Source organism: Diceros bicornis, chromosome 20, assembly GCF_020826845.1.
Source record: "Diceros bicornis minor isolate mBicDic1 chromosome 20, mDicBic1.mat.cur, whole genome shotgun sequence".
Lineage (NCBI taxonomy): Eukaryota > Metazoa > Chordata > Mammalia > Perissodactyla > Rhinocerotidae > Diceros > Diceros bicornis.
The window spans coordinates 19,230,201-19,374,379 of record NC_080759.1 but is presented as its reverse complement, the minus strand read 5'-3'; the positions used below and the strand labels follow the sequence as shown (position 1 = coordinate 19,374,379).

General features: G+C 42.1%; 1 long non-coding RNA gene across 1 annotated transcript; it reads right to left on the bottom strand.

Moving 5' to 3' along the window:
* Positions 1-62,712: 62,712 nt before the first annotated feature.
* Positions 62,713-107,290, bottom strand: LOC131418897 (uncharacterized). The gene is made up of 4 exons (XR_009223068.1): positions 107,230-107,290; positions 102,282-102,499; positions 80,506-80,609; positions 62,713-63,088 (listed from the first exon to the last, which is right to left on the bottom strand). It is a non-coding gene; the product is annotated as an uncharacterized LOC131418897 (long non-coding RNA).
* Between the last annotated feature and the right edge of the window lie 36,889 nt (positions 107,291-144,179).

The following is a 144,179-nucleotide window of genomic DNA, read 5'->3' as shown; positions in this document are numbered from 1 at the left end:
TTCAGAGAGTGGGGCCAGCCTGGTGGCATAGCGGTTCAGTTCTCATGCTCTGCCCCAGCAGCCCGGGGTTCTCGGGTTTGGATCCCAGGCATGGACCAATGCACCGCTTTCTCAAGTGTGCTATGGCGGCGTCCCATATGCAGTAGAGGAAGATGGGCATGGATGTTAGCGCAGGGCCAATCTTCCTCAGCAAAAAGAGGAGGATTGGCAACAGATGTTAGCTCAGGGCTAATCTTCCTCAAAAAAAAAAAAGAAAAAAGTTCAGAGAAAAAGATGATAAATATGGAGGAAAGTGAGAAAATATGAGCAAAATTGACATCCCTGAAGAAGAAAACCCAAATAATGGAACAGTAACATACTTCAAAATACAATTCAAAGTGACTTCTGCTTGTATCTCAGGTAGCAGCCCCGCCGGGACAAGGCAGTCCATGCAGCAGGCTCTGCCTTCTCTAAAGAGTTAGATCAAATCAAGCTCTTCTTCAGGGCCCGCCCCGTGGCTTAGCGGTTAAGTGCGCGCGCTCCGATGCTGGAGGCCAGGGTTCGGATCCCGGGCGCGCACTGACACACCACTTCTCCAGCCATGCTGAGGCCGCGTCCCACATACAGCAACTAGAAGGATGTGCAACTATGACATACAACTATCTACTGGGGCTTTGGGGGAAATAAATAAATAAAATTAAAATAAGTCTCATTAAAAAAAAAAAAAAAGCTCTTCTTCAAATCCAAGTCCATCAGCCAATCCCAGGAGTGCAACACTTCGAATAATAAAATTGATCTTTCTGGTATAAAAGCTATATAGTTTTTCCAATTAAAAAAAGGAAAGATTTAAATCTACAAATTGAAAGATACGTCTTGTCCCCAGGAAAAAACATCACAGAACAGTTGTTTGACTTTAAAGATAAAAAAGAATCTTTTAATCCTGAAAAAAATATCGAGTCACTTATAGAAGGTGAAAAAATCAGTACTAGAAAACAGTAAAGCTATGCCAACAAAGTCGTCAAGGAAAGAAAGTGTGACCCAAGAATTTTATTATCCACCAGTAGAAGTGTAAAGACAATAGGTAAACATTTCTGAAAAATGCAAGAGCTCAGTCACTATAGTTTTTCATTTGAGGAAGCTGCTAGAAACAAATATTACCCAATGAAAAGAACAGAAAGGCCTCATTAAAGGAACTGCTGGTTATTTTGTGTATTTCATCCAATCAACTGAGGGAGAACAATTAGAACACATGTGGGTATTTTACTGACACAACAGAAGGTACATATTATAAATCCTGAGCACGTATGTACAATATAATTAATAACATTTTTAGGTGAAGGAGAAGGGAAGACATGCGATGACTTAAGTACACTGAGTTGTGCTCTTGTACAGCCAGTTAAAGACTCCAACCAAGAGTCCAAGGGGTGGACTCTGGAAGCCAGGACATAAGGGGAGAGTTGTAAGTGGCCCTCTCCTGGCAGGCCTTGGCCAGGACAAGAGAACAGTGGTTGAAGGCATTAGTGAGAGAACTCCAGGGCCTTTCAACAGCGTCCCATGAGACAGTCAGACATCTGCTACCTAAGGTTTCGTGCCTGAGAAGCAGACGCTGAAACGACGCTTCATGTGCAAGTAGGTGACTTATTAAGAAAGTGCACTAGAGAATCTGGTAAGAGGGTGGAGAAACAGGACAGGGAAGAAGGAGAAGCCAAGGGAAGATGAGATTTCCGGCACAGTCCTAGCCTTAGGCTGATCCCGCAGGGAGCTCTGGAGCATAAATTACATCTCAGAGTTGGTCCCATTTTGCAGCAAGGGAGCTAGGCTTGCTTTCTCCTGTTCCAGTCAGTCACTGGCTGTGAGGGAAATGAAGAGACAAACTCCCAGACTCCCAGGCACACCTAGACCTCTGCACCTATAGGTGAAGAGGCTGCAGTAGCCCAACGGTATTTCCCTAAAGAAAGTTGCAGGTGCAAGCCACCCGCCACCAACCCCGCGAGAGCCAGAGATAACACGGTGAGTGTGGAGGAGCCGCAGAAGAAGAAGGCTGAAGACGGTGGGGAGGCAGCCTGGACCCCCATGCTCATCTGAGCCGAGCCAGGCCCCAGCGTGAGAAGGGGAGATGTGTTCACCGGGAAGAGAGATGGATGTTTTGATTCTATATTAGTCCAGACTTTTTAAATGAAGGTGAGGCTATCTGTTAATAGTTGAAAGGAATCTACCAGAGAATTCCTCTGCGGGCAAGCAAGGAAAGAACAGAGTGAATTTCAAGAGTCTGCAATGAGCAGAAATAAAGTTACTCGCTGTTTGTACCCTACCAACTCCAACTCGTTCAACAAACTGCTGACAGACATGTGCTGCACACCCCACAGAGATGCTGATATTCACACGGATTATCTCTGCAAGGACAGGCAACAAACCGCTGCAAGCAGTTGCCGCTGGGGAAGGGAACCAGGTGGTTTTGGGGCAGGAGTGAGAGAAGACAATGTATGCCTTTTGAATTCTGATTATAAACATATATATTTTAAAAATACAATCTTTTAAATTTAAAATCTCTTAACTAGTAAGGAAAGTAAAGCAAATAGAAAATCAATAGGAAAATAAGCTGGAGCCAGGCATGGATTCGTTTGCAAAATGTACAGCATAGAGTCTCATCCCCTTGCTATGAAGCAGAAAGTAGATGTGTCTCTGAGTTCTTGGCTACCAGTATAAAGAAAGGAACACTACAATTCCCAGCATCCATCAGGTGAAAACAAACCACTTGTTCAGAAAAAACAAAGCTATTCCTAGAACTAAGATTAGAATTAAATTTCTCCTGTGGGTCCTCTCTTTTGGATCCTAAAAAGGAGTGAACATTCTCACTAGCCTCATTATTGTAAACACAGGGGCAAACTTCATAGAGCTACCAATCTTGTGGTATTTGTTAGTATTAGTAATAAGAGCTAAAGGTGATATGGATCAGGGATCATTATTGGCTTCATAAGTGAAGAACTGAAATCATGGCAATTATTTGGCTTTATTAGGAAAGATGGGAAGAAAATTAAGGGGTCTACAGCGCTGAATCATTAGGGGGCTGCTGCTTGAAATTCACTTAATCTTCTAAGTCAGATGCAATCAACTGTGCACCAAGGATTAAATTTCATGACGGTTTGTCTTCAGAAAATATTTAAGCTCTGAGGCCTGTGCACAATCAATGAATGAATGATATAGCTGCCCAGAATGTTCACCTAAATATCTTCACTACAACCCAAAGCAAACGTGAATCACCTACCACTACACACCTATTAGAATGGATAAAATTAGAAAGACTGACCACACCAAGTGTTGGCAAAAAGGTGGAGCAACTGGAACTCTCATACACTTCTGCTGGGAATATAAAATGGTGCAATCACTTCGGAAAATAGTGTGACAGGTTCTTAAAAAGTTATACATACACGTACCATACGATCTAGCCATTCTACTCCTAAGTATTTACCCAAGAGAAAAGGGAAACTATGTCCATACAGTACACAAATAGTAGCAGATTTATTTGTAATAGCCAAAAACTGGGAGCAATCCAAAGGTCAAATCAAAAGCTGAATAGGTAAACAAATTGTGGTAAAGCCATACAATGGAGTACTACTCAACAATAAAAAGAAATGAATTGATACATGCAACATCAATGGTTGGTTGGTTCTTACTGGCCAGGCACTTCACATTGTTTCATTTTAGCCTCATGGGCACCCTATAAGGTAAGTACTATTCTAAAAGAGTTGAGGAAACTGAACCTTAGAGAAGGTGAGCAACTTGTCTGGGGTCACTCAGCTGGTGAGCGGCAGAAGCAGGACACAGACCACCCAGGCTGATGGAGAGTCCTCACACACACCTTGTTCAGCAGGGAGTGCTTTGGGTTCCTTGGACCCACCAGCCTCTTCAAGGTGAGGCAGTACTATCCAGGAGATGACCTACAAAAATGAGAAAGGGTTCAGAGCTGGTGGGGAGAGGGAGACTTTAAAGGTGGAAGAAACTTTTTCTTTTTTCAAATAATGCCCCAGATGACTCATCCTGTCTTGTCACTCAGCTCCAAATCCTCCAGTCTTAATCTTGATGTGTCAGATCTGGGGACCTGTTGGAGAGCTCCCCAGAGAGGCTGCCCTTCTGTCTCAAGGCACAGGTCTGCACAAGCAGCAGCTCCACCTGGGCACCTATTACCGAAGCAAGCTGCAATTTGATATTCTCTTACTGTTTACTTCTGCCTTAATTACAGGGTGGGGGAAAGAGCACCTAAGGTTTGCCAGAAATGGGTGATTTTTTTAAACAGTTCCTTCCTTTCTTTCCAGTTGTTCAGTTCTATTGGGAAAGGCAAGAGGAATGCTTCTGGAACTGAGCTCGCTGCAGAGTTGCCAGGGTTTAGAGATCTCTGCAAAGGTCACTGTTTTCTGTAGAGGTCATTGTCTTTTCATGAAAATCCCAGTAAAGCATGCCAACGCAGGAAAGCCACCGGCTTGCCAAATGTCCAGTGTCCCAGTCACCTGCTCTTCTTGCCCTAGGAAGGATGTGGATGGTCTCTGGAGTAAAGACATCAGATCGGTTTTGTTCCTTTCTTGCTCTTAAATCAGCTGCAAAATGCACGAACAAAGCACACACAGGACGATTCTCTGAGCCCTGTGCCGCCTCCTCGTTAAGCGCCAGCAGCTGCTGGGTGTTGCATAGAGCAAGATAAGCAATATGACATTCGTGGCCATTCACATCCTGAGTGTAGATTATTGTGCTCTCAACGGAATTTCTGAGGTTTCCAGCCCTGAAGAATACCCCACCAGGGAAAATACGCAGAGAGGGTGAGCTCTGGCCTGGGGGTCCCGGGCGGGGTGGGGGTGTACAGCAGGAGTGGCAGGCAGAATCAAGCAACCAAATCACGAGTTACTCATTCTTCGGAAAAGTGGCTCTGCTGACAAGAGAATTAGGGCAGGATGATTTTGGCAAGCCCCATGTTGTGTTAGCTGCACAAACTTTTCCTTTCCTCTTATGCAGCCGCTTAATAATTGGGTGGGAGCTTCTTTGCACATTTCATGGAGAAACGATTCCTGTCAGATGTTTTTCAGAGGGGTTCCACCTTAGGTGTACCAAGCACACACAATTCCAGATGCAACTCGGAGTCTATTTTGTTTGAGAAGATTAAAGTTTAAAGCTTTCTTGCCATTGGCAGGATTTTCATTTTGCTCCTTTCCTCACAGTGTTCTCACGGTTAAGTGATTCTTAGCCTTATCTCTACCCTGAGTTCTAATGAAAAATATGAGGGAGTGGAAGAAGAACCCAGAGGGTGGCCAGGGGCCCTTGGCATCTAGCTGGAAGCTGCCAAACTATGTGAGTGTATCCTAATTGGAGACATTTCCCTTCCCCCAGTGGGTACCTCTAATTTCTCTCTCGACGGGCAGATACTAATTTTCATACCCATGGGGGGCTTGCTGGAGGAAATTATTTCAATTACTTCCTTTCCATCTTCCTGCCTGTTCCAATAGCCTCTATGTCCCCATCTCTTCCTCCCGCCTCAGTCATCAAATCCAAATCCAAATTCATTGTCAACAAATGCAAATACAGCTCTCAGCAGGGCTCCTGCATCTAAAATACAGGTGCCCCAGAAACAGTCTGCACAGACCCCATACCAACCCGGCACCCAGGCCACTGCCCCGAGAGTGTTCTCATCATCATCTGAGGTATGGCTACGATGGGTACCTCAAAGATAGCAGGGCTGTACTGGCAGATACTCTCACATTAGTCATAGCGGAAAAAAAAAAAATACTATCCAAAGAAAATATCCCTGGAGAGTTTTTTTTAAAAAGATGACTAAATATATGAAAAATTCCACTTAATGCATATTATTTAAATATATGTGTATATATATATATATCTTTTTTTTTAATTTTTTTATTTTTTGGTGAGGAAGATTCATCCTGAGCTAATATCTGTTGCCAATCTTCCTCTTCTTTTTTTTGCTTGAGGAAGATTCGTCCTGAGCTAACATCTGTGCCAATCTTCCTCCATTTTGTATGTGTGTCACCAGCACAGCATGGCCGCTGATGAGCGGTGTAGATCCGCTCCCAGGAACTGAACCCAGGCCGCCGAAGCATAGCACGCTGAACTCAACCATTAGGCCACAGGGCCAGCCCTGTGTATATATGTCTTTTCCTCCATCCCATTCATTCATTAATTTAATTTATATCCATTTAGAGCATACTATACGCCAAGCACTGTTCTAGGCACTGGAGATTCAGCAAGGAAGAAACCAAATTAATTCCCTGCCCTGTGAGCTGACATTCTGGTAGGATGAGGCAAAAAATAAACACATAAATGTATATTTCAGGTTATGATAAGAGATATAAAGAAAAGGTAAGCAGGGAGATAGAAAGTGATGGAGATTGGGAATGATATTTTAGACAAGTGGTCATGGAGGCCCTCACTGAGGAGGTGACAGGTGAGCAGAGGGCTGAAGGAAGTAAGGTATGAGCCATAAAGATATCTGAGGGAAGAATGTAGTACACGGAGGGGAAAGCAAGTGCAAATGTCCTGGGGTGGGAGCATGCTTGGTACATTCAGGGAGCAAAAAGAAGGCTAACGTGGCAGGAGTAGAAGGAACAAGGAGGGAGGAGCAGGAAGCAAGGTCCTAGAGGAGGGGGCCCTGATGGGGTAGGCTCAGAATGAGATTGTCAGACTGTGGCAAGTTCTGAACAAAGGAGAGGTGCCATCTGACTCACGGTGTAGAAAGATTGCTTTGGCTGCTGAGTGGGAAGAGATTGAGCAGTCAGGGACAGAAGAAGGGAGCCCAGTTCAGACACAACTGCAAGAATTCAGGCAGGAGGTGATGGTGCTGGGACAAGGTGGCAACAGCGGAGGTGGCAGGAGAGAACTTTTCTACATATATTGAGAAGAGAGAGCTGCAGGATTTGCTGATGGATTGGGTTGGCTGGATGCCCTGGGTCCTGAAACTTCTGGTAAAGGAGTGGACCTAGCAGTGAGTTCAGAGAGGTATAAATGCATCAGAAATGGAGGCTTTTGAATTCTGTCCCTTAGACAAGGGGCAAAGTCCCCATTTATTGAGCACCGACTACGTGCCAGGCATGGCCTTGGGTACTCTCACAGAAACTTCCTCCTCACAAGTCTTTATGGGGGGTTTGATTATTTCCACTTCATGGAAAAGGAAAGGGATAGAGATCTGAACCTGTGTCTGCCAGATCCCAGAGCCTGTCACCCTGAGCCCCTTATGGAGGGACAGCCCCTGGGGGTGTGCATAGCAGAGTGGCTCCGGGAGGCTCCACGAGCTCAGCAAGAGTGGGCACCAGAGTGAGGGAGCCCCGACACCCTCCGTGGTGGCTGCAGCTTCTCATCAGAGCTGCAGAGTGGAACTGCAGGTCCTGGGTCTGATCCGGCACCAAGCTTCCTCCACAGGATCCAGGATGCAACTGCTGGGACCAGAGGCAGGAAAGCTGAGCAGGGACAGGCAGGAGATCCTGGCGACCCTTCCAAGCCCCAGGCCCAGCTTTCCAACAGGAAGGGCACCACTGGGCACTGCCCAGAGCCCCTGTAGTCAACGCCCTCTGAATTCAGAGTTCCCACATTTTGGTCTCCATACCCCAAAACTTTCAGCTAGCCGTCCTGGCAGGAGCCCCGAGGTCGCCGTCTCTAGGCTGTCCAGGGCTGTTGGGAGGAAACGGGCCCACTCAACCCGAGTGCACCTGCACTGGGCGTAGTGTATTTCTCCTCTGGTTGCCAGAGCAACAGAAACAACAGTGACTGTGAAACCCCCTTAACACCACAGCCCAGGCTGATCCTGACCAATAGAAGACAGATTCTGCATCTTCGTCGCTTTGCTTGTCTCTCACCCACCTAGAAGTATCTGCTCTGAAACGAAGAACTTACCCAATCCTCATACTGAGCTGAAACTGTTCTCAAAGCTGGATCACTGAGCTCTTCCTGGCACGCCTGGGCTTCTCTGATCCCCAGCACCCCAGGGAGAGGGTGGGAAGCCTGGATCCACGCATGGAGCAGAATGTCCATCTGGGGGACAACATCTCAGAGGCTCCTCCTTGGAACTGCTGCACAAGCTACTTTACTGCAAATCCAAGTAAAGTGGGCCATTTCCCAAGATGTGGCCATGGCTGCTGACCCCAGAGTTTGTCCCACAACACATGTGGGTCTGGCTATTGCCCTTATTAACAAATCCCATCTCCTGGGAGGCGCTGGGGCTCTGGGTCCAAAAGGGGTCCCCCCCCCTTTTGAGGGGGATTAGTGTCCTCATCACACGTGAGGAAGGTCCCACTTTGAGAGCACAAGTGATTTACAGTAATTTATGACACCAACTGATTGCTGTGAAAGTGACTGGAAAACAGACAAGGTGTGCTGCCCGTTAAGTCACAAACGCACATCACGAGCCAGAGACACACGTGCTCTGAAGCAAAGTATACAGCCCCAGACTCGAAACCGTAGTGTACAAGGCACTTGGCTGGCTCCTGTTTCCTCTCCCTGGCCGCAACAAGAGGAGACAGGATGCCAGGGTCCTTCCCTCCATTCTGTTAGGATCCACCACCGGAATTATCCTCGAGGGAGGAGGGCACCTTTATGCTATTTCTTTAGTTCTTTAGCATTTCCCACACATTACAAATGAGAAAATTAAAGTTCAGAGAGGTTAAGTGACTTGCCTGAGATCACACAGCAAGCAAGTAGCAGGACCAGAACTTGAATCCAGATTTCCTATTCCACATTATACTCCAGTGGCTTATTGAAAGGCTTAAATAAGGGGCTCTGTTCCTCGATTACTCTATACTGAAAACTAAGGCATATATACCAAGCCCTATCTTTTCAATTCTTTTTTTTTAGCTCTCTCTATAATGTGTTCTGTACTTTAATAGACACTCAGATGGACAAAATAAAAGAGAACTCTCACTGAAAATTGACTTTCAGTTTCCATTCTGCTTGCAAATTTTTTCACATAGCATCTCCTATGCACAAAACACTTTGGTCATTACAGTGCTATAAGATACATAGCTCCTCTACTCATCAAACTGGCAACAGGCTGGGAAGATAAGACATGGATCCAAATAATTACCATACAAAGCAGATATGGTCTGTGCCCTGAGAATGGTGCCCTGCAGGGGACTGGGAGGTCCAAGGGGTGAGATATCACTTCTGTTTGGCAGAATCAAGGAAATCTTCCTGGAGGGGTGACTTTGAAGCTGGGCCTTAACCATCACATAGGATTGTAATAGACAGAGACTGAGAAGTTTGGCTTTTAAAAACATCCATTTGGAACTTATATTTAGAATTTTACCCCCAAAAATTTTGATATAAATAAAAATATGAATAATATTTCCAACATCACTCTGCTCCATGTCCCTTGACAAGCAGTATCTTGAAGGAAACCAGGAGAGAAAAAGGACAGCGTCCAAAGAAATAGAACCGCGCAGCCCGGTTCGTCTGACTCTATCTGTCCTAAGCCCATGAGGAAATGGGTGACAGGCTCCCCTGTACCACACGCCACCCTCTCTTCCCTCACTGTCCAGTGCCTGCCTGCCTGCAGCAGCCAACAAAAAGCTTGGCACTCTTCTGGGGGTGCTGTGTTCAGCCCTGTTTCGTATTCTCCATTTGGAAATCAGGTGGGTGCTCATTCCCAAGCTAGAACAAGACAGGCCTTGTACAGAAAGGTGGTTCCAGGACCATTTACCCCAAGAACAAGGTTGTTCTTCCATCCTCTACTATGACTTTGAAACTCTGACCCCTTTTCTTTTGTTGCTCTCTTGTATCTGTTTTTAATAGATGAGATGACGATTTAATCCATAAAACGAGTTTGCTACACTGGGGGAAATCTCAGGGTACTAACCAAGCATGGGATGTGTCTGGTTTGTACTTACTTCCCCCCACCAGGAAAGCCCTTCTCCCTTTCTCCATTCAACCCAGTTCCCTCCTACTCAGCCCTCGAACCCCAGCTCAAAGGGAATCCTTCAGGGAGTCATTTCCCTCCACACATCGACACCTAGGTCAGGTTTCCCTGTTAGATATTCTCATGTTAGCTCACCTTCCTGGTTTGTAGGTATATGTCAGCGTGTATCTCCGCCACCACATCTTAATCTCCACGAAGGCAGGATCACCCGGGAGAATCCTCATATCTGATGCATGGCAGGTGCTCTGCAAATAACTGTGGACCAGACTGCTGAGAGGCAGCCTGATGTCGCAATACTTGGACTCAGACAGACCTTGCCTGGAATGCTACCTCCAACACTTACTATTTGGACATTAATTATGCTTCCTATGTCTCAGCTTCCCTTTCTGCAAAATGAGGATAACAATATCTATTTCATAAGATTATTAGGAGAAAAATATAGATAAGAGCTCCTAGCTGACACTTTGTGAGTGCTCACTCAGTAATATTAATTTTTTCACTTCCCTTGTCGCCTGAATTGGCTCACCATGGCTCCCAGGGTGCCTTTGACCTTGACCTTCAGGCCACACAGACCTTCCTTCTAAACCCCAAAGTCCACTCTAGAATTCAAGATTGAAAACGCTCTCTGGGGCTATCTGAAGCTGAGTAAAGAGGTTCCATTCATCCTCTGTGTCTGTCAGAATTCTAAGCTGCAAGCAACAGAAACCAACTCTTGTTCATTTAAGCAGAAAAGGAAGTTAAGAAAAGCAAACAGGAACCAGGCTGACAGGCTTTCTGCCAAGAACAATGCCCCAAATAAGGCCACAGGGCTGGTTCACTGAGGCGTTGCTGCCATCACGACTGGGCACAGACCCTGTGACTGGTACTATGTGCACAGCTGGCACAGGACACTGGATGCTGGCTATGGAACCACAGTCCATGCTGCCTCTAGAAACTAAACGTAGTGTCACTGCTGTCCCACCTTCACCAGAGTGGGGTCCACCAAGTGCCTGTTTTTGCTCTGAGTCCAAGTCTAGGAAAGCACTTCTGATTGATGGAGCCCAGGCCAACATGCCCGAGACTTAGCTGCAAAGTAGGCTGAGAAAACATGGGTCTTCCATGTTTGGCTTCTCTGTGAGAGAAGGCTCTGCCTCATCAGGTTGGGAATTCCCCCCAAAAAAGAAAGGGGTTCAGTCACAGGGCATCCAAATGAATGACAAGTGCCTGAACTTGCCCAGCTCCTTCTCCATGGGTTTCTCCACACCCCACACTTGCTAGCCTCAAGACTGAGCCCCCTAACTAACTGCTCCCCACACACAAGCATTTTCTAGGTGACTCCTTCCTGCCCCATATCCCTGTTAATCTCCAATATTTCCATTTTCTTAATACCTTTCTCACCCATTTATATCAGTTCTCTTCCTCCAAAGTCATTTGGCCAGCATTCTACATGCATGGAACTCAGTCCATCCATCCCACAGCTTAACTCATTTTTATTTCTAACGTTCAATTTATTTTAGAGTTACTCTTATGCTATGGAGAATGAGAGTAAATTCACATTTACATAGTATTTTAGGGAAGAGTTCCTTCTCTCATGTGGCCACCTGTGTCAGTGTCTGAAACAGTCAGTCTCAGTGAATATTATGCTCTTAAGACAGTCCTCAAAAAAGTATTCTTTGGTCAAATGAATTTGAGAAAAGTTCCCCTATGAGAATCACAATACACATTAGTCAATTAAAGGCTCTGAGAAATCATGTAGTAAAGAAACCTGTTCAACTTTTCAACCCAACACTTCTGAGGCTTATTTGACTACAAACCACTGCCACATTTTTATTGTTGTCCTGACACCTTTCACAACTAAAATATGCTGCAATAGAGATTCTTCAAGATCTACTCAGAAGATTCCTCATGCTCCCTTCTTCTTGTCTGTCCTGCCTCCCTAAATAAAATTATCCCCAAGTAAGTGAATCTTGACTGGGCTTAGAGAAGGGGAACAAGGACGATGAGCGGAGGCAGAACACTAGATCCTTGCCACTCAAAGTGTGGTCCACGGACCAGCAGTATCAGCATCACCTGGGAGCTTGGGAAATGGAGGCTCTCAGGCCCCACCCCAGACCCCAGAAACCAGCAGCTGCATTTTAACAAGATTCCGAGGTGATTCCTAAGCACAGTGAAGTGTGACCCACACTGGCACAGATAACTTCCACACCTACAAACTCCAATTCCACATAATGAACATTTAAGGAATTCAACTCACATCCAAATTTCCTTAAGTAGATAAATGTGTCTATACCCCCAAGGGATTTGGTTCCTCCCTTTAGGATTTTACAGAGCTCAGCATTCTTTCACAGGGAGGGCCCACACCCTTTGGGATTCCAGGACTTTAAGGAAACCTTAGCAATTTGTGGTTTGGCCACAGAGGAGCTGAGCTGATTTCTACGATCTTCTTTAAAACATCCTGTGGGAGCCCCTGGCTCCCAACACCGAGGGATGTGCCATTCACACCACTGTCTCCTTGCACACCCACGAGGTACAACTGAAACTAGCTGCAGACAAGGCAGCATTTAGAAATCCAATTCTGCAGAGTAGAAAAGGAATTCTAAAAAGGCACTTAGTTTTCTACAAAAACTAGAGTCTCTCAATGACCAAGATGTGTGTTAAGACATGGTGGATTTTGAAAAAATGCAACTGTTGTGGGAGATCAAGATTTGGCCACCCTGAAATATATCTCTTTACCTTGATTGTTTTCTCTGACGGACATTTGACCTCCCCCACTACCCGCCTAAAGAATTTGACATAGTAACTCCTTCCTGGAACAGATCTTCTATCTGATGGCTGTAATATAATGTAAAATAGATGTTACAATAGAAAAGGCACCAACAGGCCCATCTTGTCGGAAGTTCTGTCTCTCTGGCCACATTCTCTGGATGGCCCTGCTCTCTGGATGGCCCTGCGAGGAGCTGCCAGACAAACATTTACATTTATCAGGGAAATCTCCATTTTTACATTTATAAGGGAAATCTCCATTTGTAAGGGTATCTCCCTCTCTGTATTAGGAAGAGGGGGGATGACCTCATTTCTAGAAACTTATCAATGTGGAAAGTGAGGCCTTAAATCTGCATAATAGCCTTACTCTTGTTTACTGTGCTTTAGTGGTAATCTCCTGTAACAGACACCCCCCCCAACATCCTCCTTTGTCTTTAGTTGAACATGGTATTTAAGACAAGAATTTCTGCTATTGTGTTGAGAAATGCAGTGTCCCTGGTTTCTCCCATGTATACATGTTATTAAACTTGGTATTATTTTCTCCTGCTAACCTGTCTTCTTAATTATTTGGCCAGCCATAAGAACCTTAAGGGAAAGGGCAGAGGGGGATTCTCCCCTCTTCCCCCACACTGTAAACAAAACCAATTTTGGCATCTGGACGTCAGCCTGCCTGCCATCCCATTCATCTGCCTTGGTTTACAGAAGGTCTTACAAGTTCCCATAATGCCCTGCTTTGCATTTCCCCATTTCAAGGGATTTGCAGTGAGATTCAAATACCGGCTCTGCTACTTACCAGTTCAGTGGCACCAACCATCCCCTTAGCTGTGGATTCCTCTCTGGAAAATGGAGCTATGAGGACTCCATCGGGCAATTGTGAGGGACACCAGCAGTGGCTTGCTTGTGTCAAGAGCTCCAACCACATTAGACCCTTACACACCCTCTTTTCAAGCCCACTCATGGAGTGTCAGCTCAGGATCTCCCTGCTGGCAGGCCTCCAGCCTAAGGAGACCACCCTCCTAGCAAGCTGTGGAAATGACAGCCTGGATCCTCCCTCACTCCCCAACCACCTCGCCTCTACCCTCCCACTCACCACAGACCACAAGCTCCAGAGGCTGCCTGGAGATTTAGCAATGTCTTTCTCCAACTCCCCAGCAGCCCAGCAGGGCCTCTCCTGACCTGCTAAAGGCTTGGGGAACGAGGCAATGGAAGGGACCTTGGGAGGAAATGGGAGAGGAAGGGTTGGGGAAGTCCTTCCCCTAGAGACCCACCCTCTTGGGTCTAGCCCTTTTGCTTCTGAGAAAGAAGGAAGGAAAAGGAAAATTCACCATGTTTTCCTCTTAAACCATGGTGTTAACGGCACAAAATAAGGTAAATAACGAACCTGCTTTCTTCTATTTAAACTTGAAGCTGGCAGAAGTTGTTTCTCTCACACATGGATACAGATTCAATCTGTGAGGCGTGTGATATTGTGAAGAAATATATATTTGGTCTTCTTCCATTGTTCCTGGCACAAAGCTCCTAAAACCCTTGGAATTTCCTAAGTGTTGAGAGCTATAAAGATGTCTTTTGTTACGTTAATTAGGTGACTTTTACACCTCACCTAAGGATGGGGCTGATTGCTAGGAAAATGAACCTTGTGATTAGAGGCTTGGAACTTTGTCTCACCCCCCTGACCTCCAGAGAGGGGAGAGGGGCTGGAGATTGAGTTCCATCATCAGTGGCCAATGATTTAATCAATCGTGCCTATGTAATGAACCCTCCATAAAACCCAAAAGGATGTTGTTCAGAGAGCTTCCTGGTGGGTGAACAGGTGAAGATCTGGAGAGAGTAGAGTGCTCAGAGTACATGGAAGCTCCGTGCCCTTCCCCATACCTTGCCCCATGCATCTCTTCCACCTGCTTGTTTCTCTGAGTTTTCTGAGCTGCTCTAGCAAATTAACCAAACCCAAGCAGGGTCACTGGAACCTCCAATCTATAACAGGTCAAAGCTTGTAACTGGTGTCTGAAGGGATGGCGGGGTGGGGGGCGCAATCTTGTGGGACTGAGCCCTTAACCTCTGGGACTGATGCTATCTCCAAGTAAATAGTGTTAGAATTGAATTGAATTGTAGGACACCTGCTGGTGTCCAAGAATTGCTTGGTGGTGTGGGAACCCCACCCCCAACATACATATACACACACACATTGGAAATTGGAATCATTTTGGGGTGGAGAAGGAAAATTATTTGTAAGTCACCCATCCCTTAGAGGGAAGAGACAGAGATATGACCACTGGATACCAGACTCCAAGTGACATGTGGATTGAAGCCAAAAAAGACCACAGGCCACCGACTGATGCTTGCTCCAGATCCACTTGTGGGCTCATTGTCAGTACCAAAGGAATATAATTGTTAATCATCCCAGATATGTTTCTCAGATAAGATAACTTGTTCTGTGGACTGAGAGCACGCACATTAGCAATACTAACAAGGTGAAGATGAGTGGTGTTATTAACAGCAAGTCATATGCTTAAATGCATTAACTAGCAAAAATATACAAGACCTTTTTCTGAAATATGCTCTATAAATAACTGTATTTAAAACAGTCACCAAAATGATTCTCAAAATTCATCAACAATTCTCAGTTTCCTAAAGTACTTGAAGAAGGCCCAATTTTCTACACCCAGGGCAGAGGATGGGCCACCAAAGGATTTAATGTAGGTCCCAGACAGAGGACCCACCCATAGCTGCATCTCATAGAGCTACTCAAAGTGTAGCCCATGGACCAGAAAGACTGTCATCACTGAGAGCTTGTTGGAAATGCAGAGTCTCAGGCCCCACCCACCCCAGAGCTAGAGAATCAGAATCTGCATTTTACCAATCTGCAGGGGATCCAGGCACTCATTACACTCTGAGAAGGCTATTTTAGAACACCAGAAACTTAAGGGGTTATTGCACAGGTTCCCTCTGGGGGTAATGAGGCGGAGGCAGACTCATTCTGTCACAACCATGAAACAATTATAAAGGGATAGTGCTTTTTTGTGGCATTACTCGCCAGGGCAGGGGAATGGCAGCTTTGTTCAGAGACCCCCCCCTTGACAATACTCCTACTCAGAAAAATTAATGCTTCCAACTCAGTAGTGGACTCTTGAGGCAGGAACAATCAATTGACATGCCAGTGTACCCATGGATCCACATGGCCTCTACAAGAAGCCTATAATTGTGTTCTAGAGCTCCCAAGGCCTGGGAAGTAAGCTTGTCTTGTTCTTGTCCTTGTTCTTTATGGCCACACTCATTAACCTTCAACCAGGAGCCATATCATAACACGGATGTGCTGGAAAGTGCAATGATAACAGATTGTACAACATCAGTGAAATGGAAGCATGAGATGAAGGAAGAGGAGGGAAGGGGGAGGGGTATTTTACAACTTCTATAGGAAGTGTGACTAGTATGATGTGTGGAGGTTCAGGCTTGAGGTAGCAATGGGGAAAAGTAGAGAGGGGTTAACAACAAAAGCCAGTCTCTGGCTTTTATTGAATAAATTCAAATGTGTTCTTAAGGCCCTTTGATTTTCTTAAAATTTATCAGATTTTTTTTTTTTTTTTTTGGTGAGGAAGATCAGCCCTGAGCTAACATCCGTGCTAATCCTCCTCTTTTTGCTGAGGAAGACCGGCTCTGAGCTAACATCTATTGCCCATCCTCCTCCTTTTTTTCCCCACAGCCCCAGTAGATAGTTGTACGTCATAGTTGCACATCCTTCTAGTTGCTGTATGTGGGACGCGGCCTCAGCATGGCCGAAGAACCGGTGCGTCAGTGCGTGCCTGGGATCCGAACCCAGGCTGCCAGTAGCGGAGCGCTGGCACACTTAACCGCTAAGCCACGGGGCCGGCCCCTATCAGATTTTTTAAATGCACCCAAAGTGTATGTGCAACATATTAAAATAGGCATATTTATTTATAATGTGAAAGCAGACCAGCTCAATCTGTCACCAACAGCTGCCTCCAACTGTGCTTCTTTGCCCCATTTTGCCCTGCCTCTCTGAGAACAGTAAGAAAAATTACAATAGAATTAGCATCTTTCTGCTTCCAAATCCTACAGTAAGAAAGATAGCTCAGCTTCACAAAACACTGGAAAAAGACTAAAAATTCCCTTTTAGAAAGGGCAAAGGCAGTTTCTAACTTTTTGAGGAGTTCATTTACATGGGGAAAAGGACTTTAAGGCATAAGATTGCCAGTCATGGTACCTATCCAAATTTTATCTTCCATGTGTACTCACCTATCTTTCATTTCAAAATCCTCTCCCAAAATTTCCCAATGAAAATTCAGTTCTTCTCCAATTCCTCCCTATACCCATAGGAAGAAAAAGCAGGCTCCTATGGCAGCAGCCCTGAAAGGCTCCGGACTTAGATAAGAGGAACTGAACAACATATAGTAACATCCACAATTTGTATGCCCTTCCCCTTGATACAGCTCTTTAACATGCATCATTTCAAGCTTCTGAAGAGTTATGAATTGTGTTTAATTAAAGCCTGGGTGCCAGAAGTGGATAGAAAGTTATTTCGAGGTGGTTCACACATCTTCAGCCCCTCTTATCAAACTTTCAGAGCTCTATTCTGAAAGGTTAGGGGGTGGTAGGAGGCAATTACGTCTCTTCCCTAGCAGCTGCCAGAGATTACTGCCGTCAGAGTAATTATCACCAAATAATTGTCCCCTTTCTTCCCTGCTGACGGGGCAGAATGGGAACAGAGACGCATCTGAAATAGATTTCATACTTGCTGAATACAGGTTGGATAGCTCAGGTCAGTGAGCACCCACTAAAGGACTTCACATCTTGCCTGTTGACCTTAGAGAAAAATTAAAATTCATCTTATACAAAAGGGAAAATCATTAAATGTCACCTGCTTGAGGTTATCCAGATTTCTTGAAGTTGAGCAACTGAGGTTTCAGACTGAAATAAGTGCTTATTTTAGCCTAAAATAAATTCTCCTTTGCTGAGGATGATAATTCCAGAAGAAGGGAACAAGAGGAGCATTTTCTGGAGCCCTGAACTTCACCTTTGTAGTGGTAGTTGTGAAAAGACAGTCCTAACCACCCCTACCCCACTCCCTGCCTTTATGACATTCACAGGGAGGTTGTTAAAATTGTCTACTTGGCTGGTCTCCGGAATAATCACAAAGTCCAAATTCTCTAAGGGACTCCTCAAAGTTGTCATAGGACTGAAGATAAGCTAAGCTATAATGTGAATGAAGAGTTCTGCAAATTCATTAGTGTCGTCTTTCAGGCTACTATCTACCCAGGAACGTGCTAGACTGCTGGGAAATGAAGTGTTCCACAAAAATAAATATTTATGGGCAATTCAGTGCAGGGCGGTGGGCAATAAAGTAGAACGAGTTATCAGAATCTTTAAAGTCTGGTAATGTGAAGGTGAGAAGGTATGAAGGTGGTCATCTCTTTCTTCTCTCTCATTGAAAGGCTTTAATTTCAATCAATAAACCTGCATTATTGCCTGATGTGTACCAGACATTGTGCTAGGGGCTGGGGAGCCCCTGGGGGCAAGGAGGAACCTGAGGTAACCAAGACAGCCTCTCAGTGCCTCAGTTTCTTCCTCCATAAATTGAGGATAAGGATATCCTTGGAAAGCTACCTCACAGGATTGTTGTGAAGACCAAATGCAATTAAACATGCAAAATCTCTTTATAAGTGTCTAAGCATTATGCAAATGTGAGCTTTATTATAATTATGGGTCACAGTGAAAGAGCTATTAGATTCCTAAAAACAATGCCGCCTGCTACATAAACAATAGCCCTTCCCAGCAACTCCCATTTTTTTAGGGCCTAGAATCCCCCAAAAATCAGCAGATGAGAAAAGCAAGTCTGCCTTTTTTCAAAGGCAGGGGTGTATTATAAATATTTGTGTGGCCCTAGTGCCAAGAGCACAGTAGGTGCTCAAAAAATGTTGAAAAAATGGAATTGTTATTTGGCTCCACAGTCAGATTAGAGAAAAGGGCACCAAAGGGGCTATGCTCTCTGCTGCTGGTGGGAAAACTGGGCTCAGAACCATACATCTTAATGGTCACAATTAACCAACTTGTCTTCTTATGTAACCATGCAAATATGTCAGTGGTGATAGTAGATTTGAAATTATTTACCATAGACCAACCATAAGCGGTTCCTCCCCTTCCTCCCTCACCACCACAAGACTTCTTGCCAGGAGCTTTGATCATTGCTTAAGTTTCACCTAGACCATAAAATCATGTTAGGTAGCCTGTAGAAAGCGTTTGAGGAAATTATGGACCCATGAATTCTTGGAAAATTGGAAGCCAACTTCAAAGGTATAAAGTTTGAGTAGAAAAAGGATTCAGTGTCAGGGTCCAGATTGTGTAGGACTTGGCATAAAGGCCTGAAAAGCACATCAGCCTGTGGGGCATTGATTTTTGAAGAAGATGACCAGTGGAGCTGTAGTTAACATGGTTCCACTTCTGACATTTGGATAAATAGCTTAAATTCTTTCACCTACATTTTCCGAATCTGTAAAATGAATGTACCGTCCTTCTCAATACACCACAAACACAACAACAACAAACATCCTTAGAGGCCATAAAAGGGAGGAGGGCGGCTTAAAAAAAGATCATATTTGTTAATTTAGGCCAATACTGATATTAACCAGCAGGAAGGTTGGGGAGCTGACTTGCAGAAATGGTACAAGAACCTGGTTGGGAGCTGTAGGCAGCTGGCCTAGAATGAAATTCCCTGCATGTAACTGTGAAACATATACCTCTACTTAGGGGACTGAGCTCAGAATAATAGACCGAGCATTCCGTATCATACATCTGCCCACCCTCCTATGGCCAACGGAGAAGCCCAGTTACAGATGTCAGAGGATCAACCGTGAACCCCTTGCTCTCTGCCCCGCCATCTTAGCACTAAAATTTATGACAGCATCTGAGCAGAACTCCCAAAGCGCAGAAAGCTGCGGCACGGGAGTGGGTCAGGCAAAACACCCGGCCCACACAGGCCCCTCACTCTCTTCCTCAGGACAACTTTTACTTTTCTCCTCCACCACCTCCACAGGACAGGGTGTTGGTAAATCACTTTAAAAAGTTAAAATTGTCTTGAAACCAAAGAAATTCGTTTAGACTTGAACAAAGGTGGTTGTTTCAGGGATACAAGAAAAGAAACTGCTTAGAAGAAGGGAAAGGAAGAATATAAATGGAACTTAAGTCAGACTCCAAATAGTTTCAGTTAAAAGGATTTTCAGAAAAGTTCTCACATCCTCATCTCCATGGATGCCAAGTCAACCAAATGTGCTGAATCAAAGCTCTGCCTTGTAGAACATAACCACATAAGCAGGCCCCCCTCCTGGCCAGCCCCTGAATCCAGCCTCTCCAGACTCAACCATCTCACCTTGGATCACAGAATTCCAGGAGCAATTCAAGATGGCTTGGCACCCTCCTTGTTTTATGGTGAGGAAACAGGCAGAAGGTGAAGCAATTTGCCCAAGGTCCCAGAGCTGGTGAGTTAGAGCTGAGATTTTCCAATACCTTCCACCTACTCCTGCAGGCAAAAATCAGTGGATAATGTTTTGTTTTCTTTTACTTTTGTCTTGTGAGGGACCTGGCTTCATTTTCAAAAGAAATCTCTTCACCAGTTACCAAGTTGGCAAACCCAGGGAAGGATTTGCCATTATTTTTCAAATCTGTGTTTTTAAAACAGTGCTTCTGTTACAGCGCCTAACACAGAATACCTTAAAATTGATCCCAGAAAGAGATCTCATAACCAAACAAAACCCATTCAGAAAGGGACATATATGCACACAGTAGACCCTTCCATCTGCCTGCTGGCCTTCTCCCCTGTCTGTATCACAGGACCCCGGGGCTCTGGGAGACTGCCACACCCAATCACTAAGACTAAGGAGGTGCTAAGACTTTCTTTGTGTTGACAGACATGTAGAAGAAGACTAGTTTCACCTAGTGTTTTGCACTGTGTTTCAGTTGAGCCAAGTAACACACACACACATACACTTTTATTAAGAAATGAATATAAAGCAGCTAAGACCAGACAAGTTCTAGATCACTGGGGCTTGACACCCAAGCCTAAGACTATGTTCCTAACTGGCTGTGTTGGCAGTGGTGCCCCAGCTCCTCTCTAAGCCTCTGCCCCCCACTCTTGGATCCTGCCCAAGATATGGCCCAATCACCCCCCAAGAACCCAGGCTTTAGATGTACCTGTGCCAGGGCTCAATAACTCTTCCTTATCTCTCTCCTGAAGATTTCTGTGGCTGTGGGTCTGGAAAACCTTTCTTCCATGACATCTGGTCTTTGGGTCTGTCTGAAACATAGGCTGGTTCTGGTCCTCAGTGAGTTCTTTCATCAACTGATCTAAGCTTGCACTTTTACTTCTCTACTTTGAGCCTCTCTACAAGGCATCAGCTCCATTTCCTGGCCATAAGCAAAATTCCACTCTCCCCCGTTCAAAAGCCCAGCAGAGCCTCAGGCTCATGCACAGAATCCTGTTTGTTTCTTACACGCCTCTCCAGCTCCTTTATTTGAAGAGCAGAGATGACAGATAGGCTCTATTTATTGATCCTCCTCACCGTCGGCCTAGTCATCATCTCTAACACTTTTTAATTTTTGAGGGTCTTTGTTTGGGTTCCCCTGTGGCACTTCTCTAAGACAAGGATTTGGGTGAAGTAGTTTATTCGGCTGTTGATCCCAGGAACGCACAGTAAAGGAATGTGAATCAGGGAAGGGAGGAAAGCCAGTAAAGAGTGTGTTAAGAAGCTGTGGGCGACTAGGGTTCCTACTGTAGGAACCCTCTAAGAGACCGTGTAGAACATTCCTCAGAATGAGGGCAAGGAAGCTGGGTTATTTACACAGCCAGGCCTGGCCCTCCTTGGCCAAGGGCTACTCCTCCAGCAATAACTCCCTGGCACTTGCAGACTAACCTCTTGTGCTCCTGAGCTCACATCCATGGCCAGAGAATGCCCTTAGGGAGAGAGAGGCAGGAGGTTGTCCGTTTTGTACAGCAACTGTCTACAGTTGAACCCTGGGGCATCTGCTATCACTCAGAGTCCTCCCTTTCCCGGTGATCTTTCAAAATTCAATTCACTGTAACATGTATTGAATCCCTATCATATGTCACGTACTAGACTAGACTAAGGCAAATACAAAGATGCAGAAGACATAGTTCTTCCCCACACAGACCTTTAGATCTGATGTAGGAAACAAACAGAAATAAAAGTCACTACAGAATAAAGAAGACTATGAGAAGTGCTCCATTAGAGCCACATGCTATAAGAACTAGAGGAAGATGAGATTCAGTTTTGCCTAGAGGGAAAAGGCTATCAGTGTAGTTTTCCAAAGCCAAAATATTTTAAACATATGCTATGTCGACAAACATCCAATTCCCACCAAAAGCAAGAGAAGAAACATTCTTTCACAGGGCTCTAATGCCAGAAAACAGCAAGAAAATTAGAACCATTTTATCTCAACTCATAGAAGGAAATAAGTCACATATTTCAATATCACCCAGTCATCTAATACAATGTTTAAAATCAAATCACTAGAGTAAGATATTCTTTCTGCTTCATATTTAATTGTGCATTTTTAGTCTGTTCTCATTAGCAGAAATGAGTTATTAACAGTCATTGTGAGGCTCCCAAACTCAACGGGTGTGCCCTTCTCCTGTTTTCCCTGCAACAGGCAGTTATTTTCCATGTCCTTGCTTTTGATGGACAACTTTGGAATGAGGCCGAACCAGACCTCAGCAGTTTTCCAAATCCAGGTGAAGAAAGTGGATGACTTCAGCATGAAAGACAAGGGCTGGGGAGAAGGGGAGTGGGGGAAGTGGAAGACAGATGGATGAGTCAGCCCACATTCATGGAAAGCTGAGGTTTTGCTGTGAGAATCTCAAGCTTTCATTTTGTGGTGTTTGGGAGCTTAATTCCCAGCTTCTAATTAAATGTATAAACTGTAATCACAAAGGTATTTCACAATTAGTTCCTTAGATCTAGAAGAGGTTCTATGAACCACTTTTAAATGGGGGAGGAAGAGGAGAGGTGGAGAAGGAGCAGGAGGAGAGGTGAGAACTTTGGGTTTCAGGAAGCTGCCAGCTGACTAGGTGCCTGGGATTCCACACCCCAATTCTAATACTGAAGGACTGTAGATGGAGAAGAGTGGAAATGGAGGTGTGCAGTGGGGCCTTCTTGTTCTTTTCACCCAGGTCCTGCTTTCCTGACTCTTCTGGCCTCCCTGCTCCAAACAAGAAACTTGGATATGCATCTGGAAGTTTGCGGACACAGGTAGAAGCAGCAACTGCACCTCCAAGTCACAACTCAGGTTGTATGTGTCCATGGCCCTGCCACCATCTCAGAAAGGAGATGCAAATGGACAACAACAGGGAAGAGAGGGTTGTGCGGGTCTATGGAAAAATGGTGGGCTTAAACTGCCCACTCTTGCTATTACTCCTTCAGCTGTCAGCTGAGAACATGATGGAGGATACTTCTTGGGCTTCTCTCCTTTGATCCCTTGCAGAGTGACTCAACAGCATCATCATGCCCAAAACAGCCAGAACCCAAACACTCTACTGCCAAAAGTGACATTTTGCCAAATACCATTATATATTGTCCAGGGGTGCTGAGGTCCTGGGAAGGATTGTATGTTTTCTGAAGGGTAGAAGAATGGTGTATTTGGAAGTCCAAGTCACAGAGAAGTTTGAGGTCTTAAGCATTTCTCTGAGGTTTACCTGTGACTCAGCTGCACAGGGTTGCTCAACAACGACAGCAGAATAATCCCTAGTAGAGACAAGTTGTAGATCATTGGAGCTTGATCCTCAAAACAGAAAAGTTCTAGATTACTGGAATTTGAGATCCAAGCCTGGCCTGTCTCCTTTTCTGTGCTCTCAAAACATTTTGTGGTGAATAGCAATTAAAACAATAATATGTACGATTTTTGAGGACCTCTAATGTGCCAGCAGCTTCAAAGTCATTACCTCGTACCACAATAGCCCTGAAAGCTAAGTATTATTGTCCTGCATTTTATAGATGGGCTCAAGAAGTTAAGATTAAGGAAGTCGCCCCAAATCATACAGCTAATAAATGGTAGAGCCAACTCTGAAGCAAGCTCTGACTGACTGCAAAGCCTGTGCTCTTTCTACTCCAACATACTGTCTCTTCCCTGGTTTGGAGCACACCCTACTAAATATGCAGACATTTATGTCTGGGAAGTGGTGGCATGGTTGGTTGTCAGGCAGACCTGAATCTAGCTCCACAGTCTGCCATGGGACTTTGGGCAAGTTACTTAGCCCCTCTGGGACCCAGTTTCCTCAACTGCACAATGGGAAAGAAAATATTACTACTTACCTCATAAGGTTGTTAAAAGAACTAAATGAAACATGGTTTGTAAAACACTTAGCATAGTGCCTGGCATGTAGTCATACTTGATAAAGGTTGGTGATTATTGTTTTTAGTGTCTGGACTCAGAGGTCCCCAAAAGGACTTCATTTTTTTAACTCAGGCACACACAATTGGATTAATTATAATCTTTGGTTCATGACACATTCTCATCATTAATCCATGCATGGTCCTCTCTATTAATTAATTAATGTATTTATTTTATACTAAATACCCACAGCACTACCACATGTTCAACATGAGAACTATACCACTGACAATAACTTATACCTTTTATGTATACAAAGGATTTCATAGTTATATAATATGTGTACTTCTATATACCCGTACCTATATTCTAAATGTATCAGCATATTGCAAGCACTCACTTTGCTGAATAAATGAAAGAATCAATACCTGTAATATTTCTTCACTGATCTCTTGTTCAATGTAACAGAGTGTTAAGACAGTAATCTTTTAGTCTTATTTGAGCTGAGGGATCAGACAATAGACATCACAGTCCAAAAGAGAGGTGAGACTACAAAACAGGGTTTGCAAAGGCAGTATCTACAAACCAGTTTATAAAAATTATTAGCCCCTCATAACACCAAGAGCACATCCTACTAAATTAAAAGATGAATGGGCATTTAAGAAAGGAGGATTTGGGGAGAGAACTATGGGTGTGCTGTGAGTCCCACTCTGGCCCCATGGGGGAAGGGTCATGAGTGCTTTTCCCTTACCTGAAGTCAAGGGAATTGGGCATTAATGACCCACTCTGAGAGACTAATACGTGTGGCCTGAACATGGGGGTCACAGTGACTGGCGTCTGTCTCATGGCAGAGACACATAAAGGGTGAGTAGTAAGGACTGGCAGGTTACCATCATAGTGGAATAAAAAGGGATGGCAGCATCGTGATGGGACCTTGCTCCTAGATAGAGTAGAAGAGGCTTGAGTGTTTCCCGTGGATCAGATATTTACCACGCAGTACAGAGAGCTAGCCTGAGATCATCTAGATCCTAAACAAGAGGATCGTCTGGAGGGGCAAAGTAATGCCACAGGAAGGTGCACCAGCAGAGTCCCAAGGTGAGAAACTGTAAGCCACCAGCTAAGCTATCCCCAGCATGGGCAGACTATCCCTGCAGAACTCACCAAGTTCCCCCAAAAGAGCAGGCTTCAACCACCTGTAAGGCTCTGATACACTGTTTCGCAGTGTTAGTTAAGTAAGAACTTTCCTGCTCCCTTCCCACTTCTCCTTCCCCTTCCTCCAATCCAGAAGGAACCAGAGGCAGCCTAGAGAGTGGATGAGAAAGGGTGAGACACACAAGGCAGCAAAATGGAGAAGCAATTGTCCTCCTTGTCCACTGCAGGTCTGAGTTTGAGGTGGGGTAGCAATGATAGGGAGAAGCTTTAACTTTGAAAGAAGTGTACACTTTTCATTATTACATTGGACTGGGCATAATAATTGCTAAACTGAGACTGCTTCTCTAGAAACTGAGACTAAGAGTGACCAGAGTACTTATTTGAGAGGATCCAGCCTCCGGGACATGCTTGAAGAGGCAGTGTCGGGGGAATGAAATTAGCTGTGTTCTTTGTAAACTCTGTGAGTTCCACTCACTAAGAGTAGTAGCTATAGCTGTAGGGGCTCCACTGAGATTCTCTAGGAATCAATGCACAGTGCTATGTACCCTGGGATCACCAAAATTGCTCAGACCCAAAGTGGGACCAGGAGCCCCACTCTGGATCTCTCTCTCTCCATCCATGGTCTCCATCCAGGGCAATCAGGGACTTGATTTGTGCCCAGAAAATGTTGGATGAGCCTCCAGATTTTCTCCACTGTGGTCAGCCCCGAGATGCTCATTAACCAGTGAAAACAAGTAGCTCTTCTGCTTCCATGCCAAGGCTAAGAGCCTTGATGAAAACTGGCAGCCATTTCCCTTAGCGGTCCTACTACCTCTCTGAGCTGATGGGAACTAGTAGAGCACTGGTCCTCCTACTTTGAGGATGCACTCCAAACTCTTTTGCCTTCCTGGAGATCCCTGAGGGGATCTCCACCTATTTTCATGCTTCCAAGCACAGCTGCCCATTCCTCCCCTTCCAGAACTCCCCCACTAGACCTCCCCTCTATGAGCCCTGAGGCACACACCTGGTGTCTTCCTCCAGGGCAGGCTCTTGGAGGCATAAGGTGTGTAGCAAATTCTGCTGTGCTCCACCCAGATCTATGTGCTCATCCCTCAGTGCTGCCTGCTTCACTCCTAACTGCTTTCACTTGCAGTCTTCTTCAGAGCCCTACCTTGGGCTGTCAGTGTCACTTGGCCTGGAAGTGCCCAGAGCTGGAAGTGCCTGGGAGTTTAGGTTCCTGCCACCCAGGCGCTCATGGCTAATGACTGTCCGGTGCAGGAGGGCCTCTCTTGCCTCGAGCTAGGACAAACAGCAGTATAATGTAGACTTCAGTGCTCCTCTTGGGATCAGGCTAAGGATGGGACCTCACCTGAAGTTACTTGCTTAGGTTTTCCCTCTTACCTGTCCTGCTTCCTCCACTCCCCTCCTGGTTTCTCCTTAGAGCACTTAATTAGTAAACCACTGGCACATGAATCGTCTTCTCAGGGTCTGCTTCCAGAACAGACCTAAGACAAGGGGTTAGACCTACTTAGTTTTATCAAACTGACCCACCCACTAGTTTTATGCTGTAAAATGAACTGATCTCTAAGCAACACTGGAAAAGAACAAGAATGCAGATCCCAGGCAGGAGTAGCTTGATGAACTGGAGCACAATCTCACCCTAAAGCACTGCCAACAGCAAACCTCTTAAGAAGTCAGAGTGACTCCTTAAGTGCTCTTTACAGTGCCTAAACTCAAAGACATGAGTCACAAACAAACATTCATTCAAATTTGTTTTGACTCACCCTCTTTGTTTTTAAATCTATTTTGACTGCCAATCTTTCCTTTACTACCTGAGGAGATTGAATAAACATTCCACTTAAAAGCATGCATTTTAAATGCTGAACACCTATTGAAAGTTAAGAGACCATACAGATAAAGGTCAAGATAAGCCTAAAATGGAACTCTTGGTGAAATTCAATACCCGTTTCTTTATAAGGAATGGTGCAAAGCTAAAGTGATTGAACTGGATGATAGAGCAATAGTCAACAAAAAAATCAATAGAGGCGCATTGTGCACCCATTTAAAGGACATTAGCTCATAAAAAGACCTATGCCACAGAGCTCATAGTCCTAAAACAGACAGAGAAAGGGCAGCTCCTTAGAAATCTAGAAGTGGAGGGCTCTGACTTCTGGATGGGCCACACCAATCTGAATACACCTGCTACTTCCTTATGCCCCACTTGGAGAACGCTGATCAAAGACACAAAGAACCCAACAGGCCCCTCCTTGACCCTCTGGGACAAGTTAACCATGACTGTCTTCTGACTGTGCACAAGGGCAGTGTGACTCCCACTACCCCAGGCAACTTTATAGGGAAATGAGAGGCAACGAGAAAAATGGTGACAGCACCTCACAGTTCCCCATTTAGTCCTGGTCCTCTTCTCCCAAGCTGCTCAGTACGACTAGAGTCCACATCAGCAAGTACCCACATTTACTTTTTTTCACCTTTTCCCTGCATCATCTGAGTAAAAAGCAGTAGTGGGGCAAGTGTTGAAGATTGTAGGTCTAAGAGTTGAAACCACAGGAAAACTTGTTTTTACATACATTTTCATGTATTGGGAGAAACATTAACTGAAGAAAATTGGGAGGCAAAACAGTTAAGATATTGTGCCAGAGCCAGAGTGCCAGTTGAAATCCAACACGAACGCATGTCAGCTGTGCATCCTTGAGCAAAGTTCTTTGGCTCTATGTGCCTCTGTTCCTTCATTTGTCAAATTAGGATGATAATACTAGTACCTACCTCATACGGTTGTTGTGAGCACTAAACCAGTTAATACTTGAAAAGTGCTTAGAGAAGTAAGTAAACACTCACCAAATATAACCTATGACTACTGTTACAATTGCTGTTGTTATTTACATCATCATTATCTTCATCATCATCATCATTGTCATCAGCCCATCTTTTCCTGACTAAGAAAATTTACAAACTTGAAGCAATGTCCACTTAATTCAAGATAAAGAAACAACATCTGCTTTACCCCAATATCTGAATAAATCCCTCAGATTTTCTCTACATGTATCTTGATCTAAAAGTCTATTCTGTAGAACTCTGAAGCCAAATATCTCTTATATTCATTCTATGCAACTCCTCTGATGTCTAAGAAACTCAAGGGATTCAGGAAAAGAAGACTCTATAATGGATATTGAACACACAATAAGAAAAGCATAGGTCAAATAAACCAATTCAGTGCCTTTCTCCTCTCTGATACAGAGACTCACTGCTACAGCTTTTTAACTTTAGACCAAGCCAAGAATTGAGTACTTGTACTATACTTTCCCTCCTGTTGTTCCACCAAACTAAGGTTACTTTACATCTATTGACATATATAAAAATGGGCCCCTCTTCTCCCTTTCATCCCTTGCCTTCTCCAGTTGATCCAACATGTAGTCTCAAGTGTATCAGTGGTCTAATTCTTAGTAATTTTCAATACTAGTCTAATGCTCAAACTGGTTTAATACTCAATAATACTAATACTGGAATGATACTCAAACACCAAAGCAGCATAAACAACAAAGTAAACACCTGGTCAGGACCAGCTACATAATTTGCAGGGCTCAGTGCAAAATGAAAATGTGGGGCTCCTTGTTCAAAAAAGGGGAGAAAAAAAGGGCAAAAGGGAGGAAGATTGGCATGAGATGTTAGCTCAGGCCCAATCTTCCTCAAAAAAAAAAAATTATTAAGAATTTCAAGATGGTGACAGCAGAGCATTAAACCAAGTGCTGGGCTCTGGTAAGTGCAAGATTCTGCGTGACTGCATAGGTCGTATGCCCATGAAGCCAAGCCTGCTCCTGGTCACAGTGCTCCTGGTCACAGAGCTGTCACCACCACCACTACCACTCTGGCCCAGCACTCCTAAAGGTGGCCCGTCTCTTGCTTCAATTCAGCTCTCTGCTCAAGCCAAGAAAATCATTTTGTCATGATCCCACACTAATGCCTCACATGCCATTCACTTCATCTGCAGTGCCCTGGTCATCCAAACCCCAATCTATTCAAAGCTCTGCTCAACACAGTTTAGAAGGAGCATGGCAAGGGCAGAATGGGCTACTCCCCCTGCTGATGTCAGGATACTAGATGTGTGAGGTGCGATAGGGACATAGCGGAGGCATGGAATATGCTCCTGAGTGAAGCCTACAGGTCCTGTCTCCAGGGACTCCCATCACCCCAGTGTTCTTCCTATTTATTTGCATTTCTCACTGCCCATAAGATCTAGCTCTGGTGTATATAGTTCTGAACAGGTCGGTGAAGTGTGACTGTAGCTGCCATTTTTGTTTTTACAAACCTATTCACGTTTGCCTCATTTCCCCACCATTGAGACCTCAAGATGTAAGGAAGAAAGACTGAGCTTGGAGTCAGAGCCTTGCATCCTAATCCTGGCTCTCACTAGCTGTGTGACCCAGAGCAAGTCATTTAACCTCACCAAGCTTCAATTTCCCCACCTGTAAAATGGGATAATGAACACCAGACCTGCATACCTCACTAGGATTATGATAAATCTCAAAGAAGATCCGGTATGTGAGAGTGAACCCTTGAAGCAGGATCTGTGACCCATTCACTCTCCTTCATTCTCATCTCTCTAAACACAGCACAGTGAAAGGATTCAATAAATGTTGGCTGAAAGGATAAAAATCAAAAACTATTACAACATCAGTCAACCTTGTGAGGGCAAAGACCATTTACTTCCATTTTTAATTCCAATATCAAAAGGTTACAAAGTACCTTCCAAGGAGCATAAGAGTATTATTATTAATACAAATAATGGTTCCTCTTTACTTCCCTTGGGTTTCATAACTTAATATGAGTACACGGCCACTTTAAAATTCTTTCCCGTTTTCCACGCTCTCTAATTACATGGTATCATGAGCCAAAAGATAGACCATGAGAGCCTCATGTTGCTACAACTTGCAAGTGACACAAATTATCATTAGCAAACTGCATCTGAAACTGAGTTAGAATACTTCACCCAAAATGATCCCAGGAGAAACAGTCCACTCTAATGACAGCAAAGGCTGCGTTCACAGCTTAAGGAACACATCGTGACCAACCTGTAGATGCTTTAAAAGCACTCATTATTGCTACAGCAGATAGTAGGGAGACTAAACCAACTGCATGTTATCTGTAATGATTTTAAAAAACTGCTACCAACGCATTTCACACGTGCTGAACACTCCAGGCTAAACTGGTTGCAGACATAAGGCCATCAGCGCATTCAAAGAAATAGTCTCTGCAATTATCACTAATTAACCAGCCCTAACTGTCGGGAGCCAGTTGGAGAGGTTTACCCTTGAATGTAAATGAGGGAGGAGAGACCTGCTGGAATGAGATGATGTGGCGTATTTGTTTTGTTTTGACTTCTTTCCAGACATATTTCAGTTTACATAAATATTTGAAGTTTGGATCAGACAGGATTTACAGCACAATGGTATTAGGAATGTCTTTATAAAAACTTTGATATAGTCTAAATTAGGTTTCAAGAAGGAGGGGCAGCAGCGGGAGCAGGAGTCTTTTTCAATATTTAACTTAATGCCTTGACCAGCACCTCATACCACTTAATAAATCACAGGTACCTCTGACCTAGAACGAGCAAGCTGTGTTTCCACGGCTTCAAGTTTAGCTATAGACTTCAGAAGGAAGACACTGCCTGGAGAGAGAGCTTGCCAACCTTCTGGTTTAAGCACTGCATGTGTGACCTTTGGTTGACCTTACATTCTGGATTTGAGGGTTAAAGTTGTCTTTTGGCATTTGAGCCTGAGTTTTTTTTTTCCAGAAGTGTTTAGAGAAATAAGAGAGGGCCCCACCCTCTGCAACGGGGCAAGCTGTTCCCTGTAGAAGCAAGAGTGGGTGACTATCTCAGTCATTACCTTGTGAAAAACACTTCTTCAGGAGCTGTTTCTCAAGGGGTCTGTTTCTGCTTCTCTTTCAGCATCTAATTTTGCAAAGAGCTCATTTAGAATTAGCACGTTCTTCTGCATAAAGGCAGATAAACCAAAGGCAATGAATGAAATGCCAAAGTCTATATGTTTTCAAGGTGATAGTAAGACCAAAACAGGAACCTAACAGGTTGAATGAAACAAAACGCCCTCATCTCCCTGAACGCGATTTTCTTAGCACAAGTTCTTTCCTCCTGAAGGCAGATGGTTGGGGGACAGGTGAATTATGGGAACCTTAAGCTACATAATCATCTCTTTAATAAACACACGTTTTTATTGAGCCTGCTGTTTGATCAGGATGAAATGTATTAGCCTATTTCTGAGTGAAGCAGGAAAGGTTTTATTGTTTACATTCAATGAAAGGAACAGTCTGACTTGAAGTACTCAGATTTAATCTCTCTCTGAGATAAAATGGTTCTATTGTACTATAACTGCTGGTGCTGTTAGGAAAGGTGAATCTAGGATTTTTGCCCAGCCATAGAATCCCTTTATACAAGGGAACTATACATGTGGCCACAAACAGACAAACATGCCTGGTTTATTGGCAGCTGTCCTCAGTGCAAGAAGAAGAGTTTATTTTCCTTTAGGAACCCACAGTTGAATAATGTTCTGGTGCCCTGGCTGTTTCATAACTCTCCATGTAATTAAGCCGTTGGCATGACCTTCCATAGTAAGATAATAATAGGAGTTAAGCAAAGGCAGGGCTTGCACACAAGCACACTTTGGACTGCTCAAGCTCACAAATAAAAGCTTCCAAATAAATGTGAAACTGTCTTTCAAATCCTACGAGTTTTCCCAGTGCAGTGACATGACCCCCCCAAACATACACCACCCTGCAACTGAACGTGGTGAAATTTCCTGTAACTCTAGAACCACAAGGTACAATTCAAAAGGGATGGGAGGGTGGGGAGCAGGTGCTAGTTATCATTTCTCGAACGCCACCTCCACTGTCCAGATGAGTTTAAGGATGAATATCGAAACCAGTCATTTGCAAAAGGGAAATCACTATAGATTGCCAGGAGTAAGCTGGTTTTGAAAAATTAATTATGATTTTAAAAAAATCAGAAGCACAGATTACATGGCCACTAAATACCAAGTGGTTTAAAACCAACATCCAGTAGAACAGATGTGCACCTTTCCTGGGGACAGGAAATCTGAGCCCTGCTTTCCCCCGAGAAGCTCAATAAGCAGGCAATAGACAGGTACTCTCCGAAGATGGCTGCCATCAATGCTTTCCCTTCCTAAACACGCATGCTGCTTCCCCCATCAAGATGTACAATTTAATTCCCTCCTAGAATCTGAGCTGGCCTTAGTGGCTAGCTGGACAATAAATATGGCAGAAATGAAGCTGCATGACTTTTGAGGCTAGTTCATTAGAGACTTGCAGCATCCTCTGGGTTTTTGGAACACTCACTGGTGGGATGCTTTCTCTCGAACATGAGCAGCCACACGTGGGCACTCTGGTGGACAGCTCCAGCTGGACTCCAACCAATAGCCAGTAGCAGCTGCTGGCCATCCGAGTGAACCATCTTAGATGTGCAGCCCCAGCCGACATCTGCCTGCAAATGCATGCAAGACCCCCAAGCAAGTATTGTCCAGCTGAGCCCAGTTAACCCACAGAACCGTGAGAGATAATGACAGTGTGTGTGTATGTGAATTAAGTGTGAAATTTCTATGTTCATCTTTTGCTTATCAATTTATGAGTTTTTTGGAAATTAAGGATTAACTCTGCCTGACATTTCAATACCATACATTTTCCCCCCATTTTGCCATTTGCCTTTCATTTGCTACCCAGAGGTTTAATTTTTTATTTTGATGTCATCAAATATTTCAATTATTTGCTCTTCTGACTTCTTTTCCTATATGCTATTTCATAGGCCTGTCCCACACCAAAATATTCATTCATTTAGCCATTTATGTATTAATTTAACAAGTCTTCATTGAGCTTCTACCCTGTGCCAGGCACCCTCTGCGTTGCTAGGTATACAGTGTGAAGAAGATAGAAGAGGACCATGCCTTCACTAAGCTCACAGTCTTCGGCGGGGTGGGGGGAGGGCGGTAAAAAGAATTTGAACACAGAACTGCTATAAAGAGTGTTATCTCTAGTGATGGGGAAAGTATAGGTTGCTATGGAAGCCTATAGCAGGGACACTTGTAGGCTTCCAGGGAGCTCAAGGGAAGCTTCCTGCAAGAAGTAAGACTTAAGCTAACACCTGAATTATGAGTTATATATTTATGACTTCGTTTTACATTTAAATCTTTGATCCATCAGGAATTAATCCAAGTTCAAGTAGTAATGTACATAGTAAATATGATGTAAATGTGAGCTATTATTGTTTTTACATACTGGACTGTGTACTTGAGTCTGTTTCTGGACTTTGTATCCTGTTTTAACAATCTGCCTCTTTTCGTTTCATAGGTCTTCTCCTTATAATTGCTATTTTGTTTTGTATTTGGGCCAAGATGTAAGATCATTCATTTTTTTTCCTATTGATTTTTACTCTAAATTATTTTTCTTGATATGCACTTATATTTTTGTCGATCATTATAATAAAATCACTTTCTAACCATATTATAGTTTTTAGTTTTTTATGTTTATTTAAACTAAAAGTATATATATATATATATGTACACATATATATATATATATACACACCAGCTAATGAAGAATAATAAAACGATACCCATGCACCCTCCCCATGATCTGACCTTTGAAGCCCAAGTGTGCCCCTTCCTGGTCCATCCTCCTCCTCGCCCTTGAGGTAGTCCTCTACTGAATTAGCATTAAGCATTCCCTTGCTTTTCTTTATAGTTTTACTACATGTATATTTTCCTAAACAATATATTTTTTAGTTTTGCCTGGTTTCTAACTTTTTCTAGATGGAATTATTCTATATGTATTTTTCTGTAACTTCCTTTTGTGGTTCCATATCGTTTGTGTGTGTGTATACATATACTGATGTGCACACTGTGTTCACATATTTTTTACTGCTATGTGGTATTCTATTATATGTATATTCCCAATTTTTTTTATCCATTCCATTGTAGATGGATATTTGGATTACTTTCAGACATCTGCTAATAGGAATAATGCTTCCCTGAATGTATCCTGGCTTGTATGTAGGTTTCTAAGAAACATGCATAGGAGGCAAATTGCTAGATCATAGCATAAGCACATATTAATTTCTGATACTCCATACCCTTGCCAACACTTGGTATTAACTAACTTTTTAATTTTTTTTTGTGTGTGTGTGTGAGGAAGATCAGCCCTGAGCTAACATCCATGCCAATCCTCCTCTTTTTGCCGAGGAAGACTGGCCCTGGGCTAACATCCATGCCCATCTTCCTCTACTTTATATGGGACGCCGCCACAGCATGGCCTGACAAGCGGTGCTTCAGCGTGCGCCCAGGATCCAAACCCGGGCCGCCAGCAGCAGAGTGCACGCACTTAACCGCTACGCCACAGGGCCGGCCCCTAACTTTTTAATTTTTTTTAATGTGGTAGCTAATAAAAAGACGCCATTGTGGTTTTCATTTACATTGTCTTGACACAAAATGAAGTTAATATTTTCATGTTTATTGGCCATTTGTGTTTCCTCTTCTGATAAATGACTGTTCATGACAACTGCCCATTTTTCTATTGGCTTATTCATCTTTTTCTTAATGATTCAAAGGAGTTCTTTTTATATTCTAGATACTAACCTTTTGGTTAGTGTCAAATGGTTATATGTGGCAAATATATTTTCCCTCTTTAAGAATTTTATTTTCTCTCTTTATGATGTCTTCTAATGAGCTGAAATTCTTGATTTTAATGTAATCAAATACATTAATCTTTTCCCTTATCATTAGTTTCTTTTGGTGTCTCATATAGGAAATCTTTTCCTACCCTGAAATCCCAGAGATATTCTCTATTTTTTCTAAAAAGGGTTAAATTTTGCCTTTTGATTTTTAAGTCATGAATCCATCTGTAATTGATTTTTATGTAAGGTGTGAAAAGAAAAGCATTTTCCAATTTTTTCCTTCACAAGGATAATCAATTGTCCCCTCACTTTTAAAGGAATAGTCCTTCCTTGCCTCATTGATCTTATACCCATTGAAGGTGACATCTTTTTAGGAGTCCCAAATTTATGCAGCACTCTTCAAGACACACTCCCCCTGGATTAGGCTCCAGTTTTTGCTCCTATCCCTTGAGAATACTCGGTCCATTAAAATCCAGGCAAAATCCACCAAGGATCAGCACAAGATGGTGCACAAAGCAGACACCACTCCAAGGTCACATCCCCCTATGAAATCACTCTTCTGTTTCTGGTCTCTTTTTTCCATACTTCACCACGAACTCAGTCACACCTTTATAAATATTTACTTCAGTCAAGTATCAGAATAAAAGGTTTCTCTACACTGTCAATTTAAAATATTGCCCTTAATTTAAAATCTAAACCAACTTGATGCTTTTCTCCAGTTCTGATTTCACTTTTAAATTGGGTTTCTTTCTTTTTACATTATTGTTATTATTTTTATTCTGATCAGCTGAGTTATATTTTCAAGAAATTTTCCAGGAAAGTTTCCTGGAAACTCCTCCTTGGGAATATCTTAGTATCGGCCTCATACGCGAAAGACAACTTGGCTGAGTGGCACTCTTTCCCCTCAGCGTTCTATAACTGTTATTCCATTGTCTTTCATCTGAAAATGCTCCTGAAGAGCCTGAGATCAGTCTCAATTGTTTGCCTGTTTTCGTTGTTGGGGGTAGAGATTTATGGAGATGGGGGGAGAAATGAAATGATAGCGACCTGTTTCCATTTCTATTTGTGGATGATGTAGAATCTCTTTTCCTTTTCTTTTTTGATGTTTCTTAACTTCACCAGGATGTATCTTGATATGAGGTCTTGTTTATTAAATTTTCCTGGGCCACCATAAGCCCTTTCAATCTGAAGATTCAGATCTTTCATTTTAGGAAAATTCTATGATACCTTTGAATGTTTTATTTTTTCTCTTTTCTTGTCAATGAATTATTATTTTCTGTGTCTTGGATCTCTGTTGATTATTCTTCATATCTATAATTTCATTTCTAATCTCTTATAATTCAGTTCTTTTCCTTAGCCACTTTTGTGATTTTTCTCAATCCTAACCTTCATCTCACTGATTTTGGTGCTTCACAGCATAAATATTGTTCCTTTACTGCTTCTAATGTAATTTAAATTTCTGTAACAAAATGGCACTACTAGTCAGGCTGCAGTCATGAATACTCTACAGTATTTCAGATTTAAGATGGCCATAATCTCACAATTTCTGAAAACTTCTATGAAGAGTGAAAAGAAAAAGCATAATTGGCTTTATTGTGAAGGGGGAAAAAGTGTAAACATAAAGGGATAAATTGGCATTTATAATGTCTTTAGATACTTTTATTTTGTCTCTTTTCTCCAAATGTACGTTCCATTTTGAGGAAGAATTTAGGAAAACAGCTAAACGTCAGTAAGTTTGGCCACACCCAGAGTGAGCTGACAAATTTCCTTCCCATTCTACACTTCTATAATATATACTGTTCAGATTGTTAAAAAGTCCCATCAACTCCTCTGACATACTAAGGATATTTGCACATCATTTTGTCTTTTTTAATGAAATCATCACTGTTTTCTATCAAAGTCAAGGGCCCCCAGATGGAATCCTGCCCAACATATCAAAAGAAAGATATGGCAATCACAGTGTTTTCCATCTTTAGGGTCTAAATGAAATACCAAGAAACTCCACAAAATAAGTACTTTCTGCATATGCTGAAAGACCTAGACCAGATCACTTCTCCCATCCTTTGGAATATAATAGTACTTAATTTGGATATGAAACAATTTCACAGATTCCAATTTCAATTATTATGTCCTTTTTATGAATGGGGAAGCTAAGGTACAGTGGAGGGAGCTCGTTAAAAATAGCTAGTGAACTGAGAGTTGAATCAAGACCAGACCCTTTATCTGTCAATGTATTTTTAAAAGTGCCTATGAGACTGTCTGCACAAGGATACTCCTTAAGGATACTGCCCTTTAAGACTAGGTGGAACTGCTATTGCAAAGTTGTCATTTTCAAGGGAAAATTGCGTGGGCAGCTTCCCTTATGTCTGGACAAATTAGAGCTGTGCAGGAATTTGCTAATTAGTATGTGGTGATGGCTCCGTTCAGCAGCCCTGGCACAGGGCTCCGATGGGAATAACACAGGAATTTTTTTAAAGTCACTTCTCCAAGTATAAGAAAAAATGAACAGAATTAGAATTATTTAACTTAATAAGAAAGAATTATTTAACTTAAGAAGAAAGAATGCCAAGGGCTAAACTTGCTATTTTCAAATATCCCAGAAGAGGTACAACTCTCTGGGGCCCACAAAGAGGAAAATTAGATAACTGTGGGAGAAAGAGTTAGATTGCATCAAAAAAAGCACTTTCCTGGGGCCGGCCCAGTGGCGCAAGCGGTTAAGTGCATGCGCTCCACTGTGGCGGCCCGGGGTTCACCGGCTCCGATCCCGGGCGCACACCAACGCGCCACTTGTCAAGCCATGCTGTGGCAGCGTCCCATATAAAGTAGAGGAAGATGGGCACAGATGTTAGCTCAGGGCCAGTCTTCCTCACAAAAAGAAAAAAACAAAACTTCCCAGTTATAAAGATTGGAGGAAAAAATCACCAAAGGAATTATAAAATAATAATGACAACAACAATAGTTACATTTATTGAGTATATGTCAGTTTCTATTTTAAGACTTTATAGACATTACCTTATTTAATCCTCATAATAATGATCTATGATCAGTATTGTTACCTCCATTGAACATTTATTTATCTAACAATTATTTTTAGAGGGCCTACTATGTGCCAGGCACTGTTCTAGGCAGTAGGATTAGAGATTCCTAAGACTAGACAAAGTCCCTGTGATCACGAAGCTTTATTCTGGGGTGGGGGGTGGGGGGGAAGGGACTGACAATAAACAAATAAACAAGAAGAGTAACTCAGAGTGAAAAGTATCAGCAGAGAATTAAAAATAGAGGAATAACATCGTCATCAGGTATACTAGGCAATCAGAAGTTCTCTCTGAGGAGGTGAAATCTGATTGACAAGGACCAGCTAGGAAAAGCCAAGTGGGAAGAACACTGCTGACAGAGAGAGCAGGCAGAGGCAAGGACTAAGGCAGGAACAAACTTAACCACTTCTGGAGGCCAAAAGAAGGCCACTGTGACTAGAGCACAACAAATAAGGGGAAATGGCCCAAGAAGACGACCAAGAGGAGGTCAGAAAACAGGTCATGGGGCTTTCTGAGGGTTACAGTAAAGACTTTTTTTCTAAGTATCATAGAAAGTCCTGGGAGAGTTTTAAACAGGTGAGTGAAATAATCAGATTTATCTTTCTTAAACATCACTCTGGCTTCTGTGTAGGAAGTCAAGAACAGAGGCAGGGAGATATCTGCAAGGAGATCATCAAGCCTTTCCTTGGAAGCAGGGAGAAGCTTCCCCCGGGAAAAGAGATGCAGGAGGGCACCTGGCCATTTACCTGCTCCGTAATTCAGTCACAGCTAGAGCATATTAAATTCTCCCACTCCAGAGTGGTTAGACCGTCTCAGAGCACCAATCTGCTATCAACTTCCCAGGTGATAAATACTGTCTTCCTTTCTTTAAAAAAACGTTTAAGTCTTGGCAGCAGTTAACTTACCTGCCAACATACACCGATTCCTAGCCCCCCCCCCCCCAAAAAGAGCAAATAAAGTGAAAAAATTGCATTTTTGCACTGTGTTTAGTCATGTAGAAATGGCTTCCAATGGAATATGTCTGACTTAGGCCAACTGTTATGTGTAACGTAAGGCTGACTCTATAGCCAGAAGATTTTTTCCTTGACTTTCCAATAGTGCGCCCCAGAATAACTGATGTACAGGAATTCTTAAGGGACTCCTCATGACAGTGGGGAAACTCAGCCTGCCAAAGTTATTTTTTCAAAAAAAAAGGTTTTGGGCCGGCCTGGTGGCTTAGCGGTTAAGTGCGCGCGCTCCGCTACTGGCGGCCCGGGTTCGGATCCCTGGCGCGCACCAACGCACCGCTTCTCCGGCCATGTTGAGGCCACGTCCCACATACAGCAACTAGAAGGATGTGCAACTATCACGTACAACTATCTACTGGGGCTTTGGGGTGGGGGGGAGAGGAGGAGGATTGGCAATAAACGTTAGCTCAGAACCGGTCTTCCTCAGCAAAAAGAGCAGGATTAGCACGGATGTTAGCTCAGGGCTGATCTTCCTCACAAAAAAAAAAAAAGGTTTTGAGGAAGTTCTTCCTCAAATTTCATTGTATAAGGGGAAATTAATAATGTGACATACAAGAGTCAGAGCCTTGATGAAGAGAAAAAGATCAAAGGACTCATAAACATTGATGTGTCCATCATGGAATCATCTATACGTATCTCATCCTCATTCTACAATATTCTCAAGTCAAATGAATTACGTCTCAAGTCTCTGTCCAATATATGAAACAGATATTGGAAAAACAGGTTCCTGTTCAAAATGGTGACTTAGGAAGATCCTGGGCTCACCTCTTCCCACAGACACACCAAACCTGCAGCTAAATATGGAATAACTTCCTCTGAAAAAACCTAAAAACTGTGAGTGACTCTACACACTGGGCAAACAAGAGAAGGTCCACATCTTTCTCTCTGACTTATTTCATTTAGCATAATACCCTGAAGGTCCATCCATGTTGTCACAAATGGCACAACTTTGTCTTTTTTATGGCTGTGTAGTATTCCATTGTATATATATACACAACAAATACCATATGATTTCACCCATATGTGGAAGATAAACACATAGATAAGGAGGACAGATTAGTGGTTACCAGAGGGGAAGGGGTGGGAGGAGGGTGAAAGGAGTAAAGGGGCACATATGTATGGCAAAGGACAAAAACAAGACTAGTGGTGAACACGATGCACTCTATACAGAAACTGAAATATAATACTGTACACCTGAAATTTACACAATGTTATAAGCCAACATGACCTCAATAAATAAAATAATTTTAAAAAAGAAAAAAAAGAGAGAGAAGGCCCACATCAAAGCAGGTAGGGGATGCTGGGACACAAGCTCCCTGTAAACCCCATCCTCAGCACAGCACCCACAGTCAGAACAGAACTCAAAACCCCAGAGCTTCCCCCTGAGGAGGGAAAGGTTGAACCCCACACCGGCGCCCCAACTTATAAAACAAGCACCTGAGAGACAGCCCCCAAATCCTCTAGCTTTGAAAACCACCGGGGCTCGCATCCAGGAGACCCACTGTAACAATCTGAGAAACGCCTCTTTAAAGAGCGCCCCACTTTGACTCACCTGCCGCAGGGCTCAGCGCAGGGGCAGCTGATGGAGAGGGGCCCAAATTTTCGTGAATGAGGTTCACTTGCTAGTCTTCAAGTGTTGGCTTGAGGGGCAGGCATCTAATTTAGCACACGTCTGGGGGCCTGCTGGCTGGCGGTCACCATCAAGCTCTCCCTCTGCCTCCCTGTAGCCAGCGGGCGCCATCTTTTTCGTTTTTCTTTTTTTTTACTTAACTTAAAGCTTTTTTTCTTTTTTCTCTTTCGTTTTTTCCTCTTTTTTCCTGAAGGTGGCATCTATACACTCCCCTCTGTCTCACTCCAGGCGGCGGGCGCCGTCTTGGCGCTCTCGCTCTGCCCTCCCGAGCGCCAGGATCTCCCGGAAGGGAGGCTGACGCTCGCTGGTGCCCGGATTCTGGGCGGCCGCCCAGGAGATCCCCTGACTGCCCGGCTCTGGGGGCCCGGCTTGGTGTTCTCGGGTCCCCCAGGACTGTAATAATCAGAGACGGTCCTTGGCGGGCTACCACCCCCAGGGCACTGCACCGACAGCAGAAGGAAACACATCCCAGTCTTGCTGTGAAAGAAGCCCATTTGCTCCTCCGGGAGCTTCCGCCTGAGGGGCAGGCTTCCGGTTGGTCACACAGCTGGAGACCACCGAGCTGCCCTCGGGAAACAGAGGCTGCTGGACGCCATCTTGGCGCTCTCCCTCGGCCTCGCTGCAGCTCAGGGTATCTCCCGGAAAGGAACTTATACACTCTTTGGGAGTCCTCATTTTTGCGATTGCCGCCCAGGAGACACCTGCAGATCGCCTGGCTCTGGTGGCCAGAGCGGCTTACGCTTGTGGTCCCAAAGTATATTTGCATACTTTAAAAGCTGCTGCCTGAGGGTCTGGCTTCCAATCAGCCTGAATCTAGGTGCTGACAGAGATCCTCTCTTTGGGACACTGATATGTCTTGGCTCACTCTTAACTACTGGGAAGCATTAAAAATAAAATAGGCTGGGGGCCAGCCTGGTTGCATAGTGGTTAAGGTTGTGTGCTCTGCTTCAGTGGCCTGGGGTTCACTGGTTCAGATCTGGGCTCAGACCTACACACCGCTCATCAAGCCGTGCTGTAGCTGTGTCCCACATACAAAGTAGAGGAAGATTGGCACAGATGTTATTGGCACAGATGTTAGCTGAGCGACCAACTTCCTCAGGCAAAAAGAGGAAAATTGGCAATGGGTGTTAGCTCAGGGCCAATCTTCCTCACCAAAATAAATAAAATAAAATAAAATAGGCTGCTTGGGTAATCACAAAGGTTTGAGAGACAACCAAGAGCTAGGACAGGGTGAATGATAAGGTTCATCTCCCACACAAGGCCACTCCTTCGAGACTGGGAGAGGTGGCTGTTGTATCTAATTCATAGAAACCAACACAGAGAGTCAAGCAAAATGAAGAAACAAAGGACTATGTTCCAAACAAATGAACAAGGTAAAACCTCAGAAAAAAACCTTAGTGAAACGGTGATAAGTAATTTACCAGATATTGGAAAAATGAAAGTAAAAACCTTGAACTTCAATGATTAAAAAAAAGTAAGGTAGACACCCTTGATCTGTTTCTTGCAACAGACGGGCTGCCCAAATCATATCTACTACAGGACATGGTTATGGTCTATAGACACAATGATTTAGTAGTAATAAAAAAATAACAATATCAACAATAGTAACAATATTTGTTGAGGAGCTCCTGCAGGTCAGACTGTGTCAATTGCTTTCAGATGTTTTCCTAAGGATAAAAGATGCTTCCACATCTACTGGTGATAATGTGTCTCCAAAATTAAAAGAAATCTCTTTTAATTTTGTTTGAGACTCACTGAAACATTTTCCCATTTGGGAAACTTGTTAAACAAAAATGGTGCTTAGCTCTTCTGCTTTTCCACCCAATAAAGAATTGAAGGGATTTAGTTTGGATGGAAAGAAGAGCTTCCTAATGCTGAAAACATTAAAAACAAAAACATAATATCATTTAAATCACACAGATTTGGCCTCTAACTAAAAAAGAGAGGGGAAAATATATATTAACATAGAAAGCATTTATTTCCTTCTGTGCATATGTAAATGGTAGAAATAGTGTACTTTGAATATAACAACAGGATCCAGAATTGAAGAATCATGTGGCTAATATCATTACGTTAAGTAGCTATGAAAACATTTGAAACAAAAGTAGTATGCTTTTTCTCAATACTTGTACAAAAATTAAGAGCTTTCACATGAAGATAATCACTAAATAAGAAATAATGCCACTTCTTCTAGTCCTTAGTAACTGTTACGGAAACAACGTGTTGGAGAGGATATGGAGAGAAGGGAACTCTCATACACTGCTGGTGGGAGTGCAAACTGGTGCAGCCACTATGGAAAACAGTATGGAGATTCCTCAAAAAATCAAGGATACAACTACCATATGATCCAGCTATTCCACTGCTGGGTATTTATCCAAAGAACTTGAAAACACCAATGCGTAAAGATACATGCACCCCTGTGTTCATTGCAGCGTTATTCACAATAGCCAAGACTTGGAAGCAACCTAAGTGCCCATCAAGGGACGAATGGATAAAGAAGATGTGGTATATATACACAAAGGAATACTACTCACCCATAAGAAACGATGAAATCCAGCCATTTGTGACAACATGGATGGACATTGAGGGTATTATGCAAAGTGAAATAAGTCAGAGGGAGAAGGTCAAATACCGTATGATTTCCTTCATTAAGTAGTAGATAATAACAACAATAAACAAACACATAGAGACAGAGATTGGATTGGTGGTTACCAGAGGGGAAGGGGGGAGGGAGGAGGGCGAAAGGGATAATTCGGCACATGTGTGTAGTGATGGGTTGTAATTAGTATTTTGGTGGTGAACATGATGTAATCTATGCAGAAATAGAAGTATAATGATGTACACCTGAAATTTATACCATGTTATAAACAAATGTTACTGCAATAAACAAAAAATTTTTTTTAAAAAGTCACATTTACATTATTATATTTTCTCTTTTTCTGATATTAAAAGTAGTATTTGCTCATTAAAGAAAATCTGGGAAATTAAGAAAATAAATATGGGAATCACTCATAATCTCACTACCTAGAATTAATGACTTTAATTTTTTGGGTAGATTCCATTCCAGCCTTTTTCTTACATAAACTTTATATTTTTACATAGTTAAGAAACAACTCTATGTACACTTTTTTAAACTTGCTTTTTTCACTTAGACTTAAACTAGCAGTACTTTCCCATATTATTAAAAATTCTTCATAAATATTAATAGGTACAAAACATTACATTTCTAACTAACCCTCTATTGTTGAACATTTAGGCTGCTTCCAGTGTTTTCCTATTATAAAAAAGCACTAAAAAATGTAATATTAATCACATCACAACACAGCTCTGAAAAAAGTAAAATAGCTCCTATTACATAAATAGGCAAGCAGAGGTAGTATTTTTCCCCTACGCTTTCCTCTCTCATTCTGGGTCATAAAGCAATTGAAAGAAAGACGAAAGAGCTCTCCCTGGGTACAGCATATTGATTCACAGGGTAGAAGACCTCAGCAACAACGTGAAAGTTGTCCAGTACTTCTTTTTGCCCATCTCACTATCAACTACCATTTCCTACCTCTCCAAGAAAATGGGAAGTCTATTGGCCAGGGTCTATTGAATATCCAGAAATGTCCCTGTGCACTACAACCACCAAGCAACTTCCCAAAAGTCCCAACATTGGTCTAGGATATGCTTTCACCCAGGACCCCTGGGTGCACAACCCCAGAAGTACCGTTTGTATTATTTTCTGTGTGAAAGTCTCCCCTGGAGTTGTGCAGTGTTGCCCCAGACTGTTTCTTCACATTTATACGAGAGCAGAATGAACAACTGAAGGACAGAAGCACTCTTTGGCTATTTAAGAAATTCTTTTGTTGATCTCACCCCAATGCTAATGCTTGAGTCTTCTGTGGCTTTAGTGCCCAAGGCTTCACTTGTTGAATCAGTTTGGACATATTTTCCACCCAGAAAGCCTTTTTAAATGACTTCTCAAGATACAAGGACACAGGGTCCCTAAGATAAAAATTGAACCAGGACAACAGAGAAACCCTGGGCCAGCAAGTACCAAGTAACAAGAAACAGTAGTCTACTGCTGGATAAGGGTCAGGACCACAGAGAAAAACCTCTGAGGCACAGGAGCACAGGAAAGGCTCAAAGCTGAAGATGACACAAGAACACTGAAAAAACCTCCATCCTATTAGAGGAATCTGAAGCCAGTGATATACTGAAGGTAACTATAGAAACAATAAAAAACAAACAGTTTGACTCCTAATTAAGACTGACTCAACACTTCCACCCTCTTCTCCCACTAATGGCCTAGTAGAAGAAGAGACATGTCCATTTCTAGGCATAAAAATCATTTACCTTAGTCTCTACTGTTCTACACATTAGACCAGGCAATCAATCAAAAATTAGAAGATATACAAAAAGTCAAGGAAAAACAGCTCATTTTCAAAAGACAAAGCAGCCAACAGAAAAGACTCAGAGATGAACCAGATGTTAGAACTATGAGAGAGGGAATTTAAAACAACTGAGCACTATCTTAAAGGCTTTAGTAGAAAAGGTGAACAGCATGCAAAACCAGATGGAAAATTTTAGCAGAGTGATGAATACTATAAAGAAAAAAATGAAAATGCTAAAAAAAAAAAAGAAATAAAGAATGACTTCAACTGGTTGATCAATAGACTCAACAAGACAAGGGGAAAAAATAAGTTAAAAAAAAATCAGTGAACTTGAAAATAGGTCAATAGAAATTAACCAAACTTATACAATGGAATATTATTCAGCCATAAAAAAGAACGAAATCTTGCCATTTGTAACAACATGGATGGAACTTGAGGGTATTACACTAAGTGAAATAAGTCACACAGAGAAAGACAAATACTGTATGATCTTACTTACATGTGAAATTTAAAAAAAACAAACAAACAAGCCCATAGATACAGTGAACAGATTGGTGGCTCCCAGAAGCAGGGGATATGAGGAGTAGGCAAAATGAGTTGAAGGGGGTCAAAAGGCACAAACTTTAAGTTATAAAATAAATAAGTCATGAGGATGTAATGTGTAGTATCATGACTATAGTTAGTAATACTGTATTTTATATTTGCAAGTTGCTAAGAGAGTAGATCTTAAAAGTTCTCATCACCAGAAAAAAAATTCTGTAACTATGTATGATGAAGAATGTTAGCTGGACTTATTGTGGTGATCATTTCACAATATATACAAAGATCAAATCATTATGTTGTACACCTGAAACTAATATAATGTTGTATGTCAATTATATTTCAATAATAAAAAAAGAAATTACCCAACTGAAAGACAAAAAGGGAAAGAGTGAAGAAAAACGAAAACTAAACAGAGCCATCAGAACTGTGGGTCTCACATGTGTAGGGGAGAAGAGATATTTGAAAAGACAAAGGCTGAGAATTTCCCCCCAAATAATGAAATATATTAAGCTGCAGGTCCAAGAAGCTCAGAGGAGCCCCCCCCACACACACACAGATTAAATAACAAAGTAAAGAAGGAGAAAGAAGAGGAGGGATAAAAATGAAATGCACACCACCCACACACATCTAGACCCATCAGAGTCAAGTGGCTTAAAACTAAAGATAAAGAGAAAATCTTGAAGACAGTCAAAGAAAAAGGAAATATTACATACATAGGAACAAGCTAAGGACAACAGTAGGCTTCTCATCTGAAACTATACAAGCCAGAAGACAGTAGAATGATACCTTTAAAATGCTGAAGGAAAAAAAAAACTATTAACCCAGAATTTATGCCCAGAGAAAACATATTTCAAAAACGAAAGAGAAATAAAGGCTTTTTCCAACAAGTAAAAACTGAGAGAATTTGTTACTAGCAGACCTACGCTACAAAAATTGTTAAAGGAAGTTCTTCAGGCAGAAGAAAGATGATACTAGATAAAAATTTGGAATATGAAGCCAGACAGATCCCCGGAAATGGCTAAAATGATGGTTTTCCTAGCTTTGGGTGAAGGAATATTTTTAATATAAAAAACTCAATCTAGCAGACTCTGTTGGTGCCTCACCCAGACCCCCATTACTGGGCTGATGCACTTTCTCCCACTGGCTTGAGGAGGCAAGGGCTGCGATCAGCTCACAGCTATACTCTACTGCCAGTGGCAGCCACTTGGACACAGAATATGTGGGAGGTTATGGCTTGCCCCTGAGCAGGGCCTGCAGCCAACGACTAACAGATATGGGATATCAAAAAGACCTGCCCCCCTTACCTCAACATGGGATAACTCTGTGGTACTACTCACGTTTCCGAGTTCCCTGTGGGATCAGCTAAGGCTAGCTTCAGCTGAATCCACATCTTTGCCTAACCTTTCCCCTGCCCTATCCTCCTTCCTTCCCGTTCTTACAGGCTTCACCTGAGAGCTCTCCCTCAAGATTCCCTTTCTCAATCTCTGCTTCTGAGGACCCTGACCAAGACACTTAATGGTTCCCCACAAAGCATGATGTTTGCCATAGGTTTTTGTACATACTGTTTATCAAATTAAGGACTTCCCTTCTATTCCTAGTTTCCTAGGAAGAAAAGAATGGATGCTATTTTTTATAAAATTTTCCCCCACATTTATTCATATGATCATATAATTTTTCTTCTTTATTTGGTTAATGTGGTAATTTATGTAAATTGACTTAGAATTCTTGGAATAAGTGCAACTTGGTCAAAATTTTTTTAAAGAACTTGCTAAGTATTAACTTAATATTTTTCAAACTGACTGTGAAAAGAAAGGTTTTCTTTTTCTTTGTTTACTTTTTCTTTTTTTTTTTTTTTACAAGGGTTCTTCTATAAAGATTAAAGGGAAGAAAACTCATTGAGACTAAGCAGGGAGCAGCAGGAGAAATCCCAAATACAGTTAAACCTTCCAGAACTGCTAACCACAAGAACAACACTGGCACATTTCATATTCGATGAGTTTACACCGTGCCAGGTCTGCAAAAGGAACAGACCTGCCTGCACGCAAGGGTGGAATGAGAGGGTCTGCAAGTTCCCATCAATCATCCAGCTTCTAAAACCAGCTTTTGCTTGAAGAGCCAATAAAACTCTATGCTTCAGCCCCTGGGCAGAGCCTGTCTGAGGATCAAAACACATGGCTCATCAATCCCATAGGATTATGAGTAGGGAGTGTAAAAGCAATTCACAAACTGGCATAGGGCCATCCACAGAATAGATTTTCAATAAATATTGGCAGATTAACAGATTTCTATCACCTACATATCATAGAATACATTTCTCATCTTTACTTTGCTCATTTTAGAAGTTGGAGGAAATTGAATCCAGTTGCTAGAATCATTTCATCACGAAATCCTTATATTTATGAATGAGAAAAGAAATAGCCATCAACATTCCAGCTAGAAAATACATGCGTCTTCATGTATGGAATGATGCCACCAAACCCTTCCAAGTACACGAGCTCTGGAGTGATGATGAATTTACCCTGGTCCGACTAACTCATTCAGTCTCTCTCGTGATTCCCATTCCTGAGACAGCATGTCAGTGCTGGTGACACAGTCTTTAGCTGCAAGGTTAAAAGACATCCAAGTTTGTTATCCACTCTAAGTGTGTTTTTGTATTCTCTGCTAAATTCTACATTCCTCCAGGGCTCTGAGTGTGTCTTCTCTTTTGTTCTGTCTTTCCTGGCCAAGTACTAAGGACACAAGAGATATGGTCAATTACTACTGAACTAGAGATGACTGGCCCATGGGGCTCACCCTGGACTTTGGCTTCATTAACATCATTCTTCAACCAGATGAGCTTCTGACGAAAGTGCCCACAATGGCATTGAAGACAGAAACACTCTGTCAAAATAGAAATCCTTAAAAACTCTGAAATCATCAGCTTTCTCTAAATTTCTCTCTATTGTCCTTCCATTTATTTACTGGATACCTTTAACCTGAAGATCTGGGCTGCTAAGAGTACTCTTGATCTTGAAACAGTCAGTCAGTTGTGAGATAAACACTCCTTGATTGTCCTATAGTTGCCGACTTGTGACTTGGTTTTCAATGAAGGAAACTCTCCCGTGGCTCAATTTAATCATTTCACCAAAGAAGAGGTTGTGCTGTTTATCAGCTCAAACCACTGTCATTAGGAGAATCTGGCCTCTCCCTTAACTCTCCCAGACTCAGTCTGTTCCTTCCCACCCTTTGTAGGCATATTTCCCTGAACAATCTTATTGAGACGCAGAGAGCATTGATTTGCCACCAGCAGCTTCTGTTTCTTCCCATGGCCCTAGAATCACTCCAGTTTGGGAGGCAACAATCCGTGGAAAATGACCACTGTCCCCTGCACTCTTGGCTTTTAACCTTTTACCAGCACTCTGACCCTAAGCATTTTGGCTATAACAGCATTATATCGAGTTGCACCAATTAATTTTACTTCATGGATCTCACAGATCTCAGCTTTTTGGAGCTAGGAGGAACCTCAATGATTGACTGGTCAACTCCATTTTACCAAAATTGAGCTCCAGAATAAACGCCTCAGCCTATATCTAGAGACAGAACCAAGATGAAATATCAAGTCTGGACCTTTTCTAGTGAATACATTATATTACCCTGTACGCATGAACCAATCCGAGAAAAGGAGCTTACAGGTTCATCAGCAACATGAAAATGTCCCCAACTCCCTGGAAATAATGGGCTAACTTAATTTAAGCAAGCAAGACCTCACTCCAGGTTCCTCCCTCCCAAAATGAGGTAGCAGGGCTCCCTGAACATTGAAGCCTCCTGGGGAATTTCCTGCTATATCCCAAGGAAGAAGAGGGTCAATGCCCTGTTTTGACAGATCTCTTTCACATTCCTGTTCCAGGTATCCTCTTATTCCTGACACTTATTAGGGTTCGCTGGAATAAGTCTCAAACAGCTTATCAAGCAATGTTTTAGAAATCTCTCTGTGCTGTTTGTCCTGCCCACACCAGCCTCCATACCCTCTCCTCTGAGCATGGCTCCACAAAGAAGGAGAGCAGAGATCAGTCACCTCTAGAGTCTGGGAAGGGAGCCTGCTAAAAACTGCCCTCCTTCCAGTAAGAAATGGATTTTTCCTCACCTCTGTGTGAATAGAACTTGAAAACTTGAACTTTGAGTTGTGATTTGATACCTGAAATTCCTTTCATTCCATAATTAAAGATAAGGTTTTCAGAGTAAACACAGCAGGGCTGAGCATTCTCTGGACTCACTAATGCACATAAAGGGATAAATGACTGACATGGGTCATTTCCTAGAGCTGGTTTTGGCAAAAGAGGAGGGAAAGGAGAGGTCAAGGGCACTGAACGGTGCGTGAACAAAGGAAAAAGAAAGGCTGGAGGCGCTGAAGAGAAAGTCTGCCCACTTTACCATCTGCTATGTATAATTGCTTCCGGAACTGTTCCTCACTTCTTTTTTAATCAACTTTGACCACAAAGACAACTGCTATTGGTTTTCAAATGGCCAAAGATATGCTTGGGTGTCTTTGGGAAATAGTTACTTATAAACATGCATACTAGAAAGAGATTTCAAAATATATAATACACTTGTGTTATTGATCATTGTATTACCTAATCAGGATGATATTTTATATTAATATGATCCTTTGACTGGGGAGGTCAAGTGGAAAAGGAACCATAGATTTATAGAAAGCAGAAAAATCAGCTTCCTGTGCACCCACTAGAGTGTCATCTGTATTAGAAACCACAAAAAAATGAAAGATAAAATCAATACTCATGTTAAAGGAATTCTCATATTGGTATGATTGGTGTCCATAAATGGAAAAGTAGAAGCAGTGATGATGTTGAGAACATGGTAGAATGCAGTCCCTTTTTATTTTCTGGGGGAAAAGGCCAAGAAGGAGAAGGGAAAAAATGGAAGTGGATAGTGCTTCTGTTTACACACAGCCTGGGTTAATATATAATTGACAAGATTAATGGCTGCATAATAATTGCCTCTATTGTTTACTGTCTGGACGGTGGCCAGTCCTCTTACCGTTCTGCCCACCAGTGTGTTTGGGTTTGTAAAGAATGCAGTGAGTAGCAGGCAGGGTCTGTGTGCCAGGTGTAACGTTGCTAAAGAAGATGTTCAGGAGGAACCATACAGGGAGACTTGGTGATGTTTCCTCTGGTGGGACATGCCCCTCTGCACTTGGTAAATAGCCTCACTTTGAAACTGCTGCATGAGTTGTGGCAGAACAGAGCCAGGGTGGGCCCAGCTAAACCGCTCTACCTGAGGAGGACAAAGAAAGGAAAACTCTCAGGATCCAGAGAAAGGTCTTATTTTTGCCCTGTCCAAGCTGCACAAGAAAAAACAGTGTTCCTCTTGGCTGTTTTCTTGCACTTTCTTGGGATGTGCTAGGAAGCACTGACCTTTCATCTGCAATTTCATAGGGATATGAAAATATTTTCCTCCCCACTCTTTCCTGACCCACTTTCTAAGCTCCTGCCTCTTGCCTGTCACACTGTGAGATGAGCAAACAGACCAAGACTTTCAGTCTTGAACGGCAGAAAGGATTTCCATGGAAAGGTACCATGAGTCCATCTGCTCTACTGCTGATCTTGTCTTGTCTTGCCTCTCACATGTACCCAGGTGGTTTGAGGTACAAAAACAAGGTCTATGTAGTTCACTCTCATGTGGCCTCGTTCTGGTCTGGGTCACAAGTGCTCCCCTTGATCACCTCAACTTTTGTGGGCTTCCTCATTTTCTAACAAATGAAGTTCAGATCTGTGACATCTGAGGAGGCCCTTAGGGGGCTGGTCCTAATACTGTTCCTACCTTCCCTTTCACCCCACCTTACACTGTTTTATTATGTAGTTCCATGATTTCTTCCTTCCACCTACGTATCTCCTTCTAGCCACTCTCAGTATATTCAAATCCTGTCCTTCTGGTACAAACCCTCTCATATCTCCCTGTTGTATACTCTCATACATTTTGTACTTTTCCTTCATAACACTTATCCCTACTGCCCTTAAATACTTATATGTGTAGCCATCAGTGGAGTGGCTTTCTTCCTTACTGGACAATGAGTTCCCTGTAGACAGGGACTGCATGTATCATGTTCTTTGACACATATCAAGCAGCGGGCCAGTAGTCGGGGCTTAGATTGTCAAGTTAATAGGTATATTAATTAATGTAAAGACCAGTTCTAATTTTCACTTCCTTCATTAGCTCAACCTTCAGCCTCTCCAACTGAGTATATTCTTGTTAGCCATCATCTAAAGTAACAGGTGAACTTTGTGCTTCCTGTCGGTACTCTCATTTCCCATGTTTTGTCATCATTATCTGGATCTTAGTCTTATCTCTCCTGCTACCATAAGGTTCCTTGAGAGCAGGGATTCTCGTTCATTCTTTACATCATTCACAACTCCAAACAAAATTTTACCTAGCTAGGACTGAAAAACTATTGGCTCAGTAGTGGATTAATCTCTTTTATTTATTTGTTTGATGTCTATAGTCCCACATTCTGCACATACATTACTTTTCCTACATTAGAATAAACTAACTAAATAAATAAATAACCAGTCGACAAACGTTTTTCACCATTTCAGAGTTTCAGCTATGCAGCATATGCTCCTTCCAGGGGCATTCCATTCCATTCTGCGATGTCTTGAGTCGAAAGATATGAAGGCAGGGCATGAAGGAGTTCTAAGTTTTTGGCCAGAGACAATAGAGGAGGTAAGAGACTGGAGCAGTGGGAAAATGGAGACAGCAGGAATAAGTACTTGCAGCAGACAGTTTACGTGAAAAAAAAATGAGAGCTACAAGAAACTCAAAGGAGTGATGAGCTTTGAGCTTAAGCTTTTATTTTGTATAAACTTGAGCTAAAGTCTTCATCCTGTATATTCTGTGTGACCTTGGGAAAATCACTTTTCACCCGGGTTTGTTTCCACACAGATGAAACAGCATTAACGATGCTTATCTTTCAGATTGTTTATGGGATTCATATGATAGTGTCTAAGAAATTGCTCTGTCAGCTCGAAAGGATATGCAAGTGCAAGTGGTATTACCTAAATGGTGGTTGAGGACCGAGAACTAGAGCAAGACGGCCCACAGAGAGTTTGGGAGACCACAGACAGAGGCTTATGTTTCATCTAGAGTAAGGAGAGCATCAGCCTAAAGCCCATTTAGAGTAATTGGAGATTGACAAGTTAAATGGGAGGAGGTACCCCGAGTTTGAGGAAGGGATTTGGGGGGATGGGGCAGAAGGATCAACTAAATTGGGTATGAATGTGGCAAAAAGTACACAGAGCATTGGAGGTCAGACCAGAAGGGTCTTAGGAGAAGGTAAGTGGGGGATACCCAGGGAAAGAGGAGAGCTGAGCACTGAGGAGGCTCAGGTGAGAGGACAGGGAGCTTATTTGTTCTCCTGTGAAGTGTAAGGTACATACAATGAGAGAAGCTTGAAAAGGGGGAATCCAGGTCCCCGTAGCTGCAGCACTCCAGGGAGGAGGGAATGATGGGTGCCAAGGGGCTCCCACAGAAAGTGGGCCTGTACATCTTAAACTTCCACAATATATGTCAATTATAGCTCAATAAAGGTGGAGAAAAATAAAATACTTTCTGCCTCCTATTTATCAGATTCAGTCAACATAATGTCATCAATGTGGTGGACCAATGTGATGTTTTGTGGAATGTTAAGACAAAAAAGATCAATTCATAGAGATGGAAAGGAGAACAGTGGTTGCCAGGGACTGGGAGGAGGGGGGAATGGGCAGTTATTGTTTAATGAGTACAGAGTTTTGGTTTTTCCAAATGAAAAATGTTCTGGAAATGGATGGTGGTGATGGTTGTACAACAATGTGAATGTGCCTAGTGCTGCTGAACTGTATACTTAAAAACGATTAAGGTGGGAACTTTTATGTTAAGTATGTTTTACCACAATTTTTTAAATTAATTAATTAAAAGGAAAAGTAAATTAAGGAAAGTTGATTGTACTCTCTACAGAGAAGACATAAGCAGAGAAGCAGGAAAGGTGTCCCTGAAGAACTGATGAAAGGAAAAGGAACCACAGAAACCAAAGCTGGAGAAAGTGCCCAAACCAGGCCATCTGCTCAGATAACAATCCCATTTCTTCTCCCTGGACATGCAACCCCTACATTTTCCCTTGCAGTTAATTGTGGCCATGGGACCGAGTTCTAGCCAAACTAACATGAACAAAATGATGTGGGCCACCCCCAGATCAGGTGCATAAAAACCTTCTACCTGTGTTCCTCCATGCTATTTTCCCATCTGGAGGCTGGGTGCTCAAGTCCAGGTTGACTTTGGAAGCCACCTGTTGAAGATGGTGAAGCCACAACATGAAGGAGCTCAGGTTCCTGCAACACTGTTTGGAGGATGGAACTCTACCAATCATCTATTTTAGACTTTCCATCAGCAAGAAAACACAAGTCTATTGTGTTCAAGCCAATACTATACAAGTAGGGGTAAGTTTATTACAGCAGCCATCCTTACCTTACTTAACACAGCATGGATGAGGCTGGGGAGGTGACTGCGGAGCCCACTGGCTACATTTTTGAATAAGGAAAGTGAGAATTATAAGGAGAGGAAGTGGAAACAGCTGGGAGAAAGAGGATGACAGTTAGTATCGGTGGATACTCTTTGAAGCCAAGGTCCCAGAATAAAGAGTTTCAAAATGTGGTTTTAACAAATCAGGTCCTCTTGCATATCATGACTTAGTCAGTCTATATCCGTCCCTATTTAGCAGCTCTCATCTACTTGATAACCTTGGCCATAGCACTTAACCTGTCCTTGGCTTTCTATTTAAAGCCACAAAAGAAAAATACCAACAAAATTTCTGTAAAAGTTTTTCCAAGACTCTAAGTTCCTTCTCTTGCTTTCTCTCTCTCTTTTTCCCCCAAATAATTTTTAATTGTTTAATGTGGGAAAAAGTTTTATGGGAATTGCATTCCTTTCTGAGCCACTGCCTGGGTCATTTAAAAATAAACAATAGACAAAGGGAAATATTAACTTGGGGGGACTTTATAATAATAACCTCCAGGGCTGGTCCAGGATTGGCTAAGAAGATAAAAGGAGTTAGAAGATTTGTGGCCATCCAGGCTACATAAAAAAAATATTCCGCTTTTTCCTCTCCTCCTCCCCAACAGGTAGGCTCCAAATGGAGATGATGCCTAACTAATTCTGCGGTCCTGCCAGTTTTTACTATTGCTAACATGTCCTCAGATGCTCAGATAAGTCAGAGGCCAATGAACAAACACAGCTCTAAAGGCTAAAAGTTTGCAGAGACTCTGAAGACATTCAAGCAAAGAGAATGTGTAAACAAGATTTATTATAATTAGTATTATTATTTTTATAAGCAGATAGATCTATCCAGGACATGTAAACTTAGTTTTTGAGACTTGGTCATAAAACGTTGGGTGCTTTTCTAGCCCTTGTAATAGCACCAATGAGAGATTAAACTAGAAAACATCTGCAAATGAGTAGCTATCTTATAATTAGTAAGCACTCTCCTTCATATAAAATTCCATGCCAGTCTCTAATAGCTACACTGTATACTCACCTACAGCTTTTCATCTGAAGAGCTCAAAGCATTTCTTGCTATGCCAGTGCCAATTCTCTCAAAATTCCTGTAAGTCAGGGCACTAGAATTCCCATCCAACAGGCATTTTAGCCTTGGCTGATGTCTGAGACCTTCTGTCTCCATCCCATGTACTTGTGGGTGACACTCCTTTCCCAGATCACAGCCCCACCCCCAGCCCAACAAAAGGGAGAGGGATCCTATCAGGGCAGGAAATACTGGTTTGAGCCACATGGGAGGCATTGGGAGGGAAAGGAAAGCTCAGCCTTTGGAGTTAGACCTGTCTACAAACCACAGCTTTAAATAAATTATCTTAACCTCTCTGAGCTTAAATTTGCCCATCCATAATCAAGAAGGTAAGATAACACCACAGTTCTTGACACAGAGCAGACATTCAATAAGTACTTGCTTGGGAGTATAAGGCCATTTTATCCTTTATGTCTCTATTTTGATTGGATCTTTGAAACTAAGCAGTGATTTATCTGGTTAATACTGGTTGAGAGTCTGTGTGGGAATACCGCCCATGGTAGGCACTCAATAAATGCTAGTGGAGTGGTCTTGCTATGGAAGAAGTCTATATCCAGTGCCCACACTACCCAAGCCAACTTGGGTTTTCCATAAGAACCAGTCTAATATTAACTCACATAAATGCTAATCTCTGGGTGTGAAAGATTTATTTAAGTGAAATTATAACCCTCCCTCTTCAGTACACTTAGGTTGATTTTCCAAATCCCATCATAGCCTATATCTATAAACAAAGGAAAATACTATTATGGGTTTTATCACTTTGTTAAAGACCAAATACTAAGTTATTAGTTATAGAGTTTTGTTGAAAAAAATTCTTATATAAAATTGTCTTGTAAAAATTTGAGTGTATTACCATGCTTTATAGATTTGTTTGGATTATTTTTAGAAGGCAAACACTTTAGTCCTTTCACTGTTTGAAGACAAAATATTATACCTTCAATTATAAATATCACATTTTCATTAGATTTTTCATAACTTTATCAAAAATCCAGCCGAATCATTTATCCATCAAAAGCTAAAAGTCAAAAGGAGTCCCTGTTCCCTAGGTTTAAAATTTTTTTTTGAAACACAATTTATAAATTTGCTTGAAAGGCCATAATAGTAACATTGCTTACTGAGACCCTCAACCAACTCAAAACATGGTAATGATCAAACAATAAGGACAGAGGTGGAGCCGGGGGGGGGGTATTTCTGAGTAGAAAAAATAGATATTTAAAATATTTATGTCTAATAGTCATAAATTTCATTCATAGGAGATCTTTCAGACTCTTACGCAGAGCTAAGTTACCGTACTTTGTCCTCAATTCTAACAAGTTTTTTCATTGTCAGTAGATGAAAAGCAGCAAATCAGAAGTGTTTAGACATTAGAAAGAAGAATTCTTATAGCTGTCAGCTAACAAACAAACAAGTTCATTTTGAATGTTAATTATTTTTCTAGCACTTTAGCAGATGTTAAGGGACAGAGAAGTAAAAGTTATTATCTTTGCCCTCCATTAAAGAGCTCCACATGGGAAACAAATAGAAACAAATAAATTACATAGCACTGACCATAAGCTTTAAAAGAATTCAGAGAAGGGAGAAGTGATTCCGAGAGATAGCACAAAAGATTTCATTGAGGCCAAATCTTTTTTAAAATATTAGAAAAATTAGAGCAAGCCCTGTGTCTTAAAGACAAAAAACCAACGTCTGAAAAATGATGCCTTGAAATCATTGTGGGAGACATCTAAAAGGTTAAAAAAAAAAAAGTTTCGCTCAGAAGAGAAGATGGATAGGGAGTTTTAGAAAGCTTCAGTATCTAAAATAGTGATTTTTTTGCATGTGTCTGGAAAACTAAATAAGAAGAAATCAACTTACGGTGCAGAAGGAAAGGTTTACATAAGGCATTGGAATGCATTCTTGAATACAATTATGTTTTTTAAAATTCTTCCTTTTATATGCTGCTCTTTAAATGGTTTCAGTGAAATAGTGTGGAGGCAGAGTGATGGGTTCAATGACCCATTCAGTAGTCCCGGGTTGCATGACCTGTGTACGGTTGCCCTGGCCCACCCCACCCCACCAGCTCTGCCAATCCACAGGAGCAATGACACCTTCCCAGCAGAAGTGGCTCACCTTCAAGGAGGTTTACAGAAATCATCGTCTGTAATCAGGAGTCTGAACAAGAACTTCATGAACTCCTCTGCTCATGACCCAGGTTGGGAAAGAAGGCCAGATCTGCTTGCTAGCATCAGTAGAAAACAACGATGATAAGGGCCATGGGCCAAAGGCTCTGAAGGAGAACAAATATGCACACATCAAACTTGCTGCCTGACTCCTTGAAGATAGATGAACACTTGCTTGGATTTTAGGGGCACCAAGATAACCCACCAAATTTCTCTGCCACCTACAAGAAAAGCAATGCAGGTCTAAGAAAAGCATTTAGTTTTAGGGATTAAATGAGATTTTATATGTATATATATGAGAAAAAATATATATATAAAATGGTGTGATATTATGTATATAGGGTATCCATGAGGGAGTGGGTCCAGGACCCCACTATGGATACCAAAATCTGTGGATGCTCAAGTCTTTTAGTTGGCCCTTGGTATCTCTGGGTTCCCGCATCCATTCCAGGTAAGTGGCCATTTGCAAATCTTCCTAGATCAAAGATTGCAAAGAATAGTATTCAAAAACAAAAATAATATTTTCTCATTTTTTTATGCCATTCACAATGTATTCACAAACATGACATACTTTTAATTTTCATTATCAACATTTTCTCCATCACTTCCTTAAGTCTAGACTCTAGACAACCAACAAAGCAATAGATAAGCCCTGATTTGTAACATTTGCAAACTTCTATGGCTAAATGGGTCCAGAGTGCTAATTTCAAGCTTCTAACACAACATCACTGAGAAACAGAGTTGCAAAAGGATGAGCACAGCATATCATGATATAGTGTTTCCACCATACAGATAGAATAGATATCAAGAATCTCAAGAGCATAAATAGCAAAATGCAATAAAATAATTAGGAAGTGATAAGCTTTTAGAATTTAGTACCTCTGTGTTTAATATAATTTTTACTCAAGAGTTTATATAACTTAATTTTTAGCAAAGGCTATGTTTAACTACTAACTCACAAAATTCCTGAGGATTGAACAATCAGCTCTCAAGAACCAGTACAAGGCAGATCCAGCACTCCCTGGCACCCACTCATTCCTGAGACCTAGCTATACGCCCACACTGATTTCAGGAGCTGACAAATGCCCTCACATGTCCAGTCCACGTAGACCAAGTTGCTTTCCAGTCACCTGCAACCAAAAGAATCTTGGCTTATTAAAGAGGTCCCTGCCAGCTAGCGTGGAAGGGGACAGCTTCATTTAAAAGGTAGGGTTGAAGATACCACCTCTGAAGACCAATATTCCAGCCTGCCTAGCTGCTGCTGCCTTTTTTTTTTTTTTTTTTTTTAACTGGGCTTCCCACTTTGTTAAGTGGAATTTTCATCTATGGAAAACCTGGCCATGACATGCAGTGGTTCCTTTAAATGTCTTCCCTAAATGAAGAATGTTTAATCAGCTGAGCTAAGCCTGCAGGCCCCACAGGAGCTCCAGGGGATGTTAAGAGCTCACAACTACTCCTGCCCGTTCCCAGGAGCCCCAGCATCACTTTGTGAAACTGCAGAGGGTGGAGCCCAGGCTTTTCCCTGGAGAGGAAGTGGCCGCCGGAATGCCAGATGTGCCATTCCCACAGCAGCTGGTGGAGGGCCCGTCTCTCCCAGGGTGAGGAGCAGCCTCCGCAGAGAGAAGCCCCGGAAGTTTGCAAAGTTTCCACAGGCCACAGAGAACCCGGGCTGTGCGGGCCCGAGGAAACACAGGATGAGAAATAGAGCATTATTCAGGGCTGATGCTCCCACCCACCGCCTTTGTTTCCTTCCACCAGTGTTTGGAAAACCTGTTTAAAGAGTTATTCCAAGTGTTTTTTCAAGCCTCTAATCTGTCTTCAAAAATATCCTCAGAGAGGAAACAAAGATTGTTTGCTAGCAGTCGACGAGGGTGGAAATGGCTCGGAAAAGTCATTCCAGCACACCTAGATGAAAGCCACAAATTAGGGTGGGGAGGGCTTGGACAGAAACCAGCCGGAGCGACCAGTCTGTAGCGCCCTGTTTGTCTTGCAGGTTTTAAAACAAGGGAGCAGCTGAAGTCCACTGCCCTCTGTGAAAGCTGGGGGTGGGAAGAGGAGGGCAGAGGGGAAATGGGGGGAGAGGGGTGGAGATGCTACAGACGATTGGGAACAGGGAGACGGCTGGACGTGGGGAAACAGCAGGGAAATCAAGTGAGTAGTTCATCTGAAATCTTGTTTAATGTACATTTTCTCAGGGGCGGGGGGCCGTGAGCTGAACCCTTCAGCTGTGCATCCAAAGTTGATTAAAAACCTGAAATTTTCCGTAATTGGACCTCATTAATAAATTCCTCAGGGTTCCTGGAGGCTCTGAAGAGGGAGAACAAGGGTTTGGAGAGATGAGAGCAACAGGAGGTTGTAAGATCCCAGACCGTGGAGTTAATTCCATTTAATCAGCTTGGAGCAAGTCCGCATTCACAACAATCCCGGGGACTGACACACTGAGCCCTCCCGCCCTCTTCAGCACCGCTGGATTTCCTCTCATTCGCTTCTCTCCTACTTTTTTTTTTTTTTCTTGTGAGGAAGATTAGAACTGAGCTAACATACGATGCCAATCCTCCTCTTTTTTTCTGCTGAAGATTGGCCCTGAGCTAACATCGGTGCCCACCTTCCTCTACTTTATATGGGACACCACCACAGCCATTGACAAGCAGTGTGATGGTCCTCGCCTGGGATCCGAACCCACGAACCCGGGGCTGCCGAAGAGGAGCGTGCTCACTTAACCCCTATGCCACCAGGCAGGCCCCTTCCCCTTTACTTTTTAACCCCTGTTTCCAACATGGATAACAAGCTGCCCGCAAGTTCTGCCAGTTAACTCTTAGGAACTAACGCCTCTCTTCTCTTGAGGACCCTGTTTCTACAATAGGTGTGATTCCAGCCCCTGAGGAGGGCAAGGGCAGGCTGTCGCCTCCCAGCCTCCTCTGTTCAATGCCCATCCACCAGGCCCACCACAGCCCAGCTCCACCATTCTCCTCCTCTCCCACTTCTATTCCCACCTTTATTCTCAGTTGTTAGTTTGAACCCAAATTCACACATAATCCCAAACCTTGAATTGAGACATGAGCGTTGGCTCGTTGCCACACGAAATCTTGAGTGGTTAGTAAGTGGCAAGTTGCTTGGTTGGTAATGTACCTTCTCCTTTTCCTCTAGTAGAAGTGAGGCTGAGCTGCAAAATGCCCAAGGGTCAGACACCTAGGAAAAAATGCGAAGCAAAGCCCAAACTGGGAAGTCAACTTCTGAGCAAGAATCAAATGCAGGATTTTGCCAGGGCTCCGAATGGCTCTTTCTCATAGCGTCTATCTCTCTCAAATTCCTCCTTCCTTGTCTGGGCATTTCAGTGAGAAGCATCATCCAGTAAGACCAGCATGGAAGAGACACAGCAATATCAACCTCCATCCCCAAGACCCCGTGGGCACTGGTCCTCAGAACCGGACTCACCCCAGGCCAAGGGCAGAGTATCTTCTATGGGATGTGGGTTTTTTGAGTTGTGCAGGCTAGGATTGAGCTACAGAGAAAAGGGGATGGAGATGGAGAGAGAAGAGTGGAAGGGAAAACTTACCAGAGAAAGTAGAACGGAGGAGGTGGTCATCCCAGACCTGCAGTTACCTCCTTACTGCGCTCACTTACCCACACCCATCTCCACACCCTAAATTCAAGCTTGGGAGCATGAGAGCAGGCTGCCTCCTTCACTTCCAACCTAGGCTCTATTCTCCTATTCTCTTGGCAGGCTGCATTTGGGTGTGTTCCCTCCTCCGAACTCTTCACCATCCCTTATTGTAAGATCCCCTCATCCCCACACCAATGTAGAAAAGAAGTTTCTTTACACTGCTCTTTCTTATGATTATAGAAAAATCTCAGGTGACCCAATGTTACCATAATAGTGAACTGGTATCTGAGCTTTATCTGTCTCTCTCTTTGAAGGCTTCTTTGTGTTCTTCCTCCCAGCATGGAGCATTATAGTCAGGCCATCAAAAAGGAAAAGGTTGATGAATATGTCTACAAAAAATAAATATCAAATTAAAAAATAAACTTCTGTATGGCAAATATGGTTGGCATCATAAACAAAGTCAAAAGACAAATTAAAAGCTGGTAAAAAGGGGCTGGCCTGGTGGGGTAGTGGTTACGTTCGGCGTGCTCTGCTTTGGCGGCCCGGGTCCATGGGTTCGGATCTTGGACGTGGAGCTACGCCACTCATCAAGCCATGCTGTGGCGGTGACCCACATACAAAATAGATGAAGATTAGCACAGACGTTTAGCTCAGGGCCAATCTTCCTCAAGCAAAAAAGCAAAAGAATTGGTAAATGTAGGTGTCTTAGTCCGTTTGGACTGCTGTAACAAAATACCACAGATTGCGTGTCTTATAAACAGCAGAAATTTATTCCTCACAGTTCTGGAGGCTGGGAAGTCCAAGGTCAATGCAGCTGCATGGTAGAGTTCTGGTGACAGCCCGCTTCTTGGTTCATAGCCAGCACCTTCTCGCTGTGTCCTCACGTGGTGGAAGGGGGTCCCATCTTTCTGGGGCCTCTTTTATAAGAGAGCTAATCCCATTATGAGGGCTCTGCCCTCATGATCTAATCACCCCAAGGGCCACCTCCTAATACCATCATCTTTTGAGGTTAAGATTTCACCATATGAATTTTGGGGGAAGACAAATATTCAGGTCACTGTAGTAGGATTGGATGTAAGAAAAGAGAGAGGCTTTTACTTTTTATCTAAAATTTTTCTGTTTGTCTTAATTTTTTACCAGGTTTTTTTTTTTTAACTTTTATTTTTAAATCAATAAATAAACAAATTAAACTCTGGCTATACCTGCTGGTTGCTAACTCCTCTCCGGTGCCCAAGAATTCCCCAAGGCAAACACAGCGTTCACCTAACAAGCCCCAATGAACCAACCCTTCAAGCTGAGCAAAACTCTCAATAAGTGGAAAAGCTCTGTGTCAGAATAGTTGACAAAAGACAAAAATTTCATCTCGTGAAGGTCCTTTTCCCAGTGACTCGTTCAAAAACAGTTGAGAAAGGCTGGGTTGCAGGGCAATGAAGTGGGGTTTTGGAGTAAGCGACCATTACCTTTCGGCCTGCTCCTTGTGGTGGGGCTGGCCTGGGTGGGGCTGGGAGCAGATCAGCAGGGTGCCTGGTAGTCTCAGGGGCACCCACAGCTTTGACACCAACTGGCCCCGCTCTCTCTACTGTACCTGTTGTGGGGAAGAGTCAAGGAGGCTTAAAATCCTGCTCCAGGATATGATTCCACCTATACCACATTCTGGAAAAGGCAAAACTATGGAAACTGTAAAAAGATCAGTGGTTGCCGTGGGTTGGGAAAGGGGATGGAGGGAATGAATACGTGGAGCACAGAGGATTTTTAGGGCAGTGAAACTACTGTGTATGATACTATAATGGTGGATACATGTCATTATACATTTGTACTAACCCATAGAATCTACAACACCAAGAATGAACTTAATGTGAACTATGGACTGTGGGTGACTATGATGTGTCAATGTACGTTCGATTGTCACAAATCCGGTGGGGGATGTTGATAATGAAGGTAGCTATGCAGGTGCGTGGGCAGGGGCTTATACAAGAAATCTCTGTACCTTCTTCTTAAAAAACAAACAAAAAAGTCTTACGAGATAACAGATAATTCTTAATGTATGCCTGTTAGATGGTGTCTAAAAGCAAATCCTGTCCCAGGCATTGTTACCACATCCACTGGGAGGAAGGACAGTGCTGTGCTCTCTTCTCTCACCTGCTTCCCACGGCCTGGGACACTTTTCACCTTCAACTGGACTCTTCATGGCGTCGCCAGGTTCCACGTGGATTTTCACTCTTAAACATTTGAGGAAAAAGTGGGATCTTTCATGTCTTGCTTCACATACATTTATACCTTGGAATTTTACAAGAAGACCTTTGTGCATTGTTTCTATTAAAATAAAATAAAATAAAATAAATAGAACTCTGTAATATTATATCAGTTAAGCCTCTGATTTTAACTATAAACCAGATGTCTGCTTTCCTACTCTCTTGGATTTGTTAAACTTGGCCTGAACCCCACTTCTGAGGTTTGAGACATGTCCATCCCCTCCCCACGATGTTCCTGCCTTCATTCCTCCTTTTCCTCTTTGCTGTTGTCCCGCTGCCTCCGCGTGCATTGTCTCAATGGAGCCCCACCCCCTTCTCAGTTCCCACAAGAAACCTAGGCTCACTCAGCATTTCAGGAGTTTAGTGACTCTCTGGGGAGTTATGAGAAGGCATCGCAGAGCTCCATCCCCCAACACCTGCTCCCCACCACTCTCAGCCCCCTGGGGAGTCAAGTCATCATTCTCTCACCGCCTGTCCTCAGCCTCGCTTAGGAACTAGGGTGAATCCATTTCTTTCCATTTTCACAGAAGTTAACTCGAGCTAACTCAAATCAAAAGAAGAATATGTTATAAGGACATAGGGGGTCTCAGGAAATTCCAACAAATTGTAAGAACTGGAAAGCCCTGGGCACGAATGTATCTGTGTCTCTCTCTCTGCTTATCCATCTGCTACATTCTTGTCTCTCTGTAGGTCGTTTTCTCTGCTTCTCCGTCCACACGGGGGGATGTGGCTGCACCTTAGTAACCAAGTGCTCAGCTACATAAAAAGACAAACTGGCTGCCCTCAGAACTCCAATCCCAAATTTCTGGGAAAGATTGTCAGATGGCCCTCGTCTTACTATCTCCAGCCAGAAGGAAAAAGGTCTTATAGCAGCAGGTCACTTGAAAGGGGAAGGGCTCATGGCTGGCACACCTGGCTGTTATCTCAGTCTTATGAAACAGATAAGAAAAATTCTTCTGAGGATTTGAGATTTGGGTATATTTTCAATAAGCGTATTTGTTTTGTTTTGACTGAAGTGAAACAAAGCACAGACTTTGGAATCAGACCCATTTGATTTTGAGTCTTTGCTCAGTCGCTTAATAACTGGGCAATGTTCAGAAAGTCATTTAACCTCTTTGATCCTTAATTTCCTCATCTATAAAATGATTACCCATCTAGAGAGTGGTTTTGAGTGTGGGATGCTATCTTCTACCTGAAGTGTCTACTTCACAGTGGGTTCTCAGAAAACGCTGATTCTCTTCTTCCCTTATTTAAGCTCTCGATGGAGTAAGAGTTAACTTTCTACACCATCTGGCCATCTCACTCCCTTTCTTAAAGCCTTCCTGTGGCTCCCCATAACCCTCAGAATAAAGTCCTGTCTCCTCAAGGCAACATAAAAAGTCCTTAAAGATCTCTCTGTTCTCCACACTATTCACTCCCTGTCACACATATGCCCCCGCTGTACCGAACCACTTGCAATTCCCAGCACCCATCATGTTCTGTCTCCTTCTCTGTTCTTTTTCTCTCAATCCACTCCTCCAACCTTGTCTGTCTAATGTCTACTCCTTCTTGAGGACTTTTTCCTAGGGAAAAATCTTCCCACAAGGCTGTGCTAATAGTCCCTTCCATGTGCTCCTCAATAGGAACCTTCCTCAGCTTCCCTGGGAACCAGCCGGCCCAGCTTTAACAGTTCCAGAGAGTCTGCATTGCAAGGTAGTCTATTCCACTGCTAATTTCTAGCAGGTTCTATCACCCTCATCCCAACTGGCAATAGAGCTGAAAATGTCTCCCCAGAACTTCTGTCCAGTGGTCTTAGCTTTTACCCTGGAACAACCCTCAAATTACTGGAGGCTTGAGTCAGTTACCCTCTTGCCCGCTTTCCCAAATCTCTCTCTCCACTCGCTCCGTTGGACCTCGGGAGATGTGGTTCAGAGAACATTCATCATCCCATAACATCCTCTAGTTTGTCCCTGTTCTTGTCAAAGCCTGGCGCTAACGTGTGAGTCTAACCACCACCTCCCTCATTATGGATCCTACAAACCTATGCAGCCTCAGACTGAGTCAGTCAGTTGAGCCACCTACCTAGGTCCTGTGGAGCTTCTGATCAACCACACCCTCTCCAAGTCCTTATCATATGACCTGCTATCATGCCAAGTCCTGTCTCTCCCCACCCCTGTACTTACGCAAGTGACTGAGGTTACACAACAAGCCAAGGGCAGAGACCAGGAGCCATCTCGAGATTTATGATCTCTAATCTAGCACGGTTCAGCGATTCATTTGTCCACAATTCTTTGAACTGATGGCCTTATATATGTTGATAATAACAGGAACTGTGGTTAATGCTTACTGAGGATCTACTCTGTGTCAGGCTCTGGGCTAAGCAATGTACGTGGATTTTCTCATTTAATCCTCACAACAGAGTCCCTAAGGACTTTACAGTTGAAGAAACTGAGGTTTATGGAGATTAAGAAATTTGACCAACAGCTCAATATAATGGAGGATTAGGTTAAACAACAAAGCAATAAGGTCTCAGAGCATATCAAATACAGCAGTTGTAGGTTCCCATATTTCTCTCCTATAATTAGGGCTTTCCTAATTTTAAACCCTTAGTACCCAAACTTGACTTCATTTAAACATAGGGGAAAGAGGACTCACATCAGTCAAGTGAAGGCTGAGTGTTCAGAGCAGCAGCTCAGCTCTCAGGTCTTCATCTTCTCAGGTGTTCAGGTCCCTTCTTACAAGATGTTTAGAAGCCATACAGCTCTTGCCTCACCCATCCACCCCTTTTATTAACCTGAATGCAGCGTGAGAACAGATTTTGTAGCTTTGCAAAGCTTCTGTAGACATTTGCTGTCTCCCTTACATTTATAATAATAAGGCTGCATCTCTGATTAATTTGATCATCTTCAGCCAATCTAATGTCAGAGCTACAAAGTGCAGTAAATCCTTGTTCGTTTATCCCAAGAGTTCCTTATACTCCATTTTTAAAAGGCAATAATGACCTATTTTAATAGATAAACCATGAAATAAGAGACTGGCATTGGTTGGGTTGATTCCCATGTAAAGGAGAGCTCACAAGCCCAGTGGCCTTCTGGTGACACTGATCAGCTTGACTGGCAGGTAGAAAAGTCCTCAATCACATTGTTTCCCTTCTAATCACTATACAATGAAGAGAGATTTGTCCACCAAACCTTTCACCCACTCCTGGAGCTCAGGAGGACCAGAGGCTGTCAGCCAATGAGGAAATTTCTGCTGATTGAATTCAGATCTCGCCTTGCTTGCTCTGAAGCAGGATCAGACATCTGACTGCTCAGTGTGTGGCTTCCCAGAAGGTTCAGAAACATGCTTGATGTGGGTACGGGATGGGGACAGGGGAATTCTTGCGGCCTACGGGGCAGAGAAGGGCTCCAAACACAACACTTGGGGTTTGGCAGAACCCAAGAACGTCACGCCAAGACCTTTTCCCTTCACTTTTAAGTCCATATGCATTTCAAAGGGAACTTAGTCCTCATTTCAGGAGTGAGTACACATTAGTCCTCAGAGCACAGTGATGTGAGCACTGATGACTGATATCTAAAATGTCCTACTCTGTTTTTTTCCTATCCAATTCCTGCTTATCTGTCAGAATCTAGCTCCTTTCCACCAAGACTTCTCCATCAATCTTCCGTGAACACTCCAGCCCACAGTACCACTAGCCTATGGTGACACAGCACTCATTCCTAGTGAGGTGGATCTTGACCACATACAGCCTTATGGCATCTTTTGAATTGTTGTAACTACTTGTATATACATATGTACGTCCATGTACATATTACGACTTTTAATGCACTTACTCAAAAACTGTTGACTGAGAACCTACTACTGCCAAACCCCATGCTTGGTATTGGGGATGTAATGGAGAGCAAGATAAGCAGGTCTTTGCCCTTCTGGACCTCACAGTGGGGAATTGTATCAGTCAGAGTTCAGTGCAGACAACAGGACCCACTCTAGGTATTTCCAACCAAAAGGGATTTAGTATAAGGAATAGAATGCTTACAGAACTATTGGAAGGACTGAAGAGGAAGTCAGGGGGCCACCACTGGACAATTTATTTTGACGGCATACAATTCTGACTTTGATCTGGAAACAGGACAGATGGTGCTGCTACCGATACTGCTGTCTCGCCACAACTGACTCACGCCCCCAAAGCTGGTGACTAGACATGGAATGCTGAGTCTACCCACCACACTTGACTCTAGCATCTATATGGCCTTGCTTACCAGAAAGAAAGCTTTTTATACGTATTTTCTGAATTTTGGAAAGGGAGAAAGGAGGGGACAAGTGTGGCCACAGTTTTCTGTGCTCTAGACAGCATCGCAGACCAGTTAGGCACGTGCTAAACACGCAAGACTAAACTGCCTTCTCCGTACTGCAGGTGATAGATTTTAAGTCAGAACTCATAATAGTTCACAGTTGGCATTTCTGTCCTAGGCTAGACTGGTCTGCCTTTCTCACACTTTTTTTAGCTGAAAAACCTCTATTTACCTTTGAAGATACAGCTCAAGCATCACCTCTTCCATGAGGTCTTTCTTCACCCTGATAAGATAAGTACTGGCCACTCCCTCCTTGGGTCCCCCGTGGAGGCAGGTGTGGTACGATGCCTATCATACTTCTTTGCACTGATTCCAGTCTCTCTGCTTGACTATGAGCTGTTGAAGATGATTCTGTGGCATGTGGCAGACACAGAATTAATGATTGCTGAATGAATGGGCAAAGCTGGGGCTTACCACAGACCCAAGACGCAGGTGGGGATTCCAGTGGTGCCTGTAAACCCATCCAGTCAGAGAAGAACTGTATGAGTGAGTCCTCTTGTTTTCATCTAGGCCGGAATTTTGGACAATGTTAGTGCATCTCAGCTCTGGTACAATAGTTTGGGGCAATTGCAAGACACTGTACAAATAACTGAGTAAGTGTAGTCTGAGCAAGGAGTAGGAAGCAGAAAAAAACTTAGTATCTGTTAGGACTCTGTTAGTTGCAACTAAAAGAGTTGAGCTAACAGAAACTAGTTGAACTAACAGAAACTCAACCCAAATGAGGTAAAGGAATAAAAGGGAATGTACTGACCAGCATAACTGAAAGGTCAAGGTCCTGGCTTCAGGCATAGCTGGATCCAGTCTACACCCTATGTCCTCAGGGGTCTGTCACTTTGGCTCAGTTTTCCTCTGTGGCCTATATTCTTACTCTGACTCTTCCTGCATGGTAGCAAAGGTGACCACCACAGCTTTCAACTTATACTTTACCCAGTCAGCAACCTCAGTGAAAACGGAGGCTCTCTCTCCCAATACTTCCCCCAAATCTTTCAGGATTGACTCTGACATGGCTCAGCTGTGTCCCAACTACCTCCACCTAAAGCCAGGAGGATAGAAGATGCAGGCTGTGGTGCTGTGCCTACCCTGAAACCAGGGAGCCTCCAAGGGCATGTCAACCCAACTAATGCCCATGGGCTGAATGTGGAAGGAGGGTGGCCCTCAAAGGAAAATCGAGGTGGTGTTACCAGAAAGAGGAGTAGGGATGGTGGGTAGGAAAAACCACATGTTTCCCCGTGGTAGGCATCTAGTACTTTGCTATCTCCAAAGACCGACTCTTCATTTTGAAAGAGACTTTCAACTCCTCTGGGGCTCCAGAGCAACAGGAAAACTGCAGCCATTCTCAGGGTGCTTCTCTGACGGGCTGCCCAGGGGGATTGGTACAAAACAGAAAAATTTGACATCATTTCTAAGTTTCAGTTGAGATTGGGGAAAGGAAAAGCCCATCAGTTTTGGGTCTTGAGTACTAAAATGAGAGTAAGAAGGAAGAGGAAAAACGCTTGGGATGTAAATGTAATGAACAGCAGAAAATAATTGAAAAGGAAGTGGCTTCCTCTCTTGTATCAGTCAGGCCTTGTGAGGAACAAGAGAGGTACCTTCTCTGGAGCCTCAGCTGCTCTGCTGCCTTTCCAGCCGCCTCCTTGGGAAGAATGAGGCTTTAACAACTAGCATGGTGTCAGGGCTGGCTCCCACCCAAGCCTGAACAGTGCTCCCATTGAGGGACCCCAGGGCCAGCCCTCGATGCCTCTCCCTTCTCCTGCTCCCCTCAATGGGCCATTTGTGGGACTAACAAGGACCGGGAGACACACCGCCCATCTCCTACGAGGCCCCAGCAGCTGCAGGATTCTTCAGGAACTCCACAGGGCCCCTGTACATCTCTGCAAAGAGACCAACAGGCAGGATGCCGGATTCAGAAAGGGGTCCCTAGGAGCCTCCTGAATGGGAGAGAAAATACTTTTCAGTTCTCTTCTCTCTTCCAGGCCTTTCCCCCCTCTCCTGGGATAGTGGCTCTTCACCCCAAAAATATTTGGCATCCTGTCTTCTTGCGGCATGCACACCCTCCTGTCCTACCCTCCTTGCTGGCTGGGAGAGAGAAGAAAGAGGAGGAATAAGCTGAGAGTTTATGATTGCAGCCGTATTCAAATATTCCATTCGGGCTAAAGTGACCTAGAGTAGGAAGTAATGGCTAAAAAATTCTCATCAAACCCCAAGGTCACAGCTACTGTTCTTATTGATCTTTTAATCCCACAACAGTGCAAAAGAATAGTAGACAGTAAGATTTTATTTCTCCTGTGCCCATTAGGTCATGATCGCTATTGCCCTGGGAAACAGACCAGCATACTGTCCAAAACGGACAGGCGAGGACACATCGTTCCCAACTTCCTACTTCCATAGGATATAGAAGCTTGCTTATATGTTTTCATTTAAGAGGTGGAAGTGACCCCTGCCCAAACGTCTCCCTCCACGAACTTATTATTGCACGTGAAAATCTCCCATTCTTGTCATATTTCCTTTGTTTGTAGGTTGAAGCAAGTGTGGTCTGCATGAATAGAAGCCTGCCTATCCGGTGGAAATTCACTGAAGTATCATTTCTCTGGGCTCCAGACATCAAGTCTTATAAGTGATTAATATCACAGTGGGAAGCAAGTGATCCTGTCTTTCCCAGAGTAACAGCTGGGATAAAGAGGAGAAGGACAGCTCCAGAGACAAACTTTGCCTACTTGACAACGGACAGAATCTGAAGGGGGATCTAGTACAGCTTCACAGTTCAATCCCTCCACAACCTCTTTGCCAGAAGGTTGATATCTGGCCTTATTCTCCAGGATCAGAGGACTCCCCTCCTCCAGTGCCAGTCCGTTCCACTTTCAAACAAATCTTATTCATAGAAGAATTCTTCCTTATGTCAACACCCAAACGGTTCCACTGCAACGTCCAGACATTGATCCTGGTCTTGCCCCACTGATAGACACTCTAATTCTGGGAAACCCTCAACCCTTCAGATAAATATTTCCACACAGAAATCACTCATGCCTCCTCCTGAGCTTTTCCTCTTTGGACTAAATCGTGGCTCCTGCAAATCCTCCAACAGTTTCATGTATGATACATTTGCCTGATTTTTACCAACTGGTTAACTATCGCCAGCAAACTCGGATTTGTCTTGGACACTTTTAAAGATAGGGAATTCAGCTGAGGTTTGGCCAGGGTTAAAATTCAGGACCATTACCACCCTTGATAGGAGGGTTCTACCTCCAGGAACGCACTCTAAGAGTTGACGCTCGTCATGTGACACTGGACTCCCACTGAACTTCCTGGTGATAAAACTCATGAGACTTTTCACATGAACTTCTGTTAATCCAGTCATCTCCAGTCAATTGATTTTTTTCAGCCTAAGACTTAATATTCATTTCTTATTAAACTTTATCCCCATAGTTTCAGTCCATTAATCTAACATGTCGAGATCTTTTACGAATATTAATTCAGTTAGTAGAACCTTCCAAATTTATGTAACCTACAAATACCCAATATGTCTTCTATATTGTCCTTCAAATTATTAATAAAAGTGAAGGGAAAACTGATAAGCTCAGATAAAGAGCCCTGAAACCCAATATCAGAGATCTTGCAATGCCATGTTAAAGCCATGTAAATACAACAAAAACAGATGCCAGAACACTGGGAGCTCAGTCCTGCTTTCCAACCCAGAGACACCTCGCATAAAAGAATACTCTATTGTTGGACATAAGGAAGTACTTCTATGTTTTCCTTAAGTTGCCTTTGGATAGGGATGGGCAGTATTGTTTTTCATACTCTGCAAACATAAGATTCTATGAATGCAGCAAAAGCAATGGCCTTTTAACCTATCTTATGCATTCGGTAACAGGTCTCTGATCTTTAAAGAAGATTATTTTTTATTGAAACAGCCTTCTTGCCAAAATTTTATGTGCTCCTTTCTAAGACAGATTCCCAAATCAAAGCCTATCCAATCAATACGGCAATAAAAGCCACATCAAAAACTTACCCCTGTATTTTCCTGGGGTTCTCTAAACTCTGCCCAAACAGACACTAGGTTTTCATTTCCCAGCAAGAAAGAGAACCACTCTATAAATTACTTGCAGAAACTAGCTCAAATTCCATATCCAAGTTCTTGCAAAGCAGATTTGAATATTAAGTTAAAGCAGCTCTCAGGGTGGAAACCTCCCAGTTTGAAGGCAGAAACCCCTTTTGGCAAAGTCATGTGAAAAATGCAAGCACGTCTCAATCAGATGCTTTTCCTAGGCCATTCCCCAGCTTCATGCCTAACGGAGGTTGAGTGTGAGCTGAAAAATGGATTGGATAATAACGTGAGAATAAATAAGTCATTTATTTGGGGTTTCTAATGGATAAAAATTTCACTGGGAAAAAAGTCACAACTAAGTTCAGGTTTTGACCTAGTCTAATCATGGGATGAACAACCACAAGGAAACCCAAGTAATTCTATTACTTCTGGAGCTCAAGCCCATTGGAATATTAATCTCTTTTCCATAAAGTCCTATTACAAATAATAAGTTGGATCATAGCTTACCTTGCCACATTTCAGCCTTATGAAAGGAAGTTTATATTGAGTCATCACGTTGTACACTTGAAACTAATACTATATTATATGCCAATTATGTCTCAATAAAAAAGAATAAAAATAAATAAATAAAAATAAACAAATAAATAAAAAGAAGTTTACTTCTCTCCAGAAGTAATCTTTTTTACCTATCTCTCTTTCCAAAAACCCTGTTTGAATTACTGTGTAGTCTTCTCAATCATTTTGCAGGAACTGTTCTGATAAAATATCACTTCTCTCATTCACTTCTAATGCCCAGCACCTTCCCATGCAGTAAGTCACCAAGTCCTTCTCTCATAATATCTCCCCATCCAGCCCCTCCTCTGATTTCTCTCACTATGTCCTATTGGAATGACATGTAACCTGAGGCCTTCAGGCCTCAGGGTCACCTTTTCCTTTAATATCCAAATGTCATTCTTGGAATTGCAGGAAGTCTAGTGCCCGTCTCAATATTTCAGAGGATTGGCCAGAGGATGCTTCTCTGGGGCATTGCCAGTCACCTCTCCCTCCAAACTCCTGCTCCTGGCTCCTCCCAATCTGCTCTGCCCCTCTTGTCTACTCCCCACAGCGCTTTGTCCTTCACACACGTGCTATTCTTGCCCCTTCCTTCCACAAGGCACTGCCAACGTAAGGCCATATTGCACAAGACTTACAGAGACGGTTTGGAAATTTTGGAAAGGAATGATAGCACAACATAAAATTTAACTCAGCAACACCGTTGCTAATGTCCATCCATAAGGAATCCCTTCCTGGCCAAGTTACTGGGCCTGCCCTCAGAATGGATTTCCAGGCACCATTTCCTCTCTTCCGCATCCAGCAAGGGAAAATTCAATCTTCCTTAGCACTAAAAAAAAGAAAACAACCAGCCCAAAATCTATGGTAATTCAGTAATCCTGAAACACAGACTTGCCTGCAGTCAGATATTTTTAGTAGCAATTTTTAAAATTTGGCAAGCAAAAAAACTTTTTTAATGACATAAAGATGCAAAATCACTGGAGCACTTTTTGAAAACATCACAGAACAACTATATGATATAATAGCTTTCAGCTCTTTAGGTTATTCCGCTACACCTAAAGGGAGCAGCCCGTGAGCGAATATTTGCAGCTTCTTTCAGTTGTGGAAAAATTGTTCATTATGTAATGTCAAAGAAAAGCAGGACCCCAAACTGTATACAGAGTATGAAGTAAACTCTGTAACAAGTCTGGAGGAAAGCATGCCGGGTTATCAACAGGGATTACAGGAGTATGGGTGATTGCTATTTTATTGTTTAAGCTTTCCTGTGCTTTTTAAAGCCCACTGGATAATCACTGTCTTTTATGACCATGTAAACCATTGAGATTTACTTATGTGGACACCTGCCTGCAGACACAAGATTGCTTTCAGGCTGGGGCTTACCCTAATCCCAGGGAAATAGTTCATTCCACATCAGCTCAAACATCACCCACGAGGCCCTCTATGCCCACCCATCTTCCCTTCCCACTGGGCAGTTGGTTGCTTCATCCATCTTCAATCTATAATACACTGTACAACCTTTTTTGGTACTTTTCATGTCTGTATCAGTCAGAGTCTCAGCAAGAGACAAATAACACACTTATATTGAAGAGACTTCATTACAGAGACTCTTTACAAAGAAGCAGGGTATAAGGAAGCCACAAAAGATGGTATAAACTCCAAGAAAATAAGATGCACCTCTGTTACCACCCCCAGCCTGAAAAGGTAACAGGAAGGAGTGGTTCCCAGAGCCTGGAAAAAGAACCAGAGGGATGCTTGACAGGAGCCACAACCATCAGTAGAGGGATAAAACCAGCTTACAGCAAACCCTCAGGAAAGGAGGCAATTCACTCTCCTCCTTCCTTCCAATTATCTACTGGTGTTCATCATTGGCAGGGGGCAAGAGGGCCCTTTGATGTGGTCCATAGAGGGCAGCCTCCCAGAAAGAAAGCAGGGAGAAAGATGGTGAGTGGACCTAGAGTTACAAACCAAAGATCCAGTACAGTAACATAATTATTGATTTACAGGCATGGTCCCCGTGTCTGAGGGTCTCTCTTTGCCTGCGGGTCTCTCTTGCCTTTTATATTGCAAAGCATGTAGAGCTCAAGATCGCAGTCTATGCATTGCAGAGTCCAGACTCATCACCCCTCCGGTCTTCTCTCCAAAGGATTTCAGGGGGTGAGTCTTCTGAGCTGGGCCTTGCTACCTCCCGCCTGCTTCCTCCGTCTGCCCTTCTCTCTCTAGACCACTTCCTCCCATGTTGGACACCACCCTTCTTCCTTCCTTATTCTCAAATCAGCACAAATTCAAGGGTTGTTGTATGTATAAGACTTCTAACTGAAGGGTAGGGGGCAGAGCGGGGTAACTGCAACACAGCGTCAGAAACAGTTTCAAAACCTTTATTAGGCATCTCTTTCATAAATATTCCTTAACCACTCTCTACCATGAGCAATTTCTCAATTGTATTCACTGCCATCTTCCAGGGACCCCATCCCCTTCAAGGGCCTTCTCTTCTCCCTTTAACGATAACCCTCTAAAACCGTAAACTCTGTTACACTCTTCTTTGTCTAAACTTTTAGATATTTTAATGCAATAGTTTAAAAAAATCCAATTGGCAAATTTTATAAATAAAGTTTTATTGGAACCAGGGCCAGAATTAGGGTGAGGAAAATGAGGCAAGATCATACACATGCAGGATCAGATTTTCTCTTTATTTAAAATTTTCACACTTTGTTCATGAAGGATTTTTTTCCATTAATTTTGATTTTTAAATGTTACATTATAATAGTACTTATCTTGATCACTAAGTTTTTTTGCATGTCCTTATTTTTGCACTCAAGGCAGAAATATCACCCTAGTCCTCACATCCTCCTAGTCCTGGCCCTGCCAGTGTCAGGTGGGAGGCAGGGGCTCATCTTTCTACATCAAATAGGCCCATTAACATGCTTTTCCAAACAAAAAGATAACTTCTTTTTCCAAGCAGAATTTTGCCTTCAGACTCCTGCTGATTTTGAGAATGATTTTTTCTTGCTACCCCTCCCTCATTGGACCATGAGATCCTTCAAGACAGAAAATGATGCTTCATCTGTTTCTAAATCCCCAGTGCCCAGACTTAGTAGATGAATTATACATATTTACTGAACACAAGGATCTAATGCAAAAATTCCTGTGTAAGTAACATCAGTTTGTTAATTGTTGAATCTGTTTAGAGCTTTTCTTTTTCATGTTAAAATTGAAAGTCTTAGAAAACCAACTGGCAAGGGCCTGAAGAGATCATTTAATCTAACCTTTTCATTTTACATATTAGGAGACTGAGGCCTATGTACATGATTATACATGCCAGCAAGTTGTTCAGGGTTTATCCAGAATAATTAATATTTCCCCCTGTCAGGGTGCCATCCCATCTAGATAATATTGATAGAATCCCAGTGGGCAGAAAAGAGTAAAATTCTCCAGAGGGTTCAGGAAGCCCCACGTTATTATTTCTCCCAACAGAAATTTCAAGGCACAGAAAGTGGAGCTCATCGTGTGAACACACGAGAGAGGAGAAATGGGAAAATTACTGACACCCAACCCAGAGACCTGAGTCAGAACAGCTTTTATCAGAAGGAAATGCAGAAATACTAATATCCAGGAGAAGCTGGACTTGTAAATCAAAGCCAGAAAGTACATGTGCCCAAGGTGAAGGCATGAGTGAAAGATTTACAGAGAGAAGGAAGAAGGTGATAAGGAAAACCTGGTTCTCTACAATGAACTCATTGTGTCAAACTTGTGAGGCACCCAGCAAGCTGACAAGGGTCCCTTCACCCCTGTGCCCAGGACAGTTTGGCCAAAGGACATCTAGGGTGACATGTCACAAACAGTCAGCACTAATCTCTTATCCCGGAATAGCCCGAAGAACCCGTTGAGCCTGACTGGCTGCCTTTGAGAAACGCCTTTGGAATTCTTTGTTCAGTCCTGCTTGGTTTACACTGGATCCGTCTCTCCTGGGTTTTCTCTAGTGACCTGATCTTCGTCCACGATGACATCTCCCAAGAGATCCACGAACCCCCAGATTTGCCCAGTGGGCAACACTAATAAGATCCAATTGGACGTAATACGTTCAAAACAGACGAGGCACGCATTCACATACAAGTCAGAGCTGCCACAAAGTCACTTCTTCCTCACAATATCTCCCTGGCAGAAAATAGGTCAAACTGACCTTGAAAAAGAAATACCCTTTTTTGATTGGTTACCATGGCAATGCCAACCCTCCCTCCCCAGGGCACCTGCCGCCGGGGTTTGCACCTGCCAGCTGGTAGCAAGAGCAGCCCAGCAGCCTTGGTTCCCTGTCACTGGGCTCACTTCACCAACCAAGGTGCCAGCAGTGCCAGTTGGCTTCCTGATATGGATACCTGCCCACTAAGCATTGGCCCAGAGATTGGGGACTTTCACAAAGGCCAGCCAACAGCTGGCAGGCAGGCACCGCCAGGTCATTGTCATCCTGGGCTGAATTGGAGACAAAGGCTCTGTCTGTCCCATGGTATCCCTTCCTCCCTCAGTGTTTTATTTTCAGCTCCAGGTCCCTTCCTATGGGAGGGCCATGTGGCTGAAGGTGCCTTTCTTGGCTTTTTTTGTTCCTTTGGCGTTACCCTGCCTGTGCACATTGGTGTAGAAAAGCTTTCCCCATCCCGAGTCTTGTTTTATTGCAAATCAGAAAGCTCACCATAAGTCACCCCGGAGCAGTGGGTTCAGATTTGGAGCTGGTAACCAGAAGCTGCGTCAAACTTCCTCCCCTGGCTCCACACCAAGGCCTCCGAGAATTTCTTGTCACATGAGGTTAGTGTAGTTTCACATCCTCTAAAGCAAAGCTCTGTCGAAACTCCCTAGTCTCACATGGCTTCAGCTCAAAACAACCACCCCACTCAGCTGTCTTCCTAACAGTTTCGTGCAGCGAGTCAGGAGACCTGGATCCCCGTTTCAGCTTAGTCTACATGACCCTGAGCATTCACTGGTCCTCAGTCACTTCTTATGGAAAATTAAGGGCAAAAGTAGCTGTCACTAGGGTCCCTTTCAACTCTCCTTTTTAAAACAAAACCAAAAATTAACGCTTTATTTTCCCTACTGCTTTCTAAAGAAGTTGCTAACCTGAGAATCTCTGAAGACTAACAGAGATTATTGTGGTTTAAAAAATAAATGGATACACACAACAACATGGATGAATCTCAAAAATATTATTTGAGTGAAAGAAGCCTCATACAAAGTTCTAGAATAGGCAAAACTAACCTAGTATAAAAAATAAAATAGGATAGTGGTTGCCTTGAGGGATGGAGGGGGAGCTGAGATTCCCTGGGAAGGGGCATGAAGGAACTTTCTGAGATGAAGGTTATACTTTATATTTGCATAGAGGTTTGGGTTACACAGGTGAAAGCCTTTGTCCAAACTCATAGAATGCTACTCTTAAGGTGGATTAATAGAGGGATAGAAGGGCCAGCCCTGTGGTGTAGTGGTTAAGTTTGGCACGCTCCACTTGGGCAGCCTGGGTTCATGGGTTCAGATACTGGGCGCAGACCCATACCACTTGTCAGCCATGCTGTGGTGGCAACCCACATATAAAATAGAGGAAGATTGGCACAGATGTAAGCTCAGGGCCAATCTTCCTCAGCAAAAAAAAAAAAAGAGGGATAGAGAGATAAGTAAAGCAATTGTAGCAAAATGTTCATTGTAGAATCTAAGTGGGTATATGGGTGTTCACTGTGTAATTCCTTCAACTTTGCTATGCATTTGGAAATTGTCATAACAAAATATTGGGGAAAAAATACACTGTAATAAATTACAAGATTCCTGTCCTATCCCCTCCCTCATTCTTTCTTGACATGTGATCTTTATTCCCATTAAATGAGTCAGTGGAAATGGGAATTATCATTGATTTGAGCAGACAAGTTAATGGTGCTCTGTGATGACTAATTACTTTATCACTGCCCTTGGCCTTCAAGGGAAGAGGACACAAGTTCCACGCATCTAGAACCTATCCTTTGGCCTCACCTTCCTTGGCACAATTATCAGAGACAGTTTTCCTGTGAAGCTGGTCACGCACTCACATCAGGGATTGGTCTCTCTTCATACCACATGTGCCTCTACTCTTTGATTATCAACATCCTTAACAGCCTTACAATGAACACATTCCAATTAAGGCATTTAATCCAATCCCAAATGTAATGGGAACATACATTTTTAGAACCCCTCTAGGGGTAAGTCAATTACCAAGGGACAGATTACAAGTGCATCTTTTACTAGACTCACTACCCTGTTACCCCATCATAAATATATGTCCCTGAAATATTGGCTTTCTTGACCACTTCCCTTTAAGACTTCCCAAACACATTCTTCTTTGTTCCTCCCCAATTTGATTTCTTCTCCCTGAAAATCTTCAATCCAGACACACACAAAAGAGCGTATGTTACTATGGTCCACACTGGAACCAGCAGAGAGCTAATTCACAGCTAATTTCTTTTGGAGGGAAAAATTAAAGGAAAGAAGCAATTACTAAGAAGCCAGAGTAAATCTATTTCCTAGGGGTAGAATTCATGACACTTGTCCATTCTTCTGCTTGGCAAGTTAATCAAATCTAACAGAAACACATTTACTGAGCACCAGATATGTTCAAGGCCTTGAATCATCCAAGGAATTAGATTAGCTTCTTTACTCCAAACCAGTGTATAATCTAATCTAATGAAGGAGATAAAACATAAGCTGATGCAAAGTTGAACAATAAAATATATAGACAATTGTTCCATACCTCAGTGGAAGAGGTGTCCAAGCTCTGTGAACAATGAACTGATGACTGAACGGTGGGCACTATGGGAGTTTAAGAAAGGACATATCGCGGGGCCGGCCTGGTGGCGCAAGCGGTTAAGTGCGCGCGCTCCACTGTGGCGGCCTGGGGTTCACCAGTTCGGATCCTGGGCATGCACCGATGCACCACTTGGCAAGCCATGCTGTGGCGGCGTCCCATATAAAGTGGAGGAAGATGGGCACGGATGTTAGCCCCGGGCCAGTCTTCCTCAGCAGAAAAAGAGGAGGATTGGCAGATGTAGCACCGGGCTGATCTCCTCACACACACACAAAAAAGAAAGGATATATCACCTCTTACGGGAGGGGGGACAGAAGCCTCACAAGGGTGGGATTTCAGCTATGTCTGGAACAATAGGTAGAATTTGAGGAATGCAAGAAGAAAAGAGACCACCTTGGGTAGGTAAAACTGGGTGATTAAAGGAGTACTTTTGTTTACAATGCTTAAAACCAAAGCATCATCCATGTGTAAAAGGCCTCTGTAACTCTGAGGAATTTGTGTCCAAATTCTCCACCCACTGTTTTGGGGGAAATTCTGAAATAAAATTGAATTCTTTGAAAATCAGCTTCAGTCTGCCCTAATGTCTCAAAGAAAATGAAGATAGCTCACTTCATCAAACTGGCCCACTGAGACAACATTAGCAACAATCACCGCTCAGGAGGGACATCTCTATGACCCGAGTACCCCCAAATGACACACACAGGGGAATGTCAGTTCTTCTAAATAAGACCTTATCCAGCATTAAAAAGAGGCCCAAGGGTCATCGTTCATTCAGCCAGGTCATAGCAGGGAAGGGTGAGGTTTAGTGCTCTTCAGAGCCATGGTCAACTCTTCTACATTAATGCTTATTTCCAGATTAATCCTAGATTTCCATACACTCCACAAAAAGGAAAAATGAAAACCACCTAGGCAATCAGAAAATTTCCTCTACTTTGATTTCTCACAATTTTAGTTGTGGCAGCAGATGATTTATAATCTGGATTAAAAGGATTGGATCTGTATATGAAGAGTCAATGTATATTCAAATATATATAATAATTTTTTCCAGCTTTATTGAGATATAATTGACATACAATATTGTGTGTGTGTGCATTTAAGGTGTACCAGGTAATGATAAAAAATATGGTTAGTGGGTTTTTAAAATTCACATTTGTTCCCCTGTGTACCCACTGGATCGTTCAACTAGCACACTGGGGAATGAGCAAGGAGCTCATTTTGGGTTACATAGGTGAAAGGTTTCAATCTCAACTTTGATCTGTGTGACCTTGGGCCAGTCTCACAATGTTTCTGAGCCTCCATTTCTTTAGACATAGGTGGAAAATATAAACAGTTACCTCAAAGAGTTGATGTGAGAATGAAATAGAACAGTGAGTGTGAAACAGGAGGTGATGTTGGCCCACAGTAGATGCTCTATGTACATGTCTGTCTAATTGAATTTAGAAGAACCTGCTTTGTGAGTAAGAATCATGTTAAGTTGGTCAAAAATCAGATTTGGACCCATAATTAATCAGCTATGCCATTGTTTTCTTCATTCCAACAATTCTTCTCAAATAAAGAGTTTACATTTATAAAAGTCTGTTAGAAAGGATTACAGATTTGATAGGCATCTTTCAAGAACCCTGCCGCCCCCCAACACACACACATTTGTTAAAAATTAACGTTTGGTCCCTTTTGTGAAGGCTTTTATGAGGAAATCTCATAGTCCTGAAAGGAGGTATGTGATTTCCTTCATTTCTCTTTACCTGCAGAAACCGAGGCACGAAGGCGAGACACAGGTGTGACCAGGCCCTTTGAGTGGTTCAGCTGACTGAACTGCTTCCAGGCCAGAATCGTTCACCCTGATACCCTAAAACAAGCCAAAGGAATGGGAATTAAAAGAAGTGGAAATCCACAGTTTAAAAATATTGCAATTTCCAATGAGAATTGACCAGAATTGAGGTTAAAGACAGATTTCAGCATTTTTTCGTCACTAGTTTCTCAATGGACCATTTCCTGTCCTCTCACTGTCAAGTTTAGAGAATTCAACAAACCACAAGGACACATCACTGCTCCACACACTGCCTGGAAGCAGAGTTTGTGTTCACCAACAGCAAAATGTGTGCACCACCTCTACAAATGCATGTGACACAGCCTCACATTTTGTGTGTGTGTGACCACAACCTCAAAGAAACCAAAAAAAAAAAAAAAATAGTATGACGTTTAATTTCACCAGAGTAAGGAAAAGAATCCAAAAGTACAACAGAAGTAAAGAATGTTCGACTTGGGAAAAACCTTAGAGCCTGTGTTAGCCAAACCTCTTCATATTACAGAAAAAGAAACTGGACCTCAGAGAAATTTCCAATTCAAATGGAAGTTACACCTGAGAGTCTGAATCTGAGACCCTACGTGGTACCACCTGAAGATAGGGTTGGAATTGACCTTATAAATAATGTATGCTAAATTTCTCACTACATTGAGGAGGAAACTGAGGCCTAAAGAAATTAAATGGCTGCACTGAGGTCATGCAGTTACTTAGTAGGACTAAATCCCATATGTTTATGTTTCTCAGAGAGAGCTTTGGTACCTTCCTCCTCTGCCCCAAACCCAATCCAGCAGCCTGCACCACTCTTTCATTCTATGAGATGGGCAATTGATGTTTTTCATATGTTCTTATATAAATAACCACATCAATAAGGTTTAAAGACCCACATCTCCTTTTCAACCAGATGAGCATTCCCTTGTAGAAATTCAGGAGTCACTAGTTAAGCCCAGTCCACTGCAAAAATGGCCAGAGAGCACCCAGGCAATTTTAAATATCCGCCTGTGTTTTATAACCACCCAAAGTCTGTCAGCCTCAAGGAAATCAGCTAGGAGCATTCAGCACTTTCCCATGTGTAGTCTATCTCTATTTACAAAAATAAACAAATTTGGGTACTGAAAGACTACAGCAAACACAGATATTTTTACCCATGGTTACAGTAGCTATGTTGATCTTCTGCTCTTAGTGGTAAATATGTTGAGATAATGAGATTGCTGAAAATTAACCAAATGTAAGAAGTTGTATAAATTCTATGTGGTCCTGTAGAGAACTAGTCCATTAATAATTCAGAAAAACTCAAGCTTTAGAGCCATTTGTTTCATTCATTTAATGGTTTGACAAAAATTTCTTACTATGTGTTTGGAACTTTCTAGATGCTGGAGACACAGCAGGGAACAAAGTTCCTTCCCTCTTGGATCTTACATTCTAATAACCAAACAAGGTAAAGCCATAATATATTAGATGTTGATATGTGCCATGGAGGAAATAGAAAGCGGGGAAGTAGGACTGTGGGTGCCAGGCTGAAGAGGTTGGGAAGGGAGTTGCCATGTATTATATTTAAGATGGCCTTGCTGATAAACAGAGATGAAAGAAATTAGAAGGCAGCCTTTGTGTATACCTGGAGGAAGTGCTTTCCAAGCAGAGAGCCAACAAGTGCAAAGGCATCAAGCAGGAGTGGCATATCCTTGGAACAGCAAGAAGGTCAGTGTGGCTAGAGCAGAGTGAGTGAGGGGAGAGTGGAAGGAGATGATGTCCGCAAGGTGGTTGAGGCCAATTGGGTGGGGACTTATTGGGCCTTGGAGGGGCTTTGACTTGTACTCAAAGTGAGATGGAAAGGCACTGGCAGGTATGGAACAGAGGAGTGACATGATCTGACTTCCATTTAAAAGAATCATGTTGCCTCTGTGTTGAAAAACAATTATAGCTTATTGGCTATTACAATAATCCAGGTGAGAGATGATGGTGGCTTGGACTCTGATGGTAGTGGTAGAGGGGGTAAGAATTAGTAAGATTCTTGGAGGCAGAACTCACAGTATTTCTTGGTAAATTGGATGAGGAAAAGAGAAGAATCGATGACTTCAAGGTTTTCCACTTGAGCAGCTCTTGAGTGGAACCGCCATTTGCTAGAATGAGGAAGTCTATGGGAGGAGTAGGTTTGGGTTGCAGGGGAGGGGGTTATGAATCAAGAGTTCAACCCTAACCTCATTGGGCTGAAGATGCCTTTTAGATATCCAGTCAATAGACACATCCTATTACAGACACATCTTATTAGAGATGGGTCTCAAGAATGCGGTTGAATATACAACAGAGTTCAGAGCAGAGATCCAGCCTGGAGATGTAACTGTTGGTCTTGTTAACATATGGACAATACTGAAAGGCATGAGATCATCTAGTGAAGGTAGATAAAAAAAAAAGGGCCCTGAGACACTCCAATGTTTGGAGGAGGGTGAGACGAGGAGGTACCAGCAAAGAAGGTGGAGGAAGGGACCAGAGAGGAATACCAAGATCAGAGACCAGTATTCCCAAGTCAGGTGAGTGATCAGCTATATCCAATGCTACTGATTTTGGATACAAGCTGAATTATAATGGGAAAAGCAAAAAATTGCTGCCTGTGTCTCCTATCATATCTATAACCTCCTGTTAATAATAATAATAGCAAGAATAGTGGTGATTAAGAACTACCACCTATGGAATGTCTGTCAAGTCACAAGGATTGTGCTTTGGCAAATCTCGCATGCCGCCCTGACAGATTGGTAATGGCTACCTGGAGCAGTGTGTTGAAAAGGAGTCTGAGGCTGCCTCAGCTTAAAGAAAAGGATTGAGTTGTGATTTCTGCCATGGACATAGAATGAGGAACTGGCATCACATTTGCCGGGTATTCATGATCTCTGTAATAGGACTTTACATACATTATCTTTAGGGCTCGCAACACCTCAGTGATGATGTAATTAGCCCCTTTTTACAAATGCAGAAACCTAGTTCAGGGGCATTTACTTAACCCCCTGAGGTGGCACAGCTAGATGAGGCAAAGGGGAGCTTTTGTCCAGGTCGGCCAGCCTTTGCCGCACGCTGCACAGTTTCTCTCTCCATCTCATCAGAAAAGTACACAGAATTTCAGATTCCCGGAGTGCACCTCTTCTAATTTAAACCTGTGACACAGAAAGCATATACAGTCGTGCACAGCATAATGACATTTTGGTCAACGATGGACCACATGTACGACAGTGGTCCCATAAGATTAGTACCATATAGCCTAGGTATGTAGTAGGACACACCATCTAGGTTTGTGTAAGTACACTCTATGATGTTCAACAGCAACGAAATCACCTAATGATGTATTTCTCAGAATGTGTCCCCATTGTTAAGCAGCGCATGACTATAACCAAAAGGATAAACTTCAGGGGCCGGCCCATGGCATAGTGGTTAAGTGCGCACACTCTGCTGCTGGTGGCCTGGGTTCAGATCCCGGGCGCGCACCAACACACTGCTTGTCAGGCCATGCTGTGGCAACGTCCCATATAAAGTGGAGGAAGATGTGCACAGATGTTAGTCCAGGGCAAGTCTTCCTCAGCAAAAAGAGGAGGATTGGCACAGATGTTAGCTCAGGGCTGATCTCCCTCACAAAAAAAAAGAAAGAAGAAAAATAAAAAGGGTAAACTTCAAAAGTAATGATTTGTTTATGCTCAAAGAAAATATGGTACAGCTGGATTCATGAGCCGATTTAGCAAGATATGTTTACAAATTTAAATATAAAAGAAAAACAAAACATGAGACATGAGCAGTCAAAATTATTCAAATAGAAGTTTTTTCAACCTAGGGCGGTTGAAGATGACACAGTAAGAGCAACCATTAAAAATATGACTATTATTTTGTCTTCATCGTTCCCATAGCAACCTAGTATTACTACTCCCTGCCAAAAAATAACTCAGTAGGCACCAAGAATTCTCATCCTCTCTTTTAGCACCAAGACCTTCCCACAGCCATTTGTATTAACATTTGCAAAAGATTTATTTCCCTTTGATTCACATAATTCCACATTCCCAAGAATATCTGGACTGGAGCATGGCCAGTAGCCTGCAGGGCCTGCAACCGTCTCCCTGGTCCTGGGTAGCTCCCTGGGTGCCCATGAATGGCTCATTGTTAAAGACAAACCCACTGCGGAGAACAGAGAAAACACAGAAGAGGAATCAGTGTCATGTTCCGAGGGAGGACTGGTCTGGATTTTGAGCAATGAAGCTGAGTGGGAGTGGCAAGCACCTAAGGCTGCTGTGAGCCAGTGATTGATACCTCCCCGTGCAGGGCTCCTCTGAGATGCTGCCCAGGTCACCATCAACAATCAACTCACTTCAGGAGATTCTGAACCCAAGTCCTTCCATGTGGCCGAGCAGAGAGCTAGAGCAAGCCCCAAACTGAAAATCATCTTCATCATCCCCAAGCATCTGTCAAGCACCAACTGTATGCAGGAATAAACATTGGTATTCAGAGAAAAGTCCAAGGTCACCGTCAAATAGCATGTATGGCTTGAGCAATTGGCCAAAAATCCAAGAAAAGCGTGATCTCTAGACTCTTACATGACGGAGACTGGGAACACAGACATTGCTCTGATTTTTGCTACTGACTTTCTGCATATTTTCTACTTTATCTATGCCAGCTAACAGGGCACTTTGGAGAAAGGTCCAGCTGCTCACTTCAAAGTCCATTGAAATCAAAGATAAAAAATACTATAATTGTAGCATTTCTTGGAATTAATCAGCCTTTACTAAATTCAATTGCAGAGTGGATTAAATGTTTTCCTGATGTATACTTTCTGCATTTAGACCATATTTACTATTTCAAAGATATGTTAATAAACCCCATAATTAATGTTTTATGAGTATATTCTAGTAGCCACAAGCCTATAGTTCAGAATATGGCTCTTTTCAAAAAGTTGCACATTCTCATACTTATTCAGGCCTTTTATTGTCCTTACTGGGGCTTTTTCTTTTTAATAGTCAGCAAACTACCATATTTCAAGATAAAATTCTCGTGCTGCATTACTTCTCCCAGCTCTCAGAAACCCACCAGAACGTATCAGAGAAAAGCAAAGAAGTGATCCAGAAACAGTAGACGAATTCAGTTATGGTCATAATCTATCTGCAAAAACAATAGCTATATCTGCTCAAGTGAAAATATATCTGACTTTATGCCATGGAGAAAAATAAACCAAACTTGCTAAAACATGCCTCTCTCCTTCAACCGCCCTACCTAACCATTCTGCAAAAAACGCCGAAAGGCTATATGGAATCTAAGCTTCTACCCTATGGACACATCTTGGTCTTCATTGAGGCCATTAATACATTAAAAACACTGATGAAGGGCTATTTGTTGGGTAAGTCATTTTTCCCTTGACATTTATTATCAGGAGAAAAGTTTTTCTGTTTTAATACCCACATTCTGGCATATAATTACTGTAATAAAGTCTACTTCTTCACTCTGGGTGACTGCTGCCAGTATTATGAAATCATGGCAATGGTTGTAAAAATAAGGGAGGTCACAACCTTTCCACACACACACACACCCACTCTGCAGCTGATATTAAATAGCTTTGGTGGGAAAATGCAGACCTTTAAACTTTCTCTACCAAACTCAATGCATTCTGTATTTAACTTCTTCTTTAAAACAGTTTGTGTTATAAGAATTCAAAAACTGCATATGGCCATGGAAAAAAAAAAAAAAGAAGGAGCTTATACTTAATTAGCTCCTAAGTCTGACTTGGACGAAGCATAAGAACAACAATTTCTTTGTGCTAACTATTTTTAATGATATGCATTACATGCATTGGCCTGTCTACTGCCCAGACTGTTCCAGCATCAATCCTGCTTTAGTGTTACGCTTTTGGCAAAGGACAGCATTGGAAAAAGTCTCCATTTCAATGCTTTGCCATTTTGGTAGGGATAATAATTCCTAACAGTATGAATTCCCTCTAAATTTTAAACCACCACCGTGGCTTTGTGACCACAAGATAGTCAACATCCAAGTACATCAGATGCTATACAAATATGCTCCTTACACCTCCAGCAGTACTCAATATTTTGATTCATCCTCTCTGGGCTTAAACCGCTTGAATATTTTAATCCAATTGCTTTCAGCTATTCTCCTTACATAACTGTTGGATATAATTTTTCTACTTCCAACCAAGACCCAAGTCAAGCTAATTGAGGATCATAATAAGGGCAGATAGGCCCAAGAGGGAGTATCTTGTGCAATTTTTAAAAAATCTTCTAGTTATTTATGGGATAGGAATTTCCTTAGGGAGGGTCTAAGGAAATACCTATTTTAAAAGTAGAATCTTAGGTTTCCAAATTAAAATAATCTTGAGTAGAGATGCTGTTTGAGGGGTCAGAAGGTCAGGAGCTCTCCTTGCTCTTGGAACGGGAAATCACAGAATCCATTGTCTTCCAAAGAAACATAGAGAATATAGAAGCAAATAGAATGTTGCAGAACAAGGTGTGTTAGACCCACACGAAAGCACCAACAGGGGGTCCAGCCCGGTGGCGCAAGCGGTTATGTGCACGCGCCCCACTGCGGTGGCCCAGTGTTCGCCGGTTCGGATCCTGGGTGCGCACCAACGCACTGCTTGGCAAGCCATGCTGTGGGGGCGTCCCATATAAAGTAGAGGAAGATGGGCATGGATGTTAGCCCAGGGCCAGTCTTCCTCAGCAAAAAAAGAGGAGGATTGGCAGATGTTAGCTCAGGGCCGATCTTCCTCAAAAAAAAAAAAAAGAAAACACCAACAGAGCACCATACAGAGAAAGCCAACCCTGGGATTGCCACCCCTGCTTCAAAAAGAGCAGCTCTGCTTCATTTCCTTGCCCTGTGCATCAGGTTTTATTCAGGGAGGAAAAGAGCTACTATAACCACAGTGAAAAACCGTTTGAGGTGTTCATACCCTGTGACCAGCACTTCTGTTCCTCGGCATGTGTCCTGGAGTAATTTGTACACGTGTGCCCCAGATCACACATATATGAATGTTCACAGCATCCTCGTCCATAGTGGCTCCACCAGAAACAACCCAAATGTCCATCCTTAGTACAATGGATCGATACATCATGATGAATTCTTACAACGGGGAACTATACAGTAGTGGAAATAATAAACCAGAGGTTTGTGCCACAACATGGATGAATTTTGCAAACACAATGCTGTATGAAAGAAGCAAGACACAGGAGAAAACACAGAATTATTCCATTTTTGTAAAGTTTTAAAACAGGCAATATTAATCTATATTGTTTAGAGATGCACATACAGGCAATAAAACTAGGAAGAAAAGCAAGTAAATGATTATCACAGAAGTCTGAAGAATATTTCTTTTGGGAGGTGAGAGAAGGCTGTAATCAAGACTCAGGATAGGAGCTAGAAGAAATTTCTGGGATGCTGGTAAGGTTTTGTTTCTCATCCTTTAAAATGTTTCTATGTAAGTAGTTTATCTTTTATTTCAAAATTGCGAAAAACAAAAGGACAACTCCTAAAAAAGAGAAATTTGAAAACTCTCTGCTTCAGTCTAGCTTCTTCACGGGAAAGATACAGAACTGGAGGCCAGGGAGATTAAGTCAATTGCCCATATCTCCTGTCACTCTAATGTGCAGCTTCTGGGTCCAGGGCTCAGTCACAGAGTCTCTTCCCCAGTGCTTTAGGGGGCCCAAGTTCCTAAGGGGGCCAGGAAATGAAGCAGAGCTGCTCTTTTTGAAACAGGGGTGGCAATCCCAGGGTTGACTTTCTCTGTATGGTGCTCTCTTGGTGCTTTCTTTCCTTTTTTTTTTTTTTGAGGAAGATCGGCCCTGAGCTAACATCTGCCAATCCTCCTCTTTTTGTCCCCTCAGGCTCTCTGTCCAGCTTGCAAACTGACCCACTCCTCTCTTTCCCTCACCCCACCGCCCCTCTCCCTTATGGCCCGCCTCCAGCATCTCTCACTGTGGGTTCACAGCTGAGGTCCTCCTCTGAGGCCCACCGGACAGATGCAGAGACTGTACATGCTTCTCTGGATAAATACACATGCCCACTTGTACTCTACCTGGCTTGCCATTTCTATGTAGAAAATATCTAATATTTAATCTACACCCTAAAACCTAATATACTTTGCATTCTACAGATATTTAAAACCAAAGTAAAGTTTATTAACTACAAATATTAAATCCAATTCTTGTAGACACTTTTCAACCCTCCTTCCAATAAACAGTGGAAGTGCAGTGTGAGTTATATACTTGCCGCTTGAGGGGTTTCTTCCTGAACTACTACTCCTTGAGCTGCACAGCATATATTGCTTTTATAATGGAGTTTTTAAATAATATCTTTATTGTCCCCTTCCTTTAAAAAAGAATCAGTTGCTGAGAAAACATCTAGCCAGAACTTTGTTTAGAAAGTAAAATGTGAGTTAAGAAATTCAAGACATTTGGATAAGCCATCATGTACAGACATGAATCATAACATGATTGTCAAAGCTTATATGAGGTGTCTATTTACCAGATTTCTTCAAGTCTGTGACATTCTTGGATTTTTTTTCATATTTAAAGACTACATTTTTTTAGGAGCAGTTTTAGACTCACAGCAAAATTGAGAGGAAGATATAGATTTCCTATATACCCTCTTTCCCTACACTTGCATAGCCTCCCCCATTATCAACATCACCCACGAGAGTGATACATGTGTTACAATTGATGAACCTCCATTGACTCATCATAATCATTCAAAGTCTATAGTTTACATTACAGTTCCCTCTTGGTGTTGTACATTCTACAGATTTGGACAAACTTATAATGACATATATCCATCATTATAGTATCATACAGAGAAGTTCCACTGCCCTAAAAATCCTCTGTGCTCCCCTCATTCATCCCTCCCCCCTCCTTCAACTTCTAGCAACCACTGATCTTTTCACTGTCTTCATATTTTTGCTTTTACCAGAATGTCATATAGTTGGAATCACACAGTATATAGCATTTTCAGAGTGGCTTCTTTCACTTAGTTATGTGCATTTCAGTTTCCTCCATGTCTTTTCATAGCTTGATAGCTCATTTCTTTTTAGTGCTGAATAATATTCTGTTTGGATGTACCACAGTTTATCCATTCACCTACTGAAAGACATCTTGGTTGCTTCCAAGTTTTGGCAATTATGAATAAAGCTGCTATAAACATCCATATGCAGATTTTTGTGTGGAGATAAGTTTTCAACTCCTTTGGGTAAATTCCAAGGAGTGTGACTGCTGAGTCACATGGTAAGGGAATGCTTAGTTTTGAAAGAAATCACTAAACTGTCTTCCAAAGTGGCTGTAGCATTTTGCTTTGGACCAGAAATTCAGACTTGACAAGGTAAAGGTAGAAAAGTTAAACTATGTCCCATACATGAGAAATTCTATGATAATTCTCCTAAAAATGGAATTAGAGAAGAAGCCAAAAATCCAAGGTAGCCTACATCACCAAGCAGAGCAAAAGTACAGGAGAGAAGAAAAAGTAAAAATGCAGTCAATGAAAGAAAAATATTACATAAGAAAATCCAAATAAAAGGATAGAGTTCTTAGCTCATGAACAACCTCTCTCCAAGTACACTTGCTGTCATCCTCAAAGAAGCCCATATGCATGTAGGAGTTTTCCAGCCATGGATAAACAAGAAAGAAGTGTCATTTCAAGAAGAACTGGCCATGGGAAAAAATGCTCTTGTCAGAAGAACAGCAATATTTCCAATCTCCCACCTTATCTGTAGAAGGCCAATGAAACCAAATACATCCGAAGAAGTCAAAATCTTCTGTGTCATGTTGGCATTAGCCAGTTGCTGATAAAGCAATACAAGAGGGGTGATTATTTTTCCTTTGAAACAACCCTATGCACAAGGATTTGATTTGCCTTCTGCTGTGCACCTTCAATGGGATGAACTCATTTAGTTAAAATTCCAGACTGTATCACTTCTTTAAAAATCATTCCCAGGGAATTTGCTCTCTGGTCATCTTGCCTGTACTCAGCTGTACTCTACTCATCCTTCACGGTGCTGCTTGAGCCCAGCAGCCCACAGTGAGTCTCCTGCCTTTGAATTCCTAGGGCTCTAGCAGTGCATCACTCATTCCGACTCAATTCCACAGAGCCCTGAACAGGGGCTTAACCACTCACCAAGTGTGTGTTGTGTGTTTCCCCACCCAGATTTTAAGGTCATGGAAGATAGACCTCTGGTGCTTTCTTATCCATCCTATACCACAGTGCTGAGCTCATAGTAGGTGCTCAAACCTTCCCAGGGGTTCATTCACTCCATGCTGCCTTCCCCTCCAGAGCTCAGGATCATCAACAGAAATAAATCCCCTTACAACGCTACCCATCATGGCAGCCATGGCTTCCCCAACCTCTGTTACTTCAGTCTCTTCTCTTTCTGTTTTGCTTTAAGCAGACAGTGGACAGAAACTAAAAACATATTCAGATCAGTGAGTGTGCATTATATGGAAAACAATGGCTGTCAACACGAGAATACAGATCAATTCACCACTAACCTTTAACATACCATGATGGTAACAGAGTTCATAAATGGGTGATAAACATGGCAGGATCATGGGGAACAACAAAAAAATGCAGAGAACAGATTGAAGCGCTCATAGTCATTCAGAACTAGATTCTTAAAGCTTCCAACAGTACTGTTTGTTCTGCTGTAAAGTGATATGTAGATTCCTAAAAATAACCTGGTTTATCAAAAATTGTGATATTAAAATAGTTGTTTTAGTGGAAGGGGGAGGTATTGAGGTTAAGATTAGAGAGTTTCAGACATGGTAACCAACAGTAGAGGAATTTCATAATTGTAAGTAAATGTTATTATCATAATCTAAAATGTATATATCCATTGATCAAAGTTGACCAAACAAACGCAAACGTTTCATTCCACATACTCAGGAATTTCACAGTCTTCTCCATGTCCTTTGTTTTTTAATTTGTGGTCTTAAACCAAATAACAAGGAATATAAGCCAAACTGCAGAACAGCTCAGCAAGGAGACATGCAGCAGCATGTTCCCAGGCTTTGCAGGGTCATAGCTTTTCTCTTCCTCCTTGGGTAGCCCTAGTCCCTCAGTCACTCACTACAATCAAAAGCAGTTGCATAATGCAAAAATGCTCCTTAACTAACAGAACACCTCGTATCTAATTTCCATCATGAAAACTCCCAACGTAGGAAAAATTGTGGAACTCCAGGCTCAAAATTAAATTTGGGCTTTTGACATCAATCACTAACATCTGCAATATTTCTGCAAGGGGTCTATGGTCAGAGAGACATTAGCCTTGCCTATTTCCTACCAGTCCCTCCGGATTCACTTTCCCCCACAAACACAGGAAAATGCTTATTGCACAATAAACAAAATCAAAACATCTAGTAGCAAAGGCCAGGTGCGTCTCCTTAAGGTATAGACACCTCCCATAGCAAGAATGATTTTGGAGGTGAGACTGAAGGGGCCTGTGGCAAGACCTTCAGGACAGCTCTTCACGTCACAGGACTCGTTGGATATAGTTTCTTGAAGGAATGTCATCAACAGTGAAACTAGTAGATTCCTAAGGAAGGTGAGAATGAAAATCTAGTGAAAAAGTCATCTGGTTCATCTTCTACAGAATCCAACAAATCATCCTAGATGAGTGGGTGAAAAGTCTTACTTCCACGTCATCAGTTAAGACCATTAATCCCTTCCAGTACTAACATATTGGTCTGAGCTTATTCAGGATTTTGACTAAAAAGCTTACACAATAAGTTTTCTCATGAACTCATTCTAAGTTACTCTGAGGCCCTGGGAAAATCAAATCTGGATGCTAAGCGCTCCACCTGGGTGATATAGTCCATCCTCACAACATTTCAAGGAAGATTAAAGTAGCCCCATTTCGTAGATGAGAAACCAAGGCTTAGGGAGGTTAAGTATCTTGCTCAAGATCATGTGCCTGGTAAACTTAGTGGAACCAGAATTCAAACCCAGACCCTCTGATATAGACCCACGGGCTTAACCTCTACACTACACTGCCTTTCCTGTCCAAGCAACAAAGACAAAGGGTAGAAAGGACAATTGGTGATTTCTTGGTGCCCATTTCACATGCCCTCAGCCCACCTCCGATTGCAGCGACTGTTTGGGCAGAAAGTTCTATGACTCTCAGGCCAACTTTCTGCTTTCCTGCCTCGGGATCTCCTCAGAAAGTGCAGGAGCCCGCTCAGACCATGTTTAAGCTGGCTTAGAAGTCCTCAACCAATGAGGCATGGGAACTGGGAGAAATGCCTCGGCTTCCCAGCCTTCCAAAGGACAGTCCTGGAGACCTCCCATGTGCTTCTCAGAACACCGGTGCAATCGAGCTCCCACTGCCCACAGCAGCAGCTGTGATAATATGCCCATATTGGCTTTTTCTCCTTCCTGCCACTCTCTCCATTCCCTCACTCATGCTTCTTGGGTCCATTTCCCAAATAAACTATTTGCACCTGAGATCTCGTAGGCTTGCTTTGGGGAGAACCACACTAAGACATTCCGCCTTTGTGACGTGATTAACTAGACAGTTTCTTACGGCTCCTTCCTAATCTATTATTCAGTGACTTTTAATCACACACAAAATTTCAACAATCTTACACCTAATTAGCCATGAACGAAGTCCATCAAGGAATACATTCCAGAAGGAGCTACTGCTCTTGTAGGAATGTGAAGACGCAACTATGAGACAGTTCCCCCGTGTCACAGTTTACTGGGGTGTGAAGAGCTGGATCTGCATTTCCACCTAGATTTGCAGATAAGTGGCTGTGTATCTAGGAAGGCTCATTCTACTCACTAGTCTGTACAGAAGGTGCAGCATAATTCTGTATTAAATTATCCAGAAAGACAGTTCTGGTTTTCATATTATCATTTGTATGTTTGTATCCAATCCAGACAGGTCTTGAAGCACAATTGACAGGTTATCTTCATCCAAGTAAAATTTTCTAAGGCCAAACTCTTTCTAATTAATGTGACCCTATAGGCATACCTATGACCCTATGGATGACAGTCCCCAGAAACCCCTGGGGGTATATCTAAAGAAGGAGTAGGGACAGGATGAGAAGAGACACAAGGTTCATCTAGTCCAACCTTATCCTTTCACAGATGAGAAAAGTGAATTGTTCAGAGAGCTGTTGAATTGTGCACCATGCCCCCCAGCCAGTAAGAACTGGAAGGACAGCCCAGCCTCCCCACACTGTGCTGCTTCCTGCATGGAGAGCCAATGGCAGGCAAAATCCAGCCTAAAAAATTCTTCATGGTCCCTGTCTCCAGATGCTCTAGAATCAGTATGGTACCACCACCTTTTGCAAGTATCATAAAGACTCCCATCCTGCCTGTGTGAATTGTAGTTAAAAAGCCAGTCTCTCAGAAATATACCGTGCAGTCAGAGGTGGAGGCAGTTGTTGTATAATCACCACAAGTTTGTGGAGTTTTGGAGCTGAAAGAGGTTCTGGTGATAGTTGTCACTGTTAGGTGGCATTAATTTGGAGAAACTATGTATTTCTATGTAAGAACTGGCAAATTGTCCTTTTTTTGTTTTTTTGCATTTCTCCAAATGTCTTATTTTTCAAGAGTGATAGCAATAATAATTAACTATTAATAATAATAATAACTAATAATAATTTATTTATTATATGATTACTATGCTAAATTCCTTAAATGTGTTATATATTCCATATGTCACACGTACAATTATTAACCCCTTTAATCCCTACAGATGTATCATAAACTCAGAGTAATAAGTTAACTCTATATTTAAGAAAAATAACAAAATCTAAGTTTGCAATTCCCCACATAAAGAGAGATTGTAAACACTTCTTCAGAGTTCTGCAACAGTAATATTATTTTGGTTTAAGATCTATTTTCAGTACACTGATCATTATTAGGGAATGTTATTTGTTTGTTGTGGTAAAATATACGTAACATAAAATTTACCGTCTTAACCATTTTTAAGCATACAGTTCAGTAGTGTTAAATATATAGTCATGTGCCACATAATGATGTTTTGGTCGATGACAGATCACATAGTCAATGGTGGTCCCATAAGATTAGTACTGTATTGCCTAGGTGTGTAGTAGGCTGTACCATCTAGGTTTGTGTAAGTACACCCTATAAAGTTCACACAATGATGAAATCGCCTAATGATGCATTTCTCAGAATGTGTCCCCGTTGTTAAGCAACGCATGACTGTATTCACATTGTTGTGCAACCAATCCCCAGAAGTTTTATATCTTGCAAAACTGAAACTCTGTACTCATTAAACAACAGCCCCCCATTTCCCCCTTTCTCCAGCTCTTGGCAACCACCATTCTACTTTCTGTTTCTATGACTCCGACTACTCTACCTCATATAAGTGGAATCATACAGTATTTGTTTTTTTGTGACTGGCTTATTTCACTTAGCATAACATCCTCAAAGTTTATCCATGTTGTAGCATGTGACAGAATTTCCTCCCTTTTTAAGGCTGAATAATATTCCGTTGAGTGTAAATACCATATTTTGTTTATCCATTCACCCATCAATGGACACTCAGGTTGCTTTCACTTTTTGGCTACTATGAATAATGCTGCTATGATCATGGCTGTACTGGCCAATTCCTTTTAATTAAAATAAATTGATTACATTCTGTAGTGTTCCTTCCAGCTCATGGTCTTACATTCCTGTTCTCAAGAAAAGCTAACCTCAGTCCCTCTTATTCGGTTATCCACACTCAGAACAAGCTTAGCCTGCTGGCCAGTCACGACCACATGTAGCCATTTGTCTCACAGCACAGATGAAAAGGCAATCTGCCTGGGAGGAAATAGGCTCATGAAGGGCTGGCCTTGCACAACTCATTTTATGAAGTGGTGACCAAGTTCTTTAGGGAGATAATGTAAGTAGTGATTATAAGTGTGGGTCTGGGATCAGAATCCCTGCTCTAGCACTTACCAGCTGTGACCTTGAGAAAGTTACTTAATCTCTCTAAACCTCAGTTCCTAATCTCTAAAGCAGAGGCAGTGATAATAAAAGTACTTATATGCTGGAGTCAAGGTGAGGAATAAATGAAATAATCCATGTAAAGAATTTAGCATAGTATCTGGCATACAGTAAATGCTCAATAATTGTCTGCTTTTACTCTGTAGCTATAGGTCACCAGCTCCAACCCCCTCAATTACAGATGAGGCCCAACAGGATGAAGGGGCACACACTCCTGCCTTCGTGGCCACAGAGCTCTGGATGGGCAGAGGCCATTCCTCTAACACGAAAACCCCAGCAATCAGGCATTCACTATCTTTTTAATCACAAATGTCTGGTTTGTTTCAAAACTTTGATTAAAAAAAAATACATCACTTGGGGCCGGCCCGGTGGCGCAAGCGGTTAAGTGCGCGCGCTCCGCTGCGGCGGCCCGGGGTTCGCTGGTTCGGATCCCGGGCGCGCACCGACGCACTGCTTGGTAAGCCATGCTGTGGCGGCGTCCCATATAAAGTGGAGGAAGATAGGCACAGATGTTAGCCCAGGGCCGTCTTCCTCAGCGAAAAAAAGAGGAGGATTGGCGGATGTTAGCTCAGGGCTGATCTCCTCACACACACACAAAAAAAAAATACATCACTTAACGTAAGTTTGACCCTTTTAAGTCCACAGGCTTAAAAATAAAAGCTAAGAAACAGGAACTGAAAATGCTCAAAAAATAAAATAAAATCTGAGAAAAATCAAGTAAATATCACAGACACCTTTCTGCTAAGAAAACCCTTGACATTGTAAGTGTATTTAGATCTTGATGAAAACATACCTGGTTTTCTTTTGCTTTTGCATCAAGTGTGGATCATCACAGCCGTAGTGCAACCCACCACATTTTCAACAATGACTCATGCTTTCACTTGGCCTTTTCGCGGGCTGTACCAAGTTTCTTTCTCAACTCGGCATTTCTGCCTTTGCAATTCTCATTTACATAGAGTGTAGCACACTTGGGCAGTCTAAGGCTTCAGGGCAACCTGGGGGCCACATTCAGACAGAATCCAGAGCTGTCAGCCTGCCCACCAGCACCTTGCCCTCAATTAGCCTCCAGTCCCAGAGAGGAGGCTCCTAGCCCCAGTGTCCTCTCTGAGCCCCTAGACCACAGTACCTTTCATGTACGTGTGCACTTTCTCTAGCAATCTTGGACAATTTAAGGAACGTACGTGGCTGTCCGTCTTCCATCAATCAGATTTACATCCCACAATATTCAGAGTTCACAATGCAAAGCAATATTAGAGATTTCTTTCTTTCTCAGGCCACTCTGCTTTGCTCCTGTTCACTGTTGATACCCTTATCCTGAGAACCACCCAGCACATGAGTGGTCAGCAAGCCTGGCTGTGCATTAGAATATCCTGGAGCGCTTTTTTGTAAAACTGTGGGTGCCTGGATATCACCCCACGCCGTCTGAAACTGAACCTCTGAGGATAGAGTACAGGGTTCAGCATGTCTTAGGAGCTCAGCAGGCAACTGTGATGGAGAGTGAGGTTGAGAACCGCTGCCCTAACCAAAAAGGACGTTAGAGCACAGCATCAGGCACAGCACTCCAAGGGCAGGTGACGCTCAAGATGAAGGGCTGCCTGTACCCTTCAATCCTTTGAGGCACACCAAGGATTCTAGAACATGACTCCAATTCACCACTGAAGGAGAAGATGTCCTTCCTCAGCTCATCTAGAAATCTAACCTGCACAACTCATTTCTACCTGGGGCTACTGAGGGCCTGATCTCATGCTCCAGCCACATCACCCCTGAGTGCCCATCTCACCTGGCTGACCTCTGCTTCCAGTCTGTCTACAGTGACTACGACCACACAACTCGACCTCACTGCTGAGTAGGCAAAGCCGGAGAGATTCATGTACAGTCAGGGCTCTACAAGAGATCTCAGGGTTCTCTGTAGGCAGCAGGACCAGTAAATGTGACATGGTTGAGACCCAGAAAGCAGGCAGACCACTGAGCTGGGGTATCACCAAAGAAAGATGAAGGAGGCAGACCTGCTGAGGGTGTTCAACAGCAGGACTGAAAGTAGAAGAACATACAGTAGGCCCATCCCAGTACAATCAGAGTGGCAGGAACCAGGGCAGAGACTGAAGGTAGAAGCAGGTGCAGGGCGGAGAAGCAGTATGGCAGAGTGGGTACCCAGTTGGGCTTTGGTGGTAAACTGTCTGGATTGATCTCTGGCTCTGATCCATGATTTGGGGCAAGCAAACAAAACAAAACAAAATACTCTAAGCCTCAGTTTTCTCATCTGCCAAATGGAAATAATATTATGTTTCTCATGGTTATTAAACATGGTAGTGAGTGGGAGTACCAGCATAATAGCTGGTACTCAATCAAATGTTAGCAATATTGTTATAAGAAAAAGAGGCAGCTCCTAGGATCCAAGACAGAGGTTTAGTCAAAAGGGCACAGGCAAAAGGCCAGTTACAAGTCAGAGCAGGCCCTGCAGTAGAGCTGAGAAGCCAGGCCACCATGATGGCAGTGGACCACGTTCTAGTCTCTTATTAAAAACAGGGGTAGCTCTAGAGTCTTGGTCAGATTGAGCAGCCTTAGCTGCGAAGGTTAAGTGGCCTTAGCTGCAAAGGTTAGAGGCCTGCAGGCCGAAGGAGGCAAGCTGACCATTACACTGATTGGCTTGGCACAGGTTCAAAGCCAGGATCGCTCCCTGGGACTCCGGGTGGCCACTTTTCTTTCTATCCACAGGTCCTTCCCAGTGTGGCCCTTACCTTCAGGAATTCTGCCCCCCCCCCTTTTTTAATAACTCCTAGTATTTTCTACCTCCTGTTCCAGGTTCTCCTTCTTGCCCTGGCCAGTGGCCTTCCTCCTGTCCTCTAGTTCTCCGTTTTAGTTTCTCTATCACTGCTCCCATTTCGCTCAGTCTCCCCTCTAGCCTTCACTCTAGGCCGTTCAGGCAGGCCCACGGAGTCCCCAGAGTCCAAAAGAAGGCTTTCTTCCCTACCCTTTCTCCCCCACCCCCATCCAGTCCCACACCCTGCCTACCTTCAACCAGCCGGGGTCCCATTAGCCTCCAACGCCACCCTATAAAGCTTTCATTTAGGAATTCTCATACATATTTTCATGTTAATAACACCCACCATCTTCCCTGGAAAGTTCCCATTAACTTTTCCTTAAGCACTCAAAATACAGTAAGACTTCACATTAACGTCTTAACACAGAAACCTCTGTCCTGCTGGCTCTTCAGTTCCCTGTCATTAGGGGGAAGGGAAGCATTTGACCATATTCTGAAAACAAACCCAATCAGGAAGTGGATAAATGGGGACATTTTTCTAAACATGTTTGTTTCTGATCTCCCCGACTCCCATCCCCATGAAGCTGATACACCCATCGGATTGGACCAGCACCCTGGTGAAAATCCGCTGCCACTTCTCATTGCAGCAGAGAGATGTTCAGAGTCTGTTCCCAACACAGACCAATAGATCTGTTCTCTTCTAGGGCCAAAGCTTGAACTTTTAACCCTGTCCAGCCATTTCACAAATTCAGTTATAGGTCAGTTATAGATCTGTGATAAGGCGGACAAAGCAAGAGAGCTCACATGGAGCCATCCAAGGGCATCAGTGTGGCTAAAGATCAACAGGGCCAAGTGCTAGAAGGCCAAGAGGTAATTACCCATCTGGCAGGAAGTACTCCTATCTGTGCCTGCAGGGTTCTATCTTCTGCCTATTTTCGGCACTCGTGAAAAGGAATTGAGGGAAAAAATTGAATGATGATATTGTGGTCAGCTGTACTCTTGGGTTAGCCACTATTGGAAGAACATTCCCGTTTTATAAAGACTCATAGACTATTTTCAGAGCTTGAAGTGACCTCAGGAATAATTTCTCCAAATGCTTCATTTTAGAGATGAAGAAATTGAGATCTTGACAAGTAAATGAACCCACTAAGGGTCACCAGAACACAACAGGCATCGGCTTGTCTCTTCCTATACTCTATCCACTGCACGACACTATTCCATGAATATTTTCATCTTGGTTATTTACAAAATGCATTTTTTAAATGTAAATATGTGACAGAAACTGAAAGGGAATATATGAGTGGATTTTTTTCCTTGAAAAGCATTTTTAATGCTACAATGTTTTTACAAGTAATATACATACCTGAATTGTTCTTAGAAAATGAGAAAGCACTAAGGATCAAAGAAGTTGTTTGGTTGCAGGGAAGAAAAAAAGAAGAAAGTCAGGTAGGGTGGAGAAAACCAAGATGGGAGGTTTAAATAGTATTGAGATTGAATACAGGATCAAGGAGGGAAGAATGGGGCTGAAAAAGGACATCCATGGAAGGATATGAGAGATCAGGAGAGAAGAAACATCTCAAAGAATCCTGAGAAAGTACTCTGAATGGTAAAGTGTGACAATTCTTTATCTTAGCAATTTAAAATACTGTGAGTAATGGAAAAGGACAATAGGGAAATGACCTCTATTAAGCAGGTGATTTACATATCTTCTCATTCAATCCTCACAAAAATCCCATGAGAGGTTATTATACCCATTTTACAGAGGAGAAACTGTGTCTAAGAGAAGTTAATTTGCCTGTGATCACAAAACTAAAATGTAGTAAAGTCAAGATTCTATTCAGGATTGACACCAAAATCCATCTAACAATCCAGGCCCTGGCTTCCTTTCCACCGGAAGCAGTCACACAAGTTACAGTGCAGAGGTAAAATCCTTTCTTATAACTACATTTGAAAAATAGCATTGGCATGTCGTGTTAATACATCTAATATCATAACATGGAAATGCTCTATTCTACTAACGTTTACTTTGGGCCAGAAGAATTATCTCCAAACATTACAGGGACTTGAAATTGGGTTTTGGGCTATTCGAAGAGTGATTGATGTGTGAGGTCCTTTAATTTGCCCAAGTGATGAAAAGAAGATTGAATCAAGGGTTCATGCTCCCATTTCAAAGTAAGACAATGTGAGTCCTCGCCTAGCAACCATAATTTATTTTTCTACCTCATTTCAATTTAGATTAGGTTTCAGAAGCCCTAGCACATATTCAGTTTCAATTCCTTCGTTCTTTTTTTTTTTTTGTGAGGAAGATCAGCCCTGAGCTAACATCCATGCCAATCCTCCTCTTTTTGCTGAGGAAGACTGGCCCTGAGCTAACATCTGTGCCTATCTTCCTCCACTTTATGTGAGACGCCGCCACAGCATGGCCTGACAAGAGGTGCCTCGATGCACACCCGGGAACTGAACCCAGGCCACCAGCAGCGGAGCACGTGCACTTAACCGCTATGCTACGGGGCTGGCCGCCTCTTTCGTTCTTACATATTTATTAAAGTTTGATCATATTTTCATTATAATTTAGCTCAAAAAACATTAATAGTTCCTTAATTAAGAATATATCACCAGATAGCCGCATACTGGGGAAATGCCAAAGAATTGATTAAAAGTTCACATTTCCTTGACTAGTTTATTCCATTTCAAGGAAATTGGTTGGGCATATGATAATAACTTCCTTAAGAGGTACAATTTGCTTTCTCGTATGATTACAACAGCTGGAAATTAATTTAATTTTCGTGATCGCTTGTGTAGTTTCTCTTTTTGTTCTAAGATCATTTCCTAATCCCCCCCAAAAAACTGTAATATCAAAATAACTGAACTCATGTCATTTTCTAAAGTGCTAACATGACAAAAGAATTCTAACAGTTACTAGAAGTTGACTTTAATAGTTTTTAATAAATTTTATTGATTTCAGTAGATTGGTTATGATTTCAAATGACAGTGAGAAGGTGGGGAAGGAACTGGAGAGGATAACATCAAGAAAAAAGGAGTTTCCTCAGCAAGACAGTTTTTGTTAAATTTTTTTTAACGCACGATTGAATTCACTTTTTATTCATTTCCGCATTAAATTATAAACAACACGTTCTGAGGTGTTATTTTTAGATGTTTTTAATTTGTCTAGTCTAATACACAACCTAAAAAATTTCCATTTAGGGCGTGACAATGCTTAAAAACAAAACCTTTTTCCTGTTCTGTTGAAGGTGGGTGGATCAAAGAATGTCTAGGCAGATAAGAGAGCTTCAAATATTGGGCAGTCCCAGATACTGAGAAGAATAAAAAGGACGGTTCTTACAATCATGGCTGTAAACAGTTCCTTGCCCAAAAAGGCAAGAGAATTCTCCAAACGACTGTTGGTAAATGTTCAATTCAGTTTGCTACATTTCACATCATCTCAGTCTTCAAAGGCTACAAATTTGAAACTTGGGTAGGAAGGTTTTGAAACTCAAGTTCCACTTATTCTTGGCCAAGCCCAGCAATGTGATTCCCGGGATGGGACAAGGGGAGGGTCAGACTGTTGAAATAGTTTCTGATGATTTCCCCATCACTCAAGCTCCCAAGAGAAGGAGTTAAAAACATTTGTTGTTGTTTGTTAGTTTCTTAAAGCATGGGTCGAAAATACAACTAAAAAGGTGTTTTGCTTTGTATTTTGGCAAACAAGGTCCAAGCTGTTCTGATTCTGTATATTGAGTCCCACCTTTCTTCTTGGGTAACTTCTAGTTGGTTGGTTGGTTTTGTTTTTATTCTGGGCACATTGATGTTTTGAAAGAAATTGGAGACTTGTTAGCAAGCATGAAAGGAAGAAGAGATTTTGAGTAGATGTATTAGTTATTTATTGCTGTATAAAAAATTACCCCCAAAACTTCCAGCTTAAAGTAATAAACATGTATTATCTCACACAGTTTCTGAGGGAGAGGAATATGGAAGCATCTTACTTGGGGGTTCTGGCTCAGAGTCTCTCATGAAGTTACAGCCAAGTTGTTGGCCGGGGCTGCAGTCACCTTGAGGCTCAAGATCCAGTTAAAGTACATTTATTCTTGTTGACAGGGCTCAGTTCCTTGCTGGCCGTTGGCTGGAAACTTCATTTCCTTACCACGTGGAGCTCTCCATAAGGCTGCTCACAATAGGGCTTGCTTCTCCCAGAATAAGTGCTCTGAGAGAGAAAGAGAGAGAGAGAGAGAGAGAGAGAGAGAAGCACAACATGCCCAAGATGGAAGTCACAGTCTTTTATAACCTAATCTTGGAAGCGACATACCATCACTTCTGCCGTGTCTTATTGGTCACACAGACCACCTGACACACTGTAGCAGGGAATTACATGAAGGTATGAATACCAGGAAATGGGGATTATTGGGGGCCATCTTGAAGGCTGGCTACCACAGAAGGCAACTAGCAATATCTGCCAGACATTGACCCTCTAATTTATATTTCATATACCATTGTTGAGATTTCACACAGCTACAGTACCTGGGACATTCAATAAATATTTATTGAACGAGTGAATTGAGAAATGAACGTTTCAAACTGTTGTGTGATGCTGCTATATTTTAGCCAACAATTGGCAGCATAACCATTTTATTAGGACTTCAACATTTCTTTCTGCAATTATTTGAATATCTATTAGAGTAATTTTCAAATGATGCTCCAAGCGGTCCCAAGTGGGGCCCCTAAAAGCTACCTCCTCAATTCTTCTTGGTTCAATCAGAGCAACTCTCCTGACATCTATTTTTACATGTTGAGCTAACTTTGAAAAACAATTCTTTTGCTTAAAAAAAAAAAAAGATTTGAAATGCCCACTTTCTTATTGCATTTTGCCTATGTTATTTTAAAGAAAAATATTAGAAAATTGAAAAATGAGGGGCAGGCCCTGTGGCTTAGCGATTAAGTGCATGTGCTCCGCTACTGGCGGCCCAGGTTTGGATCCCGGGCGCGCACTGACGCACAACTTCTCTGGCCATGCTGAGGCCACGTCCCACATACAGCAACTGGAAGGATGTGCAACTATGACGTACAACTATCTACTGGGGCTTTAGGGGAAAAAAAAAAGAGGAGGATTGGCAATAGATGTTAGCTCAGAGCCGGTCTTCCTCAGCAAAAAGAGGAGGATTAGCATGGATGTTAGCTCAGGGCTGATCTTCCTCACACACACACAAAAAAACACTACCTTGGCTTAAAAAAAAAAAAAAGAAAAGAAAAATGAAAGTATAGATAGTGTCAAAAAGAATTGGTCTCTAGATTTAATACAATTAAAAGAGATATGGAAGTCCTCAGGGAAGCCGAAAACAGTAAACTCTTAATATCAATTCAGACATTGGGTTTGACTTTGGATTCAATGATATAAAATGCACATACACACAGGCACACACACACAAGAGAAAAACTATGTGCAAAAATATAGAAGTATGCAATTAAAGATTGTCTTAAAAGTAAGATAAAATAAGAAATTTCTTATTTTCTCCTGGCTCCTGAGGAATGAGGACCTTCTCAGAACATATGAGCTTACCTTTTGACCATTGTGCTTGACTTTCCTATTAGTTTGAGGGGGACAAATTACTCAGAGAAGTAGAATCTTGCCTGCCTGCATGTGCCTAAATTTATCTTGATCTGTCATCCCATGTATAAAATTCACCAAATTTCAATGGGTAGCCAGACTCTAATCAAACACTGAAATTGTTTCTAGGGGCCGTTAAAAGCTTCTGGGCCCTTGGCCTTACCCTAGGCCAAACAGAATATTTGAATTTCTATCTAAGTAGGCTTTCTTCACTCAAGTTCTCAAAAATCACAAGCCTCTCAAGTATCTTCTAGGTGAGCTGTTTTGTGTGTCCTACTTAGCATAAAGCAAGGGTGATTTGCTTTACCATTGGCTCCATGTCTTAGTTTGTTGACATTTCAATTGATTTTAAAGACCTCGAATATCTACACGTTGTCTATAACATTTCAGTAAGGTATGTCATATCCTCTTAACTATTCCCATAGAAAGGAACAATGAAAAAATTAATGAATTAGCCTCCACTTATTATGAAAACAAAGATTTTAACCATTGAATTATGCTACCTAAATGGGTTGAATTGTGTCCCCCCTAAAAGATATGTTGAAGTCCTAACCCCTAGTATCTCAATATGTGATCTTATTTGGAAATAGGGTCATTGCAGATGTAGTTAGTTAAGATGAGGTTATATTGGAGGAAGGTTGGGCCCCAATACAATACAAGACTGTTGTCCTTACAGTAAGAGAGCCATGTGAAGACGGAGGGATGGAGTGTTGCATCTCCAAACAAAGGGATGCCTGGGGCTACAAGAAGCTAAGAGAAAGAACAGATTTTCCCTCAGAGCACTCAGAGGAACCAACCCTGCCAACACCTTGATTTTAGATCAACTTCCAGCTTCCAGAACTGCCAGATAATCAATTTCTGTTGATTAAGTCACTCAGTTTGCGGTGCTTTATTTGCAGCCCTAGCAAACTAATACAGTGAACTAGTCTCTTACTGCTCTAACCCAGGGTCCACAGTGGCTCCAGGTAAATTAACTCCCATGCTGTTCTGGGCAGACCACTAAAAGCCTCCATGCCTCTTTGCTGTCCTCAGCAAGGCTCACAAGCTGGCACTTGTCTTGCAGACAGGTTTTATTTTGCCTGTTTGTTTTTTCAAAATTTGATTTTGGCTCCACGTGTGAAGGTGGGAGATTTCCCATTAAAATCTAGATTCCCATCTTCTCTTGAAAAATCAGAAAACTTGTCACCAAACTCAAACTCGACAGGACTCTAGTCCTCCTTTCCACATGTTATCTTATCTGCCTTGAGTTATAGTTATTTTTATACCTGCTTTTCCCTCTTACAAACTTAAATAAGTCTCCTCTATTGATCCCCTGCCACAGTGGTTCTCAAACTGCAGCAGGCATCAGAACTACCTGGAAGGCTTGTTAAAACCCAGATCGCTGGGCCCCACCCCAGAGTTTCTGATTCAGTAGCTCTGGAGTGAAGCTAATGATTTGCATTTCTAGGATTTCCCAGGTAATGCTGCAGCTGCTGGTCCCAGGTGCACTTTGAGAACCACTGCCCTACAACACCATGTAGAGCCTTGCACATAAAATGGGCTCAATAAATTGTTGAATTATTATAGTTGTTGAATAGAAGATTAAGAGCACACAAATACCTTTGCAAATTCCAATTGCATCACTCACTATGACTTTGCACAAGTTACTTAATCTCCTTGTACTTCTATATCCTTGCCTGTATTTTGAGAAAAATAATAGAATCTTTGTACTTCAAAGGACTGTTATCAATATTAAATGAGATAACACACGTAAAATACTGCATCTGATAGTGCTCAGTAAACGTTGGCTGTTATTACTATTTATTAATTCTCTCCTTTCCTAGTCTGTAAGTTTGATGCCAGAGTCTTCCTCTCATTTTTGTTTATGTAACCACCCCCCAGGACCCTCACCAATATCTAAAGCTGTGGCTCATAACAGATACTGAATAAATATTTCCTGAATGCAGAAATGAAGCAACAAATTAATACACATTCAAATTTCATGAATCAAATAGGTCAAGCAAGCTCAGACGACACTTTTATAGAGACCTTGTTATTACAACACAAAGCTGAATTAAAATAGGTATTTCTACATTAAAGTGTAAACTCAGAGATGATTGGTAAATCCAATAATTCCCCAAAGGGGCATTAACAGCTAACCTTTATGCACACTTACTGGGTGCCAGGCGCTGTTCCCTGTCTTCTGTGTGTGTTAACCCATTGAATCAGGCCTCAGGTAATGTTAAAATTCAGGTTGATATATGTTAGAAATTGCATTTGGCTACTCATGACAGAGAACCCCAAAATAGTGACCCAAACACACGAAGGTGTTTTCTCTTATTTACAAAAAAAAATTCTGGAGGAGGCAGGCCAGGGTTGGCATGACAACTCAGCAAAGTCTTCAGGGACCAGGCCCGCTTTATCTCCTGCTCCACATCTCAACCCATGGCTCTGTCTTCAAGGTCACCTCAGTGAAGTCCATGAGGCCTAATTGGGGCCCTAACCTCATACCAGCTTTCCAGCCTTCTGGGACACGGAAAGATTAAGGGCAAATGTGCCCTCCCTTCCTTTTAAGAAGCCTTCCAGGAAGTCCCAGAGAATACTCTGCCCAAGTCCAGTCAGCCAAAGCCTGGTCACGCAGCCACACCTATCTCAAGGGACAGGAGACCAGATCTTGGAGCTGAGCACGTTGCTGCCTGCCTGCTAGGCAAGCAGGCTTCTGTTAGGAGAGAGGGAGAGCCGGTGCTGGTTTAGAGGATTCGAGGTGTCTGCAACAGCTAGTTCTCTCTCTCTCTCTTCATTCTTGGCTCCCATTGAACAACAAATCACACGTTTGAAACACGTTTCAATGTTTGTTAAGTAAGTTACTGTGATAGCAGGTTTCACTTCACATTTTTGCTATCACATTTTTTGATGAGGCAAAACATGAAACTTAACCATATCTCAGCCTGAGGGGGAGCAGCTGGCCCAGCAGCAGGGCCGCATGCTGCGTATATATATGCCGAGTGCAAATTTGGATCACACACACTGTGACGATGCTGGCAGTTGGGATAAAAATAACTCTCTCCCAACACCTTCAGCATTGTGATTATAGTATTCAAACCCTGAGCGCGAGGGTGGCGAAAGCAAACAGCAGGAGAACGAACACACTGTTACACTTCCTTCAAGGAAAGCTGATGGGATATGAAAAACTGGAGCCATCATTTAGCAGGGAACTCTCTCTCTCCCTCCCTCTGGCTTTCTCTGTCTTCCTCTCTCTTTTACCCCTCTCCCTTCCCGCTATCTAAGATGTATCAGGGCTGCAGTTTTACTTAACTTTTCTGAGCTAAATTGTAAAGCACTTATATGCAAACCTCCAAAGACAGCTTCCTCCAGAGAAACACTCCGAGCCATCAGCTAACCTGGATTTGCAGTTCCGCCGTGGTTGGAGCCTTGCAAGGCAGACAAAAACTCCTTTATAAAGAAGCTCGGAAAGAACTGAACTCTGAAACGATAGGGTCTCTGTGTCCTTTGTGTAGATAGGCAATTTCCCAGCAAGGTTTCGGGTTTTGCAGTTCGCTTTTGTCATTACAATAAAAGAGAGATAGTAACCTGTACAGTGAGTGGTAGCAGCACCCTCACACGAGGCTTCATGAAAACAGATCACATTACCTAGAGCCTCACATTGCAGCCAGGGGTTATTGTGCAAAACTGGGTTCTGTTGTAGGCATCCAGGTAGTCTTTCTTCATTGGGGCAGGTCTTTGCACCTGTGCAAAGCTGATTTTTTTTCATTAAGGGAAAACCTCCCCTTCCCCCAATTCAATTGATACTGAAAGTCACTGCTAAGTGAAATTGTGTGAGGAGCTGTGGGAGGATAAGCAGGGAAGGAGGAAATCTTGAAGGGGGCTGGGAAGCATCCACAGGCTAAGAAAATCCTGGGTGAACCACCTCAGGGGCGACACTGGTCTTTGATGCCTTTGGGTGCTGTGTGTGACTTGCTAGAGCAGACGGATGGTAACTCAGGAGTTTGGCTACCTCGATCAAGCCACCGGACCAACAGAATTTGGAAACTGATGGTCACCAGCAGCTGTGCTTTCCTGTGATGAGAATGGATGCTATTAAATTAGGAACTGTTTTCAGCTCTGAAGACTTTCTTTTAATGTCTTTTAATGAAAGATGAGCATTGCATACAAACATCCTATCTAATAAATACAATACTAAAAATCACATCCTAAAGAAAATCATCCTTCAAGCTGAACTTCTGCCAGTAGCAGAATTTCAAGGGTGTGGTTCTTATCTACTACTGTTAATTGGCCTCCACATCACCATGGAGGGGTTGGAAGTGTGTGGAAGAGGCAACGAACGGTGGAAATTCAGTGTCAGTCAAGGCTGCTCAGTTGACAGAAGACATAGAAGACGTGAGTAAGGAGAGCTGTCATTCAGGCAACAAATGTTTACTGAGTGCCAGCTGTATACCACTGTAAGACACTGTTCTAGGAATTAAACAGACCAGATCCCTGCCCTGGTAGAGCCCAGGTTCAACCAATGTTTCTTGTGCAGGACATATGGACAAGGTTCCACACTAGGCATTGTTGGGGCACCAAGATCAATAATTCACAGCCATTAATAATCCTCAGGTCTCTTGCCAATGCCATGTTAGGAGCTTCAACAGGATATTGTCAGGGCTCAAGGGAGATGTGTGTGCATGTCAAGGAGTCTGAGACTAATAAATTTGTGAGAACAAAATCAAATTGGGAAGTGCTGAGGAGCTGCAGAAGAGAGCATGGCAAGTGAGGCCAACCCAGCAAGACAATTTGGACCGAGCTCATTTTGAATCAGGAGTTTAGGGCTCTTTGCCCCAGTTCCCTGCCATAATCTATAAATTCCTGCTGGACCCAAGCAGGCCATTCACTGGGGTCCAGAACCCATCAAGTCTGCAGCCTAAGTGGCTAAAAGTAGGGTATAAGGGCCTTCAGGACATTTTAGGTATGTGTATGTCTCCCACTCTATCTTTCAGGCTTCTTAGGGACTGAAATGTATGTACCTCAGAGGTCACAAAGTAACCCAAACAAGTATTTTATTCAGCCTGCAAATTACTTGAAAAACGAATTTTTTTTCAGCCAATATTTAAAAATCAAAAGATTTCACATTTTAAAAGGGAGATTTCCAGCTTCTTTAAAAGAAATCAGAAGATACGGCAACACTGTGCCTACATTACTTAAATACAGTAAAAGGCTGGAGCCAGATAAGTTTCTGATCCCCACCTCATCCTCCCCAGTAGGTGGGCCTTGCACCCCACACACAGTCCCCACCACTTCCCGTGGCCTCCCCTAATCTGATGGGTGCATCAGTAGTCATTTCTCATGACAATTACAATGTTGGTATTTTATAGGAAAGAAATAACTTCTTCCCATGTCACTATCAAATATGGGGACATGAAAGACCTGAGGCACTATATATGTTTTAAGAAAAAAGTCATTCTTTCCTTCATTCTACAATTATTAATTGAGGATGTGCTATGAGCCAGGCACCGTTTTAAACACTGGGGATACGGCAGTGGAAAAAAAAAGACATGTTGCTACTCTTGTGGAGTTGTTTCCTATTTGTGAGAGAGAGATAATAAACAAATATACAATAGCCCTTCAGGCAGTGATATGCAACATGAGAAGAAAAAAAGCAGGAGTAAGGTAAGGATCAGGGCAGAGATGGGGTGAAGGGACAGATGTATTGGTCAGGAAGGCCACTCTGATGAGGTGGCATTTGAACAGAAATCTGAATGAACTGAAGAAATGGGCATTGAGAAGGTGTATTTCTTTGTGGAAGGAAAAAATATTCCAATGTATTTAATATGTAATTTAATATTAAAGGGCCTTTGTGTCAAAAGAACTTAAGACACCAGTATGAAATAAATCAAGGTAAAAACAATAGAACAGCACACATAAATTGAGGTCCAGTCTTCAAGAAGCCTGATTTTTAAATGCTTCTTTTAGAAAGATATATATTTTGAATTTTTACATTCATTTCACTGGAGAGGAGACCAAAGTCTAGTTTAGTATTATCAATCTAATTACATTTTTTTCTTAGTGACCTTGTGGGATAGGTAAGGACATCTCCACTCTACAGACAGAGAAGCAATGCTCAGAGTGGTTAAAGTCCTTGCTTGAGATAAGATGGTTCCCAAGTAGTAGAGACAAGACAAGGCTCCCTTGACTCCAGTTCTAGTGTCTTTCCAAAACTAGTGCTTTAATAACTTCCTCTGAAGCACCTCTAACAAGAGAACAGCGAAAGCAAATCTGGGTGGAGTAAGTGAGGGGGTAAGGAGATTTAGAGGTCCAGGAAGTGTTTCCAAGCAACCAGCTCTAGATACAAAATTTCTTCATGATTTCATATTACCTTTGAAATGCATATACATTTTACATTTATTTCATAATATATCTGTATTTTTTTCAATTTTCATCAAATAAAGAAAGACACTATGGGAAGAAGGGCTGTGTTTACTGCCCAACTTTGTTTGCCATCACCCCAAACGCACTTAGAACCCCAGTTTTGAAAATGGTGCCTGAAGCCCTGCAGAATTTCACTAGCAGACTAGCAGAACCAGAGCCAGCAGGGAGTTGAAGGCCCAGCAGTGCTACAGACCGTAATATTCTACATCAAATGCATACTTATTAAGATATATAAAGGTGATTAAAATACTCTATATTACAAACATAAGCAAGCATGTATTACAAAATGGCATTCAAGTGTCAAACATCATTTTATTTACTTTAGTGTAATTTGCAAGATGCTGTGCACATCTGGAGATAAAATAGCACAATCCAAGAAAACTGGGGATGGTAAGATCCAATAATAAAGTAATTGTCATTAAGCACAAGTCAGTGGATTGCTGAGACAAGTTTTCCTTTACTGCATAATAATTTATTATTTCATTAAGGGTAAAATACAACGTTACTGTTCCGGAATGTGTCACATAGATGTTTCCAAGAGTTGGTGTCTCTGCACTTTTCTAATCATAAGCTGTTACAGATGTGTTTCTGGGGTACTATGATCACATGGTAAAAATAACTCTCCCTTGCCTTGTCTTTCAGTCTTTGTATAATTGCAGGCGGTTGTTACACATCAGGCTTTGGCTCATCTGTAATAAAGAGACTCTCTTCCCTGATTTTTCCCTAAATGACTATATTTATATTGCACCTGATATTTTACCCAATCTCCAAGTAGAAAGATGAACTTTGAGAGCATCTTTCTTCAAATCGTTCATCACTCTTGCAAATGGTCGGCGTGAGTCCATATTATTTCCCTCACATTCCAATGCTTGTTGTTCCAAGACATCTCTTCATGTACCATGTAGGAAAGAGCTCCACAGAACAAGAAACAAAAAACAGCCAAGGAATCTAATATTCTGTCCAAAGACCTGTGAAGGAGATGCTGATGTTTGTTCACTTGAACCAAAGGCTTCTAGAAATGAATCTGGGTGTGAGTTGGCAAAGGACTTAAAAGGCAGATGCAGAACTGTCCTTCCAGAGCCTACTTCAAGGGAGGAAAAAAAAGGACGTTTCATCTGCAAGCCATTTGAGGAAGCATGTGACGGGGCAATTCTCTTTAAACACTTTGATGTAGCCTCTCACAAGAGAAAAGCTGCCGTTTCCCTCCTGTCTCTTCTGCCACCTCTTATTCCTCTCCTTTAAAAGTATTGATTATGTCAATCACTGTAGTGATTTGCACTTGCTCAATTGCCCTAGGTCAGGCTGTCATTATTTCTCTCCTGCATTGCTGAAATGGCCTCCTAATTCATCTGTTTACCTCTAGCATCTCCTCCCTCCACTCTACCATTCCCACTGCCACCAGAGCAAACTTAGTAAAGCACGGATCTGGCCCCATCCTTCTCCTAATTAAAAGTCTTAGAGGCTCTCAGCTTACCTTTCTCTCCTGTCTCTGGCGGTTCCTTGCTTCTTGCATTCTAGGCCCTGTTCTCCCTCCATCATGCCTTTGCACCTGCGGGCTTCTCCAAGTGGAAAAGCTTTCCTTCTCCCTGTCTGACTTCTACTCATCCTTCAGGATTCAGCTGTCTTCTCTCAAATGTTCCCCCAGCTCCACTCAGAGCACCTCAAACATATCTCTAATTTAACAAATATATTTTAATTGCTTTTTTTTTTATACCACCTCTATGCAGGCCCCACCAGCCCTCAGAGGATAAGAACTAGGTCTTCATTATGTTTAATATCCCCTCCCACCCCAGGGAGCATTGACTCCCCTGCACATCTAGTCCTCTCTGCTTTGAAAAAACCCAAGGAAGGAAGCTGAGAGATGTGGCAGCAGGTGCTTGAGATGGGCCCCCCGCAGCAGCACCAGGACCTGTCCACCGCAGTTGCAACGGAAATCAGATGGGCTGAGGGAACGCAGCTCAGAGCACAAAATGAGTCTGCTGCAGGCACACAGATCTGAACAACATTGGAAACTCAAAGTAAGAGAGCATCTCAGAGGCCTCCCGGCCCAGCCTCCCGTGCAGTGCAGGAACACTTTTACAGATCACTGACACAGGGGCAGCTTCTGCTCCTCCCCTCCTTCAACACAGCCAAATGATATCACCACACGGCTCATTGCTCAGCATTTCTGCCAAACATGAATTGATCTGATTTTAATAATAATAATATTTTAAAAATTAAATAATAACATTATCAAGTGCTTATTATATGCCATGTACTGTACTAAGAGCTTGGCATGTACCATTTAATTTTCATAAGTACATTCTTTGGTAAATACAATCATTATCATGTCCGTTTTCTAGGCAAAGACTGTAGCAGATGCTGGCAGTGCCCTGACCATGCCCCCTCAGACCCTCCATTCTAGTGTGTTCTGACAGGACTTCCCAGTACCTGCACCTGCATCTCTGGGCCAGAGACCATTCTCTGCTTCCAGAGCTCATCTTCCTGCATCATACTTGGCCAGAAGTGCCAGAGAATTAACACCCCCTAGAAGCATCCCTCAACCAATGACTGAGAGGGCTGCCCCTCCAGTGGGTTTGCTCTGAGGAGTGTGTTCTACGCTGGCTGCCAGAATTCCCCGGTGGGGTGAAGCTCTGGTTGCCCACAATTGTAACACACTTGATAGCTCACCCTTTATTGGCCACCTTCCCTTCATGGGCTCCTTCCCCTACCAGTGTTTCCTGGAATCACCTCCCAACATTTGCACTTGAAACCTGGTCTCCAGGTTTACTTCTGCAGGAACCTAACAAGGACAAGGATGAGAAGGCACAAAGAGATGCAGGGACGTGCCCGGGATCATGCCTCACTCTAGGCCCACACTAGTCTCCACTACCCCGTACTGCTTCCTCACCCAGGGTTCCCACCGGAGAAAGAAATGCCATCTTCTCCTTCTGTACAAAAAGCCGTGAAGACAGCCAAAGCATCTCCTATTGCTTCTGCAGCAACTGTTACAAATGTGGTTTTCATACCCATCACCCCATTGTGAGGCCTCCTATCTGGCTTCAAATTTTCCTCTTAAAATTAAACATATGAAATTTTTCTGCTTTAAACTTTTCATAATTCCATCCATCTGTTTTTTAATCCTATGCCATTAAATAAGTAGAGAATTTAGAATATAGTCTCGTATGCCATTCAATTTTAAGCCTGGGACTATTTCTATGTTCAAAATAGCATCCATACACATAAAATGTTGTTAAGTTGGTTACAATGAACCTTATTAAATATGACAATATAAGTAATAACTATGTTAATAAGGTCTTATCAATTTAGCAAGATATCAATATTAAACATCTACTATGTATTCATTAACAAAATAATAACAAACTAACACTCTAATAAACTCCTCCTGTGTATCTCAGTCAATTGAACCTTCATCCAGAGGTCTTGGGTTTATCTCTGACATACTTCCTTCTCTAGCATCTTCTATGTCAGCTATAAATAAAAATTCAGGGATCATAGATTAACTGTCTACAGAAAACGTTCCCAGAAGTAATGTTTGCACACCCCACAGTGGAATGTGCAAAACATATTGTTGATGAGTTTAAGGTTCTTGAACCTTAATCTAGGTAGAACATAGTCAAGTAAAATAATTGATAACTTCAAGAATTGTAACATGTCATAAACAGATTATGAAACGAAGATTTATAGAACGTCAGGGCAAGAGGATCCTTAGAGGACATCTATTTCAATTTCATCTTTTGCAGAAGTTAAGACTTTACAACTAGGTAGTGACATAATCAGACATAGAACCTAGGTTTCTAAGCTCTCAATTCAGTGCTTAGTCCATTTACCAGAATCTGTCACATATTCTGAGTAATTCACTTTCCATCCCAATCACAATAGAGTATCCATATATATCGAGTCACTAATTCATCTCCATGATAACCAACACCTGGTTTGAAACAGATAAGTGAAATTAATCAAATTTATGTCTCAGGAATTTAGAATTTGGACAATGAGGGACTGAGTCAGTGGAAAGTGCTTGAACTGAGAGGTCAGGCTTAATAGTATAGAGTTAATGCCAGGTGCCATATTGGGTCTGTGCAATAAGATCAATGTAAGTCACCACCAAGCCCCCAAGAGATAGAGAGTAACCTGAGTCTCACTTTTCCCAGCCACTTTTTCTGAGGCCTGGTAATATTTGGAGAAGCTTATTTGTATTTTTAAATATCCCTTCAACCAACTTACTTGAACCAGCTTGGGTAGGTTTCTCTACCCTCTAATCAAAAGTCCCTGCGTAGAAGACTCTTCCCTCTTATGGCTGGTAAACTAAGCAAGTATAAAAAGGAAAAGGGTGTTGAATAATGGAATAGTAAGAATGGCCACTGGAACCAGCATGAAGAACTGGAATGAAGCAGGAGACTAAGTTTAGCCAGATGCCAGCTACGGTTGGAGAATGTCGTAGTGTGGAAAAAAAGAGGCTGAGTTCTCTAATTTTTTTTTTTTTTTGGTGAGGAGATCAGCCCTGTACTAACATCCGCCAATCCTCCTCTTTTTTTCCTGAGGAAGACTGGCCCTGGGCTAACATCCGTGCCCACCTTCTTCCACTTTATATCGGGTGCTGCCACAGTATGGCTTGACAAGTGGTGCCTTGGTGCGCGCCTGGATCCAAACCTGGGAACCCCGGGACGCCACAGTGGAGCGTGCACATTTAACCGCTTGCGCCACCAGGCCGGCCCCTCTCTCTAACTTCTTAAGCTAGTTTAGGAGCAGTCCTTTGATATTACAAATGTATGGGTTTTGAATGGTGAGTTTTCTGCCCCCCTCCACCTTTAAACTTGCCCTGGGAGTTCCAAACTAGAGAAACAAAGAAGCCCAATCTGTGAATATGAAAGAGCATATTCCCTTTCCCAGAGGCTACTCGTCTGACCATGAACTTACAGTACTTCGGAGCTCTATGCTGCTCCCACCCTTTGGGGATAGATCAGAGTTGTTTTTTTTTAATTTTATTTATTTTCCCCCCAAAGCCCCAGTAGATAGTTGTATGTCATAGCTGCACATCCTTCTAGTTGCTGTATGTGGGACACGGCCTCAGCATGACCGGAGAAGCGGTGCATCAGTGCGCGCCCGGGATCCGAACCTGGGCCGCCAGTAGCGGAGTGCGTGCACTTAACCTCTAAGCCACAGGGCTGGCCCTAGATCAGAATCTTAAGTCAATAGGGCTTCTTCCAATTTCCTACTGGTCTTATCAGTTTTCTATAGACCTGAGACAGTCAATATACCAAAATCAATAAAGCGTTTTAAAAGGTCTTCTCCTCAATATCATTAAAAACAATTGATTTAGCACTCTTTGTTTTGAACCAGCAGCCATTCTTCTACTGCTTTGCTGACAGAACCCTGATTATCCATTTCTCAGGGCAAGGGATCCTATTTCCAGCTCACTAACTCAGAAGAAAACCCAGATAATTTAAGATAATCATGACAATGCCATTCCCTTTGTCAGTGATTGCTTCAGGCATAGCATGTGACATAAATCTAGCCAATGAGATAATGGTAGCTAACATTTATTGAAGGCTAACTATGTGCCCTGTTCTAAGTGTTTTACAGGAACTCATTCTTTTTTCCCTCATTACAGCTCTATAAGGTCAATATTTGTCCCTACATCATGTCGTCTTGAAATATAAGATAATTCATCTTGTTCATGGTTTAAGCCATTTTGATTTGGATTTCTATTACTTTTCATTGCAAACATCTGAACCAATGCTCCAATTAGTTTGTCCTCTTCTCTTTAGAATCCCATTTAAGTACATGTATAAAGGTAGCAAAAGAGTATATAAATGCCATACATACTATTGCAATTCTTTCCTTCTCAGTTCTTTCGAGAGTTTTTTCTTATCCTTTACTATGAGCAAAAAAGAGGAGGCAGGGGGTAAAAAGCCTCGTTCTCATCCATTAGGTTTATTATTAGGATACCTTATTATTTGCTTGTTCTATTCTTAAAAAATCAACCTTGTAAATAAATGTATTGAATGTAAACAAGTTTTCAGTACAGCCCTATCAAAAAGATAGACAAGTAGCTCTTTCCAAGCCTTTGTTATCTCACTTAGGACTACCACTTGCTAAAGCAACGGTAGATCCTTCAATTTCTCATCCCTGGACCTCTGATTGCCTGGCTAGCAAATGATAACCAGTCTTCTGTTCTATTACAACTTATATTTTTATGATTTTCATTTTTTTTAATTTCATTTATTTATTTTTCCCCCAAAGCCCCAGTAGATAGTTGTATGTCACAGTTGCACATCCTTCTAGTTGCTGTATGTGGGACGTGGCCTCAGCATGGCCGGAGAAGCGGTGCGTTGGTGCGCGCCCGGGATCTGAACCTGGGCCGCCAGCAGCGGCGTGCGTGCACTTAACCGCTAAGCCACGGGGCCAGCCCCTATGATTTTCATTTTTGGACCATTTCAAATCACTGTTCACTAGTCAACCATTTCCCCAGAAAACAACATTTTCATTACGTGGTTATATATCTACATCTTTTTGAAAACATAGAAAATATTATGTTTAATTCCTTTAGTAGATATATGAAATAGCCATTACATGGGCTCCTGGCCACTATATTTCTAATATTATATTAACAAATTAGTATTCAGGTGTTTTATTATTGCTCTCTGGCCAAAAATAAGGTTACCCAATCTAACGATTTTAATATGTTATTATATATAATTCAGTTATATTGAGATAGTTTAATATAGTGGTGGAACCAGATGCCTAGATGTAAATGCTAACTCTGTAATTTATCATCTTTGTAACATTGGGCAAGTTAACATCTTTATGCCTCAGTTTCCCCAGATATAAAATAGGGATAAAAATAATAATAACTACCTTTTAGGGTTGCTCTGCAGATTAAATGAACAAATACGTATGAAGCACTTGGAAAGCTCTCAGCACATAGTAAGAACTCTAAGTATTATTATTCTTACCAGGGTTAGCCTGTAATTAACAGAAAACTTGATTAACATTGGCTTAAATTATAACACATGTTATTTACTTAATAAGAAGTCTGTTGGCCCCAAGGTTGGTTCATAGCTCGAAGATATCATAGAGGACTCAGGCTCCTCCCATCACTCTGCCTTGCCATTCTCATTGGCAAAGTTTCCCCTCATAGTCACAAGATGGCTGCCTCAATTACAAGTTCTTCAGACAACAGGGTCACAAAGAGTAAGGTGAGGGCGAGAGGGCAAAACTGAGAAAAAAGAGAGAGGGAGGAGCTTTCTCCTGATGAATATTTATCTTTTCAGAAGAAAAATATTTCCAAGAAATAGCCAACAAATGTCTTCTTTATGTCTTATTGGCCAGAACTGGGTCACAAGATCATTTCTGGACCAATCGCTGGGAAAGAAGAATAGAATTGCTGTGATTGATTTAGACCAACCATGAGTCATTTTCTGGGGCTGGACCTTTTGTTGCTTGGTCAAAACCAGGTTTCTATCACCAAGGGAAAAAAGAGAATAGCCACTGGGTATGCCACCAACATGTGTGTCATCAGCAAGCTCTCATTTGTTGCCTACTGTGTGCTCAGCTTGTGCTCCTAATAAAACTGTAGAAACTACCAAAAGAAAAATGATATTTCCTTTGCCCTTGAGGTCTTGTTTTCTTGGCATCTTTAGACTGAAGGCTACTTCTGCCAGGCCCTGCCAATGACCTAAGTTGGAGCCTTTCAGGCCTCCTTCCTAATCCACAGGTTCTGAGTGGCTTCACTCCTTCTCTCCAAATATGTTTGATCCTCCTTTTCTTGGTCACATCCTTTCATTGCATCTTAAAGTGTTTTATACTCTGTATTGCTTCTCCACTTTCAAGTAGTGGTCACTCAAGGATTGTACAAAGAGTTAGTGATCCAAAATTTCATGTTTAGAGTCTCTGAGCACCCTAGATACCCAGGAGCAGACTCCATTTGTCTTTTTTTTTTTCCCCTCTATTGAGCCAGGCATTTTCATAACATTCTTTCCAATAATTCTCACCCAAAAAATCCAGGAAATATAAGATTTAGATAAAGGAAAGAGAGATTAAAACAGATTAAGTGACTTGTGAAAACCATCAGCTAGAAATAGGAAAAAAAACTATCCCTTATTGAGCATCTGCTACATATAAGCCAAGCACTGTCCTAAATGCTACATGTGAATTAACTCCTTTAATTCTCTTAACCATGCAGTGAGACAAGCATTCACTCACAACAAATACTTTCTAAATACCCTCTACCTGCCATTTTATAGATAAGAAATCTGCAGCTTTGAAAGCTAAGTAACTTCAAGTTCGCCCAGCTAGAAAGCAACAGGTATTATTTAAAGATGGGTCTGTCTAACTGCAAAAGCTTTGTGTTGAAGTCCCATCCACCCCTACACTGCAGGAATTTGAACCCAGGCCTTCTAATTCCTGGGTCCATTCCATAATTCCTAAATCCAGGATCGAACCCTCTGATGTTTTATTCTATCCCACTTGGTCTGTGAGATGTTCTCCAAAGAGTTCATGATTGGCCTAGCTGTCCAAAATGAAGTTGGGGGGTTATTAGAAAATATTTATCAAATTAGCAACTCTCCTTCTTCCTTTTGAGAGTGGAAAGGCAAAGCTAGCTGTTCCCTAGTGAGTTTAAAGAAAAGGGGTCCTGAGCCACCCATGATGGCCTAGTGGTTCAAGTTTGGCGCGCTTTGCTTCAGTGGCCTGGGTTCGGTTCCCGGCTGCACAGAACCACATCACTTGTCTGTCAGTAGCCATGCCGTGGCGGCACCTCACATAAAAGAACCAGAAGAACTTATAACTATACACACAACTACATACTGCGGCTTTGGGGGGAGTGGGGGACATAAAAAAAAGGAGGAATATTGGCAACAGATGTTAGCTTAGGGTGAATCTTCCCCTGCAAAAAAAAAAAACAAAAAGGGAAAACAGAAAAGAGGTCTTGAGGAGGCAGATCATTAACATTTATCACATTTCTGCTTCACTCTCAAGCCACAAATTAAATGTTAACGATTAAAAAAAAAACCTACTTGGATTAAGCAAAATCATGCAGTTGCTCATTTTACCCAGTCTAAATTTTGTTAGCTGGTCTGTTTTAGAAATAATATGGCCAAGGGCTCTGCTATAAACCATTACAACCTTTTAGTCCCTGTCAGCCCCAAATTAGCACTTGCCAGGAAAGAGATGTAACAATTGGTGACTGCTTCAGTTTCACCCCTGAAGGAAGCCTTCTACCCCTGCTTTTCTCTCTTGTGTAGCCTTGTTCTGAGAACCTCCTGCTCAGAAATCAACTGGGTGCTATCGGCAGAGATATGCAGTTCCAAAGATCTTTCCTTGACTGTTGCCAACACAGCTAGAGACTGACAAAAAATGGGAGCTGTGGAGAGACTTTTCTTTGTTTATTCTTTTCGTTCGTCCGTTGCTATTTGGCTTTAGGTACCCAGGTTTGAAACATGCCATGAGTCAAAATATTACCAAATCCCTTCCCCACATACATTCATTTTCATGACAGAGGTTCAGAAAGTAAAACCTGAGATCTGAGCTCTGACACGAACTCCATAGCTCTGCAGGGCTTGTCCCCGCTAGCTGGGAAACCATGTTTTAGGGAAGCCTGTGTGTGCTGATCAACACAACTATATAAACAACTCACTGAGTTAAAACAAGATGGGTATGATAATCCCAGTGAACAAGGTATTTCAGAAGGTCCTAAAGACTATGCAAAATAAATGATGAAAGAAAACGGTGTAATAAAGTAATATTTATAGTTTTCTTCCTTTTGAATACAGAACACACACACACACAGCAGAGTATCATTTACAAAATTCATATGAGTGGAACAGAAAGCATGATGTAGATTTTTAAGGCCTTTCACACAAATAAAGATATTAAAGTCTTCCTAATTCTGAGCCCCAACTTTCTCTTTGTGAAAGACATTTCTGATAGACTAGAGAATTGTCTCCAAGGTTTCTTTTAGGTCAAAAAACTTGCTGCTTCATTTTGTTTCCCATGCTCTTTCAGGTCCGTCTAATACGGCACTGATTACATCCCATTGTTCTGTAATTAGCAGGGAGATTTTCTGTCTGTCTCCTACCACTGGACATGAAGACAAAGCCAGGTATTAACCCAGGACATGGTTTATGGTGAAAATGTAGGAAATGTTCGTTAAAGTCAAATGGGAGTCTATGAATCTGTTCATTTCAAAGTCTCAATCCAGATTTTGAATGGCATTTATTGCTGTTAGAAAGTTTTCAAAACCATTGTGATTCTAGAAATTCCCAGGAAGCAATCAGCCAACTATTACTAAAAACTGTGTTTCAATACTATTTGGGATAAGACCCTTGAGCCCTTATCTAACATTTGTTGAATATAATTGTAAGATGTGTACAATCTTTAGTCAGATGAGTGGATTAGTTTTTCAAGTGATTTTTCTGTGGGATCATGGCAGCCCATCCCAACCTTTTCTCAATTATTCTTTTTTGTCCTTTTATTTTTTTATTTAGGTAACATTGGTTTATCACCTTATATAAATTTTTTGATTTTTGAGGAAGATTAGCCCTGAGCTAATATCCATCGCCAATCCTCCTCTTTTTGCTGAAGAAGATTGGCCCTGGACTAACATCGTGCCCATCTTCCTCTGCTTTATATGGGACGCCACCACAGCATGGCTCGATGAGTGGTGTGTTGGTCCACGCCCGGGATCTGAACCCGCAAACCCCATGCCGCTGAAGCAGAGTGCACGAACTTAACCGCTATGCCACCAGGCCGGCCCCCTAACGTTATATAAATTTTAGGTGTACATCATTATATTGCAACTTCTATATAGACTACATCGTGTTCACCACCAAAAGTCTAGTTGCCATCCATCACCTTACACATGTGCCCCTTTACCCCTTTCCCCCTCACCCATTGCTCTTCATCTATTTCTTCCTCCATCAAAACTACATAAATCCCAAGCACCACCAAATGATTGTTTCCCGTAGTTCATTACTTGGACCCCTGTATCTGGTCCAGCTAGAGTGCTTAACATAAATACAGCTTCCTGGGTTCTCCTGCAGCCCTGCTGGATTAGACTTTCCAGAAGTGGAGCCCAGGAAGCTGCATGTGAATAAACTCCACAGGTGATTCTGGTGCACACTCATGTGTGAGAACCACTTCTCAGGACCCATGAATTAAGACTGAAGGGCAATCAGGATGGGACTGCAGGGATCCGTTGAAGCACTTAAGTGGGCTGGAGCTCCATTAGGTTACAAGATCACTTTGAATCCAGCACGCAAGAGAAGAACCTTGATTTCTGAAACCGCTAACATGTGCTTTGACTCAGAGTCTGTCACCGTTTGTAGTTACTTGATCTTCTGGTTTCACTCAGCTTCCTCTGTGAACAGAATCATCTCCTTCTGTGTCCGCAACGGTTAATATACATTTTATATTTAGAAAACAACATCTCCTCCCTCCTCACCTTCCGCATTCCCCCCTACTTTATCAAACTCCACATCTCTACCTTTCCTATAAAGAAAGGAGACACCTAAAAGGCTGTCTCCCTTATAGCCATGTCACCCAGGGTTCTGCTCAATGGTGGGGTGCTCTCATCTAAACCAGAAATGACAAAGCCACCTTATTCAATGGAGAACAGAAAGTCCATGCCAAGGAGAACATGTTGTTACTGAAAAGATGGGTGTTTTTAAAGATTTTTAAGTGACCACTCAAATAACTCTGAGTTATTGGCAAATGTAAGCGTTTTGGTGAAAACAAAAATATTTTGACAATCATAATAACGGTGCCATTTAGGTGGATTCTCCCCCTGGAGAGTACTCTGTTCCAATGAGAGAGAACACAGGAGTTCGCAGAGAACCTGATGGGAAGACCTTCCCAAAAGAAACCATCCACTGTGCAATGATCACTGGTTTTCTGCACATGCCTTTTCCAGCAATAGGTGGGCATAATCTGAGATTCAGGACCAAAGTGATTTAAAGGAGATAGAATGTTTTGGTTCTATGATAAGAAATAAGGTGCTATCACAGAATGGATACTCAAAAAAAAAAAAAAAAGGCAGTGAATGAATGAATGAAAATTGTGTTCCTTCAAAAAACAAAACAAAACAAAACAAAAAATGTATAGAAGGAAGGAACAGAGGAAGGAAGGAAGGAAAAAGGAAGTCCCTAATTCCATTAGTTTGAGGACACCATTGTAAGAAGAAATGAGGAAAAGGGATGGATTTCAACAAAGAGCCTGATACAATGGGAGAGCCCTAAGAGAGGGAATCTGTTCATTTCTCCACGTCTAATGGGTTGGAACCACCTCCCCAAGCAGATTCCTCACGCCCTGGAGGAGAGGCCCTGAGGAGCAGCTTTGCCAAGGAAGTATGGTTCTTTGAATTTTGCTTCTCAACTGCTAGATAACAGCCATATTAATGAAGGAATTTACAAACTTAATCATGTTAATTCCCTCCACCCAACACAGAATGGAATGAGTGTCTTCTTTCCAAGAGAGATAGGCATCCTCCAATCTTCCCAGTACTCGGATCCTGTCTGCAATGGATTGCCTCCAAGTCTCCAGATAAAAAAAAGGCGAGTAAGTAACCTACAGAGTGGGAAAAAGGATTGTTGTTGAAACAAAACATCCATCTAATCAGGTTATTTGCCACATCCCTCTGGCCATCCAGAAGAGATCTGAATTAAGCCCATCTCTTAATTAAGAGAAATCTTCTCCAGGTAGCTGTACAGGTGAGTCATTCCACAGAATAAAAAAAAAAAGGGCAGAAAAAGTAGGATGCGATGATCATTATGTATCACTGCCCTCATTTCCCGATGCTCCAATCCTCCAAGAGAAAATGCTCTTCGTAAGGAGCTCGAAATGTGAATAACATAAAAACCTTGGAGTTGAGACAGATTTCTAGTCTAGAAAGAAGAGCACCACTGCTATAATTTAATAATCATTCTCTTACACAGAGGAAACATAGCCGAGTGCTGCCAATTTACAGTCCGAGTGCTTAAGCTGACTGCAAGGAGTCAACACCAACTGAGTGCTTACTATATGAGCTAAGCACTTACCTGCATTATTTCTTTCGAAAATCATGTTTGGAACAAAGATTTGTTACTTTCATGCCTAGAGCACAGAATCTTTGATAGAGATTATTCTTTTCAGAGAAATTATTTCACCAAAATAATTATAGCCACTTTATCAGCTGCTTTGTAAACTCTAACTTTTTTTTTTTTAATCTTGGCTCAGAAACAAGGCAAGAGTGTTAACACAGTCCTCTAAACTTCACCTTGAAGTTGTCCTTGTCTCAGTCTCCTGCTCTTGTTTGCAAACCCAGCCTTTACATAAAAGGCCAACCTTGCTGGGTGTGGCTGGCATGCCCAGACGGGAGACGTGTACATTTCTTTTTGGGGATCAGCATTTGGGGAAACCTCAGAGCAGTGTCACCACGTGGCTAGCGTCCAGATCTCAGCATGAAAGCTGAGGCTCTGAATGAGCTGAATAAGAGAATATCTGGGGACAAAAAGGGGGGCACCTGCAGGTTAATGTGGAACAATTATCAAGTCTGGAGGCCAGTTCAAGCCGGAGGGAGGCAGGAGCCTCGTCGTGTGACAGCCCTGGATTGTGACAGAATCAGATTTGTGTTTTCCAGCGTGCCTGTTAGTGTGCCGGGGAAACCAGGAAAGCCTACAGCAGCGTCACACAAAACCAGCTCAGACGGCGGCCCAGAAAGCGGCCCAGAAAGCAGCGTGTACAGTCAGCAACCTTGAAACAAATACTGCTCACAAATGCAATGCCAGCTGGGCCGCTTCCCCAGGAGCAAACGTGATCTTTCCTGCGATTAGTTCAGAAACTTGCCGTCCAGAGATTAAAGGAAATCAGCTCTGGAGAGGTTGGAGGCGGCTGTAGAAAGAAAAATGCCCGAGCTCTGGAGAGAGAGTTGTACCTGTGCTGGACCCAGCTGTAACCTTTCTTACTCTTTTTTCCTCCCCTGTTCAGGAGCCTCTTTCCTTACTTGAAAGTACTTTTTCCTTTGCAGTGGGATTTTCTTCTTAGAGTACATTCATTTTAATTTTTTCTCCTATAACGTTTTCTTCTTTAAAAAAATTTCTATGAAAATAAAAATTGCCAATTATAGAATATACAGAAAAATACGAAGAAGAAAATTAAAATCACACTTAATCCTACCACGTGAATGATCACTGTTAATCTTATTCTTTATTAATTTCAAGTCTTTTAATTTTTGTATTTGTATATATATGCTACATATGTATCTATGTATATACGTATATGTTTGTACGTATATTCAGTTATTTTTACGAAATCAGGATTGTTCCAAAATATGGTTTTGTGATCTGCTTTTTTCCACTCATAATCTCATCACATTCTCAAGCCATTAAATATTCTTTGAAAACACATTTTTCAAATGACTACATAATTACTACTCTTTTTCAGGCTTTGACATTCTGAGTGCAGTGCATTAAAATGGAATAATATATGGATTTTTCCCCTTTTTATTGTAACTTTGAGCCATTTGTATTTGATTGCGCTCATTTTAATGCACTTCTCTATTGTTTTTTACGATCAGACACTTTAAGTGCAGCCAATTAAGTTGAAAATGCTAAGACTAAGAACATCAGGAAAGATTTACAGATGGTATAAACTACTAAAGAAACCTAAACCAGCTGTATTTCTCAAAACAGTCATGTATATCTACAATCAAATGAGGTTCACCTCCTATGAATAAGAGATTGCTTGCTTTTTATAACTTTAGGTGTTACAATAGGCTGGCTTAATTGAGTTGTGACCTGTGATGGCACTGTGTCCTCAGTTATTGGCCGTTCACTCACAAATATCTGAACTCTTTTATCCCATTAGATGGTATTTGTTAGCATCACACCATCTGGTCATTTAGAAAAATTTGGATAATTGACTGCATTATCAGTAGGACTTAACTTTTGACAGCTACTATTCCCAATGTTTGGTTCCAAAGGTCTGGCTTCAACCTGGTTGTTTGGAGCTCTCAGAAAACATTCTCCCAAAGAAATAAACTCTAAGCGTAGTTAGCTGACTAGGAACCCAAGGCATAATACGCCATACTAGGAAGACCATATAACAGTGCAACAATGATACTGGGAAGAAATGAATTCAGAGTGCTTTAGTGGGATCTGTGACTTTCTTATTCCAGCTACCCAGCAGCAGGAGTAAGGATTGCAGACGGCAATCTGGGGACACTCAAAGAAGCAGAGTTGTGACAGAAAGACTCAAGGGCTCCAGAGAAATTTGCCACCTTCTCAGTGTGGGTCAGCTTCCAGACACTCTGCTCTGAGCACCTCGGGGTGGGGGGATCTACCTGCTTCAACGTTCTGCCAGCACCATCTTTCAACACCTCAAGCTTTGCCCTCTACCCTGGCCCACTTGCCAAATTCTCTTAAGCCTTCCTTTTCCTATAGCAAATTCAAAATCTTTTTTGAGGTTTTCCAGGAGTTTGTGTTGCTAGGAATACTAAGAAAGGGAAAGTTATGGGCCAGCTCCATGGCTTAGCGGTTGGGTGGGCGCGCTCTGCTGCTGGCGACCCGGGTTCGGATCCCGGGCGCGCACCGACGCACCGCTTCTCCGGCCATGCTGAGGCCGCGTCCCACATACAGCAACTACAAGGATGTGCAGCTATGACATACAACTATCTACTGGGGCTTTGGGGGGAAAAATAAATAAATAAATAAAATCTTTAAAAAAAAAAAAAAAGAAAGGGAAAGTTAAAATCTCCCTCTTAAGTCCACCCATAATTTTAATATTCTATAGTGAAAGACAAGGGTGGCAGCGCAGAAATCAGGTGGGTACAGAAGGTGAAAGAAAAACATGCATCTATATTTCAGAGGAACTTTCCATTCCAATGACTTTCCTGATCATTGGGGCCCCTGGAGAGTAAGAGGTAAAGTAGAGATGAGGATTCTTCCATGAGGGACCTCATGAATATTAAAAGGAGAAAACCCACTGGAGAATCAACTTCCTGTCCTCTTTTCCTCTCTTTTTGCTATTATCATTTCCACCACTTATGTGGATGTGAACTAGGTTACATTAAGAAGGGAATGAACATTTCCTAAGTTCTTACCATGGTCCAGGCAATGGGCTTTTACAAATGACGACACAGACTCAGAGAGGTTAAGTGAGAAATATGGGCAAAGGGAAACAGGTAGAGGGTGCAGTTCTTAGCAGAAGCAAAGCCAGCACAACCAAGTTGGAGGACAAAAGGAAGTCCCAAAGAGTGGTAGCTGGGAGGGGGAAAGAGCCCTCTGTTCCCTGACTGCCATTCCCTGATCCATAACTGGAATGGAGCTGCCATTTCAAAGACCGTTCCTACACATGGAGTGGAGGTGAGGCATGCATCTGTAGATCGGGCTATATGCTGATATTCATTCAGATGTTTTGGCATCATGTGCACACCACCATGGTATGTTTCAGATTCTACCAAAACAAGAGAGGCTCAGAAGAAATTATTTACAGTTAAATGTTCCCAACTGGGCAGCCATTTCTCCCTCTCCAGCCTGCACTGTCAAGCTCTGAATTTGGTCCCAAGATCCCACTTGAGTCTACAGTCTTTAATGCTGGAAACAGGTCTTGATTTAAATGTGAATTCAATTATTTTCAAATTGGATGGTGCATATCTTACTTTCAGTTGTTCTTACATGAACTTAACAGAATTTTTTTTTTCTCTTTGGGGGATCACCCAATTCTAAATTTCATTTCTTTTCCCTTTAGCTGGTTATATCAGTTTTTTCAATGTTTTGAGCTTATTTGCCCTAAAGCCTTCCAATAAATCTAAGTAGTAGACTCTCCCCCTATGATCTCTAGAAAAGTTATCTTTCCTATGGTAATTAATTTAGAGCTTTATTATATTATTTTAGTAAATTACCTAGCATTTGTTATTATTCTCATTGGTGGATAATATTAACAACAACAAAAGACATTCCTAAGCAAAGGAGATGGATTAGAAAGTTCAGGCAAGAATTGATATCCTAATAAACATTCTCTCCTACTTAGCAAATTTCATGTTTTTGCTCAGTTCAGAACTTGGCATTATAAATGTTGTAGAAACAAAAATATGAGCATTCCTGGGAGAGTTCTATTTTAAAAGAGCAGGAAAACACTTGACAATCGTGCAGAAAAGGTCTAGACCTTTCCGCAGTGAATCAGGAGGAGGGTGTAGTTCTACCAACAGCAAAGTCAACAAAAAAGGAATCTCAGAAGAGTCTCTGGATTGTCTATTATAAAACAAAAATTCTTTGGGCTTCTTCCTGTTCCCAGCTGTCCCATCAGCACGGAATATAAGCAACTGCTTCATTAGCACCACCAGCAATTAGAAGTTCTTTGCAATCTAAGCATATCGTACAGCTTGATTGCTGAAGGGGAGCAGGATCCAGCTCAGTCTATAGCCACACCAAATCCCAGAGGCAAAACAAGATTTCCTTCATTGTTCTGATGGGACACAAGATGTTTCTGAGGTTTATAGTTCAACTTTTACAGGCACTTTCCCTTTGCCTTCAGAATGATCTCATACTTACATGGCATGGTCCCTTAATTCCCACAGGCAAATTTATTCCTTAAAAATGAAGTCAAAGAAGACTAAAAGGCTTGGAGACTTCTGAAAACTTTGGGTTTGATTTATATTTTCTGTGCCTTGGGGTTATTATTCCTGTGGCTTAGGTTATTGTGGATTAAGAGAACTTGTTCTTAAAAAAAAAAAAAAAAAAACTTGTTCTTAAAATTAGGTGAATAGGAATTCATGACAAGTCAATGCATTTATAGTATATTGGTGTGGCCTGTGGCCTAATATGCACCATTGCTTTACTTTCACTATTCAATCACTAATAATTATATCTGAAAATGATAAACCCTACCTTTCATTATGTGTGTTTATTCACAAAACACAATTCAGTAACTGTAGTTTTCCTTCTAAAGTTTTATGTGATATATTTCAAATGAGCCTGCTCTCTTTTTTAGTATTCTGTTCCATTATTTTGATTTGTCCTTATTTCTTTATTTTAAACATATTTTATAGTATCCTAAACTTCACATTGCCTTAGTAAGTTCCTGGGGTATAAATTTTGCTAATTTTTGTTCCCTTGTCATTTCATTCTATGGCATGTGGGGGGGGTGTGTATGAATTTTGTATGCTGTGAATCATAGCAACATACTTAGAAAATGATTTTGAGTTTTCCTGTAAAGTCAGTTTCTACATTAATTTTTTAGCTTACGATTCTCCAAGATGCAGGTAGGATAAATTTGGATTCCACACCCATGCATAGCACACTCATGGAGTGTCAATTTGTCATGGGAAGTATTTTTTCCAGTAGAACCCAGGGTACTCATGAGCTTCCTTGGAGCTCCCTAGAGCCAGTGGGGAGTTTCTAAAGCTCACCTTTTATTGAAAGAGCAGGCCTCCATGTTCCTGGCTTCACGCTGGGATCTCAGCAGCCTTGAGTAGCCCAAGGACAGATCTTTGGGAATTAAAACCCTACCAGCTATCTAGGCATTTGGGGCCTCTATCAAAGTCAAATTCTCCTCTGGGCCACGGTGACAACTGCTCATGAGCGTATCACTCTGGTTTTGAGTTTCCTCTTTGTTTCTGGTACTTGGAGATTTTCCTTGAGTACAACTTTCTATTTTTAACATTTTATGTGTTGTTTAGAAATCCATTATTGCTCTGTGTTTGTTGTGTACAGGGCTTCCACAATAGTCTGTCATGTTGCTGGGACCAAAAATCCAAAGAATTTTTATGTAATTTTCTCATTTACTCATCAGGACAGGGAGGTAAATGGAACTGGTTTTCCCAATTTTACAGATGAGGGAACTGAAGCTCAGACACACTAAGTCACAGAGCTTGTGTGTGATGAAGCAAAGCCAGCGACATCTAGAGCTGTGTTCCTTCCACTCTGCCAGTGATCCCTAAACAGGGAATCCCTCAATACTTTTGGCTTTGGGCATTGTCTTCAGCTGAAGAAACAATGCCTTAATACACATATTCTATTACATTGCCAATATATCTAGATTTTGTGATTAGTAAAATAAAACTTCATTTAAAAGTAAAACTCCCAGCAAGTCCACTTCTTGACATCTACTCCTAAGAAAGACTGGCTACCTAGTCCTAAGGAAGGCTGTACTGACAGAGGATGTTTTTAGCAACTCTTTTCATACTAGAGAAATGTAAATGACCAACAGTGGGGGAATGGATAAATAAACTATGATGTTACACAAGGGTTATAAAGAATAAGTGGGGCTCCTTATGAACTGACATGAAATGACTTGCAAGACACAGTGTTGAGTTTCAGCATAATACATACAGTATAATATAGTTTGTGTTAAAAACACATACACCACACATAAAAAGCAGTACCAAGTATGTCTATAGAGGCATACATATGTATATAGTAGCAGAGAAAAGGTATTAATGGATGCAAGCTATGGTACTAATAGTTCCCTTCAGGAAGGGGCCTAGAATTGGGGCTCAGATCAAGAGATGAGAAGGAAGCTACTGCTTTATGAGTTGTTTCTAATTTATTCAATGAAAATGTAGACATATATTAATTGTCTAAAATTAATAAACAGTTATATTTAAGTACATTTAAATGGACCATGTAACTGAATTCACAATAGTTTTTTTACATTATGTAATTTCTCAATCAACAGATACTAAAAAGACATGTGCTAATCCATGAAAATTGTTGAGACACAATGGGCCTCATAATCACATTACTGGTGACCTCTGTCCTTAGCCACATGCCTTATGTAATTATGGCTATGCTGGTAAAGCTGGAAAAGTAATCTGGCATTGTCATGAATCTGTAAATCCTGGATGTGTGAAGTCCATGACTAAGGCTACTAGATCACACTGAGGTGTGCATTAAAGAGGAAAGTGTCCTACGGACACGCTGTGCCCACAAAACTTGGTATAAGATAACATATCACAGGCTCTCACTCTGAAAGCTGCCTTTACTTGCACACTGAACTATAAAACAGACCAAATGCAAAGATCAAACAGCCAAAAAAAAATGCCCATCTTTCTTGTCTCTTTGTTATATATTATTTCCTGTCTTTGGAGAGTCTTGCTACTTGGTATGGGATAGGTACACTGAGTGTTTCTATTACCACTGAAAACACAGCACTTATCTTGTTTTCCCCTTAGATTCTCTAGAGGTGTTTTTTGTTGTTTTTCTTTTTGAAAAAGGTAGCCCAAACCTATTGAGACCTATGTCTCCTTCTAGTAGGAATTTCTACAAATATAGACCGAAGGGCCTTTAAATTCAAATCATTTTTAGCTACTAAAGATCCTGTGGTGTTCTAGGAGAGCTCATGGTGAAGAGGCCCCAGATGATAGGGGAAATGCACAGCCTTAAACAATCAGACATTGACTATCTCATAGTCAATGCATGAGTCTAAACATACACACTGCTGGTAACTGATAAGGGTTCAGCCTCCTTTACTCCAATAAATTGTTTCAGACCACCATTTGCCAGGAGAATGCAACATTGCCAGGAGTAAAAAAGGAACAATGGCCAATACGTACCTTTAAAATGGGACATGTCTTTAAAATGGGGAGGTCAAATTCTTCCATAAATACAAATCCATTTATAGATCTGGAATTAGCCAGAAAGAAGGAGTCAAAGCAGTCAGGTACAATTTGACTCTCGGAACAGTCTGCAAGCTCCTTTCCAGAGTATCAAGAGGCTGCAGGAGCATGCAGGAGTCTAGCCTGTCTGACAAAGCCTCATGGAGAACGACTTCTCATTTTGAATCAAATCATCTGAAAAACAAAGCAGAACATCTATCGTAATGTCAGTGGGTAAGTCAAAGCGCTCATGGATACTGGCACACGTCAGTGAGGTTTAGGCCCACGTTGCTGAGCAGAATCCCAACATACAGGCTTTAGAGAAGGCAGTTCTTATTCAAAGGAAAGAAATGAACATGTTCAGAAATCATAGGAGGAATTCTTCAAATGCTTGCTTTAGAAGGCAATTTCCCATCACTTTTTAAAAAGAACATTTCCTGGTATGTGAACATTTTCATACAGGTTTAAGCACTTTATTCAATTTGCAAATATAGCAAAAGTCAATTCTCTAACATTGGGTGAAAAACACAAAGACTCCAGAAACTTGTGGGAGCTCTGTTTTTTAAGTGAGATGCATTAACTTCAGAAATGCCAGGCAAAGCCCTTAGCTGTTTTTTTCAGTTTCTTCATAATAAGCACCATTGTACATTTTGCTACTCAAAGTTTAATGAGTTTTAATATTATCCCTTCAAGCAAGGGCGTGTCTTCTATCCACAGAAACATCCTCATGAATCTGAACAGAAGTATCTCATTTACTTTCCCCCACTAGATAGAATCTTTGTTTAAAGGTTGCAATGAAAAGTCGTATTGTATAGGGAATTAAACCTTGAGTTCTCATCCTTTCAATATGGGTTAGTTGTTCTCAGTTGCGTATTAAGACCTCCACCTGATGTCAAATGGGTTGGCAGTTTTGGCTGATATGGCTAAGTATAAACAGGGAGTGAGAATTAGGCCCAGGATCCCATCAAGAGCATGTGTCATCATACAAGTCAGACTAAGCATCACAAGAGTGTTATTGCTGCAAAGGTCCTTACAAATCTACTTAATTTTTCCATTTGACAGGAAAAGAAACAAATTATAATAACTATGGCTACCATCAACAGAGAATTTGGCTTTAATGCATTCTCTCATTGAATTCTCAATACTTCCTTGTGAAGGAGGCACTATCATTATCCCCTTTAGAGATGAGGAAACTGAGGCTGGGAAAGATTAAGGACTTCCTTCAGGTGTCCACCCAAATGTCACCTTATCTGTGAGGTATTCCCTTCATAAAATAGCAACTCCTCCCCGGCACTCCCTCTACCCCTCATCTGGCTTCATTTTTCTCCCTGACACTTATTTCCATCTGACACAGCATGTATTTACATTTTTGTCGTCCACCTCATCCTTCTAGCATATAAGCTTCATGGGGAAGGGCCTTTGCTTTGTTCACTCTGTATCTCCAACACCGAGGTTACCTGGCACATAATTAATGCTCAGTGAATATGTGGTGAATAAAGAAATTATTAAAGCAAACTGCCCAAGGCCACAGAGCTAGTAATCAGTGGACCCAATATTTGGACCCAGGACTGTAACTCTCGAGCACTCGCTTGTAACCATTTTGCTGTTACTCGAGTCACTTCATTTTCTCTTTCTAAGGAATCGGCTTATTGAACATCAAGATATTTTTCAGGAATTCCAGGCCACCCTTAACTTTCTCTGGTTACCTCCCTTGCTGTGACCATGCTATGCGGATCCTTATTTGAGGGACACATGGTCTGGGAGTCCTAGATGAGGCTCCACACCCAGCTACCTGGTTATTGAATCTCTACATCTCACTTCTTCATCAACAATGAATATTCTTTCTGTTTCAGCTCCAACTCTATTATTCTAAGTTCTTAGAGCAGATACTTACAACGTATCAAAGACTCCCCAGTGACTCCAAACGATGGCAGAAGCCTCCAAACCAAATTAATTTTAATTGAATTTAAAAATAGCCATGTATATTATATCCCACATTCCACCTGTCCAATCTCCCTGCCAAAAAACAAACAAAAAAAAACCTCTTGATAGAAAAGTCTGTAAGAAAATACACAAAAATATTAACAGAGATGGTCTTTGAGACCAGCGATGATTTTTTTTCTTTTTATTCTTCTGTATTTCCATATTATTTTCGTAATGGAAAAATACACTTTATTTTAAAAATAAATCTAAAAATAAAATAAAGATATATCCTTATAACTTTTAGGGCAAATAGAGTTTTATCAAGAAAGCAACAATTCATTTATTCTATAATTTGTGTCATTATGCAATAGACAATATATTATTCCTCCCAAAAAAAGGACTGTCAGTCTTTATAGAGTTTAAAAACAGCAAAAGTCCAGGATAAAGGTTTTGCTGGATTTTATTTCACTTTAAGAATGGGTTAGATTTAGTGAGAAGATAGGAAGAAGAGACACTCAGTCATCTACTCTGACTCTAACGTTTACCTTTTCCATAGAAACCAGATAACTGCTGGGTGTCATTCTAATTCAGGTGAGCGTATTCACGTAGGAGTCAACTTCACATTGATTCAATGCTAGCCTAAGCCATGGGTTTTGATCAGAGGGTGGACATGCTTCTAACTAACATAGGGTAGAATTCTCAGTTTGGAATTCTCCTCCTTTCCTTTCTCCCATTGGGGTGGTCCCCCTGACCCTCTCACTCTCTGGGTCCCTGGAGTCTCTGCCCCCTCTATATTTCTTTTATCATCGAGGGCTCTCAGCCATATCAACAGCCAATTTCACAGTGCCCATCCTCTCAGATTTAGCCACAGCAGAACAATATGCCTAACAAGAGAAGGGGCAAGAGGAAAGCAGCCAGGCCCTTCTGTAGCCCCAATTTATTGACTCATTAATAGTCTTGGTGTCACCTAGTCTTCCAAAAACAATAAGGCAGTCATTAGCTTGACTCTGCCAGCCAGCCAGCCCACGATAAAAGACAATAAAAATGGAAAGAGTGGAAAGACAAAAAGTAAAATAGGTTTATAAGCAACATACCTTTAAACATTTAATGATCATTTAAAATGAGAAGGTTTAGACTTTTAATTACATAATTAATAGCCCAAGAAGCTACTACTTGTCTGGACAGAAGGCAACCCAACTTCAAGCACCAGAGTGAGAGTGCCTATGAGCAAACTGGGCACAGCAAGGTGCAAATTATAAATTCTTTTACAGACAGCAACGATGTCCAAAATCCTCTGATCTTCCTCTTGAATCTGCCTCCAGAGAGTAGTGAGTGTCCTGCTGGCCCGGAAGGAGTCACCGGGACTGGCAGCCTAGGAGCCTCATGAGGTAATTAGCGGTCAGTCCTTTACCTTCAGTGGAGGTAGACAAGGCTTATTTCTGGACTTGGTGCCCACTTAACAAACACCTGTTACATTTTCAGTAAATGTATACATATACATTTCAGTATATATGTATTTATATATATTTTATATGTATATACACATATATATACATATACACAAAGCCAAACATATAAGTGTCACTTCGGTTTAGCATCAATGCTGGATTTCAATTATTCATATTTTTTCCCATGGTCATCTTGACTTGCAATGTTGTGACGTAGAACTGAAGACAATTTAGATGCTTCAAACTGGAAGTGAGAAAGTTGGGGTCTTCTCACCACCATCGTCTGGTTCATCTTCAAATCTGTTTCCTCATCAGTAAAAAAATAATGTTACTATTGTTATGGAGAATGATGGCCCTGGTGCCATTGTCCACATGGTCACATTTGAGCTGGTGCTGCTACTGTGGTATATTGAGTGGGGGTAGGAGCAGTGAGTTGTGCTGAGATCCTAATGCCAAGCCAAAGGGAAAAGAGAGAAAACCAAGAGAGGAAGGAGCCACGGCTAAGGGAATGAGGCCATGTAAGATGTGAGCCCCTGAGGGAAGTGTCCAGCAGTCCAAACTGCAGTGTGCGAAGGGGCAAGGTGACCTCAAGTCAGTGCAGACCAGTATGTATGGCGCCGAGATGCTGAGTGGGCACAGCACCTGGAGATCCTAGACAGAGAAGGATCAACACATTAACTCTAGGATGTCCTAGATCAAAGCAGGATCCAGCCCAGAAAAAAGCCCAGAAAGGGTTAAGAAACATGTGTAGACTTCAGATAACCAGGCTATACTTCAAACCTAGTTCTAAGAGGACAAAAAATAAGAAATGACCTGAAAGGCCACAGCTCCTACAGCAGTGCTCAGGCCCACAACCATCCTGGGGCTCCAAGGGGCAGGGATAAGACAAGAAGAAGAAACAGAGTTGCTAGTACCCTCCAAGCCCAGACCAAGACTGGCTTAGGATCGGAATCTGTCAGTGGAATGTTCTTGATATTACAGTAGAACTGGAGTGGGGGGACTGAGGAAAATCGGAGACTAACTTGAGACTCACTGAAATTCATCGGTGAAGGTTCCCAGCCCCCTGGCGTTAAGTAACTGAAAGGCCGCAATGGGAAAGAAAATGTATTGAAATAACTACGGTAGTTATTAAAATTTGACATCTACCTTAGCCTGAGGATTAGTGGAAAACTGCTTTTAAACCCTTTTGTGTTTCCTGAAAGTGAGCATTGGTGTGAAAATCAGTACTATGAATTCCTTGGTGTGTTTCTGCTATCAATAGGCGGGGAACATGGCTCCTCGGAGTGCAGGCCTGGGTACCATCTCCTCAGATACCAAGAAGATTAGGGGCAAGGCAACCGTCTTCCAGGTTCTACATGGAGGCACCCTCCAAGGCCAGAAGAGAATACTCAAGACTAGGAATTTTAACAAGCTACCATCTTGACACTTTCAAGTGAATCCAGTGGTTACTCTGTTCTTGGCCAGGAGGTTGCTAATCAGCTTCTGGATAAATGCTTAATTAGCATTATTTACACTTCATCTGGGTCTGTGGCTAAAAGGTTAGTGGTGTTTTGTTTTACAACATGAGGGGAATTTGGTGCCTTGGAAACAGAGTGGCTAACTCAGACCAAAGGCCAGTGGTTTTCAACTCAGGCTGCACATAGAATCATCTGGAAACTTTTAAAAAAATACCAGTGCCAGGGCTCCACCCCTAGAGGTTCTGACTTAATTTGTCTGGGGTAGGCAATATGCCAGAGAATGTTTTAAAAGCTCCACAGGTAATCCATCCATCCAGCTAGGTTGAAAGCAGCACTTCTCAAACTCTAATGTGCATGTTAATCCCTGGGGATCTTGCAAAACATACAGATCCTGATCCAGTAGGTCCGGGGTGGAGCCTCAGATTCTATATTTTTAACTAACTCCCAGGCGATGCCCAAGTTGTTTGTCTGCAGGCCACACATTGAGGTGTTTAGAAAATGAGTAAAAAAAGCATCAGGAAAGAGGGGTCCACACTCATTTCCTCCCAGGGCTCTTAGCAGGTGAGCCCTCCCTGACCAGGGCAGACGCCACCCCCACGCTCAGATCTGGGGGTTTGCCTTAGTTGTCTGTCAAGTTGAGCAGATGCTTCCAGAGCTCAAAGATGACCTTCTGAGTTAGCCAGGAAAATAAGCAATCGTCCAAATGTCCAGTAAGGCCTCAAATCAGTCAGGGCAACACTAACAGGAATCCAAGAGTGAGCAAATAAGAGTCAAGCAGTGAACTTTAAAAAAATGAATCTGCCTTTGTTTCGCTTTGGCTCTGTGCTCATGGGGAAAATCCATAAGCAGAAGCTTGGGTGGCCCTCGTTGAGTCAGATGGCGAGCAGGGGCTTCGAGGAGGAAGAAGGATGCCGAGGAAGGAGGAGGGTTCCTTTTATGCACAGTGGCTTAGAACACACCACAGTCCATAGATCTCTGCAGACCTAAGCCTTGTCATCGAGACCAGACTCTGTGATGTCCTCCTGCGGTGACTGCCACTCTCTTCTGCCTTCACCTTCCTGACATCCTGCTTTCCTCGTCTCCTTTCCCTGATCAGAAACATCCAGCAAGATGAACTCCAAACTCTGTATGGCCTCCTGATCTGGATGATCCTTCAGCCTTACCCCCTAGGACATTCTTCTTCCTCTCCACCCAAGCTCAGGGGCCATCTCCTCACCACGGGCTCAGCATGGCATGCCTCCACCTGGAATAATCTCCCTTTGGCATTTCCAATCTCTGAAATTCTCCACCCTTCAAGGGCCAGCTCCAGTCCTATCCTTCTCCTCAAGTCTTCCCTGACCCACCAGCTCTCACTCCTTCCTGGGCACTTCTAGAGCATTCCCTTGTTGTTTGTGGCTTATACATGCCCTGTTGCTCCCGACTTATCATCTTTTCACAAGAATATGGTGTATCTCCCTAACCACGTCGTGAACTTCTGGCTAGCAATACTGTGCCTATCCTTCCTTATACCTCTTGTACCCAGGACAGCTCTTTATAAATATTACATGCTCAGTAACATTTGTCACACGTTGGCTAGAGAGCTCACCACAGTTAATGAAGCTATGATGAAGCCCAGAGGCAAGATTCTCAGGAGTTTCCACTCACAGACAAGACTGCCCATCAATAACAGAAGTATCCATTGCCTCAGCCTTAGATTCCTGTCTAATCGGGGGATGTTCACCATGATGTGGCATCAAACAGTCCCTATTCTGGATTTCCTCAAAGCCCTGTACTTTTTATTTCCTCATGCCCCGGCCAACCATCATCCTGGGATGGGCATCCAATTCAATAACTTAGTCTTCAGGCTGTGCAATTTTCACTCCTTGTAAGGGAGTCAAAGGTCTTTGCAGGATCAGGCCCTCAGTCTGTTCTTCTGAAAAGAAAAACAATAGGGTGTGGTTAGGAGAAAAGTAGAGACCCAGTGAAACAAATGTCTTCTGGAAAAACCGCTCCCAAGCTGGAACAAACAGGTACCGCCACTCCACTAGCTCTGAGCAGAGCTGCACCAATGCATGCCTGCAGATACATGTGTAGGAATGTCAGCCAATGCCATCCATCCAGGAACTACCATCAAACTTTTCTACAGCGGAAAACTTGTCCAAAAAATAAATAAAAACAATGGAAATTATGAATGTGATCATTAGATTGCACCATGGGAATACTCTGAAAGCAGAACCTTGCTGTGGGGGGGTCTTAGGAATGTCCTAGTGTACTGGCAGCCCTTGACAAACAGCAAAAGAGAAATGAGATGCATTTGCTGCACATTTCTGATTCTTCCCCAGGGCTCAGTGCACAAAAGCCCTGCTCCTTTCTTCCCCAGGACACACGGCCAAAAATGCTGCCCTCAGTTGCACACATGGCTTGCCTTAGCCAGGTTCTAATGTTGGCCTTGGGCACTAAAGGCTGCTCTGAATCCTCCCCCGCTGCCCTTGGTCTCCTCTTTTGTTTCGGCCAGACTTCTCCTAGGTCCCAGTCCTCTGGCACTACAGAGAGGAAAGAGAGTTAAATTCAGTCCAGGTTGAGGAGGGAGGAGAAGACTTTGCAATTAAATTGCTAATTAAGGAAAGACCAACCTGAGGCAGCTAATTTGCACTGACCCGTTTAAAACATCTAGCAGTAGATCAGGCATGAATTGAGGTACCGCCCTTTTATGCAACGGCCAACTGGCTTTCTTTCAGAGCAGCAGCTATCAATAATTCCACGCTGAGGACCATCTGATAGGAAATCAACCACTGGCCCCTGGAATGCCGGCATTCCCCACTGCTCTGTTTTCCCAGTTGTCAGCTCTGTTTATAAATTGTCCATTTATAGCAAATCCAGCACCTGCTATGAACACCTCATCCTGCCAAGTGTTGGAGTGCATCTCAGAAAGAGCCACTATAGACTGTTTCAGTTCCTTTTAACCTTTTCCCAGCCCGGGAGTTTGAATATTTGCATAGGAATTCTGAGGGAGGACTTATTCTGAAGGAAAAAGCTAGATAGTCTACTAAAAGTTAGCATTTTGCTCCACTAAAAAAATAAATAAATAAATAAGCATATCATCATTCTCTTGGGAGACACAATACTCTCTTTCTGAACAAGTCTGACATGGGGACATATTTAAAATAACCCCTAAAAAATTCAGCAGGGTAAAAATGCTCTGGAGAAAAGTTAAAGGTGGCGTTCTTTTTAACTCTATTATGTAGCTTTTTAGCTCACTGTCATTACTGCCACTTAGCAGACAATGCTGTGTTGCTCAAAACCATTATGTAAAATATATTTAAAGATACCTTCCCAGTGCTGGAAACCCAATATATGACCTAGATTTGGTTTTTCTTCTTGCCAATTATCCATTTGCAAAATCCCTAGAATTGATTCTCAAAGTCCCACTCCTTCCCCCAATCACACCAGGATTCTGTTCTTTGCAAAACAAAATAAAATCAATGGCATGCAGAATATTCATGTTGTGTGGGTTCATGGCTTCTAGAGGGATGTGAAGGTCAAACCAGACGCCATGGTGGAGACAAACATACGGGTAACCTTGGGGAGGTGGAGCCACCCCTTGACGCTTCAGTTTACACCTTCCCACAATAATCCTTTTCAAGCATAAGATTGTCACCCTTTTAAAGCCACGGAGGGAGACCCTGATTAAGATCACAAGGGCAGAGGCAGCTGGGCAGAGGGGGCAGCATTCCTGATCCCCAGCTCTGCATTCAGCCCAGTGGGCGGCCCCATATTTTTATGAGAGGACTAGAGGGCTTAACATTTCCTATTAAAAAAAAAATGTTGAGATATCTGGATAGAAAAGATAACCCATCCAAGGTTATTACTATTAGTGGGCCAGCAAAGTTAGGTGGTGGTAAGATCAGGAAAAACAGAAGTGATTCAAGAAACAGGATTAGAGGGCATGAAATTAAACACCCGTGAAATTAAAAATGCTTGCTCTGAGCAATGTGTTTCCTTTTGTACAGGCCAGGGTCCTCAGCGTTCCTGTCTGGGATAGGTTGTAGCTTTTTGTTACAGTTTATGCAGATTAATCTTCGATTACATAGGCTTCAATTATTTCTTTCCAAAATGGAATCATGCTTAATCAGTTACATGTTACTATGATGCAAATCATCCTTGCTTGCTTTTTGGTCATGCGATGGCCATCTGTTTTACCAACCTGGATTCTTTCACTCATCACAGAAGTCAGGCCCCATTACTTGAGATGATCTCTGAGATGCCCCTGCTAGAGAAAGGAATGTGCACATTAGGAGACTACAAATCAGTTTGAAAACTCAATGACTCCTTCCCATAAATCTGTGTCCTTAATATTAAAAATCATTTGGAGGTGCTGAAAAGAAAGAGAACTGATAGCTAACAGAAACCAGCAGCCCTGCTCTCTTCAGGGCAAGGATTAGTAGTCAAGAGGGACTGTGCAGATCTAAATCCATATTCTGCTACCAAAAATAGAAAAGAGGAAATCTTTGAAGCCAAAGAAGGCCTAAGAATAACTGTCAGCAAAGAGCTAGAGCTACATGGGCAGGAAGCAATGCTCCAGTGGCAGTTTTGTGCTGCCTTTTTTTTTCTCCCCTGTGGCTTTCACATTCATCCTGTTAGAAAGATAGCTTTCAAAGGCTTCCCTTCAACACTGACACGTACATGCCTTCACAGCCCGCCTTTCCGCAGCAGCTCAGGGGCCTGGCGCTGAACATCACTTCCAGACAGCCATCGGGTTTGGTGTGATTTCCCCCCATGGATCATTTCAATCTGTTTAAGGCTAACAGTGAACTCTTCATAGACCATGTTACACAGAGAGCCCTCAGTAGGAAACGGTTGGCTGAGCAAACATTTGTTTCCTGTTTTGCTCTTGATAATTTTGCATTTCAACTCAACCTAGCTTTCATCCTTTTAATTTTTTTATAGTGATGAAAATCAATGCACCAAACCAACGAAGTTTGTTTTTTCTCATGGGCTTTGAATTATGCGCAAAAACATACACTTGAGTCTATCTTATAAAAGATATTCGAGTTAGAAGAGGTTCTTTGGAAACAAGAGGGTGAGAGAGCTTTGGAATGGCCTGTGGGACAGCTGGAGAGGCACAGAGGGTGAGAGGGTTTCAAGAAGGAGATCAGGTTCACGAGTGGTGATGAGGCAGCTTAAAGGCTGAAGAATGGAAAATAGGGTATGGAGGAGAACGTAGATAAGCAAGACACTGAGGAAGACGGCAGAGCCTCTGCTAGCCCCTATGGTACCGTATGCAATTAAGGAAAAGGTACCCCTTCTGAGCACACACAAACCAACGTGAGGGCACATGGCTCACTCTTCCCTTTGGCCTGGTGCCCTTCTGCAAGGCACAGCCTGCACCATACCATATGTAGGGCTCAGGAAAAATGTGGGCAAGAGATTGAAAGTCCCAAATGGGGAACTTTAGAAGAACTAGCGAAAAAAAAAAAAAATGTCACGGATGCTTCTGACAGCATACAGGAAATCCTGTTTTGAATCATAGAACTCTGCTGGCGGGTGGGGATGGGGGAGGATGGTTGGCAAAATTGATTTCTCCAAACTAGCTATATCAAAACAACCCCGTAAAGCATTTTATCCTTTGTCATGTTTCATATGATGCATGCATTGTTCATTTTAAGAGAGCTTTGTGTTCTTCACATCTAGTGAATAACTTCCAGGATTAATACAATTTGTATTTATTTGTCAGGATCACAGTCTGTGCCTAGACCAAATTGCTGTGACTAGTTATAATCTGAGCACAGCCTTCAGCCAAGACCCAAGAACATTTGAACTTCGTAGGATGAACTGTTGGAGATTCTTAACTGCCTTTATCTCAAAATTCTTGAATATTTTATTGAAACAACTAGTTAAACTTCAGCCAAAAGATATAATATAATAACCTCCACCACTCAGACAGATTGTTTTTTCAAAGTCATAGCCTCAATTTGGACTATAATCCCTCACCAATCTGCTCAGGTTAGGTCCATGAGTGGCATCATGGTTAGCAAAATTGAAGTGAGCCAAAAGTCTAAATCTAATAGAAAATAGAAAGACAAGAGAAGAAACAGTAAAACATGACATTACATGCCTATTATTAAAACACAATCAATATGTAACAAACGTACCACTCTTGATTTTTCTCGTTCAGGACCTGGGCATTCAGCGACTATGAGGGAACCATTCGTGTTTATGTGACAGTTTACAGAGGTTACAATTCCTCAACAACTGTTGCATGCACCATCTCGTCGAATCCTCAGAACAGTCCTTTGAAGTAAGAACGGTTTTGTCATTGCCTTTTGGTAGATGAGAAAATTGAGATTTCAGACAAGCTGAGAGATTCACTCAAGATTATCTAAATATAAGTCACAGAACCAGGACTCAATCCCAGGCTTTCTGGCTGAAAGCAGTGACCCTGCTAACATACCAGCTCCCTAGTTCAAATGGAGACATCTCCTGACAGCCTTTTGCATCACGGACAGATTTACCTATTTCTGGGACGACAAATATTCAGCCTCACTGGTGATGGGATCAGCACTGATTTATTCTAGCAACTTCAATGACTTAGCTTCTGAATATCTACTTTACTTTCCAAAGATTTTGGTCCATAAAACTATGTTCTCTGTTGCAATTGACCCAGGGTTATAACAATCAAAAGAGTCAGTCAATTCTATGGAATTATAAAAGTCATTAGCAATATTATTAAAACTCATGTTTTAAACAGGACAGTTTTTTAAAAATATTTTTATTTAATTATTTTTAACAAATAAAAATTGTATATATTTAAGGTATACAAAGTGATGTTTTTATATATGTTTACATTGCGAAATGATTACCACAATCAAACTAATTAACATATCCATCACCTCCCATAGTTACCTTTGTGTGTGTGTGTGGTGAGAAGGCTTAAGATCTACCCTCTTAGCAAATTTCAAGTATACAATACATTATTATTAACTATAGTCACCATGCTATCCATTAGGTTTCCGGAACTTATTCATCTTATAACTGAAAGTTTGTACCCTTTGATCAATATCTCTCCTTTCTCCCTACCCCCAGTCTCTGGTAACCACCATTCTACTGTCTGAACAGAAAAGGTTGTGTTTGGTTTTATTTTGGTTGTCTTTGGCTAGTTTGGGAATGTTAGGGAGTGTGATGTTTATTTTAACATGAAAACATTTAATGAAGTTTAAAGTAGGTCTTGCAAAGAACTCATGGTTGAGGCCAATTCTAAAGACAGGTCTATAGTTGATCAGTTATCATTGTTGGAGCACCAACCATCCAGGTAAGAGGACACTCTAGTGTGCTGACTCGCCATCCAGATCAATAACTTGCATGTTGAAGGCTAAGAATCAAGTCCTTCTTCATGCAGTCCCTCTGCCAAACACATTTTTGGAGAAGTAAGATGTTAACAGATTTCAGTTAATAACAGCCTCTGAGTTATCTGCTTCTGTAACAACCTATCTCTCTCAACCCTAATTCAGATTCCTGATTAAAAATGAAAAACCATTTTTAAAAATTGAGAATACTGTTATATCTACCATTTCAGCTGTCTGAAACCAATTTGATCGAATTCAGAATATCATAGTCTCAAGTTGTGTAATAAGTGACCAAATAATTTGGGAGGTTTTAAGGCCAAAGCTGGCAATGATCCATTAGAAGGCCTGCTTCCTAGAAGATTCAGCCATGTGATCAAATGATGACACTAGATGGCCAAACTCATCCATCATCACATCTTCACAATAACAACAGCAGGCCTTAGAATAAATCTAGTGGAAATGACATATATAATCTAATCAAGTAACTACTGATAGTTCCAATAAATAGTCCCTTACTGCTTACATCCACCTCAGTCATGAATGTCTAGGATACAGTGTTAAAAGTTATCATTTCCAAACCTACTCTATGACACCAGAAATTTCAGTTCTAGTTTTCTACCCTACAAAAATTCTAGCATGTGTGAGACATATATAAGAATGTCTGTGGCAGTGCTTTTGTTATTTTTAAAAAGTCAGAAACAACCTAACTGCCCCTCATTGGAGAAATGGATTTAAATACTTTGAATCAATGTGAATATAGCAGAATGCTATACAACAAATAAAATGAATGAATTAGATGTACATGTTTCAGGGTGGACAAATCTCAAAATATATTGTTGAATGAAGAAAAGCAAACTGGAAAAGGCTACTTTTAGTATATTAGTTGTCTTAGTCCATTCAGGCTGCTATAACAAAATACTGCAGACTGGGTAGCTTATAAACAACAGAAATGTATTTCTCACAGTTCTGGAGGCTAGGAAGCCCAAGATCGTGGTGCTAGCATGGTTGGGTTCTGGTGAAGGCCCTCTTCAAGGTTGCTGATTGCCAACTACTCACTGTGTTCTCACATAGTGGAAGGGGCAAAGGATCTCAAAAAAAGTGAAATCAAGGATTTGAACAGATTTTTGTATACCAACATTCATAGCTTCATTATTC